This window comes from Anolis carolinensis, chromosome 4 (genome assembly GCF_035594765.1).
Source record: "Anolis carolinensis isolate JA03-04 chromosome 4, rAnoCar3.1.pri, whole genome shotgun sequence".
In the NCBI taxonomy this organism is placed as follows: Eukaryota; Metazoa; Chordata; class Lepidosauria; order Squamata; family Dactyloidae; genus Anolis; species Anolis carolinensis.
The window spans coordinates 187,917,400-188,039,981 of NC_085844.1; the positions used below are offsets into that span (position 1 = coordinate 187,917,400).

General features: G+C 41.8%; 4 protein-coding genes and 1 long non-coding RNA gene across 5 annotated transcripts; 3 read left to right on the forward strand and 2 right to left on the reverse strand.

Moving 5' to 3' along the window:
• Window positions 1-22,571: 22,571 nt before the first annotated feature.
• On the forward strand, window positions 22,572-26,534 carry kcna10 (potassium voltage-gated channel subfamily A member 10). Its single transcript, XM_008109447.3, has 3 exons — window positions 22,572-22,685; window positions 23,899-24,132; window positions 24,715-26,534. Exon 3 carries the CDS (start codon window positions 24,792-24,794, stop codon window positions 26,361-26,363), a length of 1,572 nt encoding a protein of 523 aa, XP_008107654.2. The 5' UTR covers window positions 22,572-22,685; window positions 23,899-24,132; window positions 24,715-24,791; the 3' UTR covers window positions 26,364-26,534.
• Window positions 26,535-39,643: 13,109 nt separating this feature from the next.
• On the forward strand, window positions 39,644-66,639 carry LOC103278677 (uncharacterized). The gene is made up of 5 exons (XR_010005443.1): window positions 39,644-39,814; window positions 40,822-40,863; window positions 48,928-49,092; window positions 64,759-64,835; window positions 66,496-66,639. It is a non-coding gene; the product is annotated as an uncharacterized LOC103278677 (long non-coding RNA).
• Window positions 66,640-67,348: 709 nt separating this feature from the next.
• Window positions 67,349-90,342, forward strand: LOC103278676 (adhesion G protein-coupled receptor E3; the record flags this gene model as incomplete). The annotated part of the gene is made up of 11 exons (XM_062979770.1): window positions 67,349-67,610; window positions 68,876-68,995; window positions 69,837-70,036; window positions 70,809-70,982; window positions 72,873-73,067; window positions 75,138-75,373; window positions 77,040-77,106; window positions 78,529-78,620; window positions 79,002-79,170; window positions 80,619-80,717; window positions 88,172-90,342. Coding segments are annotated over 11 exons (1,677 nt in total), but the record flags the coding sequence as incomplete, so codon positions are not given.
• A 754-nt stretch (window positions 90,343-91,096) lies between these two features.
• LOC100555068 (embryonic pepsinogen) lies at window positions 91,097-111,171 on the reverse strand. Its single transcript, XM_003220191.4, has 9 exons — window positions 110,707-111,171; window positions 109,762-109,921; window positions 109,409-109,526; window positions 104,372-104,490; window positions 100,575-100,774; window positions 98,983-99,096; window positions 96,475-96,619; window positions 94,600-94,698; window positions 91,097-91,441 (listed from the first exon to the last, which is right to left on the reverse strand). Exons 1-9 carry the CDS (start codon window positions 110,760-110,762, stop codon window positions 91,304-91,306), a joined length of 1,149 nt encoding a protein of 382 aa, XP_003220239.2. The 5' UTR covers window positions 110,763-111,171; the 3' UTR covers window positions 91,097-91,303.
• Window positions 104,735-107,526, reverse strand: LOC134298393 (uncharacterized). Its single transcript, XM_062978393.1, has one exon. It carries the CDS (start codon window positions 107,495-107,497, stop codon window positions 104,957-104,959), a length of 2,541 nt encoding a protein of 846 aa, XP_062834463.1. The 5' UTR covers window positions 107,498-107,526; the 3' UTR covers window positions 104,735-104,956.
• Window positions 111,172-122,582: the final 11,411 nt, after the last annotated feature.

Below are 122,582 nucleotides of genomic sequence, written 5' to 3' on the forward strand. Positions count from 1 at the left end.
AAGACTGCATCATCAATAGTGAGGGCATCTGCCTAGAAATAGCCTGGCCTTTGTTCCTTTTGAATTGTTTATTGCAGGGGTCCCCAAACTAAGGCCCGGGGGCCGGATTAAGCCCTCCGAGGTCATTTACCTGGCCCCCGCCCTCAGTTTTATAATATAATATATTGTATATACATATAATATTGATAATATTATTATAATGTAATACAATATAACACTAATAATAATACCATATAATAATATTAATTATATATTCTATCTATATATATAAAAGGGTAATGGAATCACGGCACCGGACAAAACAACTAAACTAAACACCCCACAACCTCGAAAATTGACAGCACAACCTCTCATCCACACCTCTACATTCATACAACAAAAAGAAAAGAAAAATAAAGTCCTAGCCACAGCAACGCGTGGCCGGGCACAGCTAGTATTACATATAATATTACTAATAATATTACAGTACAGTGGTATAGTTCAATATAGTAATATATAATGCTAATATTGTGCTATGCTAATAATATAATATATTGTATGTACATATAATTTGTAAGCCACTCTGAGTCCCCTTTGGGGTGAGAAGGGTGTGATACAAATGTAGTAAATAAATGCAGTAAATAAATAAATAATAAATAAATACATTTTAGACTTAGGCTCGCCCAAAGTCTGAAATGACTTGAAGACACACAACAACAACAACAATCCTAACTAACTTGACTATCTCATTGGCCAGAAGCAGGAGCACACTTCCCATTGAAATCCTGATAAATGTATGTTGGGTTAAAATTGTTTTTATTTTTAAATATTGTATTGTTCTTTCATTGTTCTTGTTGTTGTTTTTGCACTACAAATAAGACATGTGCAGTGTGCATTGGAATTTGTTTGTATTTTTTTTTCAAATGATAATCCGGCCCCTCAACAGTCTGAAGGATTGTGGACCGGCCCTCGGCTTAAAAAGTTTGAGGACCCCTGGTTTATTGCCTGGAGCCATCCCCTGTCTGGATGGTATTCACTGACCCTTGACTGCTTGCTGCCTGGAGGCCTCCTTTGTTTGGGTGGTGTTCATTACTTACTGTCTTAATTCTGATGTTTTTCAATACTGGTAGCCAAATTTTGTTCATTATCGTAGTTTCTTCTTTTCTGTTGAAATTGCCCTTGTGCTTGTGGATTTCAATGGCTTATTTTTGTTAGAAGCAGTCATTATATATTATACAATAATGAATTGAAGAATAGAAAGATCCAGATTCAAATCCCAACTTCATCATGAAAATCACTAGCTGAAATTCTACAAGTCACTTTCTATCAGTTTGACCCTTTCACAGCCTTGTTGTGATAATCATTTGAAAAGAAATTGAGCCCTGTGGACTGCTTTTACCTTACAAGAGGAAAGGTACAATATTATTATAAGGAACAGATAACTATTGAGCCAAATAAATTCCAGACACCAATTCTTGCAGGCTTAAAATAACTGCTTGTTCAAGTCATTTTGGACTTAATAGTGACACCAAGACAGACTCAAGTTTTCTTGTCAAGATTTGTTCAGAGGAGAGTTGCCTTTGCCTTTTTCTGAGGCTGAGAGAGATCAACTTGCCCAAGGTCACCCAGTGAGCTTCCATTGCCATGTGTTTCCATGGCCTCACAAAATCCTAGTGTATGCCAGAAGTTAACACATGATAGGATAGAAGTGTGTCTACCTGCCTAGGGGAAAGACTGGGGTCTTATTCTTAATTTATCAGTGGCATATATCTTGAACCCCCACACCCAAACCCATTCTGCTGTTCTTGATATATTACATCATCAATAAACTCAATTTTTACTTGCGCCTGCAATAAGAAAATAATAAAGATCATTAATCAGCAAAAATAAATACTATGCAGTAAAAAAAATATAGCAGCAAATCGCAAGAAAACTGCCATCAATACAAAAGTAGAAAAGAAGAATAGAAATAATCAAGTACAATATGCTCTAAAGGCCCGTCTGAAAAGTCAGAGGTTCATTTGGACATCTAATAAATGTTCACTGACATGACACAAGAATAGTACCTCCTTCTATGCCCCACATCTCCCCTTTTATTCCTTTTTTCATTTTCCCTTATCGTTCATGTTGTATTTTTTGAAAAATCAGTGAAATCTGTTTGCAAAAAGAAATGAGGGCTAAGGAGAGCCTTTGCCACAAAGTGCTCAGGAAAGAAAGAATTTGGTTAAAAAGAAATGCTTAGCTTTATAGATCCATGATAAAGGCTCTGTAAAAATATCAGAGCCAGAGGAAAAGTCACTTTTTAGGACTATAGGTCTCCAAATCCCACAGGAACCCTGAGAGTTATAGTTTGGAAAAAGAACTTTTCCAATATGTGGAAAATATCTATTACATTTGCCTTGTATTTTAATTCATGTTGTACTTTTAATAATGCATTCACATGTTACAATCAGCTGTCATATGCAGTAAAAGACATACTCATAAAATAATGTCATCCTACAATACATTCCTGATATGTTACTATAGTTTCTAGGAACTCACTGGGCATTGGAAACCAGTGTGTCAGTAAAGCCTTACTTTGTTTTGCTTCATTTTCTTAACTGAAACAAAACCCTATCCCGTGGAACTCACTGCTACAGGATAGCATCGAGACAAAATAACTTAATAGGATCAAGGGAAAATGAACAGTAACTAAGTGGATAAATAGCGAGCTAATCCACAGCTTCATTATAGAAGCTTGTGCCTTTATTTATTTATTTAGGAAGGATATAAGCCTTCACAGTATTATGGCTGGAGCCATCACTGTTAACTGAAAGGCAATCAAAAGCTGATCTTGGGACAGATTATTTCATCAACATCCATCCGCAAGACTTTTTTGCACCTTTTCCTGAGATATTGCTGGCACCAGCCTCTGTTTGCACAGCATCTTGGACTAAAATGATCTACTTGTTGGATACAGAGGGGCTCAGACTGCCTCAGGGTGAATGCAAGGACACCCCAGTTGAAGGATCCTGCTGCCCTTGGCATCTCAGGCAAAAGGTAGGCACATCATCTCTCATTCTCTCACCATCTTTCTTTTTATTTAAACCCATTTATGAGTGGGGACTCAAGGCAATGTCCACGTAAGTGTCTCTCCCCAGTCAGTAATCATTGTTCCTAACTTTTGCCCTTCTCATGTATAAAAGGTCTCCAGTTTCAAATGCCAGAAATTAGAAGTCAAAGGCTAGGATGCTCTGTCTTCAACTGGTAAATTCTCCTTTAGGAAATACTGAGCAGTACAAGGGATGGTCAGAAAATGGAGTAAAAGGCCCCAGTGTGAATCCACACTGTAGAACTAATGCAGTTTGACAAGACTCTGTTGGTGTTATGAAATCATGGGAGTTGTGGTTTTACAAAGCCTTTCCCCTTCTTTGCCTAAGAGTGCTGGTGCCTCACCAAGCTACACATCCCAGAATGCCATAGCATTGAGCCACACAGTTAAAGTATCGAAGTATAGAGCCAGCCCTAGTGTCTATTTGAAAGCCATTCCGCACATTACACTGATACAAAACATTTTACATATATATCTGAGAGGCATGCAGAATGGTTCTCCTTCTTGCCACCTGCTCCATTGTGACCACAACCATGTTTGCTTTTCAGGTGTGTGTGTGTGTGTGTGTGTGTGTGTGTGTGTGTATGTATATAGATATAGATATAGATATAGGTATAGATATATATATAGATATAGATATAGATATAGGGAAGTGAGGTTGGTTATGCTACTGATAGTGTATGTGCGTTTGCAGTGGCAAATGCATTATCTCATTTATTGGTGTATTAAATGTTCTTGGCCTTTTCCACCATCTTCATGTAAGCGTTACCAAGTCTTTACAACTTGAAAGCACCAGAAACAGAATGATGCAGAGACCGGTCTTCCTACTCCACTTTTCATCCTATTCAGTAGACATAAAGTATTCAGATGGGCAATCACATTGCCTAACACTCAGTTCCTTTGTCTCTTCCCTACTTCTCCCAACCCATAACTCATTTGCTGTTTCCATGATCCTTGAAATTCTTGGGCCAGGGATCTATTTCTTTTGCTTATACTATTCTTCCAGAAATGTTTTATACTGATGGTTAGTGCCGTGGGATAATTGGTGATTCTAAGAAGAGGAGAATGAACAATGAGCAATCTTGTAATGATATTTTACTAATCAGTTTTATGCAACCTTTGGGCAATTTTTAAGAGTTGTATCCAAAATAGTATCCCTCTGGTAGCAGAATGGAAACCACTGGTGGGATGGCTTTCCCTTCCTCCTGCAGTCTCACCTCTCGGGGATCTTCTAGAGAAGATGGAGCACACAGTACTGCAGGGAGGGGAGAGAAAGCAGAAATCCCATGATATGAGTGAAACCCTATTAGGATGTTACCCTCAGCCTTAGTCTCCACCTGGCTTAGGGGGATAATAATACATCTATCTTTCTAGGTTATTGTGAGAAGTATTTATAGGTTTTGTTGTTTTGTGCCTTCTAGTCATTTTGGGCTTTGAGTGACCTTAATGTGACCCTATTGTAGAGTCTTCTTGATAAGATTTGTTCAGAAGGAGTTTGCTTTTGGCTTCTGAGAGCATGCATTTTGCCCAAAGTCACCCAGTGGGTTTCCCAGGCTGAGCAGAAATACAAACCTTGTTCTCTAGAGTAATTGTTCACTGATCAAACCACCAACCAAACTGGTTTTCATTTAATTAGCTAGTCCACCAAATCTTGTATTCAGAGAGAGAAACCTAACTATCCCTGGCTACTGATCACACCCACACATGCTAAGGACTTCAAATACATCAAAACATGCTAAACAAATGCCAATCAACATTACATAACAATTGCATGGGTTCTTTGCATGTTCATGGATCATCCTATCATCTGTCATGCGATGAACTAAAACTAGAGCAGGTGGAATAAAAAGGTGAATGCCAGGACTAGCTGCAGGATACAGCAGGAGATACATCCGACTGTCATCCAGTCTCAGTGCCTCAGAACATTTAATATAGAGAGATTATCTCTGGATCAGCAATGGATAAAAATAATGCCACAACAAAAAACGCACACAGTGTAACAAAACCAAATCAGAACTTGGAAAAGTTACTTTTGAACAAACTAATCAAGAATCCGCTTTGAGTTCCCTTCGGGGAGATAAAGTGTGCTATAAATAAATGTAATAATAATAATAATAATAATAATAATAATAATCCCCCAGCAAACATGGCCAGTGGCTATGGCAGCTGGGGATTCTGGTTGCTGTAGTAAAAAGTATTGTGCCCAAAAGCTTCATTCAATGTTTTTGATTCAATCCTGGCATGCCCCTCCTTCCACCCAAATTTGCAACAACCGCATTGTGACTCGGCTCCAGGATAATCATGTAGGTTCACAATGTTCAAACCTGGGAGACTACTTTTTTCTGGACCAGAACTCTTCATGAGAGGCAGGGAAATGCTTCTGCTTTACATCTATGGTGCACATGAGGAATCCTTTCTGGCTGCAAGGATATCAAATATTGCATCTTTGATGATTCTATAACCATATATGGAATGGAATGGGATAAGAGATTGCTTGATCTTACCTGCACCTTTTTTGTGAAGTTTCTTCATCAACATCTTTCCAAGACAAGTTTGCTGTTTTCCAGACTTCTTCGTTTCTCTCCTTAAAACCAGCTGGCCAATAAGAGGCTTTTCTTTTCTTTTTTATGGGAAAAAAGCCGAGGGGTACAAAAACCTTCTGGATCTAGACTACGGCACTGTGTGTTCACCTGTAATCTTCTCCTAGACATCAGGCGTCGGATGTTAACAAAACAGAAGGAGAAACCTAATGTCTACTTGCTGTCTGTATCTTATTTGAGATGATCTACTCAAGGACTGATATAAATCAATTATCTTTCCCTTACATTAAAAACAATTAAATGCTTTCAAGTGACAGAGGAAATGGTGGGTCTCAGCCTTGTACTGGTAAGTCCTGGGGCTAAATATCTTTCATAAGATAACTTCCTCTAACCTACTAGTTATTTTAATTAGACAATTGGAGAAGGAGGAAAGAAAAAAAGATGCATCATTGTATTTCCTTGGCTGACTCTCTCTTTTTCTCTCTTTCCTTTAAACACAATAGCCCTTGAGAAAACCCAAGATTTCTCTTTCTTCTCTAAGCTTAACCAGCTTTATGTAACTGCATTGGAGATGGAGCAAGGGCAAGGAATGTCCGGTGTATGTGTGTGCAGAGGATGCTCAACATAAATCTACTAATTTGCAATGGAAATGTGATGGAAAAAACACCCTAGCTCCCAAAATGACCTTTATTTTTATTTCCAGCGGAGGATTTAAGATAAAGGGTATTAGTTAATCAGATCCTGGGAAGCAGATGTTAGGTGATTTACAGAGAGGAGTAAATGAGACAACTTTTCATTTAAAATTGGCATGGAAAATGCAGCATCATACTTTATGTTTCTTTTGTGGCTTTGCAAAAACATTAGTTTTTTCATTAGTTTCATTTCTGAAAGGGATGCTAAGAAATATCCCCTGCCTGTGGGTGGTGTCCAGACACAGCCAGGAATAGTTCTTGGCTTCATTTATCAGGATTTTGCATTTAGCCAGGAATAATTTTTTATAGTGAATCAGATTTTTTTTTTACATTCTCAAAGAGGACACATAGTGGGGGTGCAGGGAGGATAGCATAGCTCCATAGTTTCAGCTGGAAGTGGTCAGGAGAGCTTGTTTGTCTCAGATGCATTCATTTGAAGCACCCAGTACAGTATAGTACAGTTCTGACCCATGCTGATCCTCTTGATAATCTGCAGAAGTGATGCACATGGATACAAGGGCATGGTGTAAACACTACTGACACACAAGAGCATCTCCCCTTTCCCTCTAGTGCCTGTTCAGGCTGCTGTGGAAGGGAAAATAGATATTCTGCCCAATAATTAATATCCACCAGAGTCCATCTCCATGGTAAAAAATGCAAGTCAATCTCATTTGGAAAAGGTACTCAGTTTACTTTGCAAAGATTCTAATCTTATTAGTATTCCATCTTTTGTGCTCTTCAGAGGAGCGGATGAGCTCCCTTTGTCAGTTCCAGCTCCCCATGCGGGACATTAGAGAAGCCTCCCACAAGGATGGTAAAATATCAAAAAATCTGAGTGTCCCCTGAGCAATGTCCTTGCAGATGGCAAATTCTCTCACATCGGAAAGCAACTTGCAGTTTCTCAAGTCTCTCCTGTCACAAAAAAAGATGATTTGTTCCTGAATAATTTAATTTCTAATTCACTTGGTGTGAGAGGGAGTGCTGATAATAATGGACTTCTATGCATTGTTTTATAAACTATGCATATTTCTTTCTTTATTTTATAGCCCTCCCCATAACGTGAGGGCAGAAAACAAATAAAATCAGTACAGCTTGAGTCTTCATCATCAGAAATGCTTGAGACCAGAAGTGTTTTAGATTTCTAAGTTTTTAAGATTTTGGAATACCTGTATTTGCATATACGTACATAATGAGATACGTTGGAGATACCTCCAAATCTAAAAATGATATTCATAATTGTTTCCTAACAATATATTATACCCATAAACTGAAAGTAATTTTTTTAAAAAAAATTGCACACACTGAACTATCAGGAAACAAAGGTATCACTCTGTCAGCCACCTAATTTTGGAGTCTAGAGTATTTTGGCTTTAGAAATTCTGGATAAGGGATGCTCAACCTCTAGTAACAGACTGAAACTGCTTAAAAGAACCAAAATAATTGAAATAGACTAAAACATATTAAATTAATTAGCAAGCTCAAACCAAGTTGAAAAGGTTAAAGCATACATAAAGTCATAACATATGGGGAACGAAGTGGCTAAGTAAGGGAGTCAAACTATATTCATCATTAAACCAGGAAGAAAGTAGGTAAATTATATATTTTGATAGCCCCAGTGTGCATTGTGCAAAGATAAACCAAAAACTGACATTCTGTTTAACTTGTCCAAAGTCAGATCTGGAGGGGGGGGGGGGGGGAGAACAAAAAATGACATTTCAATTCTTCACAAAATTTGAGCCAGCAAAAACCAGGAGTTCCAAAGAAGGATACTAGTGTGCAAACAAACCCATGTGCTATGTTCTCATCATTAACATCCAATCATTTCTAATGGGTATAAGGAAGAGATTTGTGTATTGTCTGTATAACATGAAACCTGTCTTCCACAACGTCCTTCCCCTATTACGAAGTACTAGTGTTGCAGTCAAATGAATGCAGTCTTTCAAAATGCACTGGAAATGTACTTTTCTTAAGAAATGTGTCTTCTAATGCCTTACATTTTGTAGTGAAATACAGTAACTGAGAGTCAACCTTTCGTATAACCTTTCTTCTGAAAGCTGAATAATAAGAAGAATGTATTTGCAGAATCCTTGTGCCCTAGAAAAACTGTTTTGTTCCCTTTCATAGAAAAGGTAGTCTTATTTTAATGAGCAAAATATTTTTATCATTGCCATTTCATTGAACAAATGCACCTGCAAATTCTTCAGGCCAGAAATATAGTTTTGTATACGACATTCTAATGGCTAAAGGTCTATTTGCACTGGAGGTTATCAGCCTTTGTCCCCAGGCAATGGTATATTGTATTACTATCTCAAGTGTGTGCATTTAGCTATCATACTTCCAATTAGAATGAGCATTGATGGTGGCGGCTAGAAACTGTAACTAATACATGCAGATAACGCTCACCAGCAATTTGTACCTACACAGACTGAACAAGCCCTGCTTTCTTCCATTAGGAGGAATGGAAGTGCTGTGGCTAATGTGGTGTGTTACTGACAACACCACAATCGTCATAAAAGATACAGATAAAGTATACTAAATGCAGGAAGGCGAGAAGAACTCTGCCACTTATGCATGGGGCTACCAGTTAATTGCTTTCAGTGGCAGTGGCTTTCCATTGGTGGTGTCTGATTTTTAGCATGCATTTTAGGCACTTGAAGGTTTAAAGCTAACTTGACCAAAGAGCCCAACAATTATAGTAGAAAAAATACCGTATATGCTTGAGTATAAGCCGAATTTTCCAGCCCTTTTTAGGGCTGGAAAAAGCCCCCCTTGGTTTATACTCGAGTGGAGGTCCTGGCCGGATCGGCTTATATTCTAGTCGGCTTATACTCAAGCAGAAAATGTGGGATTTTATTCAGCTGTGTGGAAGGGGCCCCAGTTGGTACAGAACGTGCTTTGTTTGTTGTCTAGTGAGTTTCACAGGCAAGGCTTAAACAAATTGAAATGATTCTGGAATGCAAACTAAACATTCCCATAGATACACATTTATTTTTTTTTCAATATTATTTTCTGCAGTAATAAAAATGGATACCACAGATGACTTTTTGGAAATATGTTATGAGAATAGCAATCAATACCAGGTTTTGTTAAGAATGACCAGTATGTTAACTACAAAAACAACTCTTGCAGTACGGCTGCAGTGTAGTGTGATTCCTTTTTAAAAAATCGTATCCTACATGAACATTTATAAGCAGAACAAATACTATAAAAGTTTGAAATACACCTTTTAAGGGGTTGCATCAGTTGAAAAAGATATACCCTCCTTGAAAATTGCAGTATGGCTCTCTCAGTTCTCACAGAGCAATTCTGCAGAGCAAAGAGCTCCCCCTCGTGGCTTCATGGCTTTACAAGAACAAACCTCCAATAAATGTTTAATGGAAAGGTAAAGGTATCTCCTACAAAAGATCCTTGAAGCGTCATGAAAAGTCCTGAAATAACTAGTTGTTGATCTATTATAATATTTGCTTTTTTTTATCAAGGGCAGGAAGAGGTGCTTTGTGGAATTTTCTGCCTCAGAATAATTTAGCTGGAATTAGGAATTATGGATTTTGCCTTAAGGTGGGGAGAAAATTTTCTCTTCTAGCCCAAGCAGCAAAATATCTGATTCTATGCCTTTTAAAAAAAAAAGGGGGGGGGGGGGTAGGGGAAAATGAGGCCACATGTTGATAACAGAAGAACACTGACAAACTTTGAAAGTTTCTTCCACGTTATACAACTACAGTATTATGATTCCACTGAAATAGCTGAAATCCTGGAATATGTTGTTTGGTGACGTACTAGAGCTCTATGTGGCTGGATCCACACTGTCATATAATCCAGATTATCAAAGCAGATAATCTACATTATCTGCTTTGAACTGTATTATATGAGTCTACACTGCCATATAATCTAATTCAAAGCAGATAACCTGGTTTGTTGTGACAGTGTAGATAGGGCCTATCCAAAGGAGCATTTAAAGAAGACTGAAACATAGTACCACACATTTGTCTTGATTCATGTTTCTTTCTGGCTTAATTTATATCTCACTTTCCTCCTAATAAAGTATCTACAGTACCTAATGAACAATAATAGTTACTAATGATTAAGCGTAACAATTTCAGAGGAAGGGCAAAGACAAACTCTCCCTGGATGAATTTTGGAAAGAAAACCAAGAATCATCATAAGTCAGAAATGTATTGAAGGCAACTACAACTCAATTGTGGGTCAACATTAGAAAATAAATTCATGGATATTCCTCTGTTCTATACTAGGTAGATTTAATAAAGATGGTACTTAAAATGCCGTAAGGGCACCAGATCCCATTTAATCTTGGAAGTCAAGTAAAGTCAGCCTTGGTTAATATTTGAATAAAAGATTGCTAACAAATATCAGGTGCATTCAATATTTTAGAGGTAACTAGCTGTGCCCTGCCACGCATTGCTGTGGCCAATTGGAATTGCACTGAATATCCTTGCTGCCTCTAAGCCTGGGTGCTTTCTATATAGGGGCCTCCTTACTTGGGCTGGTTGAATGGGATGGAGTGGCCTGATGGCTTCCAAACCTGAGGGTTATCCATCTAGGGTAAATCTTGGTTGGGCAGGTTGAAGAGGAGTGAATAGTGTTGCTGGTTGGAAGCCTGGCCACTTTCTACCTTGTGGAATTGTTGGTTGGCCAAGTCGAATAGGATTGAATAGTCTGTGTGCAGCAAGTATGAATGTTGCAATTAGTTATCTTGATTAGCATTGAATGGCCTTGCTGGTTCAAGGCCTGGCTGTTTCCTGGGTGAGGGAATTCTTTTTTGGGAGGTGTTAGCTGGGCCTGATTTTTTCCTGTCTGGAATTCCGCTGTCTGGAATTCCCCTGTCTTCTGAGTGTTGATTTGTATGTAGTGTCCTGATTTTAGAGATTGCATTTTCTTATTAAAGGACGGTGATTATTACATATGATATACAATAATGTTATATAGTTATTACTGTATTTAGGAATTTAGCACCCAAACATTGCTGCATTTACTAAAAAAAACATTGACTACTAAAAGGCAGACTGCCTCGGGTAATAGAGAACATTGTAAGTGAAGCTTGGATAAGTGAGAGTCTGCTGTATTGTCTGTTTGGAGGCCAATGCGAATGTCTTGGGTAATAGAGAACTTTGGCTAAGTAAAGTTTGGATAAGTGAGACTCTGCTGTATTGTCTGTTTGGAGGCCAAGTGTGATTGTTGCCATTGGCGAGCTTGATTCGCACTGAAAGGCCTCACAGCTTCAGTGTCTGGCTGCTTATGGTCTGCGAATCTCTTTATTATTGTTGTTGTGGTTATTATTGTTATGATTATAACTGAGGGGTAAATTGAGGGAAAGAGGAGGAAAAATTGTAAGTAATTGAGGGAGAACTCTTCCTCCCTCCTGCTCCTCCTGCCTCCCCCCCCCCCCCATACCTCTGTGGCGTCGGTATGGCTGTGTTTCACAGGGCGTCATGGGCCAGGCCCCTCCATTCCTCCCTCCTCTCTTTGTTTCCTTCCCGACATTGAGGAGGAGGAGCATGGTGACGCCTTCTTCTTTTATGCACCTGGGCAGAGGAGGCGGAGGAGGCCCCAGAGGAGGGTGGGTGGGGAGGAGGCCTGGCTGCTGGGCCTTCTCCTCGCTGCCTCCCCGGCCCCGGTCCTGGTCAGGCATCGCCGGAAGGCGGCGGCGGAGGGCCCCGTGCAGGCCTCCCTGTTGCCTCCTTCCCGCTGTCATCACCGATGAAAGGCCTGCAGCTCCCTCCAGGCCCTCCAGAGGAGAGTGAAGCAGCTGTTGTTGCAAGATGGCGGCAGTGTCGCTACGGGGAAAAAGGGACCGTGCGGCAGCGTTCGTTGAGGGGAGGGGTGGGGGTTTTCTGCCCATGAGAGGGGTGCCATTTGGTGCAGGCGCAGATGGCATGTTCTTGTTTTTTGGGTTTTGTAGTCCCCATGGAGGTGTGTGATGTGTTATTTTGTTGTACGAACCTAGAGGCAAGGATGGTGGTTTGTGCTGCCAAATTTCTAGTTTCTAGGGCTTGTACTTTTGTTGTTTAGTGGTAGGCCGCGATTTCATTACTCTTATATATATATAGATTACTATAGGTGATCATTCGTGGCTGAGTATGAATGTTTTCCAAGGGTAGAGTATTGGCAGTGGGTCCACACGCGACTATGGGGGCCTATTTTGGATCCACAAGGTCTTTTACAATGAGAACATAGATTTCCAGATGGAAGGTGGTGCCAAAAAGGGTTTCTTCATTTCTTTCTCTATTTGTGCTTCTTCAAAATCACTAGCACCATTGGTAGAAGCTCACCACCAGTTGCAATGTTTGAGTGCCAGGGCTTCCCATTTCCCAGTGTTTATTCCACATTTTAAAGGTTTAAGTCCATCTTTAAATCTCTTTAGGTGGCCACTGACATTATTTTTTCCATTCTTCAGATGAAAATAAAGTCACTGCTTTGGGAGACTGCTCAGGCATTCAGACAACAGCCAGTCTAGCGAAGTTGTGGCAGAAAACTCATTGCTTCAATGTTGGTAGTTTTAGCTTCTTCTAGAACACTGACATTGTCCACCTGTCATTCCAAGAGGTTTGCAGGATTTTCTCAAAGGCAAAGCTGATGAAATCTTTCCAGAAGTCAAGAGTAATGTAGCTATTTCACAGGCATACCATAGAGTTGGAAGGACAATAGCTTTATAAAGAAGTATCTTGGTATCCCTACAAATGTCCCATTCCACTAGCACTCTGTGCTTCATTAAAAAAATCTGCACTCACAGAGCTCAAATGGTGTTATTTTTCAGTGTCAATGTCAACTTTGGTGGAGAAGTGGCTGCCTTGTTAGTGGGGATAGTCAACATTTTTAGCATTACACCAACAAGCTTCATTTCTAGCATTGCAGAGGAATTTCTTGGTGCCCATTGGTTTTCTCAATGCTTAGTGAGAGGCCAAGCTTTAGAGGAAGGAAATGATGACACCACCTTGGAGTATGCCTTGCCTAAGAAAACCCTGTGAAAATCATGGGGTTATCATAAGTTGACAGGCAACCTGAAGCACACACTCACAAAGATATAAGCCTCTTAGTGCTAGACATCAAAAGATAGTGTGTAACTAGAACCAGGTCTAGTGGTGTTAAGTCACAAAAATGTAGATTTTGGTTGAACATTTAGAAAGGATATTTTGCCAATAAGAATGGTTTGGTAATGGAACCAATTGTCTAGAGTGGTAGTGAGGTCACCTTCTCAGGACATCTTCAAAAAGAGGCTAGACAGCTACTGTCTGGGGATGCTTTGGATGGAGGTCCTGCATTGAGCAGGGGGTTGGATTCAAGAAGCTCCTTCCAGCTCTATGATTCTATTTCCTATTTGGCTCTTTAATAGATTTTACATGGAAAGAATGAAGTGATATAAATAAATGAGATTTAAGGAGCAGTTGAAAACAACAGGGGCAAAGTTGACCCTACTGTTAGGGAAACTGGGGCAGCCACCAGAATTGAAGTATCTCAAATTTGAAACAAATTGTCAATTATATATTTTATTGCATTATTACCAGAGTGATCCGCCTGAGAAGTCAAAATAATTTGATGGGCTTTGGATATTGATAGGCACTAGTGAACATTGGAGGAAGAGAAAGTTTGATGTGTGTGTCCTCTTTTCCATCCATTCCCACCCAGGCTTTTTGACTAAGCATGTAGGTGTTTGTTTATCACCTCTTTAAATATTTATATCCTGTCCCATATCATAATACCTCAGGGCAAAGTGTAAAAGAAATCAATTTGGAACTGTAAGGAGTAATTTAAACCATTTTATGCAGTCTAAGTGCTCATAAGACCATTTAAGCAATGTAATCCCATATGAGATACTTACATTTTCCCCCTGCCCCCCCCCCCCCCCAAAAAAAAAGCTTGGATGAAAAAGCCAGGGTGGACTGGGAAGAGAGACAGTGGAAGCTTGTATTGGGATTCATTGTGCTATTTGAAGCAAGGCAGGGAGAAAAAAACATAATGAATTATAAAATTTCTTTTTTGTATGAGGTCTGATGGTAGTGGTATAGGGCCTAAGGAGTAAAGAAAGTTTTCCTCGGGCTTTAAACACAGAATAGGGTTTGGAAAAAATCTTCATAATTTCCCATGTGTTATGTTGCCATAAATACAGTTATGGGGACCCTTCTAGGAATGGTAGCACTCACTGGAGCTGTGGGCATATTAGCTCACCTGCCTAGACATCAAAGATAGCTTCCCTTCCAGTTCCATGTTGTGATATTACTGGTTTATGAGTGTTTTACTAGTTTTGAGATCCTAGACTGCATTTGTGCCTGTTTCCACTATCAATTGGCATATAGGTTGACTTGACCAATTGCTTGCCTTCTTTCCATGACATCACATGAAATACAGTTGCAGATACAGAGTAAAAACTGAAAATGGTTCTCAGAGAGAACTAGCCACATTAAAAATGCCAAAGGGACTCTGGTTAAGTAAGTCAAAAGAGTAATCAATACCTCAATAAAAGAGGCAGAATTTCAGCATGCTTAAAGGAGGCAGTTGTAACACCGTAGCATGTGATGGCCCTCCAGCTCCAGAGATTTTCTTAATGAGATGGATTATAAATAATAATAATAATAATAATAATAATAATAATAATAATAATAATAACTTTATTCTTATACCCCACCCCATCTCCCCGAAGGGACTCAGGGAGGCTTACATGGTCTTTTTCACCTTAATGGATATTATCTAAAAACTGGATTGGGGTGGGGGGAGTGTGTCCCTGTTAATTCTGCTTGACCTCTTGGTGGCTTTTGACACTATTAATTATGGTATCCGTCTGGGATACCTTGTAGGTCTGGAACTGGAAGTTTCTGTTTTATAGCTGATTCATTTCTTCCTGAAGGGGCAAACCCAGAAGATGATGCCATCATTATGTATATGATACCTGGATCTATTATTCCTTTCAATCTAAGGAAGTTGTCCAGGTTCTAAACCAGTGCCTGTCATCAGTAACAGACTGGATGATGGCAAATAAGTTGACACATAATCCAGATAAGACAGAGTTGCTCCTTGTCAGTTAAAAAGCAGATCAGTAGGCAGGGATGCAACCTGTGTTAGATGGGGTTACACTCAACCTGAAAATGCAGGCTTGCCGTTTAGGTGTAACCCTAACGAGACTGAGCTCTGAGTCTAGAAGTTCAGGTCTCAACAGTGTCCAGAAGTGCCTTTGCATAAGTAAGGTTTATGAATCAACTGTACTACTCATAAGTAGAGACTTTGGATCTGGTCATGGTGACGCACACCTTAGTTACAGCCTGTTTGGATTACTGTAACATGGGGCTTCCTTTGAAGAGTATTCATAAGCATCAGCTGGTTCAAAAAGCAGCCACCAGATTGTTAACTGGCATTGGCTACAACCAGCATACACAGTAACTCCATTGTCTCATCTGCTCCACTGTTTGCCAGTCTGTTTCCAAGAATAATACAGATTGCTGGTGATGGCCTACAAAGCCCTGTACAGCTCAAATTCAGGTTATCTAAAAACTGTACCTTCCCTAAGAGCTTGTCTGTGGCTTGAGAGTTTCTAAAGAGGCCCTTCCCTCCATCCTTACACATTCATACAAAATATGGGAGAGCCTTCTCAGTGTCTGCTTCCATGCTCTGGAACTCTATCCCTGGAGAGGTTAGGTCAGTGCCCTTTTCTCTGTATTTACCTTAGGGAGGTTAAGGGTTTGCTTTTTTAATGGCAAACTGACTGCTCAAGAAGACTGGACCTTGGAGAATTGTGCAATACTGTGTTTTGTTAATTTGTTCAAGACATAGCCATGTTAGTCTAGAATATCTATGCATCTGAGGAGGTAGAGTAAGGATGCATGTACCCTGTAGAATACATGTAATTCAACACCACTTTGAATGCCATGACTCATGATGTTCAGTTGCACATATGGTATTTATGAGTGGGAAGGAGGCACATCACCTCTAGATCTCATTGATTAAAATGAGGCATTTTAAAGGGACATGATTTGATTATATTTGTTGTACAGAGCTGGAGACTTAGGACTGCTAGATTTCCATTGTGATTTGAATAAACGTAACATGAACTTGCGGACTGAAAGGTCACAGGTTCAAATCCGGGGAGCGGAGTGAGCGCCCGCTGTTAGCTCCAGCTTCTGCCAACCTAGCAGTTTGAAAACATGCAAATAGGAGTAGATTAATAGGTACGGCTCCGGTGGGAAGGTAACAGCCTTCCATGCAGTCATGCTGGCCACATGACCCTGGAGGTGTCTACGGACAACACTGACTCTTTGGTTTAGAAATGGAGATGAGCACCAACCCCCAGAGTCGGACACGACTGGACTTAACATCAGGGGAAACTTTAACCTTTAGTATGACAATGCAAAATATGTAATAATTAAATTTCTGCATGTCAGACAATGTTAAAATTAAAGGAACAAAGAGTCCCACTAGCGGAAAAGTGTTGATGTCATACAAAAAATTTGGAAGAGTTTTCTATTAAGAATAGTAGTTTCTCAGAAGAAATGAAGATGTTTCTGTCTAGGCAGGGAAAGGTGGTCACTTCAGACTGCTCATTTTGGATGTCAAGAAATGAGAAAAAAATATTTTTTTTCATTTTTATTTACTGCAAAAAGCATTTATAGGGTTTTCTGTTCTCATTGCCAAATAATTTGGCCAGTGTAAGATAGTGCAATTTTCATCCTGAACTGCCAGACTTCGGATATGATGAGTTACCATATTAGGTAGCCAAATGTATTGGACAATCTCTGTTTAACATCCTCTGAAAACCTGTATCAGTTATCGGAGCAACAAGGGTTTCTAGCAGGAAATAGGATGGAATAAATATTTGAAATATTTTTTAAAATTAAAAAAATGATCAAAACATGTTTTTCAAGTTTTGAGAAAACCTTGATGTGAAAAATTCTGGAGGAGAATTTTTGCTAGTTCACAACTAATTTTAGCAGAATTTTGCACATGATTGTTTTATGTGATCCATGTAAAATAGCATTTTCTGTACAGAAAAAGCTTATTTCTGTGAAATATACGTAAATATTTTGTGCAACAATAAATTCCCAGCTCAGAATAGGATTAAACAACGGTGTGGTTTTTAAATATTTCCCACAGTAAGAAGAATACAGTAGAGTCTCACTTATCCAACATAAACGGGCCAGCAGAATGTTGGATAAGCGAATATGTTGGATAATAAGGAGGAATTAAGGAAAAGCCTATTAAACATCAAATTAGGTTATGATTTTACAAATTAAGCACCAAAACTTCATGTTATACAACAAATTTGACAGAAAAAGTAGCTTAATATGCAGTAATGCTAAGTAGTAATTACTGTATTTACAAATTTAGCACCAAAATATCATGATGTATTGAAAACATTGACTACAAAAATGCGTTGGATAATCCAGAATGTTGGATAAGCGAGTGTTGGATAAGTGAGACTCTACTGTAATGCTAAAATTATCAATTACTTCCTTCAAGAAGAAGAAGGTCAGCTATGCAGACTTCTCACGGCTTCCCCCATTGTCTGAAAAGTAAGGGCAGCTAGGGTCCATGCAGGGATTGATCGTGGGTTTCTCTGATGTCACGCTGAGAAGTAGGGGATCCGCGTGGCAGGGAAGAGGAATAATAATAATAATAATAATAATAATAATAATAATAATAATAATAAAACTTTATTTATACCCTGCCACCATCTCCCCAACGGGGACTCGGGGCGGCTTACATGGGGCCATGCCCAAAACCATACAATATGACAAAATATAAAACAACATATCATAACACAATTTAACAATACAATAAATAATAACATACATTACAATCCAAAATTCAGAAAAAGCAATAAAAACCATGGCAGGCCACATGAACACTAAATTAAAACTTGGTGAGAAAGACATATGAATAAAACCACGGGGAGCAGGGACATAAAATAGTGGAACAGTCTAGAGGATAGATATCCCAAGGGAATAACCGAAGGAAAATATGACAGTTACTCTCCAAAGGCACACCGGAAGAGCCATGTTTTTAAGTCTTTCTTAAAGGCTAGCAAAGTGGGGGCCTGCCTAATCTCAATGGGCAGTGAATTCCATAGTTGGGGGGGCCACAGCAGAAAAGGCCCTCTCCCCTGTTCCCACAAGACGGGCCTGAGATATAGGCAGAGGCGACAGGAGAGCCTCCCCTGACAATCGAAGAGATTGGGCGGGTTTATGATAGGAGATACGGTCACTAAGGTAGGCGGGTCCCAAACCGTTTAGGGCTTTATAGGTGATAATCTGCACCTTGAATTGGGACCGGAAAATGAACGGCAGCCAGTGGAGCTCCTTGAACAAGGGAGTAGATCTTTCCCTGTAGTTCGCCCCCGTTATTAATCTGGCCACCAAGCGCTGGACCAATTGTAGTTTCCGGGCCGTCTTCAAGGGAAGCCCCACGTAGAGCACATTACAGTAGTCCAGCCTAGAGGTAACTAAGGCATGCACCACCGAGTCAGACTTCACGAGGTATGGTCACAGTTGGCGCACAAGTTTGAGTTATGCAAAAGCCCTCCCGGCCACTGCCGACACCTGCGCCTCAAGCGTCAGCGCTGAATCCAGGAGGACCCCCAAACTGCGGACCTGTGATTTCAGGGGGAGTGCAACCCCATCCAGCACAGGTTGCCACCCGATACCCCGATCCGACGAGCGACTGACCAGGAGGGCCTCTGTCTTGTCAGGATTGAACCTCAGCTTGTTCCTCCTCATCCAGTCCGCCACAGCGGCCAGGCACTGGTTCAGCATCCGAGGGGCTTCCTTGGAGTTAGATGGAAATGAGTAGTGGATTTGCGTGTCATCTGCGTAAGGTGGCAACACCCTCCAAAACTCCGGATGACCTCTCCCAACGGTTTCATGTAGATGTTGAATAGCATGGGGAATAGAATAGACCCTTGCGGGACCCCACAGGTCAAAGGCCAGGGGTCCGAGCAGGTATCCCCCAGCTTCACCATCTGGGAACGGCCCTCCAGGAAGGACCGGAGCCACTGAAGAACCGTGCCACCGAGCCCCATCCCGGAGAGCCTCCCCAGAAGGTTGATGGTTGATGGTATCGAAAGCCGCTGAGATGTCCAAGAGAACCAGCAGGATCACACTCCCCCTGTCCAGCTCCCTGCGGAGGTCATCCCCCAAGGCGACCAAAGCCGTCTCGGTACTGTACCCAGGCCTGAAGCCAGACTGCGAGCGGTCCAGAAAATCAGTGTCATCGAGGAACTCCTGGAGCTGCGTGGCGACCACCCGCTCCAGCACTTTGCCCAAAAACGGGAGATTGGAAATTGGTCTGTAGTTGTTACAAACAGATGGATCTAACGTGGTCTTTTTTAGTAGCGGTTTTACTACCGCCTGCTTAAAGCAGGCTGGAACTGACCCCTGAATCAGAGAAGCATTTATTATGGTCACAAACCAATCCAACAACCCATCTTTGGCCAGCTTAACCAGCCAAGAGGGACAAGGATCCAGAGCACAAGTGGTCGCCCTCACAGACCCAAGAATCCCCTCCACGTCATCAGGAAGAACAAGCCGGAAAGAATCCCATAAAGTCGGACAGACAGGAACCTCGGTTACCTCCGCTGACACTACAGTTAAGCTGGAGTCCAACTCACGACGTATCTGAGCAACTTTGCCTGCAAAATGGTGCGCGAAATCGCTGCACCGAGTTGCCAAGTCATCGGGGAGCCCCCGGTCTCGGAAGGCCGCAGGAGCTCCCCCACAACTCGGAACAACTCCGATGGCCTATTGGCCACAGACGCTATGCGGGCAGTCGTGAAAGCTTTCCTGGCTGCTCGCAAAGCCAGGGAGTAAGCCTTAATAGCGGCTTTAGCCCGTGCTTGGTCAGACCCATCCTGAGATTTCCTCCAGATGCACTCTAGTCCCCTCCTCACACGCTTCATCACAGCCAGCTCCTCAGTGAACCAAGGAGTCGATGTGACTCTACGCAGCGAGAGGGGACGTTCGGGAGCAATCGTGTCCAATGCCCTTGACAGCTCACTATTATAGTGATCAGCCAGGACATCGACAGGAACGCCAGTCTCCAGAACAGGAAGATCCCCAAGATCCCCTCAGGAATCCATCCAGATCCATCAGCCTCCTGGGGCGGACCATCTTAGTGGGTCCACCACCCCTGCGGAGGTTAGAAGCCACGGCGAAACTTAAACAGATCAGATGATGGTCAGACCATGACAATGGAAGAATATTTTGCTCTTCCACTCTGACCGTCCCACCGTTCACAATAAAAACAAGGTCCAAAGTGTGTCCCGCCTGATGTGTGGGCCCAGATATAACTTGAGACAGCCCCATGGTTGTCATGGCAACCATGAAATCCTGAGCTGCACCTGACAATGTGGTCTCGGCATGAATGTTAAAGTCCCCCAAAACTATAAGTTGTTGGGAGACAAGGGCCACATTAGAGACCACTTCTGCTAGCTCGGACAGGGAGACTGCTGGGTTGTGGGGTGGACGGTACACCAGCAGAATCCCCAAGCTGTCTCGGGCTCCCACCTTCAGGAAGACACACTCGAACCTCGAAGATTGCGGAACGGTGCATCTGATCAGGGCGATGGACTGCCGAAAGATCACCGTTACTCCTCCTCCCCGCCCCCCAACCCTGGCCTGTTGATGCACCCTGAAACCCGGAGGACACAGCTGGGTGAGATTCACACCTCCCAGCTCATCCAGCCACGTCTCGGTGATGCATGCCAGATCCGCCCCCTTATCCAGGATCAAATCCTGGATGACAGCTGTTTTACTGTTGATGGATCTGGCGTTCAAAAGCAGGACCTTAAGGCTGGGGGGATCTGTCCTGAAGACTACCACACCTAATCCTCTCCAGGGTCGCAAAAACTATGTTGTGCTTCTCCCTGGGTCGATAGTGACCGTTCTTCCTCCTCCCCCACACCACCTCGATGGGGCCACATCCATGAGAACCATCTTCCCCCTGATGGGTAGGCTGAATGGGATTGCCATTTGAGGGGGCTAGTCAACTGTCCTGAGAAGGAAAGCCTCCAAATGTGCTTGTTTGTTTAAGAAAGGAGCCTCTCTCCACTGATGGGAGAGAGAAGAGGTCATCTGATTTGGCATCATCTGATATGGGAAGGGGACTAAACAAGAATGATGTCTGAGTGTGGGACTGGGAGGTAGAACAGGCATGGCTTAAAATTGGGGAATCTTGCATATCGATATTCAGCCCGATGTCCAAGGGGCGAACAGCTGATGGTTGGTCAGTTTCAATCCCCAGCCTGTTGCAGAGATGCTCACGTGGAGGGCACAAAACAGGGAAGTGAGGATGTGGATATGCAGATTAACTTAAGTGTCCAGTTCTGCAGGGACAAAGGTGTGTAGGATTCAAAAGTTAAAGGATGACAAATCCAGATAACCAGGGGCTCAGTTGACTATTCAGAAGGCTAATGTGTTCATATTCGTTTAGCCTTCTCTTCCATGAGAATGATAACCCTCCAGTCTTGTTTAAACAGGAAAGTTCCTCTTGGTGACCAAAAGGATCTCCTCCCCGTCCTCTCTCTCTCTCTCTCTCTCTCTCACACACACACACACACAGGGTTTGATTTTATCTGGCTTGAGAGATTGCTAGAAAGACCTTTGTTAATTATAGCGATCTCAGGAGGCATGGGGACATTTGATACAAGTTTATACATTTGAGAATTGATACAATATACAAGTAATACAAGTTACACAAAAAGTATAATTTTATGCATTTTATTAAAGGGTATAGATTTGATAGAGTAAGGGGTACAGCTGCTGTTGGGTACTACTGGAACCTCCAGTGGCTTCTATATTGCAAAACTTAGAAACCACAGAAATTGTTTTTAAAAAATAAACAAAAAATCATATTTTTGTATGCTCCTTTTGTTCATAAAACTTGGGGGGGGGGGGGAGGTGCCATGGCTCGACAACACTAAGGCTTGCATCCTATTAGGCAGCTAGGTTTACAACCTGGTAATTTTTTGGTATTGACATTTGCGTTTGTGGCACTAATGCTACAACCACAAATGGCTAGAACCAGGGGCAGAATTGTGTGGTATCAGCTAAGGTGATGCTGAAGGATGATGTGATAGAGGCACCTGCTTCATCTTGTTGCATTGCATTTCACTGATAGAAATGGGTTGGATCTTTCATCCCTCAATGTGACTGCCTGGATTTTAAGATATGTTTTGCAGTTCAAATTGGAAAATGTGTACCTATGATATTGTAGCTACATGTCCAGTGCCAGAGCTCTAACAATATGGTCTTCTATTATCTTTTGCAGGAGTTAGGGCTATGGGATCCCAACAAAAGTAGAAAGTCATGAATAATTGACCACAGAATCACACCAAAGGATCTAAAATACTTCTCTTGGCATTGCCAGGTCCTCCAGTATGATTCTATGGTAAGCTTCCAGATGTTGACCAAAGAATTGCAGTGGAGGGTTTTGCAACGGCTAGAGAGAACACATAGGACATGCAGAGGACACAACAACAGAGGCAGTGACAAATATAGCAAGCCATAAATAATCACATCTGTGGGTGATCAATCTGCAAATGTTCAGGGACAACTGTATATCTGGACTACATATTAGTTGCAATTTGATATTACTTCTATTGTCATGCCGCATCTACAGAATCCTAGGTTTTGTAGTTGGGTGAAATATTTGGAATTCTCTGTGCATATATACTGTAGAATTAGTGATTTTTGATGCCACTTCAAATACTATAAAATCCTGGGAGATGTAGTTTTACAAGGTCTTTTGCCTTCTCTGACAAAATGTGCTGGCACCTTGCCAAACCACAAATCCCAGAATTCCATAGCATGGAGTTTTATCACATACCTGAGCAATGGCTGTAAAAATGGCTGGAAAGCATCCAGAGGAGGGCAACTAAAATGATCAAAGTTCTGAAGAACAAGCCCTATGAGGAGCGGCTTAAAGAACTGGGCATGTTTAGCTTGCAGAAGAGAAGGCTGAGAGGAGACATGATAGCCATGTACAAATATGTGAGGGGAAGTCATAGGGAGGAAGGAGCAAGCTTGTTTTCTGTTGCCCTGCAGACTAGGACGCGGAACAATGGCTTCAAACTACAGGAAAGGAGATTCCACCTGAACATCAGGAAGAACTTCCTTACTGTGAGGGCTGTTCGGCAGTGGAACTCTCTCCCCCGGACTGTGGTGGAGGCTCCTTCTTTGGAGGCTTTTAAACAGAGGCTGGATGGCCATCTGTCGGGGGTGCTTTGAATGCGATTTCCTGCTTCTTGGCAGGGAGTTGGACTGGATGGCCCATGAGATCTTTTCCAACTCTACTATTCTATGATTCTATGAAAGTGACATCTAATGTTTACAATTTAGTAATATAGATATACTTCATGTATATTTGTATTACTTCTTTTCTCAAAGGTGTTATGCATGAAACTTTCCCTCAGTTTATTTACAAACTATTCAAATAATAGCTTCACAGGAAATTGCTAGTATTGTAAACTTAAATGGTGTTTTGCATTTTTTGCATTAAACCTTAAATTGTTTTTGTTGAAAAATTAAGTGTACATTGAGATTGGAGTCCAGTGCCCACCATAATGTGAATTTCTAACAGACTCTTTTTCTTGAGTTTGCAGTGACAGCAATGTGCCTATGCCAAAATACCAACCAAAAACGCAATCTCCAAACAAATGTGTCTGATTCTGCAATAAGAAAAACCTCCACAACCCATCTTTCTTCTCAGAATTTGTCCTGGGGAAATATGCAAAGCTGTAACTTCTGCTTGTGGTGAACTATCAGGACACGTGTGCTTCCTGCAAGTACAGAAGCAGACATTGTGGATTTTAAAAATGGTTCCTGGAATAAACAATGTAAGGATTTCTTAAAACGTAATTAACCAGTCATTTGTGATCACTTTAAAGGGCTTCCTGCGAGATTTGCCCTAATCTTTCTCAACTCTAAACAGCCAAAAAGAACACACACACACACACACACACACACACACACACACACACACACAAACAACTATGAACACATTTGGGGCACCATTTTCCCCGTCCACTATTACTGAAGCAAAAACTAAAAATGTTACAAATTTCTCTGTACCACCATCGCCATTATGAAATTCCTGTGTGAAAGGAAAGTCATGCCAGAGAAAAGAGCAGAGGGCAACTCATTTCTAGGAACAGTCCAAGGCACTGCCCCCATTTAAATCCTGTCACCTTGGGATATGTAAGTGTGCTGTTATTGCCACTCTAATTATGAGTGCATGCAAAAAACAGCTACCACACTCTTTTCATGGAGGGATCATAGCGGTGGTGCTAAGAAATAGCATTAAAGACAATTAATTTGGTTAAAGCAGAGTTATCCTGGACTCAGATTTATGTTATTCTTTGCAAGCAAGCAATGTATAGATATAAATCCTCTCTGTGTCTCTGTCTGTTCACTTGCAGATCATCATAGCATGGGGAAGACACAAACTGCTGGTATCTAACCTGGGGATTTATGCCTCTAATCTGATTACCCCCATATGATGGACGTGTCCGCTTGGAAGGAAATGGAGGTGGCGCTGGTGAATTTTGACAACTCGAACGAGGTAGCAGAAGAGCCCTGTATTTCAAACGACCTCCATGCTGCTGACCAATTGCACAAAGGGCATCCCAGCTGTGCTAGCCTTCTGCCCAACTGGAGAATCCTCGTCAACAGTGAGAACACCAACAATGAGACCATATTCTCCAAACTGTCTGCGGAATTCTGTGACCACTTGGGGACAGAGAATGTGGGCATGGATGAGGGCGACCAGAGAGTCATCATCAACATTGCTGGCCTGAGGTTTGAGACACAACTCAAGACTCTAAGTCAGTTTCCAGAGACTTTGCTCGGAGATCCTGAGAAGAGGATACATTACTTTGATTCCATGAGGAATGAGTACTTCTTTGACAGGAACAGGCCCAGCTTTGATGGGATACTGTATTACTATCAGTCAGGAGGGAAAATCCGACGCCCAGCCAATGTACCTATAGATGTCTTTGCTGACGAGATCACTTTTTATGAACTGGGTGAGGATGCCATGGACCAGTTCAGAGAAGATGAAGGTTTTATTAGGGACCCTGTTACTCTTTTGCCAACAAATGAGTTCCACAGGCAGTTTTGGCTGTTATTTGAGTACCCTGAAAGCTCCAATGCAGCCAGAGGTGTGGCTCTGGTCTCTGTCCTGGTTATTGTCATCTCTATTATTATTTTCTGTGTGGAGACCTTACCTGAGTTCAGAGATGAGAGGGAGATCCGTGACATGAAGGAGGAAGCCAACAATCTAACTGAAGTTGCTGTGATATCGCATACATTTACAGACCCTTTCTTTGTGATAGAAACTGCCTGCATCATCTGGTTCTCCTTTGAGTTATTTGTGAGATTCATTGTTTGCCCCAGCAAAGCTGAGTTCTTCAGGAATATTATGAACATCATTGATATTGTATCCATCATTCCTTATTTTGTGACCTTGACCACTGAGCTGATTCAGCACAGTGAGCTAAATGGCCAACAGAACATGTCCTTGGCCATCCTCAGGATTATCCGCCTGGTCAGAGTCTTCCGTATCTTCAAGCTTTCCCGGCACTCAAAGGGGCTACAGATTTTGGGACAGACCCTCAAGGCCAGCATGAGGGAACTGGGCTTGCTTATCTTTTTCCTCTTTATAGGGGTCATACTGTTTTCTAGTGCCATCTATTTTGCAGAGGTGGACGAACCACAGTCACATTTCTCCAGCATCCCTGATGGCTTCTGGTGGGCTGTGGTCACCATGACGACTGTTGGCTATGGAGACATGTGTCCTACCACTCTTGGGGGAAAGATAGTGGGGACTCTATGCGCTATCGCAGGGGTGCTCACCATTGCACTCCCTGTGCCAGTCATTGTCTCCAACTTTAACTATTTCTACCACAGGGAGACAGAGAACGAAGAGAGACATATATTGCCTAGGGAGGTAGAGAGAATACTCAGCAGTGTGGTTACAAGGCGTGTGAGCATGGACTCCCTCAACAGCGCAAATGAAAATTATTCTCCAAAACAAAACAAAAAAATATTAAGCAGTCACAGAAGCTAGAAGTCTTGAGCTGTCTGAGGGACTCAGGCTGACTTTAGCAACTGATATACCATCCACATCTACACTGTCTATCTCCCTCTCTCTTTATAAAAAACATTTTCGGTTTTCAGACTGTCGTTTTTGCTATCTGATTTCTTGTGGCTTTTCCAATAAACAGATTTCTTATCTCTCCTTTTTGATCTCCTGTCTCTTTGTAATCAAATTCTATACTATCTAATTTTTGTATTATTGCTTTTTAAATCTTTTTTTGGGCTTTGTTTTCAAATATGAACTTGTAAAATAACTGTTTACTTTATTTTCTGGAAGCTATTTCCCTTAATCCTAGAGCTACATTTTGAGTGCCACCACCATGTAAATAGGGTTATGTCTGATTGCCTGCAAATGGCACTTCTAGGGTTGAGCTTTCTTTTAATTGCCTCAAGTCCCTGGTGGACTAACGGGAGGATGAGAAAGGAGCCACTATTGTGCCAAATAGGAGCTGGTAGCTGCAAACCCCGGAAAGTATTGAAGTTCCCTTTCAATAATATATTTTTCCTGTGTTTCCTGCTGGACTCCCAAAAGCTGGGAGATGCCTCCATAGTAAGGGGAAGGCATGCTGCATATGGTCAGAAACATTATTTCATTATTACTTCCCAGGTTTCAGAGCTGAATCCTATTTACATATAAGTATAAATGCCATGAACTTATTCTACTTGCTAAAATGGGTAATTTCATCACAAATTCCAAGTTCAAATTCTAACATTAGAAGGATAACCATTAATGTTTTCACTGTCACTGGAAAGAAAATGATTCAAAAATAAGAATGGGGAGGGGAAAAACAGTTTCTGGATAATTATAATAACTGCTAAAATATCCTTTCATGATTCATTATGAGTCACTTAATAATCATGACGCAGCCAGACACCTTTAAGAAGACATCCAGCTGCAAAACAATTTGATTCAGCTCTATAATTGTCACATAATTGACCTATATGCTTCTTTTTTCTTTTCCTTTCTGCTTTGTGAAATTAACAATTACCTCCACATTCATAATATGTATCTTGAAAACTGAACTGCTGAGGTTTTAAAACTGACAAGTGTGTTAACATTAACCTAAAATTGGCAAAGGAGGTATAACAAATAGTGGGTCGGAGCTGATTTTAGACATGTTTCAAAGAAAAAATGCAGAAAACTAAGGGAGAGGTTTTTTACTGACAAATATTCTGTTGTCAAAATCTGCTTTAAGCAGGACAAGACTGGAATCAATCCAGCATGTTCTGATGGTTCCGCCTTTGTCTTGTATCATCAACTGGAGTTCATGAGATGGGTTCTAATTTGTAACCAGTACCCAAGTAACATGACATTGGATCCTTTTAATTATTGTGGTAAATTAATGCCGTTTCATTATCTTTTCAAATGGAGTTCTTACCCCATTTGAACCACAAGTGATTATTCTGCAGAATCACCAGGAGCTCTGCTTATCCTGATTTTAAAAAAACAAGCAAGCTGTCGTCACTGTTTTTGCCATTAGGAACCTCACATTATATGTATCTTATAAATGCATGCACATACGTGACTTTGTCTCCAAGACCAAATCTGCTAATAAAGCAGAAAGAAGAATTGTACATAAACCCAAATCATGTCAGCATACTAATTAGGAAATAAACCCAACCAAACTCAGTGGTGCTTGCCACTGAGAAGCTATGTATAGAAATACAATGTGAGTCAAATCAACAGAGCAGAACTGGCAGCATTTGTTTTGAGTCAAAATTAAATATAACCAATTCTATCAAGAGAGCATCTGACTAGGTATGCATATGAAAGCAAGCAAGGAAATGCCTAGTTTATTTGTAAAATATTATTAATGCAATTAATGAAGATTTCTCTTGTATCTTAGCCTTGGAAAACATTATTTCTCAGTCTTTCTATAAGATTTCCTGCTTCAGTTTACCTAATGCCTAGATTATTTTCAGGATCTCCCAGTTGCCTAGTGGGTTAAACTTCTGAGCTGCTGAACTTGCTGACCAAAAGGTCGGCGGTTCAAATCCGGGAAGTGGGGTGAGCTCATGCTGTTAGCCTCAGTTTCTGCCAATCTGGCAGTGCAAAAACATGCAAATGTGAGTAGATCAATAGGTACCGCTCTGGTGGGAAGGTAATGGCACTCCATACAGTCATGCTGGCCACATTACCTTGGAGGTATCTATGGAGAATGCTGGCTCTTGGGTTAGAAATGGAGATGAGCACCAACCCCCAGAGTTGGACATGACTAGACTTAATGCGAAGGGAAAACGTTCACCTTTACCTTAGCTTATTTCCAGCTCCATTCTTCATGGTTTTCCTGGTCCTACTTTCCTCTTTCCTCTCGCCTATTATTTTCCAAACTCACTTGGTTTTACTTCTTTAGGCAACAATCAAATACAGTGAACATTGTATAGACTCTTTTCTGTGGAAGTCCCATTGTGTTCAATGGGACTTTACTTTTATTTAGACATGTATGAAATTGTTCAGTTAATTATTTCTAGACCTTCTTCCATCCTTTGCAATTTCCTCCTTCATCATTGATAATTTGGATGCTTGTTATATTACATTTCAATTTATCTCCCCCTCTCCTTTTCTTACAGGAACTTTATCTCTTTCTCTCTTTGCATCTGGTCAAACAGCATAAGTAGTTTTTGTAAGAAAGCCAACCAAAACACAAATGTAGGTAATTTACTTATGAACCGTTCACAATAATACTTGATATGCAGGAGTTATTTCTACTTTCTTATGAGAAGCAAATATTCAGTAAAGTAAAAGAAACACACACCACAGAAGTTGCAAGGAATAAGTCTTCTACAATGAGCAAATGTAGCCTTAGAAGCAGTAGGAAGATTCCTTATTAGGGAGGGGAGAACATCTCAGAAGAAGAAGTATTTGCTCCTCTTTGAAGAGTTTCCCACGCTTCTGCTCTCTTTTTTCTTTTCCTCCTCTCTTTGGTCAAGAACAATCAATGACACTTATCACTTCAAGAACCCAATTCCCTATAAACGCTACTATGCATACAAATTCCCTGCCAATTCTGTCCATGACATTTTTTGCCTACCAATAGGAAGCAGAAATACTTAAACTGCTGAATGTCCTTTTCAAAGGAACACAATCATGACCAGATTCTTGCAATACGACAGCACTCCATGGCAGCTGAAAGTAAACCCAATAATGATGGATCCTCATTGGTCATATTTACTGACTACAGAGAGGAGTTAAAAAAGAGGGAGCAGGAGTATGAATTCCTCTATCTTGAAATGTGAGCAAACATACCTCTAGTCCCGAAATGTGAGCCTGGAAAACAGTAAGAGGCTGAAGCATGAAACATAGCCCATTCTGCTATCAAAAAATTAGAAAATATGCAGATAGTTGTGATTCTCAAGTCTTTTTTCCTATGAAAGAGGGAACGGTGCTGTATTGACGGTTTGCATCTTCAATACTGGGTTGCTGACTATAACCAGAAAACCTCCTCTTCTTGTATGATAGCATTTTCCCCAGTTCTCAGAGAATCCAGTTTTTTCCCTTCCTGTTGCTATAACAACCATGAGAAGGTCAATTAGATAAGGATGTGTATCTAGGGATTATATGTCAGATGTTAGCAGCACCAGTTGATAGATTCCCTCAATTTTTACAACTTTGCAGCCTAGTCGGGATTGCAAAAAAGATTAAAAATATTAATAGCCTTCTATAATTCAGGTTCCTTAATAAGCATATAACACTGTTTATGGCTTCTAGTCATTCAAACAATTTAATTCTGTCCTCATTTTTTAAAAAGAATGCATAACCAATCATTTTAAAACTTTCCTTTTTTTTAAGCCTCCAAATCCACTCCTGACTAACTGCCAGGTTTTGACTGAAAGCAAATATGCAAAGGTCAAACTAACACTGAAAGCTGAATGAATATCTGTGAAGGCAGGGGTTGCCTTTACTATTCTGGGATCCTGAATTTTAAGCTGATCTGCTGATTATAAACTTATAGCAGTGGACAAGGCTTGATCAAATCCCACCATCAGCCACAAAAACATTGCACATGCATGCTACATGCAGACAAATTTTATGGTCCGGTTTGTTACACTAATTATTCCAGGGAATTGAGAGAATTACTCTTAGATTGTGTGTCTAAGGCTTTAAAAATGTCAGTGAGAGCAAAAAAATAGCCCTGTCTCCAAATCCAAAAGTAGAGCAGCAGGTAGTAATTATTATTCTCATCCCTACCCTCATCTACAGGTGTTTCACTCATAGACGCAGAACTAAGATGTGAGTTTATGTTACAGTAAAGTTTAAACTCCCAGATATCATTGGGCAGATTGAAGTAACTGCTTCAGACAACTTATGCTGGAGGCAGCAGCTCCCTACTTATTTCTTTTGAACCTTTTTACCTTTCTTCTCTCATAGAGAAGCTCTGTGTGCACACAGTAAGTCGTTCACCATTCCCTATACTGGCCTGCTGCTTTGAGTTGCAGTTGAGGATCCAATCCTGGAACTCCTTGACACCTTGCCTCTGTGCTATCATATGTATGCATGGTTCACCAATACCACACAGAAAAGACAGCCACATTGAAAGAAAGGATTGCCAATCAAACTTATCAAATAAGAAAGCCTTGACAGTCAACAGCATTTCACAGACAGATTATTAATAACCGAGTTATTCACAATCAGCTGATGAACAGAAATGTGGTAGGCTAACTGGAGTGGCAAATAAGCAAGTGAACTAGGAGAGATGTGGGCTAAACTGGAGAGGCCCACACAGTCTTTCTGCCCTGGGTTTGTTGACCTGCTTTCCAGGTGACAGTAGTGATGGTGGCCTCAGCCTCAGCCTGGAGGAAGATTTTGAAAATCAAGTGGGGGAGGCAGGGAGCGGGATGTCTCACACATCAAGCTGCGTGACATTGTCCACTAAATCACAATCCTCATGTTTGCTCCTTCAAATTGGGAAGGATAGTTTTTTTCTTTTTCCAAGGTGAATCACTGCTGGACTCAGCTGTCGGCTGTACCTCAGGCCACCCTTCAGAGCAACCATAGGCTTTTGGAATGAATACAGGATGGTTTAAGCTCCAGCGTGGTGAATCCAGTCATGAATGTAAGATGGCACAACTGGGTATGTTATGGGAAACTCATATAATGTTGAGAAGTAGAAAAAAGTGATAGAATGAAAGCTTGACTTACTTCATCTTTCATATTTTTGGCCTTTGCCCTATTTAATCTGACGTTTGCTTTATCCGCTGGAGGAACACTGGTGATACTTTTATATGGTCAACCAGAAGGTGCAAAAATGACATTAAAATTTGAAGCCTCTCTGATTTTTTTTTATCAAACAAAGATGATTTTAAAAACCATACAGATGAAGAAGTTGATATGGTAAAAGTCACAGGTCTCCCACTAAGTTGCTTGTATTTCCCCAGAGAGATAGCCTTGGTCTATCCATCATAAGAGTAATACTATTTTAACAGAAAACAAAAGCTTTATGTCCCAAGAATCCCTGGGAGTATATCTAGATTCTGACCACACACACACACACACACACCCCTCAAACCACAGCATAATTCTCAGTGTGACCAGAAGTGATGTAGTCTCACTTACAATTTTCAGTTTAGGGTCTCAAAAGGCTTTTTGCCTAGGTCTGAGTCTATTAGAGGGCAAGGGGATGCCAACCTTCATGTTTTTCTGACAGCTTAAATGTTTTGAGGGTATATTTTTGCCATGAAATATCAGCTGAAACCCCTTTTAAAATGAAGAGTTAGAGGGTGGGGCAGGAGATAATTGGGGGGGGGGGTATATTCTACCTCAGTGCTACACTAATAGTTCTAAGGAATATCAGTCAAAATGCCTTTTGTAACATTTCTATCTTTACTTCTAAACAGATTTGTAAGAAAAAAATATCAAAGACATAGTGGAAAAACATAGGAAGGGTTACAAGTGGAAGATTGCACCTGGACCCCACCTATAATTCTGTGAATAAGGTAATTATACAATTATTAAGCACTGGAAGCTTTCTTCCCATTGCAAATACCAGGGACTGGTGGCAGTGGTGTGTGTTTATTTCTAATCACACTGTGGCAAGGACAATGGTCCAGCTAGAAATATTATGATTATTCATTTAAACTGGTCTTGCCTTGGAAAATAAAAACAGCTAACACCTCAAAACAAAGAAATGTAAAGAAGGCACATAATTTCCTTATTCCATGTCCTCGAAGCAGCATCAAAAAGTGATTGAGATGACAAAAGTTATTAATGAAGAAGAGCACACAATCTAGACAGGACTTCAAAAGTTTACTTTTGCTTGAACTCCCAGGAAGAGTCTGTCTGTACCCCCTCATGTCCTCTCTTCTCTTTGCTGAGTTAATAGAGTGCACTTTGAACGGAATTTGGAACAACTGAAGCAAGTTGAAGACAAAGACAGAAAGGAGGAGGAGAGAGAAACTGGCTATTTTTGCTGAGAGATATTTCCCGGGGTGCTTTCAGACATACATAAAATGCGAGCAAAAATGGCTTTAACTAACCTGTTTTCACCTGCATTGCAGTCACCAACCCCCTCCCACAACCCTGGGATTTAACTGCAGGGGTGGCTACATGCCATCCTGAGTCACCTAAAGGTTGACCCAGGAGGGCATCCAACTACCCTTCCCCCCCCCCTCACCAAAAAAAAAAACCAAACTTACCACATAGGCTTGCCAGCCATGGAGGCCTCTCCGGAGAGCTGTGGAGTCAATCCAGAATGACCCTGGAGGAGTGGGGGGGGGGGGGGAGAGGAATTTTCCCTCACAATGAAATACAAACCTTTGCTTTCCAGAAAAATAACTAGGGTACAATATGTTAATGATTAAAGTCTGTAATTTATTTCACAAAAGAAGACAGAGCTATAGAAAGGGTGTTTTCCAAGGTTGTGTACTGGGTCGCTATGGTGTCAACTGTGGTTTAATTATCTGAGTGTTGAACTAACCCCATGTCTACACAGGCCAAATTCATTGGGAATCTGCTGCAGTCAGCCCAAATGATGTATGGTTGGTTCTACAGCAGAAGCTGTCAGGACCCTGGCTGCAGAGCACCAATAACCTTACACAGAGGCCAGTCTCTATCTAATATCTTTATTAAAGAAATATATAAAATCAATAAAAACAAGTGAAGAATATAGTTCAGAAGCAGACCTTTCAGATGAGGTCAAATATAGTCCAGAAATGTATTGTCCAATATAAGATATTAGAGTTCAAAGTTTTAATCCACTTGACCGAAACACACACTTTGCCAAGCAATAGTGTGGGGAAATAACAGAGTCTTTAAAGTCCAATGAAGCTTGACATCAAGGCTGGAAATAAACTTGATTCTTGACTAGATCCGTGACTGGAGGCAGACGAACATGAAGCATGAACAGAGTCCGTGGTAAAACCGTGAGACAAGGCAAGGCTTGAAGCTAGATCCGGAAAGCAAGGGACTGGGATTACGAAGTCCACACACGATCTCTCTCCTCAAGCTGATCAATTGACTCCGCAAGGAATTCCTCGCGCCAACCACCTATATTGGGTCTCGTTTTCCCGCCAACAGAACTCTTTCCCTAGAGAACGAGAAGCGAAACCCAACTCTGTCCAGATGTGTGACTCCTTAGAATTTCCCAAGGGAAGCAAGCCTAATCAGCTTGATTTCTGGCAGCAATGCGTAAACTCCTCCGTTGAGCTTCTCTGTTTCCCCTTTCTCTGGAATAAGATTCTTTTCTGGGAAACGGGGGGGAGTTCTGCCCAAGGCCTGTTTGGCTGAATTCTTGAGGGCAAACATCAACATCCTGCAGGTGAAGAGACTCCGGCTCTTGCTGAACCGGTGAAAACCCCATGTTTTCCTCTTCGTCTGCCACAATAGTACTAGGAACAGGACTACAAGGCCCATGAGTCATCACAGAAGCCCTGCTTCCTGCTATTAACCTCTTACAAGAAGAGTCACAGATTACTCTGGAGCTTCCAGGAAACCCCAGAGTGACTCACTATGTTTTTGACTTGTGGGCAACTGGAGTGACTGGATCCAAGGTAAATCAGTGTCCACATGTGAAAAAGACCCATCATTGTGTTTCCCAGCCAGAAACAGCACCCTATCAGATATCGCTGCCAATGTTGCTCTTTGTGATCATATTTCTGAGTGCACCGTTGTGACTTCACCGGAAGCAACCTGCCAGGGAGCTGCTTTTGGCTAGTAACACAGCAGCAGCAGCAGAAGCAGCAGCCCTCATGAGGACAGGGCTCCAGTATCAATGTGCTTATTGATCAGCCAACCATACAGACAGCAGAATGGCTTTACAGCACTTCAGGGCCGTAGCCAGAAAAAAAAAATTCGGGAGGGGTTTTGAAAATTTCGGGGGGGGGGGGGGTTGAACCCCTGACCCACCCGCCCCCTGGGTTCAGACCTGTCAATATCTGCTTGAGATAGTGCCTGGAGGGACTCTTAATGTTTTACGTCTCATAGACTTAGCATGGGGATTTGGTTAACCAGTTAAAATTCATGAGTAAACCAGGTTTATTTTTTAACCTGAAATATTTTGGGGGGGGGGTTGAACCCCTAACCCCCCCCCCCTCGCTACAGGCCTGCCAGTGGTATATCTGTACTCTGGAGCACCAGAGCAGAGTGCTCCAGAGTACGGCCTTTCATCTGGTGTAGTCAGAACCTAAGGACACCCCATGGGCAGGAGGTAACACCAGAATACTGAAAATGTAGACTTCTCTCCATTTTTGAAAGCTGGCAATATAGATTCCCAAGGACGGACCTGGAAGTGCCTGTGCATCATGGGATGGCCTCTGTGGGACTCCATTTTGCCATTGTGCAAGAACAGAGAGAAAACAGGTGGAAATTTGCATGGGATAAGGTCCTAATACTCTAAGGCCCATCTACACTGCTATATAATGCAGTTTCAGAATACAATTTAACTGCATTGAACAGGATTATATCAGTCTACACTGGCATATAATGCAGTTAAATGCAGTTAAACTGCATTCTGATATTGTGTTATATGGCAGGATAGATGTGGATCTAATAGAGCAGAGTGATCATGGACAAATCACACTATCTCATCCTAAGAGGAAGGCAGTGGCAAACCTCATCTGAATGAATCTAACCAAGAAAACCTTATGATAAAAGTTGACATAAACTGGAGCAGATTTGAAGGTTATAAAACAACAAAGTGCCTCTTCATTCCATTAGATCACCAAATGTCCTGTTTATAATCCTTATAAAAGTGAATCATGCAGACTATATTGTATGTAATTACTTTGTGAGAACAATTTGTGAGGCTACTAGTCCTTTTCTGCCTGTTAATGAACTCTTACAGTCATTTTCAGGATTTTAGCAATGTAAAATTATAGAGTGATGTTTACTTTTCAATTCCTTGGAGAAAGGTTGCAGTTTTAGGGAAAAGCTTAGCTAGTTTGCAAAGCTGCCAGCAAAACAGTATGAAGCCCATATCTACAGGTGATACATTCCCAGATTTCGTGTAAACCCACAAAACCCTATTTATACAAAGTACTTCTAGCCCAGGAATGCAAGCAAAACATGGGAGTATAATGTTGGGCCTACCATATACTGCCATTTGATCTAGATCTAGAAAAAACTGAGCATCTGTAGGTTTGCCCACAATGTCCTGCCTCATGCACAGAGGAAGAACTGCTTAAAGCTACAGACAATGCGTTTGCTGTTGCCCATTTTTGGTCTAAAATTATTTAGATGCTTATGCTCCCCTTATTTTATCAGTTTTATACTTATTTATTTATTTATGCAATGCTTTTGACATGAAATAAATAAGTCTAGAATCTAAGCATAGTCAGCCCTGGTAAGCACTTGGATGGGAGACTACCAGTGAATACCAGGGGCTGTAGGTTATATATCAGAGGAAGAAACTGGTCAAAACACCCCTAAGTAAATGCCTAGGTGCCTAAGAAAATCCTTTGAAACTGGTGGGGTTGCCATAAGTCAACAGGTGACTTGAAGGCATACGCAGTTGGAGGGGGTGATCTGGGCTATACAGTCAAGCCACATGCTTTCTTTATAAGAATGATACTCATGATAAAGTCCTTTTTATTTCTACAGCTTCCTCCACTTGAGCCAGCATGGTATATTGGTTTAAGTATGGGAGAAAGATTTGCAGAGGCAAAGGTTTCACTCAGCCATGGAAACCTATGGCGTGATCTTGGGATAATCATCACACTTTCTCAGGCAAAGGAGAACTAATAATAAGAAATAATCTTTCTACAAGACCCTTATGATTGGGTTGCCATTAATTAAAGTTGACTTGCCACTTCATCACATAACTTAAATTCCACTGAGTTGTATACTTAAAATCTGGTATTCTGTGGGTCCACTAAATTCGTTTTGGTTAAAGTGCAGTTTTTGAGTCTTTTAAATGTATAGTGCAGCATTTTTTCCCCCAATGTATCAGGTCTAGGTGAGGAAATGGATTTTTATCAAAACTCTGGTTGTTTTGCCAAATTTGGAATGAAGTACATTTGTTGCTCTCGGGTTAGAATCACCCAATTTCTGGGAGGAGAAATTGGGGGAGGAGTCAAAATAAACTTTTTGGGGCAATTTCCGGCATTTCCTTTTGCTCCCTAAGGAGGAAGGTTTGGTTGCAAGCTACCTCATAACGCTTCTACTTTGCAAAAAAATAAAATAGCCTTTTAAGTTACCTTTTTTCCTTTCTTCGTTGATTTGTCTGTGTCCTCTGTTGGGACGGCCAGTGCTGTTGATGTTCCAAATGAGATTCCCTCCCACCTCTTCTCTCTCCCTCTCTGCTTTTGGGAATTGTGGGAGTTGTAGTCCAAAACACCAGCTGAGTCTCTGCTTCTTCCATTCCAAATGGGATTTCCTCCCGCCCATTTTTTCTCTCTCCCTTTCTGCTGTTGGGAATTTTGGGTGTTGAAGTACCAAAAAGCATGGAGAGGGATGGTGGGCAGGGCCAAATGTCTGCAGTGTAGAAACCTCTTCATTGAAAAATACGCAAGACAACTGAGTGCACTAAACAGTGTGATCCCAAGGTAGGGAAAAACTCCTTTTTATTACGGAATGGAGTTAGACGGAACTCTCTTCCTCTGAACACTTCTGAACACTTCCCAGTGTAATTTGATGAAGTCCTTGGAGGCACATAAGAAAAATTTCCTCCAACTTCAGCCTATTTTATGTTGCGCCTTTTGGCCACTAGGGGCCATTGTCTATCATTGCATACAACAAGTGAAAAGACAAAAATAGAAAAAGAATAAAGCCCATCAGAATTGAGAGGGGGGGATATAGTTGACACTCATAATTCACCAATTCTGCATCCATGGATTCTAACCATATATGGCTTGAATCCAAAAAGCCAACTTTGACACCCCCCCCCCCCATTTTGTATAAAGGAAACCGTTTTACTACACCATTGTACATAATGGAACTTCAGCATCCATGGAACCAAATACCAGTGGATACCAAGGATCCACTATACTGCACCACTATGGTATTTTCCCTTCTTAATGGATTTTTAATAGATGCCCCCCCCAAAAAAAACCCCCCACAAACAATACAAGATTACTACATTCTTGCCTGTTGCCTTCATCCCACACCTCTCTTTGACTACTGATAAAATTCTGTAAATGAAGCAGAGGATTGTACAATCAAACTGTGGTCTACAAGAACTCAAGTGAATAAAAACTAATTTGATTAGAATGCATATCTTGCTCCCAGTAGAGTCCCATCATTAGATGACAAGAGCTAATCTTTTTCTAATCATGGAAGTAGTGATAGTCTAGCCAGGCTAATGTGTCACAACAGTCAATAACTCTTTTGATTTTCAGTTCACTGAGGAAAAGCAAGCCACCATGCTGATGATGCCTGCTATTAAATCACTCCCATGGCAAAGCAAACAATTGATGTTTCATTTGTGGATTGCTTATATAGAACCACCTCAGGAGCTGTCTGGTCTGCCTCACTCCCAACAAGTTAAAGATATGATCCAGAACTTGTTCTGTAGCTTTCATGCCAGAAAACAGAGATTTGGGAAACTGTGTCAATGTTTTGATAAGATCTGTGGTTTGATAGGATTTGTGGTTTGTTTGGTTACTTCTGTAAAATGTTTTTATTATACTTTTTATCATGTAATTTCAGAGCAGTGCATAGATAAAAGATATTTTATAACCATGTTTTATCACCTTGTCTAAATGTGCTGTCAGTCTTCAATGACCCTTCTTTCTCACATGTGCAAACAAGGTAACATGTGTACTTGAAATGTTACAGCAGAGAGGGGCACAGTTAGTTTATTCATCACTGAATATATGTTTTGCATGTAGAGGGTCTAGATCCAGGACCCAGCATATACCTTACATGTAGGGTGTTAGGTATTCAGCCTTTTGGTTAGCCTCTTAGGTAACAGTGCTGGAATTTAACTATTGCATGTAAGTTGGGTATATGGTATACACGTACAGTACAGGCAGTTTCTAAGTTACAAACAAAGCAGGTTCTGTAGATTTGGTCTTAAGTTGAATTTGTTTGTAAGCTGAAACAGATACTTTTTAAAATGTAACCCCAGCCATATACATACACATACACATATACTAGCTTTGGATAGCATAGGGGTTAATACCCCTGTGGTGTTTCTTTTACAGTCTGTGTCCCTGTTCAGAAGATTTCACCTCACTTTTTGTCCCTGTGATCATTGGATTTTGAACAAATTCGCTAGTTGTGGAAACAAGGACTGGTGATAAAGCTTCAATGGAGACACCTTTTCCCCATGATAACTCTTTCAGGGTGGAGCCCCTGGTGGCAAAGCGGATTAAACTGCTGAGCTGCTGAACATGCTGACTGAAAGGGGAGTGAGCTCCCATTGTTAGCCCCAGCTTCTGCCAACCTAACTGTTCGAAAACATGCAAATGTGAGTAGATCAATAGGTACTGCTTTGGCAGGAAGGTAACGGCGCTCCATGCAGCCATGCCAGTTACATGATCTTGGAAGTGTCTACGGACAATGCTGGCTCTTCAGCCTAGAAATGGAAATGAGCACCCCAGAGTCGGACATGACTAACTAAATGTCAGAGGAAAACTTTTATCTTTACCTTTACTAGCACTTTCAGGAGTGAATTTCTCTTCCAAGGGGAAGTTGTCTCTCATTCCTGTCTCACTCCTGTTCTTAACTATGCCAGATTCTAAGTCAGTGAGCCAGGACAGACAAGTTGGTCTAACTCAGTATATGGTCTGACTCACAAGTAGAGTTGTAAGGGTATATACTGGATTGATATTCATCACATGAGCACTGCATTCTTCTGATGAATATTAATCCCCCCTCCTTCTGATTGTAGGAAGTGAAGTGCAGGGAAATGACATATTCAAAGAAGCTGCCGTTAACACTTTGTAGTTCCTTTATGCATTAACTCTTGATCATCAGTGTAAAGTAAAACATTCCTTGGCTCAGTGCAAACAGGACCATGAGGAATGTATTCAGCTGTCTTATTCTGGGTGAGTAAGAAATTCCTAATATATTCAAGGCATTACATAGAAATGTTTCCAGGCTCAGCTGTATACTTCCACTTAAAAGGATCAAGTGATGACAAAGGCTTTTCTGCCAGAGACCCTGGAGAAGTTGTTAGAATATACTAAACAGAGTTAGAAGAGCACAAATTCTGATCCAGTTTCCAACATACTATTTAGGTAGAGAAATGTAAGCAATCCACAGGAAACTTAGTTTGTAAAGTGTTATAGGAGCAATAATTTAGTTCCTGAAAGTGGCTTTAAATTCTGACAACTAAAATTATGTAGCAGAACCACTTTATCATTAAAATTTATTTTCTAATAGAACAAGTGCTTGTATTTTATGTGAAAGAGAGGGTTTGTCAACACTATGTTTGGAGAAGACAAAACAGATACTGTCACCTGATTTATCATTCTGATTCAAAAAGTGATGCAGACCCCAGGTTACCTTTTCCAGACCCCCAGAGAAACGGCAGGGCCAAGGGAGGAGGTGTGGAGTGCAGGGTATTTTTCAAACTGTTCCTCTAATTTCTGAGAGAACGTGTGGAGATGAGGTTTTGTATGCAAATTAAACACATTACTTATTGTAAGTGATTATATGGGAGTTTTCAGTCTATATCAAACTTACTGATACAACAGGCTTCTTTAAAAACTGTCTAGCCAGAACCTCAGAAACAGCTTGTTTTGAATTAAAGTGTCAAATGTTAGACATTTAGTAATTATAAATACAAATATTATGAAGAAATGATAATAAAGGAAAACAGTGACAGATCCAAGTTCCTGATCAAATGCTCAAACTATTAGATGAAATAACTTTTAGAAAATTTCTCTAATAGTTGGAAGATTAACACATACATTTTTGTAAAAAAAATACTTCACTGATTTTGTATGTGTGTTTCTGATTAATTTCCAGCCTATGCTGCCCCAGCAATATTAAAACAATTGATGGGGGATTAATAACACAACAGTGTTTTCTTTTTTGATGGCTCTCATAGGTCTTGGGCTTGTCATGTACTGTGGAGATGGAAAAAGTAAAGGTAGGATTTTTCCCTCTTCTATGGATTGAGGTGTGGAACATTTGTTATTATGTCTCTTCAAATGAACTCCAATTTGTGTCTACTTTGTTATAGGATTTTCTTGGCATGAGAAAGTTTGCCATTGTCTACTTCTAAGGCATGAGATGCTCTCAAGTGATTGAGAGTGGAAAGTAAATTAACTGTATAAAACCTTCAATACTCACCAGAAGTAGTCAAAAGTCATGGGGACAGGCAGCAATCATTTCAGAGTGAGTCCAAGGACCTCATCACATGGATAAATTTACCCTTCTTACGACACTTTCACCACACTTTGGGGACAAAGCCTGTCAGATCCCATCAAATGGTGGAGAGCTACTTCTGGTGAGGCTCCATCCCCAAATTGTGGTGAAATCGTCGTAAGAGGGAGCAATGTGAACACAGGAGGCTTCCCGCCTTCTCGTTGCCTACAATGGGGCAAGTGCAGGAAGAAGCTGGCCCGTGATAGTTTCCCCTCTGTGATGTGGAAGGCGTCACTGCAGGCGATGCGGGGCATGGGGTGACAGATTCCCCTGCTGCCCGCTAGATTCACCACGCTGCCTGGCAAATCCCCCTGCTGTTGCCCACATTGGGTGACTGAATGTGATGAGGTCCTGAGTCTACATTCTTCCCAATGTAGACTCACCTTCAGCAACAGCTACTTGTTTTCTTTAAGGGAAAGCGTGTTTTCCATTACTCCATTCCTTTTAAATATATGTTTATAATTGGTTGACAGTGATTAAATATGGGATAAGCAACTACAGTGATTTTGGGGAACAATTTTCTGCCTATGCAGAATGCATGGGCTTTGATCATGCTGAAGAAGTGCAACTTTTTGGCTTGACTTCCTAAGTCCTTTAAGATTGGAGATACTCTCATTCAGTAACTAAAAGACAGGATGAATGTGGGGGAGGGATGATATTAAACAAGGGATGGACAAATGAGGTGGGACTAGGAGGCAGGGTCCATTCTCTGAAAAACTCCATTGGCTGGGCAAAGTCTCCAAAATGCCAAAAACAACCAGTAATGTCCAGAAGTCCCTTTCTGGTTTGAGGGGAGGGGGAGTATTTTCTAAACATTAAATAATGTTGAGGGGGCTGCAACCTATTTAAAAATAAATAGCAACTTTTGGACACTTCCAGAAAAGGCAATAGACCTTTCTACCATATGTATACAAACATAAGTCTAGAAATTTTCTGAATGTCTTGGTGGGGGAAAGTGCATTGGTGATCAAGTGTGGCTGGCCCCCTGAAGTGTCATTGCTTGTTCCCTTCTCTGTGGAATGACTCTTCATTTATACATAGGTCATATCAAAATCCATAATTTTGGGCCCAAAACCTACTCTTGATTTTTACTTGAGTATATACAGTATATGTTTTTAAAATAAGAAAAATGGCAGCTGGATGAATGTGAAAAGCTATAGATCACATAAGCAGCTTTGAAAGTCACACTGTGCCCCCTCCTGTTTTTTATTACAGTACTTTTAAAAATCTGTATGCAGATTGTTACCTAGGAAGGAAGTTGTTCTTGCACTACATAGACTTCCTTTCAGCTCAGTGAGATAAACAAGGCAGTTGTAATCATGTTTATGCAAAAGTATTTCTCTTTGAATTGGATGGAAACTTCCCATACAAGCATGCATAAGTCTGCAGGGCTAGGCTGTGTATTGATGTATAACTGTCCAAGAGTAAGGGCTGGATGGTCATCTGTGATTCTGTAAGGGCCAAAACAGAGTGAGAAGTATTGCTCAGTAAATGTGCATGGAATGAAGTGATAATGGCCAGTTCAGACATTTTTCTCCCTTTTAATCATTTTCATATTATGAAGAATGGGAAAGGCTTTGGGGTTGCATTTATATTTATCACTTTATACTAGAAGCCATATGTGTAACCCAGGTGTCTGGGCAAACAAATGAGGCAGAAATAGTGCTCAGTGGAAAGAGAATGGAAATAAGAAGAAATGCATATATATTTCCATGCATGAATACACAGGGAAGCATGAATATTTCTGCACGCATCATCATCTGTGGAGGATTACTTCCTGTCCACATGCCATGCCATGTCCACAAAACCATGCCCATTCTAAATCTTGGAATCCTATGTACAACAGGCTCAGCTAAACTACGTATATTTAAATTTGTGTCCATCAATATGAGCCAGCCTCTTGTCTCTCCCATTTTCCAACAGTTGATTATAGATAGTACTTACAATTATGGGAGTGTACTATAGCTTTTTTCTCAGTTCCAAAGAGGGGTTTTTTTTATTTTGGGGCTGTTGTCGACCGCGTTTTAGGGGATCGGGCCCTTAAGGAGAGACCCGATCCGGTCCTGAGAGAACGGACCTTGGCGAAGCCAAAAGGAGAATTACGAGCCGCAATACAACCTGAAGCCGAAATGAAGAAGGTCCGCCAAAGTTGAAGGAAAATCCGCCAAGGAGTCTTTATTGAGCAATTCAGCTGAAGAGGACTCTAGTAGCGATCATTCGGTCTACTAGGGTACCATACAATCAAAATAAAGCCATACTTATACAAAATTTCAGTCTGACAGCCCTTTGAATTTCCCGCCCTGCTTCCCCGCCCATCTGATCATTGAACGAGACGGGCTTTCGTTTCCCGCCTTGCTCCGTTGGCCCAATAGGAAGCTGCCTTTTGTCTCTACTCGGGCCAATCAGGAAAGAGAAGGCGGGAGTTATCGAAACAATGAGGTGACGGGACAGGAACTAGCGGATTAAGTCCTGCTAGACCGATTTCTAAAGGGTGCTTAATTTATTAATGGCAGCAATCAAGGGTGTCCGGGTTTCTGTCACGTATACAGATTTTAGATATGCCTTGGGGTGTCAGAGATGGAAGCAAAGATGGGTGGTGATGAGCCATATTGACAGGCTCTGCAGGGCGCCTTCCTGAGGTGTCCTGGTTTTTCCTTTGGGTGAGATATGACAATGTTTGCCTTGGGGCGAATCACCTTTAGGTCAGCAAACTCCGAATTCGGCGACTCAAGCCCTATATTGTCCATGCAATTTGAATTTGATTGGATTTAGCGGTGGCAGATTATCCTTTTGTTTTTGGGAAAGGAAGCCTGGGTCATAGGAAATGGGATAAGTTCTGGGGTTCAGGTTGAGTTCAAAATATTTCCTATTTGATTTCATGATTTGACAATTATATGAAATAAAATGAAAAATAAAATAAAGTTGGAATATAAACCATACTGGGAAAAATACATATTTTCCGGGGATCCCAAAGAGTACAAATACATATAGGCAGATAGATAGATTTCATGGAAATAAGGGAGAATCCATAAAAGTGAGTTACATTGCATAAAGGGGAATCATGAATGATATAAACAATTGAAAATATTTGATAAGAACGAAGTTCATAACATCTGGAGAACCCAGCATGGAAATTCATAAAAGTGGAGTTTTAGCAGCATGATTTTACAATTCATGAAGTTGTTATCTCTTGCCTCAGGCTAAAAGGTCAAACACCTTTTGTACAGAGAGTTTTAGTAAACCACAGTAAACTCCAGTAAAAAGTCTCAATCACCTTCTACTATAAATATATGGAATATAGAACATAAAGTCTTGATTTTTGAACTATCTTTTAGTTAGGGGTGGTGGTCACCTCGATCACAGGGCCATCATTCTGCATTCTTTACAATGCCCATACATAGCATTGTTCTAGGGCACTATGCATGTTGGTGAGGGAAATCAGCCACCAGAGTAGTGGGGAGAATGAAAAATTGATCAAAATCCTCAAAAATGCTCTTGTATTCCTAATCCACAATGGCCCCTCAATATTTGCAATATTGGCTTGGTTCAAGGATCCCTCATGGATACCAAAATATGTGGATGTTTGGATTCCATTATTGAATGTTGGTTTAGTCCCAATCAGATCTGCCCAGCCTTAATTGATTGTTCTGGTTTGTCAGCACTTTACTCCCAGTCCCGGCTCCATAGTCTGCATTTTGCACAAGTCCTTGCCCTTCCTTCTCGAATCTGATCATGCCCACCATTTCCACCTACTGGTTGTTGATGTTGGTTGATGTATTTTTATGATGTTTTTACTCTTCTGGTTTTTATTATACTAATTACATTGTTTACATGATATTATGTTTTTAATTGTGTTTTACCCTGTAATCCTTGTTCATGCCAGCCTTAGTCCCCATGTAAGCTGCCCCAAGTCCCTTCGGGGAGATAGTGGCAGGATATAAAAATAATGTTGTTGTTTGTTTTGTCGAAGGCTTTCATGGCCGGGATCACAGGGTTGTTGTATGTCTTTCGGGCTGTGTGGCCATGTTCCAGGAGGGAATACGTCAGGAGGGAATACTTCTGGAACATGTCCGCACAGCCCGAAAGACATGCAACAACCCAATGTTGTTGTTGTTGTTGTTGTTGATTATGATGATGTTTTTGTATAAATGATACATGGATACTCCAGACTAATATGGCATTTTTTAACTACAATAAAGTTATTTTAAAGTAAGAAAACAGAAAAGAAATTTCTAATATTAAATTCAACTTGGTCTACATACCTTTTTTAATGTGCTAGTGTTATGACTCTTGGTTCCTTTTGTTGCCACAGACCATTACATCAACTCTTCTGAAATGTAGTGCTGGTTCATTTAACTATACTCCCTGACACTGGACACATTTCAGATTTGTTGGTGTATAGCAAAGCCCAGCTGCAGAGAGGTAATGGCATTGCTGGTCCCAAAAGTAACTGAGGCCAATGGGGAGGAAATATCTTAGTCGGTGAGTGCCAAAGTGCAGAAACACTGGCGTGGAGGCTGTATTAACTATCTCTATCTCACTCCAACCCTTCTTTCAGCTCTTGCTTCATATTTGAATGAGAAATTTTGGTGCCCGCGTTACACCGGGACATGTCAATACGGTGAGTTGGCTGAATTGATAAAGTTCAAGATATGGTAGATAAGAAGGGTAGAAACAGTTTGCTGGCTGTGCTTATCTTTGAAGAAGATGGGCAGCCGCTGGAAGGATGAACATCCAAGGATGGGCTGGTGGTTACTGTGGGCCCAGAATGCCCCCTTTCTTTGAGAGAATGGACATCTTCTCTGCTTTTTTACATCAGGTCAGGGGAAAATTACATAAATTACACTCCCTAATTTGAATTTGCATTTTTGAGGGTATGGCAAGAGAATAAGTACCTGTCCAATGTTTTCATATGAATCTGGTATGTTCCCCTCAATTCTGTTTTCTTCAGAGCTTAGATATAAAGAAGGTGGTTTGTCTAGGATGAGGAAATGGAGATCAGATTCTACATCCATCTCTCTCCCTGTTCCATCTCCCAGGAGTTTGATTTTACAAGCTGCCCATAGTTTTAGAAATAGCACCTGTTTGCATTTGTTCCAGGGTTGCTGCAGATTCTGCAGCACTCTGATAGTTAACTATTAGCAGAGTTTGTAGCCAGCTCAGCAAAGTCTTTGCTGCTTGCAGCTTGCAAATGTATCTATTTGTTCTGGAGACCGCCCCTTTTCCTGGGGAAAGAAGGCTCCATTTTGAGAAGCCTCTTGCCTTCTAGACTGAAGAAGAAAGAACTCAGATGTGCTTGTGTGGCCAAGCCAGGCCAACTCTGACAAAGCCATCGTAAGTACTGACCTGCCTTTAAAACCAGTGCTGAGCATAAATAGGGAAAGACCTATTCTTTCTAAAAAAAATAGTAGCTTAGCACTGGGGCAGAGAATATCTCAGGATTTCTCTGCCACTGGAGGAAGTTCTACCTACTTCGCCTCAAAAACTAGCTTGGAGCTTAGATAGTTATAGACCTGCTCTTTCTGATAGGGCTAGGGTAAAGAGGATCTCAGGATCTCTTCACCTTTGGAGGAAGTTAAACCAGCAACTAAAGGGGGAAAGCAAGAAAGGAACATCTGCAAGGTTTTATAAGTTGACTGTTTATATTTGCAACCTTAACTACGTGTGCCAAGTCTGCCATAGACTTTGTGAAAATAAAATTTTGTTTGATTGTTCAACTCAAAGTGCCTTTGGTTACTGAAATTTCCGGAGCTTCTAAGTAAGGCCCTGCAGTTCACCTGGGCAAAGGAAGAAGCACATCTCAAAGCTTTAAAAGGTGCCTGGGTGTGATGGCATACTCCCCATTATCAACAGTTGCTAGTTTTGAATCTCCTTTTCTTTGTCATCGGTAGCCTATTATCTCTTGTATTGACTTTAGCCATTATATATTTCATAGTTGTTGTTACTTATTACAGATTTTGTCAGCTGTCATGTCATGTTTATGAAGGTGTATTGGGAAAATATAATACTTGTATTGGAAACTATATATTGAATGTAATCATGTTAAGAAATAGAAATAGGAAAATATGTAATCACCAGCAGATTGTGTGCGTGGCCTTAAAAATACACTCTGCTCAGCAAAATAACTCTCTCCCCATAAGCAAGACCAAAGTTCACTCTGAGTGCCAGGGACATATGTTAAGTGTCAACAAGAGTAGATAAGCTAATGGACAAGAGACAAATTAAGGCTTTTTGGGATGTCAAGATAAGACCTGGTGCCAGGGGGAATACTAATTACTCTCTCTGACAAGTTAAGGTAGGGAGTAAATTCCTTAATTAATGGAGGACGAGGGGGAGCCCTAATGGATGAGATGAGAATTCCAGAGATAAGGCTAATGGAGGGACAGAGGTCTTGAAGTAGTTATATTTTAGGAAAATGCAAAGATAGCTTTTTAGTTAAGTGCCCAGTAAGACTTTTTTTGACACTAATTGGTGATTGATAATACCTATGTGACGTAGGTGGAGGTAGACCAAAATAGTATATAAGGATCTGTGTTCCTTTGTCTAGGTACCTTCGCTTTCCTGATTACAGGGGAAGGTCTTTTCTATATCGCTTATTCTCACTGGCCACTGAAAATAAACGTCATTTTTTCTACAGCCACCGGAACTCTCTTTGTCTCATTTCCTCAAACCTTTGTCTGCCATTTCAATGTTAGGTTACCATCTTCCACAAATATTTTTGGCTCATGCTCTGTATGCCAGACCCAGAGCTGTAGCTATAAGAGATGCAAAATAAGGTCAATACAGGTTGAGCATCCTTTATCCAAAATGCTTGAGACCAAAAGTGTTCTGTATGTTTGATTTTTTTTGGGGGGGGGGGGATTTTGGAATACTTGCATATACATATACAAGATATCTTTGAGATGTGATCCAAGTCTAAACACAAAAATAATTTATGTATCATATCAACTTATCTTGAAGACTTACTTATTTATGAAATGCTTTTGACATGAAATTAAAAAAATGAATACACCTTAAAGACAATTTTATATATCATGTTTTAAAATAATTTTGTGCATGAAACAAAGTTTGTGTCCATTGAATCATCCATGTGAGTAATACTGGATTTTGGAGCATTGAAAATTATTGGACTTTTGATAAGGGATCCTCAACCTGTACTCTTTCCAAATAAGAATCTGTCCTCTCATGTTATATTTTCCTTCACATTACAAAGTTCTAGCATTGCAGAAGCTTTAAACTTTTGCTGAGTTTAAATAGAGTTTAAATATTCAAAGAAAAGGAGCAAAGTTCTTAAGGGACTTTGAGCACAGCAAATACTGTATAAGCATTCTAAGAGTACACCTATACTGTAGAATTAATGCAGTTTGACTGCAGTTTAACTGCCATCACTCAATTCAGTTTAAATTTATGGCATAGGTAACTCATTCCCCTTCAACTTTCTTAGAGTCACTGCAATATTTGTACTTCTCTATACTGAGTGCTTCTACTGTGTAGAATTACTTCAATTTGGCAGCACATTAACCACTATGGATAAGTGCTATGGAATAATAAGAGTTGTAATTTTACAAGGTTTTCAGCCTTTTCTACTAAAAGAGTCCTGGTGCCCCACAAATTATAATTCCAAGGATTCTACAGCACTGAGCCAAACTGGATTACTTCAACAGTCTATATACTTTGTGATAATCTGCATCTTCCCAAAACCTTAATTCTTTCTCTGCTTTATGGACCTAGAGTTAGAAAACTACTGCCATATGCTTTTATTCATTCTGAGCTGAATTTCTTTTAGAAATAACGATCCCACCCCAACTTGTGCCAGCAAATTTCAGTGAAAAGAGTATGTTATGTGGTGACAATGTTAAACGTCGAGGGATCTCCATGTGCTCCTGTGAAAAAGGATACCAGAGGATATTTAGGAATGTAATGTATGGAATGCCTGAAACCAGTTGTGAAAGTAAGTGCATCCATTTCACTTCCCAGAAACTGTATCATCAGGAATTAAATTGTAATGAGGAGAAATGTGATTTTCAGCACTGGATAATGGGATGTCTGGAAATATTTAATTACCACAACTCCGGTTGCTCCTGACACAACCCCCCCCCCCCAAAAAAAAAACAAACCCATAATATCTGCATATATTTTGTCAGATTCAACCATTGGTTTAAAAAATGGAAAAGAAGAAGTATAGATTAAATGTTACTCTTTTTGGTGAATGATGGTGAGGTAGATGAGATTAGCAGCAGAAAGCCTCTGCCATTTTGTTCTTGTTCTCTCCTGATGTGGATTAAAGAGGCCCAGTGTCATATGGAGCACCTACACAGCATCCCAGGAACTAGTTAGAGGCTGTAAGGATGGCCAGAATCTCTCTGTTTGAGCATTGTAAATGCTCCTCCCTAAACAAACAGTCCCAGAAGTCTGTAGGAGGCAGCCACAGGATTTCAGATGGGATGCCTTCTCTTTGCCTACTCTTTCAGCTCTAGTATGATACCAGCCTTGTTTTTGTTTCTAATTGGCTTTGTAGTGGGGGGTGGGGAAGGCGGGAAGTCATCTTGTCTGCATGAACTGTTTTTCCTAGCTCTCCCATTGGGAGGCAGCAAAAGTAGTAAACAGTGCTTGCTTAGCTTGGCCAGACAGGTAAACAGCCATGTGGTTGAGGCAGAGGATAAAAGCTGGCAGAACCCTTGTGGCTAGGGCCCTTCCTCCTCCTCTCTCAAAATACACCCTCAAAAACCTGAAAATCCAAGGTACCATAGATTTTCACCCTGCTTTTGGAGCCTCTAAAAGAGGGGAAAGTGTGCCTTAGAATCAGTGAAATTAAGTATATACACATATCAATATACATAAACTTTGTTCTTATTGCTGTTCATTGCTGTTTTATTATGACTTCTAAGGCCCCTTCCACACAGCTGTATAAAATCCCACATTATCTGCTTTGAACTGGGTTATATGGCAGTGTGGACTCATACCTGTCTTGATATTCTGGGTTACAGTAGAGTCTCACTTATCCAACACTCGCGTATCCAACATTCTGGATTATCCAACTCATTTTTGTAGTCAATGTTTTCAATATATCATGATATTTTGGTGCTAAATTCATAAATACAGTAATTACTACATAGCATTACTGTGTATTGAACTACTTTTTCTGCCAAATTTGTTATCTAACATGATGTTTTGGTGCTTAATTTGTAAAATCATAACCTAATTTGATGTTTAATAGGCTTTTCCTTAATGCCTCCTTATTATCCAACATATTCGCTTATCCAACATGCTGCCGGCCCGTTTATGTTGGATAAGTGAGACTCTACTGTATATGGCTATATGGAAGGGCCCAAAGAAGGGTAAAAAGAGACCTAAGGTCTAGGGCCTGGCTAAGAAGTTCATGGCCAAGTGGCCTCTTCTGCCTGAATCCTGCTGACAAGGAAATTTGTGATGAGGTTAAGGAAGACACTAGGCTTGAGCGATCCACGAAAAAATTGATTCTAAACTCGTTTCAAAAGTAGAGGGGGGTAGCGTTTCGTTTCTGAAGTCATTTCCGAATTTCGCCCCCCCCAAAAAATCGAAATTAACGAAAATTCGTTAGTTTCAAAAGTAATTCGTTAATGGCGGACGCGCATGCGCAGTGGCCCAAAACAGCCCAAGGGGGGGGCCTTTGATGGGGCTCTCCTGCACTCATTTTTTCAGCTATACTGATCAAATTTGGTACAGTGGGAGAACACAATCCACCCTGCTTGTTCGCAAAATTGCAGAGCGTTTGCCCTTTCCTAAGATTTATTGCGCAATTTCATAGTTCATATAAAAAAACTTTATTTAACAATTGCAAAAATCTGTTCCTGCTTTTGAATTATTATTTCCTGTTCAATAGGGGTTCCTTCACTGTGAAAGTCCTTCTTCTACTTGTGTAACATTGTTTCAGTGCCCGTAAATCTGTCAAAATGTTAGGACATTGGTGGCCATTGGCCAAGAGACACATTGTGCTGCCACAATGCGCAATGACTTTCCCCAGGCATCCAGATTGGAGGCCATTATACCACAGTGGTCAAGCCCCTCCCCCTCCCAATAAATGTAAGATTTGTGCAACGTTGGTTTAATTTATCGCCTGATGGCAAAATGAGGGCTTGGATCCCACTCCCCTGGGGAGCCGGCCACCGTGGGCCGGCTCCCACCCCCGCCCCTTTCCCCAAAGCAGCAGGGCGGGGGCTTAACTGCGGCGATAGACATGGGGGTTTGGATCCCACTCCCCTGGGGGGCCGGCCACCGTTGGCCGGCCCCACGCCACCACCCCACCACCCAAGGGGAAGGGCGTGTCGCCTTTGCGGCAGCTAGTGAAAAGGGGTCCCAAGCCCCACTGACCAGGGGGGCCGGCCACCGTTGGCGGGCCCCACGCCACCACCCCACCACCCAAGGGGAAGGGGATGTCGCCTTTACGGCAGCTAGTGAAAAGGGGTCCCAAGCCCCACTGACCAGGGGGGCCGGCCACCGTTGGCCGGCCCCACGCCACCACCCCACCACCCAAGGGGAAGGGGATGTCGCCTTTACGGCAGCTAGTGAAAAGGGGTCCCAAGCCCCCCTGACCAGGGGGGCTGGCCACCGTTGGCCGGCCCCACGCCACCACCCCACCACCCAAGGGGAAGGGGGTGTCGCCTTTACGGCAGCTAGTGAAAAGGGGTCCCAAGCCCCACTGACCAGGGGGGCCGGCCACCGTTGGCCGGCCCCACGCCACCACCCCACCACCCAAGGGGAAGGGGGTGTCGCCTTTACGTCTGCTAGTGAAATGTGGGCCCAAGCCCCACTGACGAGGGGGGCCGGCCACCGTTGGCCGGCCCCACGCCACCACCCCACCACCCAAGGGGAAGGGGGTGTCGCCTTTACGGCAGCTAGTGAAAAGGGGTCCCAAGCCCCACTGACCAGGGGGGCCGGCCAACGTTGGCCGGCCCCACGCCACCACCCAAGGGGAAGGGGGTGTTGCCTTTACGGCAGCTAGTGAAATGTGGGCCCAAGCCCCACTGACGAGGGGGGCCGGCCACCGTTGGCTGGCCCCACGCCACCACCCCACCACCCAAGGGGAAGGGGGTGTTGCCTTTACGGCAGCTAGTGAAAAGGGGTCCCAAGCCCCACTGACCAGGGGGGCCGGCCACTGTTGGCCGGCCCCATGCGACCACCCCACCACCCATGAGATCTCACCCAGCACTGCCCATTTCTGCCAAGAAGCAGGAATTTCCTTCTTGATTGTCTCTCTCATACCACGGTGTTTGTTGCATCACCCTGGCCAATCACAAACAAGATCCAAGCCTTCCGTTTGTCTACGCACCACACTCGCATCAAACGATGAAAAACTTGTTGAGATCCCCTGGTGGGCTCCATTCCACCATGTTTCCTAACCAGACTTCTGTGTCAACCAGACCAGAGCCCCAAAGTCTCTAGCCGCCACAAAGGCACACTCCCTGACAGCAAACCGTCTGCGGCCCTGGCCGCAGCCCTACCGGATGGACACAAGCAAGCTGGCAGTCCGCAGGGTAGTCGTGGCCACCATCACATCAATAATGATAATAATAATAATAACAACAGTAAGATCTTTATTTGTATTCCCCGCCCCATCTTCCCGGAGGGACTCTGAGCGGCTTCCATGGGGCATGCCCGTCAACAATACAATGGCAGCAATTAAACAAAAAAAAAACTATAGTAAAAAAAATGTTGCATCAATAACACATAAAATAAAAAAGCTGTCACAGTCAGCATACAGCATTACCTGGTTAAAAAACAGTGGGGTAAAAACATGGCTCTGGGCCGAGGGCTGAATACTTCCACAGAGAAGAGGTAGTTTCACAGTTAAAAATCAATAAAGTGCGAAATACTCTTGGCCTGGCAACCAATTCTTCAATAGGCAACGATCCACCCCACAGTCCTCAAAGGCTTTTTGGAAGAGGAAGGTTTTAAGGCTCTCATGTAAGGTTCATGTCTATGGAGTTGAACTAGAGGGAAGACTAGTGTGTGTCTGGTGTTATTAAAGTTCTCTAGCAGATGAGCTTGAAAGAGGGAAATGACTTCTGTTGGTTTACAGATTCAGTAAAGTTGTAGATGTAAAATAATGAAAGATATTGTCTTTATGGAGTAGAAATGAAACCAAAGAACTTAAACATAGCACAAATGTTGAGACAAAAGAAACCATGAAGACATAAGTCATTGTTTTTAATAGCAATACAGAGTTTCTGAGTGGTTGGTTTCTCTACTTATGAGTCTGCGGAATATTAGCATCACATACTTTCCCTCAGTATCTTATCCTCTCAGACACACGCATAGAGAAAATAATTATAGCAGGCAATGGCAGGGATCCATAAAAAAAAGGTTTATCCCTGTCATTGTGGGATTTCAGTTATCCCATATTGTAAAAGCATTGGAAAGGGGTGGGAGATAAATAAAAAGTTTCCGTTATCCTAAACGACAAGAGGCTTTGGGCAGGGTGTCCCACATATAACGATGGCAGTGTTAACAAAGTTGGCTTGTAAAGCACCTTTCATTTCATTCGTCAAAACACAGTCCTCATTTTCAATTACAAAACGCTATGAATTGTCCTGGACTGTATAATTTTTTTAATCATTTTACATTGATCGTATTATAAACACTCTGAGAGTCCTCCTCGCTTCAAAGGGATTTCTTGATATTCCAGGACCGGGAGTTTGGCCTCGAGGAAGAGCATTCTCTACAGATAGGTCACTCGGCAAGCTGCTGCAAGGGGTCACACCATCGTCGGCCATGTTGAATACTCTCTTCAAAGCCTTGAACTGCTTGGAGGATAATTAATGGAATGTGCTGGGTTATTTGGGAATTCCAAGTCACCTAGTCTCTCCCACGAAAAGTGTTAATTGACATGCTGGGAACAGAAAACGGATCAACCGCCGTTTTCAAGATTGGGAATGGGTTGCGGCAGGGCCGCATAAGTTCAGCCTCTGGAATCATCTAGCTGTTTGTGTGGAACATTAAATGCGACATGCGTGGCTAGAGGACCTGTAGGCAGGATTTGAAATTTATGGAAGGCACATTTACAACCTATGATATGAGATAACAGTCTGCTGGCTGAAAGAGAGTAGGGGCAGAGGAGCCTTCTCTCAAAGGTGAAAGAAGAAAGGACCAAAGCTGGGTTGTAAGAGAAGGAAGCCTAAGGGAACCACACAGATTTATAACTGTCAACAACATGGATTGGATGTGGAGGGTATGACAGACGTTTTATTTCTTCTTGCGACATATCACTGCAGGTGCGGACTGTGGCCTGGAAGTTAGTAGAGGTTTTGCAGAGCTGTGTCCACACTTGACAAAATAAGAGCAGAGACTTCACGCAAACATTGGAGGACCGCATACTCGCATTGTCATCGCAATGCAATTCCCCATAGCAACCTGTGGATGTGAGAGCTTGACCGTAAGGAAGGCTGAGCGTGGGAAGAATGGCACTTTTGAACTTAATTGCTTTTGGAAAAACAGGACAGTGCCTGGGAGTGTAAGAAGATCCAACTGGTCCATCCTCCATGTTATAATGCTCGGCCGCTTCAAGGAGGTAGTGAAATTACAGGCAAAGCATCAGGATGGCATGGACTTGAAGGAAATTTTGCCGTTGATGTCCGACAGGGAAGTCTTTTTTGAATCCGTCCGAGAGTTCTCCATAGCTCGGAGAAGACTACAAGTCTGAGCTCAGTGTGAAAGACTTACTGCGGTGTGATTCCACCCTCTTCTATCGTCCCACCAACAAACCAGCAAAAAGCACTTCCGAAGCCAGAGAACCTGTGCCCACAGGTCACCAGCAGCCGCAAAGGCACACGCCCTGACGGCCAAACGGCACCGTCCGCGTGCGCGGCCAGAGGGCGCAGGGACCATCAGGCGGCCGTCCCGCGGCCACAGCGTCGACCACACCCTCTCAAGGCGATGGGACAGTGGAAGAAGACAATTTAGAGAAGTGGTGGCCAAGGCCGAGGTGTCCTGCTTACTGCGGTGTGATTCCACCCTCTTCTATCGTCCCACCAACAAACCAGCAAAAAGCACTTCCTTAGCCAGAGAACCTGCGCCCACAGGTCACTAGCAGCCGCAAAGGCACACGCCCTGACGGCCAAACGGCACCCTCCGCGTGCGCGGCCAGAGGGCGCGGGGACCATAAGGCGGCCGTCCCGCGGCCACAGCGTCGACCACAGCCTCTCAAGGTGATGGGACAGTGGAAGAAGACAATTTTGAGAAGTGGTGGCCAAGGCCGAGGTGTCCCACTTTCTGCGGTGTGATTCCACCGTCTTCTATCGTCCCGCCAACAAACCAGCAAAAAGCACTTTCGCAGCCAGAGGACCTGCGCCCACAGGTCACTAGCAGCCGCAAAGGCACACTCCCTGACGGCCAAACGGCACCGTCCGCAAGCGCATCCAGAGGGCGCGGGGACCATAAGGCGGCCGTCCCGCGGCCACAGCGTCGACCACACCCGCTCAAGGCAATGGGGCAGTGGACAACAATTTTGACAAATGGTGACCAAGGCCGAGGTGTCCTGCTTACTGCGGTGTGATTCCACCCTCTTCTATCGTCCCACCAACAAACCAGCAAAAAGCACTTCAGAAGCCAGAGAACCTGCGCTCACAGGTCACTAGCAGCCGCAAAGGCACACGCCCTGACGGCCAAACGGCCCCGTCCGTGAGCAGCCACAAAGATTCTGATGGACCGTTATCTCTGTAAAGCGAGACTCTGCCGTATTCCTTCACCAAATATGTCTTACCGAAGGATCCACATGGATTATAACAATGTTCATTCTGTACAGTAACTGCGAGGATCTGGAGAAGACCTTACAGTCATGGCTCATTCCCGAAATATTTTTTGCCAAAAAAAGGGTAGAGATTTGAATTTAATCCGTTCTGAACCCAAAGCGGATGCATTTCCTACCTTGGCTTTTATGGACTAAGTTCCCCCAGAATATCCTTCTTCCCAGCCAGAATCATTATTACGGGAGACAAAACCTATAGGAACCTCAGGGAACGGCCCCTAGAGATTGATTTACCCAAAAACGAAAGTGGGCAACGGTGTGTGATGATAAAGACGAGAACAGAAGGGATGAGAGGAAGGAAAGCATAGTAGGATAGAGGAGAGAGTTGTTGGACATAGGCCAAAGGGGCAACCCCCCCCCAACAGAAATAGCCAAAATTAATCAGAAGCAGAGCAGCTTAAAGGAGAACTGTTGTTCTAGGAGGCGTCAGTGTCAAAATCCAAATCGGGGAAATTCAACACGGGAAGGTTGGCCTTCAGGAAGACCAGTTTCTCAACTGTTTGAGGGTCCAGCAAGCTGCGGTGGGGCGTGACTACATCTCCCGCTAGGCTGAAGACCCTTTCGCTCTGCACGCTGGTGGGCAGACAGCTGAGAAACTGGCGGGCTACGTGCGACAGATCCGGCCACATGTGATCACGTGAAGCCCAATAGGCCAATGGATCACAAGAAATTATCTCAGGAGGCTCCTCAAAGTACCTGTTGACCAAGCATTCGGCCGAGTCTACCTTTTGCGCAGAAGCCAGCAAAGAGGAATCTTCCGAGCGGGCTAGTATGGCCACCGTCTCTGCAAAGAAAGCGTTTCCTGGTCGCGGCTGGAGATCCCTAACCCTACGGCAATCCCCTGCCGGCTCCCCGGGATTATCACTCTCGCCACTAGCGCTAGTGCTGGGGGTGGCAGGCATTTCCGGTAGAGGGGCCACTGTGCCCGTTTCCCCCACCCTCAGCAAAGACCTCCCTCCCTCCTGGACCGGTGGTGTCAGCGGTCCAGCCAGGGAGTCCAGTGTTCGACCGGCCCCAAGCCTTTGTAGGTGCCTCCTTAGCCCCAAGACAAGGGGCACCGCCTGGCTAAGAAGGGCTTTTGATTCCGAAAGTGTCTCTGTGGCATGTTTGAATGGCTTTAGGACGTCTACCAGCTGGGAGATGGTGTCCCACTCTTGCTTAGTTGGAACAAGCTTGCTAACAGGCGCAACCAATGTAAGGGAGATGCCGTGTACCGCCTTCTGCTGCTCGACCATGCGTTCGAGCATTTTATAGGTTGAATTCCACCGGGTAGAGACGTCCTGGAGCAGCTTGTGCTGCGGGAGGCCTTCAAGGCTCTGCCTGTCTCTCAGTAGCCTGCGATCTTTCTACAGCGCTCGATCAGCAGGGCGATGTTTGCGGTGCTGGCCGGCTGCTCATCCGGGCTCTTTAAACCTTCCTTGACGGTATTGTGAAGCAAGTGGGCCATGCAGGTGACATTCAAAAACCCTGCACTTTCAACCGCTTTGATCATATTTTTACCAGCGTCAGTCACCATGAAGCCCCTCCTCATTTCTTCCGGCCTGCACCGCATCCACTCCCCCATCATGTTTCCCAGATAGCTGCAGATGGTCTCTGCCTTGTGATCACGATCAACTACCTCCAAAGCGAGGAGTGCCCAACAATGGGATGTATCCATACTGCCTTCCTTCTCCCACCAATGTGCCATGAGAGAGAGGTAGGAATGGCCTCCTCCCAAGCTTGACCAAATATCAGAGGTAAAATGGATGTGTCCTCCCATGGCGCTCCACAACATCTGGATAATGCGTTCCTTGCAGCCCTCGTACAATCCGGGAATAACTTTTCTGGAAAAGGTGTGACGGGAGGGGATTTTGTAGCGGGTGCACAGGCGTTTCATAAGGTGGACGAAGCCATCTTGTTCAACCAGGCGGAAGGGATGGTGATCAAGGGCCATCATCTCTCCCACACTTCGGGTTATCTGCTGGGGTGTGGGTAATGTTTCTCCCGTTCTCTTCCTGGCTAATGGCATGCCCCAATCCTCCAAGGTGGACTGTGTCTGCCTTCCACCATCTACACCAGGAGAACTTTGTGTGCTAATGCTGCCACTGCAAGGGCTTGCAGCTCCCCCTCCTACCGATATCGAGGGATGGTGCCGCTTCATGTGAGAGCTCAACCCCGAGGTCGCAAGATGTCTCGGGTCTCTGCCTCTGCTGATATTTGCCCCACAGTGTCTACAAACTGCCAAAGTGGCACGCTGAGTGTGGACATTGAAATGGTCCCAAATATATGACCTTGGCCTCCCCATAGCCACTGTGCCGACGCCCAGGGAGGTAGGAGTCATGGGCACCATAACAGCAGCATGAGAAAGTCTATGATTTGATGGTACTACCTCCTCTACCTCCTCCTCACTGTCAGTAGCGGGTGGAGGGGTGGGGTTAACAAGATCCTCACTATCCACCACCTGTAGTTCCAGGACGGCAACACCTGTATGTTCCATTGATCGTCCACTTGTCTCAGCTCCACCGACACTGGCTCCGGGTGGAGGGCTGTGAACTTTCAGCAGTCGAACAGCCAGCTTCTTCATCAAGTCCACCCACTCCCATCGTTCCACGTTCCAGACGGATGGGACCCACCCTAACTTTTTTGGCCCCCCACAGTGTCCGGGCTGTAGCTTGACCACTAGCAGGACTTGCTCCACCAGACCCGCGTTCAGCTGAACGCTTCATGATAACGGGAGTGTTTTCAGCTTACAGAAGGGAGGAAGGTATTGTGTTACTAGGGGGAAAGATGTGTTGTTTCTTGATTGGCAATGTGTTCTGGGTCGAACTGCCGCAAACCCTTCTACTACTGTTGTTCTTATTGTTATACGTAAAAGAGGGGATACCTGTATTTTCCAGACCTTGCTAGGGTTAATAGGAGAAAGATATTTGCAGCAAGCCCAACTTGAGCAGCTGAGAAGAAAGGAAAGAGGGGGAACCAAAAACACGCTCCCTTTTTCCCAAAGGAGGTGGTATTATACGGAGGATAATGGGAATCGCAACCCTTTTGCCAGACTTTGCTACTAGCGCAGGGAAGGAGATTCACTGCTGCCTGCCACTGGAAGCCCTCTTGAGCAGCAGGAACCAAAAACATGCTCCCTTTTTCCCAAAGCAGGTGGTATTATACGGAGGATAATGGGAATCGCAACCCTTTTGCCAGACTTTGCTACTAGCGCAGGGAAGGAGATTCACTGCTGCCTGCCACTGGAAGCCCTATTGAGCAGTAGGAACCAAAAACACGCTCCCTTTTTCCCAAAGCAGGTGGTAGTATACGGAGGATAATGGGAATCGCAACCCTTTTGCCAGACTTTGCTACTAGCGCAGGGAAGGAGATTCACTGCTGCCTGCCACTGGAAGCCCTATTGAGCAGCAGGAACCAAAAACACGCTCCCTTTTTCCCAAAGCAGGTGGTATTATACGGAGGATAGTGGGAATCGCAACCCTTTTGCCAGACTTTGCTACTAGCGCAGGGAAGGAGATTCACTGCTGCCTGCCACTGGAAGCCCTATTGAGCAGCAGGAACCAAAAATACGCTCCCTTTTTCCCAAAGCAGGTGGTATTATACGGAGGATAATGGGAATCGCAACCCTTTTGCCAGACTTTGCTACTAGCGCAGGGAAGGAGATTCACTGCTGCCTGCCACTGGAAGCCCTATTGAGCAGCAGGAACCAAAAACACGCTCCCTTTTTCCCAAAGCAGGTGGTATTATACGGAGGATAATGGGAATCGCAACCCTTTTGCCAGACTTTGCTACTAGCATACGGAAGGAGATTCACTGCTGCCTGCCACTGGAAGCCCTATTGAGCAGCAGGAACCAAAAACACGCTCCCTTTTTCCCAAAGCAGGTGGTATTATACGGAGGATAATGGGAATCGCAACCCTTTTGCCAGACTTTGCTACTAGCATACGGAAGGAGATTCACTGCTGCCTGCCACTGGAAGCCCTATTGAGCAGCAGGAACCAAAAACACGCTCCCTTTTTCCCAAAGCAGGTGGTATTATACGGAGGATAATGGGAATCGCAACCCTTTTGCCAGACTTTGCTACTAGCGCAGGGAAGGAGATTCACTGCTGCCTGCCACTGGAAGCCCTTTTGAGCAGCAGGAACCAAAAACACGCTCCCTTTTTCCCAAAGCAGGTGGTATTATACGGAGGATAATGGGAATCGCAACCCTTTTGCCAGACTTTGCTACTAGCGCAGGGAAGGAGATTCACTGCTGCCTGCCACTGGAAGCCCTATTGAGCAGTAGGAACCAAAAACACGCTCCCTTTTTCCCAAAGCAGGTGGTAGTATACGGAGGATAATGGGAATCGCAACCCTTTTGCCAGACTTTGCTACTAGCGCAGGGAAGGAGATTCACTGCTGCCTGCCACTGGAAGCCCTATTGAGCAGCAGGAACCAAAAACACGCTCCCTTTTTCCCAAAGCAGGTGGTATTATACGGAGGATAGTGGGAATCGCAACCCTTTTGCCAGACTTTGCTACTAGCGCAGGGAAGGAGATTCACTGCTGCCTGCCACTGGAAGCCCTATTGAGCAGCAGGAACCAAAAATACGCTCCCTTTTTCCCAAAGCAGGTGGTATTATACGGAGGATAATGGGAATCGCAACCCTTTTGCCAGACTTTGCTACTAGCGCAGGGAAGGAGATTCACTGCTGCCTGCCACTGGAAGCCCTATTGAGCAGCAGGAACCAAAAACACGCTCCCTTTTTCCCAAAGCAGGTGGTATTATACGGAGGATAATGGGAATCGCAACCCTTTTGCCAGACTTTGCTACTAGCATACGGAAGGAGATTCACTGCTGCCTGCCACTGGAAGCCCTATTGAGCAGCAGGAACCAAAAACACGCTCCCTTTTTCCCAAAGCAGGTGGTATTATACGGAGGATAATGGGAATCGCAACCCTTTTGCCAGACTTTGCTACTAGCATACGGAAGGAGATTCACTGCTGCCTGCCACTGGAAGCCCTATTGAGCAGCAGGAACCAAAAACACGCTCCCTTTTTCCCAAAGCAGGTGGTATTATACGGAGGATAATGGGAATCGCAACCCTTTTGCCAGACTTTGCTACTAGCGCAGGGAAGGAGATTCACTGCTGCCTGCCACTGGAAGCCCTTTTGAGCAGCAGGAACCAAAAACACGCTCCCTTTTTCCCAAAGCAGGTGGTATTATACGGAGGATAATGGGAATCGCAACCCTTTTGCCAGACTTTGCTACTAGCGCAGGGAAGGAGATTCACTGCTGCCTGCCACTGGAAGCCCTATTGAGCAGCAGGAACCAAAAACACGCTCCCTTTTTCCCAAAGCAGGTGGTATTATACGGAGGATAATGGGAATCGCAACCCTTTTGCCAGACTTTGCTACTAGCGCAGGGAAGGAGATTCACTGCTGCCTGCCACTGGAAGCCCTATTGAGCAGCAGGAACCAAAAACACGCTCCCTTTTTCCCAAAGCAGGTGGTATTATACGGAGGATAATGGGAATCGCAACCCTTTTGCCTGACTTTGTTAGCGTTGAAAAAAAGAAGTTTCCTAATCAAAATGAAAGCCCACCCCGCCCGCACCAGCAGGCAATATGGCGCAGCAGAAAAATTGCAGGGCTGGTGGGCAAATGGCAAACGCCAAGCTTGTGGGGAAAAAAGGCCACAGGCCCTTGGGAAAAACACCCTGCAGAAACACCCAACAGTTTCCCACCCCACCTCACCCACCCACCCTTTTCTCCCGGTCTTCTAATCTTAGCTCAGCCAAGGAAGCTGTGACGCAGCAATCTTGCCTGCCTGTCTGGAATCTCACTCCCAACCACCCTCTCTCGTGCAGATCCCGAGCCGAAATGAGCCACGAGGCTCCCGTGCACGCTCTTTTCATTCAGGACGTACTACCAGCCCCTCCCCTGGGTTAAACGTGCTCTCTGATTGGCCACAAGGTGGAAACAACACGCTAGGTCGCCCCAGTGCACTTAAACAACTTTGGGTGATTTGCAAAACCTTGTTTTCCCAACGAAAAAAACCGACAACATTAGAAAAAAGGGCCTATCGCGGTTCGAAACCGCGATATCCACACGAGTGGACAATCTAGGTCGAATATTGCTTCACAAGTTACAAAAGTAACGAATTAGTAACGACTAACGGGGAAATCGAATTATTTGAGCAAGCCTAGTAGACACACTGTAGCACATTCAAGCACTTGAAACAGGGGTGGGGGTGGGGTATTAACCTGTTAATCTCTCTGTAGTTAAATAGTTGTTCCAAGATTTGTGTGTCTCCATTTCTTTGTTAGAATCCAGTATGGAGACTGGTGTCACTGCAACCTCTGATGTGACTGAGGTCATTTCTACTGAGGGGACATTCACTTCATATGCATATGTCTTTCCAACTTCTCCATCAGGTCAGGTGCAGCCACAATCAGCTGACATTTGTAGTATGCAATGGCCATTGGACTGGTTTATTCCATGAAGGAGTGTTTTACCTGGGACATCTGCAGATATCACTGATATCACTGAAGTTGATAGAAAGAAGAAGGAAGATCTTGATGATAGGTAGAAAGAGAAAATTAGGAGGAAAAGAGTGGTTAGAAACTGGGCCAATTGGCTTTTGGGTTACCTGATTTACATAGATATTCTTACAAAAGCTCACACCCATAAAGCTTTTCCTTTGATTCAATATTTGAATGTTATTTATAGGACATATGTCAATTTCTCAGTAACTGTTTGGTTATCTTATTAATGCAATGCTTTTGACACAAAATAAATAAAAATCTTATTAATTATTTTTGGATGAAATCAGCCAAGTACCCTCCCATTCATTGGGACCTGATACATCCAAAGCTTTGGATGTATCATGTCCCACTCTAGTCAATATCACAGACAACCAGCATTTGAGTCAGAATTCCAGGAGTTCTCTGCTTACACACCCCTCAAACATGCCTGGGCAGACACATAGACTACTTTGTTGAGAGTATGGCATACATTGCTTTTGCACTACGAAAACTTGTAAATTTCATCATATCAGTTCTATTTGTGGGGCTTCTCACTCTTTTTGTCCCCGCCCTCCAGATGAAGAACTCTTGGAAACAGGCATGGAGCTGTAGCAGACAAGAGAAGCCCCAGCCCAATTAAATTGGGTTCTTTCCTGTTTTGGCTTACATTTTACCCCAACTTTAAGAATGTCCAGTAGGCTTGCTCAAATAATTCGATTTCCCCGTTACCTGTTATTAATTCGTTATTTTCGTTTGTTTTGAAGCAATATACGACCTTGATTGTCCACATGTCTGGATATTGCGGTTTCGAATCGCGAGAGGCCGTTTTTCGTTATGTCGTCGTTTTTTTCGTTAGGAAAAAACAGCTTTTGCAAATCACCCAAACTCCCACCATTCAGGCCCTTTCCTTTTGCCCCTCAGCAAAAGGGGCGTCACGGGCTCAGCCAATGGGAGCGGGCGAGGGGGAAGGAGGCCGAGGAGGAGGAGGAAGACGGAGGGGGGAAATGGCCGTGGATCGATCAAGCCTAATGTCCAGTATTTGTGAGTTGGTTATTTTGAAGAGTTGTGGAAAGTGCACACCTCTCTTTGGAAGGAATGTTAAATCTGTTTTTGGCCATGAACACATAGTGTGGGAAAAGATCCTCAAGAAGGGTGTTGAAAAGAGGGTAGTTGGCCCTTTCTCAGTCCCTCCTTTGCCTAACCCAAGGATATAACCCCTGGGGATAGTTCCCAAGAATGTATGTTTATTCGTCATCTGTCATATGACCTTATCACATGCCCACCCATTCCCCCATGCTGTTTTGCCAGCAAGCTTCCCCCATCACACGGGGGAAGTGTCGCCAAACCGGGACAGACATGCTGATGATGAAGCACCCTAGGACTGGGACTGGGGCCTCCGTCAGAAGTTGAGGAAAGTCATGCATGCCCATCCATCCCTCAATTGGGGCAGAAGCATCCTAGGACACTAAAAATTCCTTGTGTGATAAGGTCCTTATCCTCAGGGTGAATCTATAAATGACTCAATCTCTGTTGAGCTCTGCACAGTGCGTTATATATCCTTTGATGTATACATCCTTTGTGTGTTATACATCCTTTCAGGAAGTATAGTGTTGGGGCAGAGCTTTTAAAATGCAACACTAAGTCTGCATTTTGCTTGTTTCCTCTAATTTTGAACAATTGGGCTTTGAGTTTGAGGAAACTTTCTATATGGATCAGGCTTTACCTATAGGCTGTTCAGTCTCATGCACTGCTTTTGAGAAGTTCAGCACCTTTTTGGAATGGGTCCTCAAATTCAAAACTAAAAGGCATAGTTATTAGATTTGTTTTTTATTGGGAGACTTGGGCCTAAGCACTGTGCATACCTTCTTCTACAATTTACTTTTCTCATAGACCAAACAGGTGTCCCATTGGCTCATGAGAAGACTGAAGGACCTTTTCATACATTGGTCTTTGGGGGCACTGAAACTGATACTATACAGCTATTCTCAAGGCTCCTTTCACAGAAAGTTGCTGATGTGTCAGCCACATTGATTTTTAACATGTAAAGTGCCATGCTAAAAGAGTTTCAGTAATAAATTTTGCTTCATGAGTTGTTGCTCCTTGTCACACCTTCCTCACCTAGGATACTATGTTTGATATCACTGAATTTGTATCATAAAGTATTTTATCTTGTTATTTCTAGGAATGGTCAACAAAACCTATTAAGGCTCCAGTCAAATAATAATTTCTTTTAACTTTGAATCTAGCAAGCCATACCCATTGAGAATAATCTGTCCATGCAGCAAAGTGAAAAATCCCACATGCCAACATGTCCATTTTTCATGTACATTATACATATCTTTCTTCACAGGAATTTCCGGTCACCCACCGAGAAACATACCATGGGAGAATTACAATGAAAAAATGTGTTTAAATACAACAAAAGCAGTACGTGTGTTGTTCTGTTTGTGAAATGAGCATACATTTTGGATCATCCGAACCATAATGTTGAATTTTAAAATAAAGTGTTCACAGAATAAAGCATAGAAAATAGCTTATATTATACATGTTACAAGTGGGCAATTTAGAAATAATGTTACTGTCTGAGGACTTTATCACACCAGGCTCCTCTCCCAGGAAAATCCCATTCTTGACACATGCACCATGCAATCAGAACCTCTCTTTAAAATCTTACATTGAGTCTTTGTTTGCTTTAATACTTTATAACATGCAGCATTCGGCACTGTAAACTAAGTACCACCCCTTTTCCTAGTTTGGCACATATAGACATATATCCCCCCCCCCCCCAACAGAAATATTAATTAAAAGCAGTGTTTTCCCCTAGAGGGAAGAAATTCATGATAAATTAAATTAATCACTACCAGAAAAATGTAATTAATCTTCCAATGATTACTCTATTCTGCCCAGTCAATGGTAAACAAAGGTCACCTAAAGCCTATCCTCTGGACCATCTGAAATTGGCATTACAGCAAAATGAAATTATCATGCTGCAACTGATAGCATGACAGAACTGAGAAATGAGGTTATTCACAGAGGTTTTGCATTAATGAAAAGAAACACTTTTCACACTGTCTCCAGGACAGCAACAGGGCAGTGGTGGCATCATGTAATCAATCTCAGCCAAAGATATGATTATCCAGTTGCAAAAGCAGAATCCCCCGCCTGGTTTCGGGAATTTTCCGATAAATAGGATGTGGGGGCAACTAAAAACAGGACTGAAAATGCTGAGTTGCACACCCCTATTAATTACATCTCAGTTTTAATTAATGAATAAGCCTTTAACTATGTTAATGTCTTCATTATCTATTAGTTGTTATCTTTATTTTTGTTTTCCCAATATCTACATGTAACCCCAACTAACTGTAACTAATTGTGATGTAACTCCAGCTGTAATTGTAACTATATGGAACAGTAAGCTTATTTATGCATACCTAGATTGGCCAGTGCCAAGACCAAGGGATCAGGCTTCATAAAATAACTTGAAGCTGTGTATAAACATTTGCAAGCTCAATGTTATAATGTTATTATTTGTGGCATGTGACTATATGAACTTACTGAGGCAGTGGACATATACATGTTTCTTTTTAAATGCAAATATCACATTTTCATTGCAATTTGGTTATTTATCTCTGTGAGCTTCCTTTCCAAAAGCCTCACCATTAATGCCAATTAACTTCTTATGCCTGCTTTCTTGCAGCCAACTAATCTTGAGAAAGAATGGAGGCTGGAATGAGCTGGCTCTAGGGAAGTGCATAGTTAGGGTTCTGCTTGCTTTCTTAATTTATAGATTTAGATTAATCTGGAGAGTGGGATTTGGTCTGATTCAGCCTAGTCTGCTGTCCAGACTTAACACTGGTGCCAATGCCTTTTCCCTGTATCCATTAGCACAGTAAAGGGGGATGGATCATACCCGTGTCACCACAGCCACTGCTCCTAGCCACATGATCAGCAAGAAGGAGAGGTGATCACATGTAAATGTGCCCTATGAGACTGATGCAGATCCCCTCCAGTTCCCACTTGGGCAGCTATGGATAGTTTGCTTTTCTCTTTGCTAACAACATAGAATTCCTTTCTTTTTCTTTTTTAGGATAATGCAAATGATGCCAGAAACTTCTACTGTGGACTCATAAATGACACCATGGAATCTCCCTTTGGTAACAACAATTCCTTAGAAGTAAGACTTCTTAAGAATGTCAAACATTTGACCACAACTTCTCCTTCTTGAGAATCCGTTGTGCTTTTCTGATTCAAGATTGTGGGTTTCTCCTTGCATGTTACAGTGGAGGAAGGATGAAAATAAAATAAAGGGCAGAAATTTTAAGTTTCAGGTTTAATGCAATTTATTTTTTGATATTTCCAGTGCAATTTCAAATTACTGAGATAGTTATCTTATCAATAATAAATATAAGGTAATTGCCAATTCTAATACAGTATTATTATCTACTTTGATTAGTCAAATGTGTTCACCGTTGCAGTCAGATAATGTTGTATATCTGATCATTTTTACTAAAAATATCTTGGACTGAACCAAACATCTAGGAGAATATTTCTTTCATTGTTATCAGAACGTGCACAAACAGAGATACGTAATATAACTCTCATGGAATAAAGAACCACGTTGCCTCTCAGGAAATTATGGAGGGGTGCACTCATCCCACACTCATTGCAAAAAATAACACACACTCCCCTGTGCCCACAAAAACCCTTTGGTGGTGGTGGTGGTTTTCAATAGAATGTGACCAAAAAGTTTTGTTCCAGGTCACTTTCTCTCAGGAAAAAATAGCTAGGGAGGATGTAAAAAGATTGTCTTCAATGGAGGTGGGAAATAAACCATAGTAGCTACATAAATAGCCCTAGGGAGGACATTCACATGCAGCCTGTGCTCTATCTTTTTCTTGCCCCTGCAATTCTGTGATGACTATATTCTGTATATATTTTGAAAAACCCTCTATTTATTTAACACTTGTGAAAAATCAAATTTAAAATTGAAATGTTCTAAGTTCTGTTTGCCTTCTTTTATATTGCAGAACAAAGTCCAGTTCTTTGAAAAACGTGTCAGCAATTACCTCCACAATGTCAAAGCACAGGAGGAACGTGTATCAGCTGTAACCTTTGCTCTGGGATTTCTAGGCTCAAATGCAGCAAAAAGAGCTCTTGAAAATCCAAGGGAAGGAGTACAAACTGCTGGTAATGGCTCAATAGGTGAGAGAAGGAAAGAATGCTTTCATTTTAGAAGGCAGGGAGAGAGGGAAGAAAGCCTAGTGACTCCTCTTATTTTTGCTTCTCTTTCTCGCATCTATCACAATGTAATTCTTTTGTGATGTGTATGACCACATTAGCAGGTTACATACCATTGTTCACAGCTGTCTTGGATGCAAGTTTATCTTACCAACCTTTTTGATGCACATGAAACACAATACACGAAGATATGCATGGCCAAGATACCTAGAATTGGCATGACCAAAGCATACTATTGAGGTTGTTTTAACTTTTTTTAAAAAAATCATTGTACAGTAAATGCACAGATTCTTGTCTGGCAGATTATTGTTATTATTATGTTTATGTTTATTTATTTTCCACTTTTTCTCTCCATACGGAGACTCAAACTGGCTCACAATTAAAAGCACTGTAATATAACTTAAATATACAATATACAAGTATTCAAACAGTATTAATAATCATTAAAAGCATATAAAATCACAGCAGCTCCTGATGACCTTAAAACCTTCTTCTTTAAAAGCCTGCCTGAATAAAAAACCTTTTGACAGATATAATGGTAGCACTGAAAAATGTTGGAATTTGGGAAACTTATTAGAAGATCCATATTCATTTCATAGTCTACTGCCATATCCAACCAACCTAAAATATTCTGAACAAGAGCAGATAAATACTACCCAGTCTTTCTCATTTTAATGAGGAAACAAGAGGTTCTGTGTAATTATCTTAAGCCTAAAACATGTAAGATTGGCAATTTTAAGCCGGGGAGGGGAAGGGGGAGGGGGAGTGTTCTTACACACCAAATTAGCCATGCTCAAATCTTTACACATAATGTAGTGTAATGCAATTTTATTTCCTATATATATGTTGTATATGTTGCTATGGTATTGTGAATTAAAAACAAAAAAAGGTAAAGGAGTTATTACATATTGAAACCCCTTTGAGATTTTTTGTCAGACCTCACAACTTCTGAAGATGCCTGCCATAGATGTGGGCAAAACGTCAGGAGAAAATGCTTCTGGAACATGGCCATACAGCCCGAAAAACTCACAGCAACCCACTATTTCTAACTTTCCTGTTTAAGGATCACTCTCTAGCTTTACTATAAAAATAATTATAATTGCATATTAATTGTGCCATAAAGTGATCATCTGCTACAAATCAGGTATTACTCATTATATGTTGTAAAATAGAGCAATATGTCTTACATATGTATGCAGGGATTTACATTTCTTCTTTACTCATTTTAGTAATCCAAACAAATCTTATCAATGAAGAATCAATTTCTGAAAACAAAGCAGTCATTTTGGAAGCTCAAGAAGACCAAATGACTATATATCCCAAAGCGGTAACTGACAATGCCAACAAAGGTATGCTGTTACTCAGTACTCATGATTCATCTTATGGAATCCTGGGGTTTGCAGTTTTGTGGGGTAGTACACCCTCCTTTGCTCTCTTACCCTTCCTCCCTCCCTCACTTACTCACCAGGCTGGGTCCTGGTAGCAACAGTGGCAGCACCAGGACCTGGCCTAGTGAGTGAGTAAATGAGCAAGGGAGGGAAGGCCTTTGCTGCCCTTCTTCACTCACCTACCCTCCCTCACTCACTCACTCATGAGGATGGGTCCCGTCAGCGACGGCGGCACACCAAGACCTGGCCTGGTGAGTGAGTGAATGAGCGAGGGAGGGAGGGCCTTTACCACCTTCCTTCGCTCTCCCGCCCTCTCTCCCTCCCTTGCTCATTCACTCACTCACCAGGCTGAGTCCTGGCAGTGACGGCAGCAGCACCAGGACCCGGCCTGTTGAGTAAGTGAGTGAGAGAGCGATGGAGGGAGGGCCTTTCCACTGTCCTTCGCTCGCCTGCCTGCCCTCCCTCGCTGACTCACTCACGAGACTGGGTCCCAGCAGTGATGGCGGCAGTGGTGGCAGAACCAGGACCCGGCCTGGTGAGTGAGAGAGCGAGGGAGGGCAGCCCTGGGCATCGGATAATACGGTGTGTCGGATGAGTGGAAGTCGGATATGTGGGACTCTACTGTATGTGTTTTCTAGCCACTCTCCCTCGCTATAATCCACATCATTCTGGATTTTATAGCAAGTGTAGATGAGGCCAAAAGTAAATGTGGATATCTCTACCATGTTGCTTTAGTTACTAAGATATAACCCGTGTTTTGAAATAATATTTGTCTTTTTTTCTGTCCCTAAACTTTCCACAGGCCCTGTCGCTGTGGCTTTTATATCATACAGTGGGCTGGGATCATTTCAAGCAGAAGGGATTTTCTTGCAGAATGACCCTCTGCCGAACAATGAAGTGCTGGAAAACATTCATGTGAACTCCAGGGTAGTCAGTGCTTCCACCAGCAATTTGATGAGGAACATTTTCAGCCCTGTCAACCTCACTTTTCAGCACCTTGAGGTGTGTAAATAGAGTCTGTAGTGGAGTTCTGGGAAATGTCAAATCAAGGAATTGTCAAATCCGGTAGAGAACCTGAATGACAAGGATTTAGAACTGGATAGCTGTCCTTAGCTGAACTCACTTTTGTGATCCAAGCTTTATTCTCTGCCAGTCAGAGCCTCAATAGACACAGACTGGTTGAGGATTGGGGATGCACCTTTCATTTGTTTCCTATTAATATTAATTAAGTAGCTCCTAATTAGAGCCACTGTGATGTAGCGATTTTATTTGTAGACTATGCCTCTGGAGAGGGTTGAATCCTTGCTTGGTCATGGAAATCCACCGAGTGACTTGAGCAAGTCACACTCTCTCAGCCTCAGAGGAATGCAAAGGCAAAGTCCCTCTGAACAAAACTTGCCAAGGAAATTCCAGGATAGTGTTGCCTTTGAGTTTTCACAAGTTAGAAACAACTTGAGAGCACACAACAATAGCAATATCCTAATCTGAAAATTGAGGGCCAGTGTGACATAGTGTTTTGAGTCTTAAATTATGACATTGGGAAGCCAAAGTTTAAATTCACACTCAGCCATGGGTGGCCTTCAGCCTCGGAGAAAGGCACAGGCAAACCCCTTTTGAACTGATACTGCCAAGACGAAACTAGCTTCAGCTTAAGCTTACTATAAGATGGAAATATTTTGAAAGCACACAACAACAGTGACAGTTTGAATATTAGTAGAAAGACTATGCACATGGACTTTATACTTTTCTCCTTCAATTATTCTCTTCTTTACAGGATAATAAAGATCTACAGGAACAAGTTATTTGTGTCCATTGGGATTCTGCAAGAGGGACTGGCACCTGGTCCTCTGCGGGATGCCATTATCTATATTCTAACGCCACTCATACAGAGTGCAGCTGTCAGTATCTGTCCAATTTTGCTGTGCTGATGGCCACTACTCCTATTCAGGTATGTGAGATTTAGATTAAAAAGGCCTTGGTCCTCCAGTTGTAGAAAACAAGGACAGTTCAAACTGTTGATATCCATTTATTATTATCTTTCATATTATTTCATTCACCTCCCCCTCCATTTTTGTATCAAAGTGCAAAAGTAACTCAGTAGTGGGGAAAGGAGGGGACAGAGGCAAAGTGCTGCAGTACCTCCTAGCTTGTGTATCTCATTTAAAACGCCTGACATCTTGACTACATTCTTATGTTGCCCTATGAAACTTTGGAGGGTAGGAACTTTTTGATGTAAGATGTGACTAATGGTGATTAATATAGTTCATATGGTTTGATATAGTTCATATGGTTAAAAGTATGAGTGCATGAAATGTGAAAAATATCATTAGGCTTACCTAACTTCCTTTAGTTTCCCTCAAAATTATTTGGATTTGGTTTCTAAAGTTGAATTCTTGCATTCACATTGAATTTTGCTTGAAGGGAAAACCAAGGGTACTTTGGATCTCCAAAACCTGAGTAAATATGTAAACAATGCTCACACATTTTGCCTTCAGAAGACTCGAGGCATTCTGAAAGTTTACATGTGATAACTCAGGATTTAGTCCTGTCATTCATTTCATATTGCATCTAATGTAAATATGAAAGTGCTTATGTATTTTTAACATTTCAATATATAGCTGAGCATTTTATTTCCAACCATAGGACATATGATGCCAATGGACTACAGCAGGCCTGCACAACTTATCAGTAGTGAGGGGCCAAAATTAAAATAGGTTAAGCCTTTTTGTGCCACAGATAGTCATTTAGCAATTCACTCAGGGTTTGCAAGAGGTGTCTTTCCCTCAAAACAAGAAGCAAAGTGAATTATCTTCGATTTCCCCACTTCCCTTCAGTGTGGTGGTAGATTACAGTACTTTTCTGAAATCAAGAAAAAATGCCTCAGGTCTTGCCTCCACTGTTCTTTATTTCTCTTTGCCTTTGGGTTGCCTCTGTCATCTCTTCCTCTTGTGGAGAGAGAAACCGCCAACTCCATGCCGTTTGTTTCCTTTGCTTGTGAGAGAGAAATTTAAATTCACCATGAAAATCCTGCAACAAGTTTCTCCCTCATAAACAAGGGAAGTGAAAAGTGAAGAGTTGGCCCTTTTTTGCCTCTGGAGGAAGATGAAACTTTAGAGGCCACCCAGAGGCAAATGAAGAGGAAATGCAGTGCAGTCAAGTTACTTTGGTAACTTAGGTGGATAGAGAAAGGAAACAAGTAAAAGGAGGAATGGCGGATTCTGATTGCTGCACTGCCTTAGCGCTACATGTGACCTCTCTCTCTAAGAGTTTATGGCAGGCATGGGCAAACTTTGGCCTTCCAGGTGTTTTGGACTTCAACTCCCACAATTCCTAACAGCCAGTAGGTTTTTAGGAATTGTGGAAGTTGAAGTCCAAAACACCTGGAGAGCCAAAGTTTGCCCATGTCTAATCTAAGGCTTAGACTCTAAGCCTCTGTGGGCTGCACCAATGCCTTGTAAGGGCCACATCTGGCTCCCGGACCACATGTTATTCAAGCCTGGGCTAGAGAGATTTAAAACAGCTAAGGATCTGTTCCTCTATATATAGGACAAATCAAGTAGACTAGTGCTACTGAAATCTGATAGGGGCACCAGCAGCTCCCCCCCCCCCCCCCCACACACACACACCAGTGTGCCACTGACTGGCATGATATATGCCCGCTGGTTACAATAGTTTCTTTCTTTTCTCGAATCTCTCTACGGACTAACAATAGATGGATCATGAACAAGCACTGGGCTGCACACTCCAACTATGAGTAGCACTGAGCTAGATAAAGTGTAAAATAACTTGCTCATCAAAGACCATTTTGTGTTCTAAAAAGACCTGTTCTGTATTACAGGGAAGTCGAATACTCTACATTATTACGTACATCGGATTGATCTCCTCAGTCATCTGCCTCTTCCTGTCTGTTGTCACATTTCTCATTTGCCATTCCATCCAGAACAACAACACATTCATTCACATACAGCTAAGCATGTGTCTTTTCTTGGCTGATCTCCTCTTCCTAATTGGAATACAGAAAACAGATAAAAAGGTATTTCAGCACCTCTTGGGAGAAGGCGGTTGGTACTAGGTCCATCAGAGAGTTCTCATGCTTCTAAGGTCCAATTATCATTACAGCCCCTGTTAGGCTTGGTTCTTATTAGTGATCCAAGGAATTCAATTTTGGCTGCAAACCCAGTTTTTGTCTAAAATACTCTCTCCCTGTCAAGGACAGAACGCCACAAGGTTCAAAATAACAGAGTTTATTTAATTACAGAACTCAAAAATGCCCGTAAAAACACAAGGGCCAGGCAATTTTAGCCTTTAGGAGCAAAAAAGGGACAAGGAAAAAACGTACAAAAGATAAACCGGATTAAACCGAAGTTTAATCCGGGTAAAAACAAACTGCTTGCTTCAGCCTGAGGGTAAACAAAACAAAAGCCGAGGAACAAAAGAATGCAACTAATTGGCAGCAGATTCCTCTCTGCTGCCAACACGGTGCTTAGAGGAACTTGCGTCGCTCCCACACACACAGCAGACAGGATTTCCAACACGAACAGATCAGCCAAGGATTGTAGCAGAAGAGTAGACCCAGTTCCTTTCCGTGGTTCAAAGCCAGAAGTAGACGTTTGTAGTTTCCAAGTCCAGAAGGGGGAAGACAAGCCGTGGTCAGTTCAATCCGAGTTTTCAAAGCAGGAGATGGCGTCCGTCAAGAAGACGACGGAAGGTCAAGCTAATAAGAGTAAGCACAGGTTTGCACAAACAAATGCCCACACAATTCCTCCCGCCGTCTGACCCTGAATTCCAAAAACAACTTACGTCTCAGCACAGGAAAACACACCAGTCTTCAGGAAAGCGTCCCACACAGATCCCAAGCGTTTGTCCAGATTACCTTGCCCAACGCAATTTGCAATTGCTCCCAAGCCCCATTTTATGCCAGTTACAAATCCTCATCACTGTCAGCTGTCCTCCTTAACCCGGGCGTTTCCTCATCACTTTCCTCATCAGAGCTGGAACACCTCTGACTACGCCCCACAGCATCTCCAGCTGTGGATCCCGTCCCATCCCTCCAGCTAAGCCATGGGTCTAGTCCTGAAAGTCCCCATTCATCTTCTATCCCATCATGACCAGTGGCACCCAATTCCTCCCTTACCCGAGTCCAATCCATCTCATCCTCCTCCGAGCTAACCAGCCCCTCCTCCATTCTCTCCGTAAACCCCTCAAAAGACTCTTCGTCAGATGGTGCTGCAAAAATGTCTCGCAGTCTTTTTCTTTCTCGCTCCTCGAGAGTATCTGACTCTCGAGGAGTCTTACGCCCATGTCTGTCAGTAACAGAGCCATGAGGCTCAATCATAACACTCCCTGTGGGGTAACGGCATTGAATTTTGTTTGACTAATCCTGATGGATATGTGACATTGGAGGGAACTGTAAGTATCTATACTATGGATATAAAAATATTCATCAATTTCTTGACTTGATTAAGAAAAGGTATTATGACCTTTGCCAAAAACGTAGGGTTTATTTATTTATTTATTTACAGCATTTATATTCCGCCCTTCTCACCCCGAAGGGGACTCAGGGCGGATCACATTACACATATAGGCAAACATTCAATGCCTTTTAACATAGAACAAACAAGACAAACATAGGCTCCGAGCGGGCCTCGAACCCATGACCTCCTGGTCAGAGTGATTCATTGTAGCTGGTTGCAGCTGGCTTGCTCTCCAGCCTGCGCCACAGCCCGGTTTCCATGATAAAATCTTTGACACAGAATATATATATATATCACAAAATTAACTGGGTTTGCAAAACTATGTTGTATCAAAAAGTGAATTTTCATTTTTTTTTGAAAGTCCTGAATACAATCAAATTCCCATCAAAAATATACCGGTGCATTCATTTTCACATGGAAGAATGAAAATCAAAGCTATCAACCAGAATCCTGATGAGTTGTTACAAATATGTAACCTAGAGTTATGAAATAGTTACTTTGTTCCGATTCCCCTGTAGAATTTATTTTTCTTGGTGGTTGAAGCTGGAAATTGCTCCACCACAGTGCTTTTTTGTATAACTCCAGAAGCCATTCAGAAACAACTTTTGATTCTTTTGTTTCTGATCCAGATCCTGTGCTCTGTCATAGCTGGAATCCTGCACTATCTTTTCCTGGCTTGTTTTGTGTGGATGTTCTTGGAAGGTCTGAATCTCTACTTCATTGTCAGGAATCTGAAAGTTGCCAATTACAGGGGTGCCAGAAAGCAAATGAAGATATCTATGTACTTTTGTGGCTATGGGCTCCCTGCTGTGATAGTTGCCATTGCTGCAGCAACTTTTCCTGAGGGCTATGGGACTCGTGAACTGTAAGTATGAAGCTTCTTACAACCTCATTAGATGGGAGAAGAATCGGTGGCAGGCTCCACTTTGCTGCCCCTTTAAGTACAGAGACCACTGACTTCCATTACATGATGAACTACTACTTCCACTGGGCTTTGTGCTTAAAGGGGTTTTGGAGCATGCCGCTACAGTGGCAACAAGGGAGACTTCCCATGTTGCCTTGGATCAATGATGGGGAAGCTGAACGGTTGACGCTTCCCCCGTAGGATTGCCCTGCCAGTAAGCCGGGTGATGCGAGGAATGGGATGATGGATTCCTCACACCCCCTGACAGTGGTTGCTGGATTCACCTTGAGGAGTGGTGATTCCAGTGGCCAGTGTGAAGAGGTCCTTAGTAAAAGATAGAAAATGTATCACCAGTCCTGTAAAGGTATTGGCTCAGAATGTATTGCTTGAAGCATCTGGACTGTTTTGAACTAGCAACCACCAGAACCTCTGCATTCATCAAGCTAGATTTTTGTTCCAAATACAGTGTCTAGTCTAGTACATTAATGTGTTTTAACTTTTGTGTCAGGCATTTTAATATGTGTGTGTTTTAATATATGCTGTTATGGTTGCATTTTAATATGTTTTTATATGTTAATCTGTGGATGCATTTAACTATGTTGTGCCCCACCTCAAGCTGAAAGGACAGGCGTGTAATAAATAAAAATAATTATTATAATTATAATTATTATTATTGCTTTAAAAGACTATGTCCACATGTCTTAGTAGGTTAGTATCATCTGCTTTATACTTCTGTTCTTCTTTTTCATGTCAGGAGCGACTTGAGAAACTGCAAGTCACTTCTGGTGTGAGAAAATTGGCCATCTACAAGGACATTGCCCAGGGGAAGCCCGGATGTTTTAGCATCCTTTGGGAGGCTTCTCTCATGTCCCCACATGGGGAGCTGGAGCTGACAGATGGGAGCTCACCCCACTCCCTGAATTCTAACCACCAGCGTTTTGGTCAGCAGTCCTGCCTGCACAAGGATTTAACCCATTGCGCCACTGGGGGCTCCTTCTGTTAATTTCTGATAAGGGCAAGAAATACACTCAGCTATCCACATTCACTGAAGTTAGATGGATATGACTCCCATGAAAGTGGAAAACCAAGAATGGCTATTTTTAACCTGGGAAAACACCTCTCTAGGAATTTCTAAATCTCCCAGCATGATTCTATGGTCAACTTCTGCTAGAAACTGAACACAGAATTATGTTGGATAACATAGAGATTCTTAAACTTATTTTTTTGTTTGAAATCTTGAATTCCTCCAAAATGACTGGAAGAAATTGATCGAAGAGCCTCCCTGGAGGATCTAGCAATTCCTAGAGAAAATTGTTTAAATCAAACATGTGAATCATCAAATTTGCAGAAGTCAAAACCACAAATGTGGAGGAATGACTGTACCTAGAAATATTGCTCTGCTTCAAGTCCTAGAATCTGCTGTCATTATTTTTTAAAATAGAGACTAAGTGTTCTTCCAATCTGCATTCAGAATAATTCCTGTCCTGTATTTCCACTTGACTTGCTCCATATGAAAATTAATGTAGGCCTATGTCAATTTTCATCAGTACAAATACTAGACATATACAGGCAAATGAGTTGTGCACTTTTTGTAGATTTACTGTTGAAGGTATTTCTTTCCTCTTAGCTGCTGGCTTAAATTTGAAAAAGGTTTTGTTTGGAGCTTCACGGGACCTGTCTGTGCCATAATTGTAGTGAGTATGCATTGACCCTTATTCTCAAATAGCAGCAAAGGGAAAGGGCTTTAATAGCATTCATTCTAAATTTAAAAAGAAACTATACATCCAATATAAATATTGCAGCATCAGATACATTGCATTCCTTTTGTGCTTGTCATTTTCTTTAAGCTTTACCCTTTTCGTGTTGAAAAAGATTTTTCAGAAGCAATAAGTTAATAATACAAATGAATTTCATAGGTTCCATTTTCTCCTAATCAGAGCTGCAAGTTTGCAGGGTAGGGGAGAAGATGAGAGAATCAGCTAGTCTTGCTGAATATCTTCCTGTTATATAGACTTAATGTCAGGGGAAAACCTTTACCTTTACCTTTAAGCCTTAGTGGAGATGGGGGCATTAAAATATGTAAGAGAAAATGAATTACCAAAAATGGCGCAAAAAAGCTATGCAAAATCAAATATAAAAAATACTGTGATTTCTTTCTATCCATCATGGCATATCAATGGAATCCAAAAAAGCATGAAATAAAGCCCCTAAATCTAATAGTTAGTCCCAAATAGAGCAGATCCTTTGAGACAGGGAACTAACATATGTGCTGAGTTATCAACTTTCCATTGATTAATGGGGTCTACTCTGAATGCAATTTACAATTAGATTGATATCAAGATCTTCTAATAATGCTTATTGTTCCCTGGTGGTAAACCATCTGGGGGAAAGTACCACTAAAAGCCATTCTAGATTCAAAGAAATGCACAGAGTTATTATATGTCTTGTACTTGTAAGTTCCAAGTAAAGTACATCAGTTGATCAACAAGTACTCGATAAGTCAATGTTTGTAAGTTTAATTGATTCAATGGATTTCATTGATTGATTAATATTATTGAGTTAATGACCTATTCTAGCAAATGTCTCCAAAATGTTAGTGCTTTCTGATGATTTCGCACTTATTTGTTATGAAACCATTAAGACTTACAAAGAAAAAAAGTATCCAATACCCACCTAAGTCTTATTATCAATATATGATCATGAGAATAAAAGAAAGGAGGTATTATTATTATTATTATTATTATTATTATTATTTTGTAATTCATTAAAAATACAAACTAAAATTACTCCAGCACCTACCTTAGTCTTATTTTCAGTATAGGAGCATGAAAATAAAAGAAATGAGGTGGTATTATTGTTGTTGTTGTTGTTCTTATTTTGCTGAATTGAAGACTAGAACAAGAGGAAGAGAAAAACAAATTGACATATACAGCATTCTATTTTTATACTGAACGATTATGCCAATAATACTAGAAAATCTGTGAAGTTGGTCCTTGCCTTTCTGCATGATGAAGAATCTCTCACCCCACAAAAGTTGGATCAGGTTAATAGCTTATTCCATAATTTCAACTGGAATATGTTTTATCATTTCTTTAAATTGGTTTTTTATTCTTTAGATCAACTTGGTACTTCTCTGCCTGATTCTGATAAATTTGCATCAAAAAGTTGCATCTCTCAATAAAGAAGTATCCACCTTCAGAAATACCAGGTAAGATGAACCACAAAACAGGATGTGCAAAAATATAAGTGGCCAGTTGCTACTGGAGTTTTTTAAATAGCTAAACAATGGCTGGCATCAAGGTGGTTGAAACATTTAGAGTTTTTTCACTCCTACAACTTAGCTCTAGAAAATTTTGAATAATAGTTAGAAGATAAATCACAGAATAATCTGAGGGCCTTTCTACACATGCTGTAAAACCCAAAAAATTGAAGACAATTTGTAGTGAATTCTGTACAAAACCACCCTCAAACTGTGGACGTATAATTTCAAAGATTATTGTCGAACAAGAAGTAGTCTTATATTGGATCAAACATAGACTCTACTTTCCTGTAGTACTGATAGCCACTCCATTGTTTTTCTTTGTTGTAGGGCACTGATACTTAAGGCTTTGGCCCACGTGTTCATCCTGGGTGTGTCATGGTGCCTAGGTCTCTTTCTGTATGGTCCACTGGCTACTGTTATGGCTTGCCTGTTCACAATCACCAACAGTGTTCAGGGGGTCTTCATCTTTCTTGTTCACTGCTTGTTCAACAAAAAGGTGATGTATGAAATATGAGAAAGCTGCATTTAAAGCAGGAATATGCATTATAACATGAGGTTATAATTTACAACATAAGATGGAGAGAAATTGCCAAGGTAGACTCCATAGCTTTTGATATGCCCCTGATGAAAAGAAAGCATTGTCCCATGAGGGAGACTTGATATGGATTAAATAATAAATAAATATCCCAAGTCATTTACTCAGAAGAAACAGAAGGTGTATCACATTATAGAACCAATGCAGTTTTATGCCACTTTAATTGTCATGGCCCAATGCTATGGAATCACGGAATTTGTAGTTTTACAAGATCATTAGCCGTTTCTATTGAAGGGTGTTGGTGCCTCACCAAACTCTTTAACATCTTTATTAACGACTTAGACGAAGGGTTAGAAGGCACGAGCATCAAGTTTGCAGATGACACCAAATTGGGAGGGATAGCCAACACTCCAGAAGACAGGAGCAGAATTCAAAACGATCTTGACAGACTAGAGAGATGGGCCGAAACTTACAAAATGAAGTTCAAAAGGGATAAATGCAAGATACTTCATTTCAGCAGAAAAAATGGAATGCAAAGATACAGAATGGGGGACGCCTGGCTAGACAGCAGTACATATGAAAAAGATCTTGGAGTCCTTGTGGACAACAAGTTAAACATGAGCCAGCAATGTGATGCGGCTGCTAAGAAAGCCAATGGGATTTTGGCCTGCATCAATAGGGGTATAGCATCTAGATCCAGGGAAGTCATGCTACCTCTCTATTCTGCCTTGGTCAGACCACACTTGGAATACTGTGTCCAATTCTGGGCACCGCAGTTGAAGGGAGATGTTGACAAGCTGGAAAGCATCCAGAGGAGGACAACTAAATGATTAAGGGTCTGGAGAACAAGCCCTATGAGGAGAGTGTTATGGTTGAGCCTTCGGGCTCCGGTAATAGAAGAGCTTAAAGAGCTGGGCATGTTTAGCCTGCAGAAGAGAAGGCTAAGAGGAGACATGATAGCCATGTACAAATATGTGAGGGGAAGTCATAGGGAGGAGAGAGCAAGCTTATTTTCTGCTGCCCTGAAGACTAGGATGCGGAACAATGGCTTCAAACTACAGGAGAGGAGATTCCACCTGAACATCAGGAAGAACTTCCTCACTGTGAGAGCTGTTCAGCAATGGAACTCTCTACCCCGGAGTGTGGTGGAGGCTTCTTCTTTGGAGGCTTTTAAATAGAGAGTGGATGGCCATCTGTTGGGGAATGTGATATTCCTGCTTCTCAGCAGTGAGTTGGACTGGATGGCCCATGAGGTCTCTTCCAACTCTATGATTCTGTGATTCAATACAATGTGGACTGGAAAAATGTTACACTAACATTTAGGCAAGAGAGGCATATATACAAGAAAGTAGGTTCAGTGGTAGAAGAGAGATAACTTTTATTGGTGATTTTATATTTTGGATCTTCAGGTAAGAGAAACATACCTACGCTGGATTTGCTGTAGCAGAAATATCAAGCTTCCTGTTTCTGAAATGACTTTGCCATCTGTTCCTGTTTCCAATCCTACGGTAAACCAGTTGCATGTTGCATTTTTTTAAATCAAATCTCCAATGTCAGTTCCTAATACTGATGTTGTCCAGTATTTTTAAGATATATGTGTCCAAAGCACTTTTTAAGAGTGAGATTTACCGGTACTTCATGTTTGAAAATCATAGCACAAATGCCATCTTTATACAGACTGCACACAGGAGGAGATAGACTGGCACAGTCAGAAAGGGTGATCATAATACACTGACTTGTACTTTTGTGTGTGTTTGGAGTCATCTTCTCCCCTTTCTGATTTAGCAATGAAATTATGATCAGAATAACCAAAATCTTTCCCAACTACCTTGTAAGCAGCGCAACCTTTCTAATATACCCATTTCCTTGTTGTTAGCAAACAAAAAGGCCAGCAGAATTGTGGCTAGCTATTTTCCTGTATAATCTGCAAGGATGTATTCTGCAGGAATATGCCGGTGACTCCTATAGATGCTGTTGCAAGACATCCCACTACAGGAAAATATCTGGACATTTTCTCACTGATCCCTCTGATCTTTGATAACAAGAAAATTGCCATTTTGTGGAGTGATCTCTTCTGCTTACAAGTGATACCATTTTAGTACCATCAGAAAAGATAGCTACAGAGACATAGATTGTGACGGCGCGAGTGGCGCCATCTATATGTTGGAACTATAAGTTTCAAGATTTGAATTGTTGAATCATGCCTGATTTTGCCCTTGCCCTGTAAATGTAGTTGGATTGGTTATTTATATCTGTCAATCAATGTTGTTTGTACCTGTTACATTGCTCACTCAGCAAAACTGTTTGGCTCCACCTCTTCCTGGAGTAGGACTGTGTTTCCTCCTTTTCATTCCATCAGCAAGTCCTCTATCGGATGGACGTGAAAGAGAGGCTTGGCTCAAAAAGCCCTTCAAAAGTTACCTCTCAGCACCAATTCTGAGGTTCTTACCCTTGGGACTCACACTTCATGTTCAGGGCCATCCTGAACAACGTTGAGGAGTCTCAAGCGCCTTCACATCAGTCCTTTGGCAACAGAGGAAGACTCTTGTCTTCAGATATAGGTCATTGGACTGAGGCTGAGTTTGCTCCGGCATTCACAGCCAGAGAAAGAGGGATCTGGACAAGCTTCATGGACTTAAACAATCAAAGACTGTAATGTATATTTTCTTTTACCCCCTTTGTGAAGAATAAACCCAGTTTTTGAGTTATCTACAGTGTTTTGGTCCTTGGGAGTTCCAGTTTCCCTAAAGGAGGGCAAGAAGCAATCCCCTGGGGAAAGATGTCACGTCCATGCCTCTTTCACTAAGAGTACAGCCCCAGGCGCGACGGCACAGTGCTGAGAGGACCCTTCTTTTCCAGCAGTGCTGAGAGGACCCTTCTTTTCCAGCAGTGCTGAGAGAAGCCTTCTTTTCCAGAAGTACTGAGAGAGGAGCCTTCTTTTCCAGAACTGCTGAAAGAAGCCTTCCAGAAGTGCTAAGAAGGGGAAAGAAGGAGTGGAAGGGCCTTGAATTTGCCAAGCCCATAGTCTCCTAAAGATAAAGAAGTCAAAAGAAGCCTGCCTTTGCCTCCAGAGGGAAGCCCAGCCTTCACAAAATTGAGACATTTGCAAGCTTTCCCGCTCTTTTTGCATCTCAAGCCACCAGCAAATTGCTACATTCAGCTCTTGCAGCTGCAGCAAGTTCAAGCCTTCTGCAAAGTTGATACATTTTGCTAGTTTTCCCGCCCTTTTTGCATCTGAAGCAAGCCTTTGCAAAATTGAAACATTGGCTAGGTTTCCCGCCTTTTCTGTTTATCAAGCAAGCCAGCAAATCGCTACATTCAGCTCTTGCAGCTGCACAAGATCAAGCCTTTTGCAAAGTAGATACATTTCGCCAGAAGTCAGCCTTTGCAGACCAACCAAGCCTCTTCCAGAAACCAGTTTGCAAAGCAATAAATTCCAACCTTCTGCAGTTCCTGCCATTTCTTCAAAGCCTGCTGCAAGTTTATGAAAGCCCAAGCTTAACTTCTCAGTTAAGCAGCTGTTTTAATTGTCTTGTTTAAAGTATTGCATTGCCCTTTTGTGTGCCTTTAATTGTATAGTTATATAGTATTGCATTTTGTACTGTTTGAAACTTGGGATAAGTTTCCTTTTGAATTACAGAATGTCAAGTCATAGCAATGAGATTTTGCAAACAAGGGTCAAATCCCCCCGCCCAGTCAGAGAAAGGCACCCCACAGAGAAAACAATGCTCTGCCTTTTGCAGCAGGAAGGCCAGCTTAGGCAGAGGTTTAACAAAGCTTGGCAAAACCTGCCAACCATAGCTGATGCAATAAAGGCATCCTTTTGCCCAAAGGAAAAGGAAATTCTTAGGCAAGAATTTGTAAAGGCCTTCAATAATGGGAGTGCTATTGCAGAAGAAATAATCTATGTACTGAACAAAATTAACACTCCAGAGTCTTTAGATAGGGCTAAGGAAATTTCTTTTAGCCTACAAGAAGAGAGGAGGCGCTACAGCACGGTTCTATCTGAACCAGAGCCAAGTTCCTTATTCAAAGGTGCAGAAGAAAGGGTTCAAGGCTCCCCATGTGTAAGCCTTAGATCTAGTCTGCTCAAGATTCCATCTAATGATGCTAGCCATAAATCCAAGCATTCATCTAGGCATAGCAGTTCCTCCCAATCCATACATTCATTCATCAGTACTTCTTCCAAAGCAGCCCACTACAACAGAGAGGCTGTCCGTTTGAAAATTAGAAAAGAGGTTTTAGAAGCACAGGCGTCTGCAGAAATGGCTAAGCAAGACTTTTCCTTCAATGAAGAGGAACTCCTCCTTCAACAGGCTAAAACCAAGCAGAAACTGCTTCTAGCACAGGCCAGGGCCCAGAGAGAAATAGAGCTTGCAATGGCTGAAGCCAAGCAAGATGAGCTGCAACGGGATCTAGATCTGCTTCAAGTAAAAAGAGACACAGCACAAAAGATAGTCAGAGCTAACGTTCTAGCCAAAGCCCTATCACAGGAACTAACCCAAGAAAACCTTAGTTTCCTGCCAACACAAGAGCCTACAGCAAAGGTTTCAGCACATCTGCAACTGGAATCACCTGTAGTGCAGAGTCATATCTCCTTTCGCCACCTTGAAGATCGCTCACCTGTTCCAGTGTTCGCAACTTCAAGGCCAGCCCATTCCTCAGAAGTACAGCAAAGCACGGCCGGGAGAGTGCCATCATCTCTGTCAGAGTCCATCCCTCTACTTAGGCCTCAGAGATACCACCTGTCTACTTGGGAACGAAAGGATGACGTCTTTCAACAACATCCAGATGTCCATTCAGATTGGCAAGGCATGGCCGGGAGTGAACCACCACATTCATCCCTGCATACCAAGTCAATTCTCCCATCGCTGAAGATGAAGGCTTCAGAGGTGGTGCCTGCCAGCAATCTGCTGAACCCAGCATCGCCTACCATCGAGACAAGATGTGTTCAACCGAAGAACATTGACTTCGTCGGGCCACATCACACTCCTCAGATGTACCCTTACACACTGGAGTCTCAATTGGGTTCTCTCTTGAGAAATCCAAGAAGAGACATCAGAGACAAAGGCGTCCAGAAATTCACTGACCGACCGGATGACTACCTTCTGTGGAAAATCACCTTCATGAGGGCCATTCGAGATTTCAAGCTAGAAGCAGATGAAGAACTGTCCCTTCTTATGGCGTGGCTTGAACCCAGCTCAGCCGAGCAAGTAAAAAGACTTTATGCTGCTCATGTAGCAGACCCCCAAAGAGCTTTGTCCACAGCGTGGTCTCGCTTGGACCAGCGCTTCGGTGCGAGCACTGAGATAGAAGCATCCCTCATGGATCGACTCAACAGGTTCCCATCACTGAAGATGAAAGATTGCAAACAGCTTTGGGACTTTAGTGATCTTTTACTAGAGCTAGCTTCAGCCAAAGGAAATCCAGAGCTGCCAGGTTTAGCATGTCTGGACCAGCACACGTCGCAGAGTGCCATTCTCTGCAAACTTCCTTTTCCTCTTCGAGAAGCTTGGGGGAAACGGGTGTTCAAGTACAAAGAGGAGAATGCAAATGTATACCCGCCCTTCACCTTTTTGGTGGATTTCATCACTAGAGCAGCCCGTGAGAGGAATGACCCTCAAACAGGTCTTCTCGCTTTGTACCAAGACCTAAAGCCTGAAAAGACCTCCAAAGAAGACAAAGCCCAGGGCAAAGATCTTAGAAGGAACCTGAGTGTCAAGATGACAGACGCAACTCCTGCAGCTTCTTCTCAACCAGTCAGCAACAACACCATATCCTGTCCCATTCATCAAAGGCCACACAGCCTAGCTGAATGCAGAGAGTTCGCAAAGAAGCCTTACGAAGAACGACTCCAAATAGTTCAAAAGGCCAAGGTGTGCTTTAGATGCTGCGGCACCACTATTCACTTCTCCAAGGACTGCAAAGAAAAGGTTAAATGCCAACACTGCAACAGCATCAAGCATTGCTCTGCAATGCACAACTTCGATTCCCCTCAATTCAAAGCAAAGTCAAATTCTCCTGCCAAAGAAGAAACCAAAGAAGACCAAAAGCCTACAGAACCTCAGGTAGCCCTCAAGGCTCCTGCGGTTGCCTGCACCAAGCTTTGTCAAAATAGCCACAAGCCAAGGATTTGCCACCCAATCTGCCTGGCAGAGGTGTATCCAGACAAGCAGCCGTGGAATAAGAAAAGGGTCTACGTCGCCTTGGATGCCCAAAGTGACGCATCTCTTGCAACCCCAGAGTTCTTCGACATGTTCAACCTTCATACCGAGACAATAGATTACACCATATCCACTTGTTCTGGAAAGAATAAGATGAATGGCAGAGTTGCAACAAAGTTCAAAATCTCGCCTGTTGGACAAAAGGTCAGGTACGATCTTCCTGACCTTATAGAATGCAGCCTGATTCCCAGGAACAAAGAACAGATAGCCACGAAGGAGGTGGTACAAGCCCACCCTCATCTCAAAGGTATTCAAGATCTAATTCCAGCTTTGGACTTGGAAACAGACATCGTCATGCTTATTGGTGCAGATTGTCCCACACTGTTCCGTGTTAGCAACCAGATTGAAGGTCCTAAGGGATCACCCATGGCCCAGCAGTTGCCTTTAGGATGGACGGTGTTAGGCCCAGTCTGCCTGAACAAGATGTTCCAGCCTGTCACTAAAAGGCCTTCACTAATGCAAGGATGTGCCAGCCACATCTCAGTTTGCTGCCAGGGAGTAATGCCCGATTACTCTTCCATCATCGAAGTCACAGAGAGAGATGAGCAAACAGCCTTCTCTAAAAATGAACAGAAGTTCCTTGAGATGATGAACAGCCAAGTCACTCAAGTCTCTGAAGGTAATTGGATAGCACCTTTACCTTTCAAGCCGGAAAGACCATCTCTACCCAACAACAGAGATGTTGCCCTTCATCGTCTCCTGTCCTTAAGAAGAAGGATGCTAAAGGATCCGAAGGTGAAGACCCAGATCACCCAGTTTGTGGAAGACCTCTTCAGAAGCAACTACGCTGAACCAGCCAGCATGTGTGTGAAGAGAGAAGAGCAGTGGTTCCTGCCATACCACAAAGTGACTCATCCTCAGAAACCTGACGAAGTCCGTATTGTTTTTGACGCTAGTGCAGATGGCCAAGACTTATCAAGGCAAGGTTTAAATCCAGCCAAGTTTGAAAGATTTTCAAAATGGACTAGACTTCAGGCAGCCATTGCCAGGCTCATACATTACATCACTACAAAAAACAGTGGTGCAATTCAGCCCCAAGATCTTTCGAAAGCCTCAACAATCATCCTGAGATCCACTCAAAGACAGTGTTTTTCAGAAGAAATAGCTTGTTTAGAAAGAAAAGCATCCTTGCCCAAAAATAGTTGTTTAAAGGACTTGAACCCCTTCCTGGACAATGAGGGTCTCCTTAGGGTTGGAGGTAGACTAAAAAGAACAAAGATTAGATCCTGTGTTAAAAATCCTGTTATTTTGCCACAGCATAGCCACATAGCTCTGCTGTTGACACAGCATTTCCACACAAAAGTCAAACACCAAGGAAGGTCAATTACTCAGTCTGCCCTAAGAAACTATGGGTTTTGGATTGTTAGGTGCCAACGTAAAGGTTGGGGATTTGGTGTTACTTAATCAAAGATGCTCCTAGATACCAATGGGCTAAGGGTATTGTGTCAAAATTATATCCTAGCTCTGACAATAGAGTGCATAAGGCCAAGGTTAAGGTCGTCTCTAACGAAAAGGTTTCTTTGTTTGACAGGCCTATTAGCGACATGGTTGAGTTATTTTCACAAGACGTACAGTCTTAAAGTTATTAGAGTTAAAGGTATTTAACTCCATTTTGTTTAGATTTCCGAAAGTCCGGAAATCTAGGCCGGGAGTGTGACGGCGCGAGTGGCGCCATCTATATGTTGGAACTATAAGTTTCAAGATTTGAATTGTTGAATCATGCCTGATTTTGCCCTTGCCCTGTAAATGTAGTTGGATTGGTTATTTATATCTGTCAATCAATGTTGTTTGTACCTGTTACATTGCTCACTCAGCAAAACTGTTTGGCTCCACCTCTTCCTGGAGTAGGACTGTGTTTCCTCCTTTTCATTCCATCAGCAAGTCCTCTATCGGATGGACGTGAAAGAGAGGCTTGGCTCAAAAAGCCCTTCAAAAGTTACCTCTCAGCACCAATTCTGAGGTTCTTACCCTTGGGACTCACACTTCATGTTCAGGGCCAACCTGAACAACGTTGAGGAGTCTCAAGCGCCTTCACATCCGTCCTTTGGCAACAGAGGAAGACTCTTGTCTTCAGATATAGGTCATTGGACTGAGGCTGAGTTTGCTCCGGCATTCACAGCCAGAGAAAGAGGGATCTGGACAAGCTTCATGGACTTAAACAATCAAAGACTGTAATGTATATTTTCTTTTACCCCCTTTGTGAAGAATAAACCCAGTTTTTGAGTTATCTACAGTGTTTTGGTCCTTGGGAGTTCCAGTTTCCCTAAAGGAGGGCAAGAAGCAATCCCCTGGGGAAAGATCCATGCCTCTTTCACTAAGAGTACAGCCCCAGGCGCGACGGCACATAGATGTATGATACATATATATCTCCTAGTTCAGGAGTCCAGCTAATAAACCATGAAGAGATTAAAATCTCGTTTGAGTCAAGAGTTAGACACTAAAGAATTAAACTAAGCAACTAAAACCTGAAATCATAATAAAATCATTTAAGACTCATGTGGAAGTATTTTAGAGATGAGTTCTGTAACTGACAGATTGAGGCATGTGGAGTTGAAAACTGGTGTAGTTCTGATTGGATTAGAGCTTCATAATATGATCGTTTTCATTAAATATTGTCAATGTCTTACTATCTTCTGTATATATAGAGGCAGCTGATACAATTTTAAGTTACAGCCATACCGTCTCTACCACTAGAGTTCTATGTTGCAAACATTAAAGGATTTTTTTTTCTTTTGCAGAAATTTCAACAAAACAGTAGTTCAATGCAGCAACAGTCAGTGGAATGGGGGAGCGAACCTTGATGCATTTTTTCTCCATATCATTTATCTCATGCCCAAATACAACAGAGTGAAACTGGACAGACTTCAGCCATTTTTCATATATTGGCAGTACTTTTTCGTCATGCCTCACTGTGCTCTAAAGGAGATTTTGATTTCCAAGCATTCCCGATCAATAGGAGCATTTCCCCTTTAATTTAAAAATAGTGGAAAGTATATCTTCTCTTTCTCCAGCGTTGGGAATCAGGTGACCCTCCATTAATTGAATTTAACTAATAACTACTTGCTTCTCTTCAACAAAGGATATGTATAAGAGCCTAAATCCATTTACGTTACATGTGTATTTAAAGAAAATCTTATGATGGATGATGCATAGTTATGGTCAAATGAAGGGGCATGGGGCTTCTATTTTTATTTCAAAGGTCAGTCCCTTTCATTTAATGAGCAATTTAGCAACTCAGCCTGTCAGTTCTGATTTGTCCAGGGCCAACATACCGTTTGTGAGTCTACTTGGAGATATACTGTTTTCCACTCCACTCCAAATGGCTGCAATATGAACAAACATTCAAACTCACATGCCAGCATATAGCACCCATAACACCTGAACATACCGGCACCTGATTTTATCTGATTCCAAATGTTAAGCAGTCAGACTTAGTTAGCATTTGAGTGGGAGGCCACCAGGAAATGTGGGAAATCTTGGAGTAGGACAAAGGAAAACAATACCTGAAACTCTGCTAGTCACAGTTTGTAGGGCAGAGAAGAATGTACCAACAGTCTGATTCAGTACAAGCAGCTTCCTATATTCTTTGTATATTACATAAGTGACTTTTGAAGGATGTCATGGTTCAGTTTTTTAGAATGTAATAAAAGACAGAAGGGAGGAATATGGTTTCATATCAGCAAGACCAAAATGAGAGTAGTAGGGACAGTCCTGTTTTCTGCTTGCACTCTTGTTTAGATCAAAATGTGATTATGTGCTAGGAGTACCTAATTTTTTATTATTTTTCCCAATGTGGCACTATTAAGATGCTTTAGACTTGAAATCCTGTCATCTACAGCTATTGTGGTAATGGCAATAGCTTTTGCTTGAGGATAGTTAGGATTGTGGTTCAATTCATCTGAATTAGTAAGCTTGCCATATAATTCTCCCATTCTGCACAGTAAATAGTTATTGGAAGGTATAAAAATATGCTTCTGCTTTTTCATAACTTAAACTGAATCAGCTAACATCTTGTTTCATGAAAGATGAGGATATAAATCTGATTCACTCAATCACGATTCACATTGCACCAGTTCGTAGTCTCTTTCTTCTGACTACATATCCTCCCAAACCTACTTTTTAAGCAGTTTTGCCCTCTCATCTGGTGCCCAATATAGCCATTTTCATGTTACAGAAGAGTTGGAGGATGACTGTGGAGGTGTGCAGCTTTTTCCTGTTGCTGGATGTGTGAGTATAAGGTCTACAGGTCTGCCTACAGAGAAAGAACCATTAGGAGACAGCCCAAATCTGTGCAACACTTTGTCTATGCTCAAAAATTAAACCATTGTTCACTCTCTTGCTTAGGAAAACAAAGATTAGCCAAGAAAGGCTTCTTTTGGTGAAATCTTTTAGCCAGCATCTCTATTAAATTCCATTATTCACTATTAAGTTTGGTTAAACTTCCTGAGCAATTGAAATGTTGAATACCTTCACCAGACAAGGTTCTACCTCTCTGGGCAACGAGACCTGTATTTGGCCAAAAAATACATTGCAGAAAAGAAATGAAGCTGGTAGAAAACGTCACTTTTGGGACAAGAGTAATTGACTTTTAAGTGGGTACTTGTCTTTGCTAACCCATGTAACCTCATGAAGTCCAGGTGGACACTCTCTGAAAATGTTCCTTTGTTTTAGGGAAATTCTGATGTCATACTTGGGCCTGAGATGGTTTAAAATGAATTCCAAAATCATAGCAATCTGTTCTTGGGTGGCATCTACTGGAACACAGAAACTGAGCTACGGGCTCCCTTCTGGAGGGCACTTTCTAAGCTGAAATCACTCTTTTATACCTCTGAATCCATTATTTTGGCCAGAAAACCACATTAGTTTATTTTCTTTCCCAAAATCTGGGCTCTGGCATAGATTATCTTAGTTAGTTGTCTTTTTCCTGCAGTGCCCCAGTCAAAAGGGACCCCTTGCTTCTCACAAGTCTAATGGTACCAAGAAGTGGTCATCATTCAACTTCTTCAATCTATCTTTTGGGAAGAACTTTCCCTGCACATTGTAGTCCTAAAAACTGCTCTTTCTCTGGTATTTGTTAGGGAATATATTACGTTGTCCTCATTTTTGAACCTCTTTTTCTCATCTCACTTTCAGTAACAGTTCCTACAGCACCAAGCTATTGTTAATTCCAAACACTCACAACTTGGTTAGCGTGCTATTTCACATCATTTTGTCATTTGCGAAGCTGTACCATAATATTTCCTATTCTCCAATGCAACATATATATATAGATTACTATATGATCAATGAATTTCCCCCTTTTAGAGAGCTCTGTGTGAGTATGACTTATCTGCTTTACTTGAAAAGTAACATGATCCCTGATAGGCATATATACTCAAAGTATATATGATTTGGTTCACATGTTCTGAGGGCAGTCCTGGTAACAGAGGTGGGTGCATCCCTGCTCATACTCCAGCTCTTCACCAATGTGGAAACGGCTTTGTTGTGTGTGTGCGTGTGCGCATGCATGCACTGCTTAAAAGGTTTGACACAGTTACATCACCCAATGCAGTCCAACAGTTTGTTCTTAGGATTTGTTTGAACAGAGTTATTCATTCTTACAGTGAACTATGCAATGACTCATCACATTACTCTCATTAAGGATAGGCTACTGTACAAACCATAATTTCAAGAAAATTTATTATTTGATTTCTTGCAAACAAGCTCAGAAACAGTGCTACTAACATCTTTGATGTCATTGGGCAGACACTGCTTTTAAAGGGATATCATTAAAGTTGCTCCTATTAGCTCAAAATCATTAGTGCAACATCAAAATAAATCTAAGTTGATTAGTTGGATAATTTTAACACTTGATGTTGTTTGAAGTTGTTCTAGACTGCTTTTGCCAATCCAACTTGGTTATTTGCCCTGTTAAAAATGCTGTAGTATTCTCTTATGAACACATCGCCTAAGATCCAGAGATCTCCAGACATGTTTTGGAAACCACTGTGACACTCTTCTTGTGATTCCTAAAAGAAAGGAAAAGCAGACCATTAGTTGCAGTGGACCACATATATTATCAACTTTTAAAAAACAATTTTGGTTAAAAAATGGTTACCATAACATCCACACATACAAAGCTTATTTCCTTTTACTAATGAACAGTAAAAGTAAGTTGTGTGCAACATTCTCTGAATTTAGTTTAATTGATCTTTTGGTACAATGACAGGCCTTTGCTGGTGGGATTTCTCAAAGGAGCAATGCATCCTTTAGGGCATTTGGTTCAAATGTGACTTCTTAGAAGGTTTACAGCTGAAGACTTTTTAATTTTCTTTTGTATTATAGGGATAATATTCCTTTTTAAAAGTCCTGTACTACAAGTTGTACTATATTTACATTCTTGCCTTGTGTTAATGACTATCACCGTGATAATTATTTTTGTACTGTCAAAAACTGTAACATGGATATAGTTTATTCGTTTATTGTTGTATGCCACCTTGAATTATTTTGGGTGATATAAATTTTGGAGGAGAAATGAAAAATGATGTATATGCTTAATAAAAATCAAGCTCTACTCCTGGGAGGTCTGACAGCAATGCGTTTCACATGCACATTGACTCATGGAATATGTTGATAGAGAAGATATTGCGAGCTGTCTTTGGAAGCCATGTGACACGTCTGGATAAGTAAACCCACCGAATCTGAAGGGTTTTACATGAGTGGAAACTCACAATGGCAGAAGAGTGCCTCTTTTACTTGGGGCCAAATGGTTAAAATACATATATAATGCATACACACAATTTAACTGTTTGAAGCATTATTGATACTTTTAGTCTATACAGTATTGGAAAGAGGAGAGAGAAGACATAAGCAGTCATTCTCCTCCTTCATATTTGTAGGAGAGATTGGCCATGGAGTCTGGTTGCTCTAAGGTCAGTAGAATGCAATTCTATTGCAGTTTTGAAGAATTATCCAAGGTGCTGACAACAGGCTTTAAACCTGAAATGACCCCCTTAGTCCAGACTAAAACCAGGAGTAGATTCATCATCCCAATGACACCAGAGCCATTAAATGGTCATTATTATGAGATGGATTCTGCAATGCTGCCATCATATTATGTCTATTGTTATCTGTTGCATGATTTCATATGAAAAGACATTATTAGTAAGCATCATCATGCTTAGCACATCCATGGCAAAGATATTAAAAAGCTGGGGCTATTAGTAGTATTGCATTAGATTTTGTTTGTACTCCCATTTTAATAGGTCTTGACTGTATGTATATTATGTGGTTATGTACAATGCTGAAATGAAACTAATCTGCCTGTTGTCATACTTTTACTATATTGAACATGTTTAATATATATCTATGTTGATCTTATTGTTGCATCTTAGTTATTATATCTCTCCTTTTCCATATGAAGGAACAAAGGAAACTTTGATTCCTCCCGATGTTTTACATTATGCTTTACAACTGGTCATACTGGCTGGGAATTCTGGAATATAAAGCCACAAAAACAAAGTGGCCAAAGGGTAAAACTCTGACTTTAACACTACCATTACCACTACCACTATCTTTCTGCTGGATAAGCTATAGTCCAACATTACCTGGAGGTGCACAGCTTTCTCACACTGATTTTACATGGCACCCTGCTTAGAACAGACAGAGGACAGGGGGCCATGTTATCTTTTTAAAATCTTATTGTTATTGCAGAGTTACAACTGATGTGTTGGGAGAAGAGCAGTGTGTGTTTGTTGTGTTTCATAAACCTCTCTAGATTGTGTCATCCTTGCACAGAGGAACTGATGTGTGAGGGTAATTTTTACTTCCACATTCTCTCTTAGTAGATGCTTGCATGCTGCCTGGAGTCAGATTACACCATACGGAAGGAAAGTGTGAGAATTTTAACTTAGCAGTTACATGCAGCATACTCTTGAGTGCTATATGGTTGCTCTTGTTTGCAGCAGGAACAGCTAAACAAGCACAAAATCTGAACGGGTTCAGCTTCCTCTCTGTTTATCTCCAACTAAAGGAAACACAAACTCTAGATCTCTAGTTTAGTTTATTAGGATAGAAATGAATCAGAAGTTGTACCCATAATTCAGATGACAACCTAAACAAACCATAAAGCAAAACTCTATGCTTTGTATAGCTGTTCTTGCTACAAGCAGGGCATACAAATAAAAAATGCCAATTAATCCAGTCTTGCAGGATCCTAGTTTATTGTGTTGCCTGAACCCATCAATCACTTGACCTCAAGTGCTAGGTGTTTGATAGAATGTGTGATTTTAAAAACCCTGATGTAAATTTTGTACCTCGGTAAAGCAAATAGCTTTCTAAAAATACATCCAAGAAATAGCCATCACAAATATACAAAATGATTATAATTATTCTTTGGTGGAAATTAGATTGTTCATCAACAAAAAAGTTATCTTTTGAATCCCCCCCCCAATAAAACAGATATCAAATGTGATCTATTTTGATCTACACTGAAATTATCTCTGCATAAATTACTAAGAGAATGTCAGTCAGTATTTCTTCCCAAATAATGTTTCCACTCCACTGTTTTTGAACCTATGTATTCATAATTAATTGCAATTTTAGATGAAGACCCTATTGCTCTTTGTAACTTTCATGGAGAGGGGCAGCCAGTAGTTTGGTGGCAGAGGAAAGGTATCTACAGATGTTGTAGTGATGGGTGTTTGTGTGATGTGGTGGGCAACAGCGGAGTCTTCTTCTATAAAGTGATTAAACTATCTTGTAATTTCTATTTTCTAATCTGTTTAGGGACTATCAAGGCAGCTTTCCTCCAGATGGGGACAGTTTTCCCCTTTGTCCCCCTGCCTCCACTATGCACCAGTTGAAAACAAATAAGTTATTACAGCCAAAGAGACACTTACATGTCAGTAGCCAACAAGATCCTACCCATATCTACCTAGAATCCTTCCAAACTTTTGAGCATACCCATAATGCACAATTATACAAGTCTGATACCACTTTAGCTGTTATAGGACTTAGAATTCTCTAGTTTGCTCTTGCACTGCAGCATGAGAAAAACCAGTTCTTTCAACAAAATACAAATCCTAGGATGCGGTAACAGTAAAACTGGTAACAGGCTACTATAATTCAGTAGTCTGGATACACCTTATATCTAGGTAAGGAGAACAATTTCATATTCATTGTGTACCTCTAGTGTATAGGCTGTTGGAGTCAGAGGAAACTGAATTCCGTTGATCACGAAAACAACATCAGGCATATTGCCAAGGTTGCCACAGTTGATGTCATACTGCAAGACATTAAAAAATAGCAGCTTTCAGTTCTCAGCACAAAGGAAATAAAGTAGCATTGATGAATAAAAAATGCAGTGTCCCCCCACCCCACCAATATCAAAGACGAAATCTCTTGACAGCAGAACTCACGTAATATCTTTAATATTCTGGAATTAATTTGGATAGCCATCCTGATTAACTGAAGACATGTTGCTTTCTGAGACAGAGCAACAATCCAATGACCAATGGCCAGGAAAGATATATAGCTTCCAAGTTAAGTTATTGAGGAAACCTTAGCATCATCATCATACTACTATTTTTTTTACAAGTGCCCATCTTCTCCCTTGAAGTAATGCTTTAGCATCCAACTGCTAATCTTGGCTAGAGAAAACCCATTGAAACAATTAAATTTGCATTGATGTTGATTTATCATTCAACTTTTGATTCAAAGACTTTACTCCGATCAGGACGAACATTTCATTTTCTGAACTTTCAATGATACCACAAACCAGCTGCTTAAAGCTGCCTTTTAATTTAGCTTAATGGTAGGGTCAGTATCCAGGGACAGAAAGAAGGTTCAAACATATCCGAAAAAATGTGTTTTTTAAGTATTGGGAATCTTTGATGAGGAGAATCCTAGACTGATGTGAATCTTCATGTTTTCTTCACATATGTGGATTTTGCATAGAATAAGTCACCAACTATATTATTTTCCATTAAACAAATGATGAAAATATTGCACGCAACCATGAACAGTCTTTGGAAACTACTCATTTCTCTCAGTGAAAAGACATTTTCAGAATGAGAAAAGAATGACTAAAATCAGCCACTTCTTCATTCAAAAAATGAATTAATGGACAGTTACATCTCTAATCAAGTGTGATGTTTGGACCTGAGAAACACTTTCATGGCATATAAATAAAAATTTAAAGACGAGCTTCACATCTTATCCTCACACACAAAGCCAATTTACCTAATACCAAATAGCATATTAACCCTTTGATGTGTGACCATATTCTGGATTTGGTGCTGTTGCCATATACAGGGAGCTCTGGCGTGGACTGGTCCATGAGGTCACGAAGAGTCGGATATGACTATGCGACTGAGCAGGAGCTATACACATACCCTGTGTAGTAGGAAGTTCTTTGGAGGAAAGGCTTATACAGCTATCAGTAAAACTATTCCAAATAAAGGGAACAGAATAAAATAGTATAAGTAAAGTCTTACTGCAAAGTGTAGCCCTCCAAGACATCTGCTTGTAGGAAGGGATATTCAGAAAGCACAAATCCATCACAAGGGAAATCCTTGTATTGCACTTATTACAACATGAAAATGCAGGGGTCAACATAATTATTTCCCTCATGTAGATTTTTTTTTCTCATCAGCTGGAAATCACTTGCCATGCAATGTTCCAACCTCATGCCTTCCAGATATTTTGAATTCAACATTGATAATCTTGGTAGACGTTTATGGGAGCTGAAGTCCAAAATATCTGGAGGACACTACATTGGGACAATTGTATGCCATGGATCATTTTCACATCAAGTCAGAAGTGTGGAAGCAGATTTCCATGAGATTTATATTATCATCAATTAAATTTGAAAAACCAGGATTATGCCCATGTTAGGAGTTGTTTCCAGTAGGTGTCAGTTTTATCCAGCTAAAACTTCGCTTGAGACTTTACAAAAGAATTGAATGACTATGTGAACAAAGTAACAAAAGTGATCAAGATGACTTGGTTCTCTTCAACTACAGTGAAAAGGAACTGCCAGATAATAAAGGATTTTTCTTACCTGACCATATTGTCCTGGAGTGGCTCCAATGGCATTTTGGAGGTTGCTTATGTCAGATGGTGGGCCAGCCACGAGGGAAGTACCCGTATCAACAATGGCTTGGCAGCCATCACTGCAAGCAATTGCTTCGCCATTCACTAAAATACTGAGAAATTGGAAATTATGAGATTGTGTCATGTATTTGAAACAAGATGGCAGTAGTGTGTTAATACTGGCTACCTGTACTCAATAGAAAACCATTCATTCCCTTTCAGGGCCTACCGTTTTAGAGTAATGTTTCCAGCAGTGTTATTAATCAGTGTTAATGGAGACTTGTGTTCCAAATATTAAGTAATGAAACATATGATTCATAGGTCATACAAATTTAAGATCAGAGACCTGTCATTTTCGAATGTCTAAAGCACCACACATCCTTATATCACTAAAGTCAAGACATAACATAATATTTTGTACAGATGGAAGTCCGTTCCATCCCCCATCTTCTCTTTATGCTTCTATGGAACTCACCTGTTGCAGAGCAAAAGGTTATACGAGTATTGGTAAATGAGAAAGGAAAAGAAAGACTAGCATAAAACACTAGCATAACAAAGGACTGAGACTGGATAAGACAAAAAATAAATGGAAAGATAGAGCACTGGGAGAGTTGTAGAGTGATTTAAAGAGTTTCTAAACCTCTTGAACTAATACTTCAGCTTGTAAACAATAAGTATAGCTTTCCTAGCAGCCAAGGTGTAGGTTAACATTGCTTTGTATTAGGGCTGTGCACAGACCCCTTTTTCAAAAGGGGCTCTGGGTGATTCAGCATTTTCGGCTGCCAGATCGCCCGTAACACCATGGGCAGCGCAGCCATATTTTTTTCAGCAGCAACAAAATACATAGCTTCCAAAAAATGGCTGCTTTCAGTTTTTTTTGGCTTCCCGTGGAGCGCAGAGAAGCAGCCCTCTGCACACACGGGTTTCTCTGTGAGGCTGTGAGCCCTGCTGCCTGCCTGAGCCAGTCAGAAGAAGAAAGCCAGTCACATGCAACCAGCTCCGTCTTCTATCTCAGTGCCATCTTAGGATCGCTTCACTTGCTTTTGGACACACAATTCCAGTTGTTTCCTTTGGCAATTTGATTTACTTTTCTTAATGTAATATCTTTCGTTTCTTCTTTTTTTACTATTTTGCTAGGGAAGTGATCATGGGTGTGCATTTGCGTAGCTGTGAAAGGGCATTTTGGGGGTTGTTTGTTTAAATATTGTAGTGGTTTACTGAAGGGATGGGATAGCCTGACTCCCTTGAGTCCCCACAGGGAAAATTCAATTCCTCCCCAGCCCTATCTACTTGCTTCTCTCTGTACTCTGTCCTGCACCTTCCTCCCCCCCCCCCAAATACTTTTTAAAAATAACAAAAAGTCCTTTCTTCTTCTTGTTTCATCTCTTAACTAATATTTAAAAAGCCCCTGTAACCCTGTAAGTTGTTTGTTGTTCCTTTTTGACACACTCTTGAACTAATACTTTTTTATGGCTTCTGTCTGTGTGTGCTCCTTCTCTCACACAAGAAGTTTGAGCCTATTCCCCCCAAATATAAAAAGTGTGTGTGTGTGTGTGTGTGTATTACACACATAATAAATAATACATATATATAAATAACATATAACAACAACAACAACAAAAACCTTAAAAACAATCAGCACTGACAAAATTACCATCTGCCAGCTGCAAAAGGCCACCCTACTTGTATTTGCAGGCATTATTCGCCGATGCATCACATAGTCCTAGACACTTGGTAAGTGTCTGACGTATGATCCAATACAACAGCTAGCACAGTGATCTTGTTTGCTGTGTACTAATCTTGTTGTGTATCAATAATAATAATAATAATAATAATAATAATAATAATAATAATAATAATAATAATAATGTATGACTGTGGTGTGGGTGCTGCTGGGTCAAGTGGCCAGGCTTTCAGGACAGCAAAAGCCAGAGGGAGAGGGAGAGGTACTACTGAATCTCAATCAGATCCTCCCACGGGATACCTTTTTGGGTTTTTTAAAGGAGATTTTATTTCTAGAAAGATTAAGAATTTCCTAAAATCAGTTGATGATCCACATGTTCTGAAATTTGGGGGGCTAGCAGTGGCCATGTTTGTCTTAATAGCCCTAAACATGACGGAAAGGGGAGCCTCAGAAGTCCCCCCATTGCCTCCAATGGGCCAGATCTTCCTGCAACAAAAATGGATCTTCGGGCTTCCAGACTGAAAATAACATTTTGCCCTCCTTAATTTGGGCAGCTCCCAAAAAAAAAAAAAAAACAGATCAGGGCCAGCCAAAAACCGGACACTGAAAACAGCCCGAGATTTACCCAAAATGCACACCCCTATTTTGTATTTTCCTTTATTGTTTCCCATCTTTTCAGGTAGTAAATCTTAACATTATCAGATCAAACTTTCCAATTTTATTGTTTACTACCTGATGTAATAAGAATTGTTCAGTATATGAAGAATCACAGTAACATTAATTTCTACTTACCTGTCCAACTCAATTTGCCAGTAACCTTGCTCGGTGACAGGTATCCAGTTAATGGAACCAGTATAGTAAGATTCATCAATTCCACCAAAAGTGATTATACTACCAGTTCCTCCTCTGAAATGTGAATATACAATGCATTATTGGCTGAAACTCATTTGGTTTAAGTTGAAGTACACAGTAGAAAGTGAATGTATTACATTCTTGCATACCAGATGTTTCCATTAAACTTTTTTTGCAATGTGAGTTCATAGTTCTGTCCATGTTGGTGAAAAAAATCTTTCTGTAACAGCTGATATTTCCCATGTTCAAAGAATAAAGAAACTGCTTTTAGCTGCAGTCTAATAAAACCAGAAGCAGTTTTTGTCCTTTAGAAGATCTATCTTAAGTACTGAACAACGTCCCGCATGTAAGCCACCCCGAGTCCATTTAGAGAGATGGTGGCAGGGTATAAAAATAAAGTTATTATTATTATTAACAGTTTTTGACTAAAATTTGGACTTTAAGCAGGAGTGGCTACACTGTTCCATTGACATGCGATCCAGCAGCTACCACAGCTGCTACCATCTCCCACATCCCCTGGATAAGAAGTACAGTAGACCCTAAGTATCTGCTGGGGTTTCATTCTTGGATCCCCCCCCCCCCCACCACCACCACCACCACCACCACCATGGATTCCAAAATCCATGGATGCTCAAGTCTCATTGTATAAAATGACATAGTAAAATAGTGTACCCTATGTAAAATGCCAATATCCATGTTTGCTTTTGGGAATTTATTGTGAATATTTTAACATTATGGATGGTTGAATCTAGGTGTGCAGAAACTGTGAATATAGAGAGCAAACTGTATTGCAAGACAAGCATAATGGCAGCCATCTTATTTAGAATGTAAAACTGGGCTGTAACTCATCTTAAAAGATGATGCCAAAAGGCAAAGCACTCAATATGTAAAGCAGAGATGGGTAAGTCATATGCTGCTGTCACAGGTTCAGGGAACTTGAACATATAGAGGGCTGGGCTTTAGCACAGCTGGTAAAATCACCAGCAGTAATAAGATCTACCAAACGAAAGGTGGCCAGTTTGAAACCCGGTTGGGGTGAGCACCCGACTCTCAAGCCCAGCTGACTGTTTACCCAAGCATTTCGAAAGCAGCTTAGAGCTGTGAGTAGAGAAATTAGGTACTGCTAACTAGCAGGGGAGGTATTTTATGACACCATAAAAGAACAAGACTAGAAATGCAATGACCAAAGGAAGATGGAAGGAGGAAGTCCTGATGGCTCTTCGTCACAGAGAATGGAGCAACAGCACCCCCCTGTGACTGAATCCAAACTCAACCTTCAAGGCATCAAAACTGGACTTCGAGACAACATACCCCCTTTCTGTCTGTTCTGTCCTGTCTGTCCAAACAGCACTGAATGTTTGCTGTGTATGTGTACTATGATCCGCCCTGAGTCCCCTTGGGGAGATAGGTCGGAGTACATGTACATAGTCACCCAGTACTTGTATATAGCTACTATAGGTGCATTCTTCTCCAACAATTCTTCCATTCACATGAAACAAATAATCTTACCAATAAAACAAAATACTATTTACCGGCCAAGATAGACAGAGAACAAATTTTCTTGCACCAAGCCTTCATTCATCATGTTATCAAAGACAGGAGTTACATCGGAAACAGCAATTGAAGGGTAGCCTAAGCCCAGAATCCCATCAAACGGAACATAGGTGAAGAAGACACCTGGTTCACTGGAGCTCAAGGCAAACTCCTGCTTGGGGACCGTAATGCCAGTTACCTAGGAGAGAGACAAAGCATCCCTTTAGTTCTCCATCAGGCTGGTGAGGCACAATAAAGCTTGTATCCAAAGTGAGCCTTCCAGGTATTACAACTAAATAGATTGAACCTATCCTTTAAACAAGGGTAGGCAAAATGAGGCTCTTGGGCAGTTTTTGTAGTCCTCAGGACCCAAACCTCAAATTGGGATCAATAAACTATGTGGTTATAAATGCCTCCAAATACCCTTGATTGATATGAGATGCATTTTTACCATGCCCTGAAGGCAGGGGGCTGGCACCATTTTATGCCTAGGAAAACCTTGTAACATTTAGAGTGAAAAGCTAACCAAGTAACAGCTGTTCAAGCACTGCTAGCCTTGACAATTGGGCCTGTCAGAGGTGCATGAAGGGATGTCCTTGCAGACAGAGTGGTATAGCATAGGAGGTGCCTTTGTTATCACTGAGTGATCAGAAATACAAAGTCCTTCCTTTCATGTGTCTCTAATCACAAAACGAGGGGTCTCGCTCTGTACATGACAAGGAGAAGTTTGGGGTCATCTTATAGCAATGAAGCAGAGATTTAGGGCAAAATCAACCCTGCCCCATCCCTAAGGGAGTCTTTTCTGTCATACACAGAAAATGAAACACCATTTCTGCAATATGCCGTAAGGGTCTTGACAATCCAAACCTACTATCTTGCACAGCTGGTATAAGTTTGTTTGTTTCTATTCAGCACAGTACAGACAATTCTGAACTAAGATCCAGAGTATACAGAACAAAATGTGTTTCTTGTAAAAATTTCTTCCTCTTTTAGTTCTAATTCTTTTCTGGAAGATCCTTCATGAAAAGAGAGAGCTACTGCTTGCAAAGGTTTGAACATTTATGCAAAAATCAGTAACTTCACTTGACTGGGACTTTTCTGGTTGCTAATTTTGGAATCTTTCTTTTTACCATATTGCTTGTCAGTAGTTGAGGTCTTCTATTTTTGGAAACTTCCCTTTTACTGGTTTGCTTGTCAGTAGCCGAGGCCCTCTATTTTTGGAAGCTTCCGTTTTTTTGTTGGCTCACTTGTCAGTAACTAAGATCCTCGATTCATTATGTTTCTGTGTATGTCCCAAGATTGTTTATTCAGATCACACATCTCATAAAAATCAACCGAGTTTCCTTCCATATATATATATATATATATATATATATATATATATATATATATATGTATGTATATATATACAGTAGAGTCTCACTTATCCAACATAAACGGGCTGGCAGAACGTTGGATAAGTGAATATGTTGGATAATAAGGAGAGATTAAGAAAAAGCCTATTAAACATCAAAATAGGTTATGATTTTACAAATTAAGCACCAAAACATCATGTTATACAACAAATTTGACAGAAAAAGTAGTTCATTACACATTAATGCTATGTAGTAATTATTACTGTATTTACGAATTTAGCACCAAAATATCACAATGCATTGAAAACATTGACTACAAAAATGTGTTGGATAATCCAGAACGTTGGATAAGTGAGTGTTGGATAAGTGAGACTCTACTGTATATATATACAGTAGAGTCTCACTTATCCAACATAAACGGGCCGGCAGAACGTTGGATAAGCGAATATGTTGGATAATAAGGAGGGATTAAGGAAAAGCCTATTAAATAACAAATTAGGTTATGATTTTACAAATTAAGCACCAAAACATCATGTTATACAACAAATTGGACAGAAAAAGTAGTTCAATACGCAGTAATGCTATGTAGTAATTACTGTATTTACGAATTTAGCACCAAAATATCACGATGTATTGAAAAAATTGACTACAAAAATGCATTGGATAATCCAGAACGTTGGATAAGCGAGTGTTGGATAAGTGAGACTCTACTGTATGTGTATATATATATATATATATATATACACACACACAATATATATATATTTTATATTTTCTAGAAACTTCCAAATGTTGTACTATGCTTCACTAATATTAAAAATAAACTATTTTGTTATAAATCTTTAACTCTAAATTAGGAGCCCCCGATGGCGAAGTGGACTAAAGCCTCGTGACTTGAAGGTTGGGTTGCTGACCTGAAAGCTGCCAGGTTCGAATCCCACCCGGGGAGAGTGCAGATGAGCTCCCTCTATCAGCTCCAGCTCCATGCGGGGACATGAGAGAAGCCTCCCACAAGGATGGTAAAACATCAAAAACATCTGGGCATCCCCTGGGCAACGTCCTTGCAGACGGCCAATTCTCTCACTCCAGAAGTGACTCAAAGTTGCTCCTGACATGAAAAAAACCCTCTGAATTAACTCCTTATAACTCAAGCCACCTTGAGTCCCCTACAGGGTTGAGAAAGGTGGGGTATATAAACAGGGTAAATAAATAAATAAAATATACACTCTGTTTCGATGTGAATAACTATGGTGTTGGTCTGTGGTGCTCTATGTTCAAACATCACATTTTTAATTGCATGCCCAGCAGACATTTCAGCGTGTTGTCATTTTAAATAAATTAATCCTAGGCACACAGGAGCCCCTGGTGGCACAGTGTGTTAAAGCTCTGACCTGCTGAACTTGCAGACCGAAAGGTCGCAAGTTTGAATTAGGGGAGCGGAGTGAGCACCCGCTATTAGCTCCAGCTTCTGCTAACCTAGCCGTTCGAAAACATGCAAGTGTCAGTAGATCAATAGGTACCGCTCCAGCAGGAAGGTAACGGCGCTCCATGCAGTCATGCTGGCCACATGACCTAGGAGGTGTCTACAGACAATGCCGGCTCTTCAGGCTAGAAATGGAAATGAGCACCAACCCCCAGAGTTGGACACGATTGGACTTAACATCAGGGGAAACCTTTACCTTACCTAGGCATACAGCCTTTCCAGTGGGAGCTTTAAACTTTCCCTTGCCATCTGCATTCTGGATGAATATTTCCCTTTCTTCCCTGAAAACTGCACTCAGCATTAGAAAAAATGGGGGAACATTACAATCAAACAACTTAAGCCTCCCCACCTAGCATGCTGAAATACCATAAAAACCAATGGAAAATATTATCAGGTTAAAGTTGTAGTTACAACATTAGTTTGATTTAGGGTTAATTATTTTAAAAATCTAAGATTGGAATACTTTTAGAACCCTGCCATACAGAGTTTACCTTAAAAATGCAAAAAAAATAGAACAGTGCGGGAATGCCCAGGTTCTCCAGGAGTTGTTAAACTACTCATGTATACATCTAGAAATTTTATTCAAAAGATTTGATCTAAAAAAACTGGTTTAACTTGTCCACAGATCAATGTATGTACTGACAGCTTAGTCTACTCTGGGAGACTGGCCTCCTGGGGTGTTCCTGGCATTTTCCCATCTCCAAAGAACTTCTCTCGACTTTTCATATAAAATTCATAATTTGAGGCTCTAAAATCTTCCCTCAACTTATCAACATATATTAGATTCAACTGCCAGCTTCTTCAACATCAGCTATGCTGGCTTGGAAGTGCTTGGTCTTGCAGTCCAATGACATCTGGAGTGCTGCATGACTCCCACCCCTGGCATAGATAGTGATTTAGAACTTTGTCTGTACAACTGTAACCATGCTACCCCAGTTATGTTTGCTTTTTTTTTTACCGTCAGAGTATCATATCCTAAAATGCCTTGCATGCTTCCAGTGCCATACTGAATTGACATAGTCTGCTGTGTGTTCTCGAAAGTAGAAGACTGAGAAGGATCAAACCTTGGGTGGTTTTCTGAAACAGACACAAAGAAGTTTAATTAACTGAAAAGCACAATCAGTAATAGCAATCCAACAGACTACATTTGCTGGCTACAGAAAATGATTGTACTAAGGGTATTTGGGAAATGTTTAAAATGTATATAATTTTATTCTTTCTACTGATCAAAACTCTTTAGAAAAAAATAGAAAAGTGCATTATCATATCTGTATCTGCAAGCCTATCAACCGAGATTTTATTTGTGTTGTCGAAGGCTTTCATGGCCGGGATCACAGGGTTGTTGTATGTCTTTCGGGCTGTGTGGCCATGTTCCAGAAGCATTCTCTCCTGACGTTTCGCCCACATCTATGGCAGGCATCCTCAGAGGTTGTGAGGTATGGAGAAAACTAAGCAAAGAGGTTAATATATATCTGTGGAAAGTCTAGGGTGAGAGAGGTCAGTGTGAATGTGTAGTTAATCACTTAAATTAGCATTGAAAAGCTTATCTGCTGTCTTCTTCCTGCCTCTGGGGCATCCTTTGTTTAGAGTCGTTAACTGCCCTTGGTTGATTCATGTCTGGAAACCCTCTGTTTTCAGAGTATTGCTTTTTATTTACTGTTCTGATTTTTGAGTTTTGTAATACTGGTAGCCAGATTTTGTTCATTTTCATGGTTTCTTCCTTTCTGTTGAAGTTGTCCACATGCTTGTGGATTTCAATGGCTTCTCTGTGTAGTCTGACATGATAGTTGTTAGAATGGTCCAGCATTTTTGTGTTCTCAAATAGTATTCTGTGTCCAGGCTGGTTCATCAAATGCTCTGCTATGGCTGATTTCTCTGGTTGAATTAGTCTGCAGTGCCTTTCATGTTCTTTGACTCTTGTTTGGGCGCTGCGTTTGGTTGTCCCTATGTAGACTTGTCCACAGCTGCATGGTATCCGGTAGACTCCTGCAGAAGAGAGAGGATCCCTCTTGTCCTTCGCTGACCGTAGCATTTGTTGGATTTTCTTCGTGGGTTTGTAGATAGTTTGTAGGTTGTGCCTCTTCATCAGCTTCCCTATGCGGTCAGTAGTTCCCTTGATGTATGGTAAGTACACCTTTCCTCTGGGTGGATCTTTGTCTTGACTCTCATGGCTTGTTCTTGGCCTTGCAGCTCTTCTGATGTCTGTGGTGGAGTATCCATTGGCCTGTAGAGCCCAGTTTAGGTGGTTGAGTTCACCTTGGAGGAGGTGAGGTTCGCAGATTCTTTGTGCACGGTCTGTCAGGGCTTTGATTGTGCTCCTTTTTTGACTTGGGTGATGGTTGGAGTTTTTATGAAGGTATCTATCTGTGTGTGTAGGTTTTCTGTAAACTGTGTGGCCCAATTGTTGATTGGGTTTGCGGATGACCAGAACATCTAGAAATGGCAGTTTTCCTTCCTTTTCTTTTTCCATGGTGAATTGGATGTTTGGGTGGATGCTGTTAAGATGGTCCAGGAACTTGCTGAGTTCTTCCTCTCCATGGCTCCAAATCGTGAAGGTGTCATCTACGTATCTGAACCAAACAGTTGGCTTTTTTGGTGCTGTTTCTAGGGCCTGTTTTTCAAAGTATTCCATATAGAAATTTGCTACTACTGGGCTGAGAGGGCTCCCCATGGCCACTCCATCCTTCTGTTCATAGAATCCAGTGTCCCACTGAAAGTAGCTAGTGGTGAGGCAATGGTGAAACAGGGCTGTGATGTCTTCTGGGAAGTTTTGTTTGATTAGTGTGAGGGTGTCAGCTACTGGGACTTTGGTAAAAAGGGACACCACATCAAAGCTGATCAGGATGTCCTTGGTGCTTAGATTGAGGTTGCTGATCTTTTCTATAAAGTGTGTAGAGTCCTTGATATAATGTGCAGTGAGCCCAATGTGGGTTTGTAGCTGTGTAGCCAGAAATTTTGCCAGGTTGTAAGTCGGCGATCCAATGGCACTTACAATGGGTCTGAGTGGGATGGAGTCCTTGTGGATTTTGGGGAGTCCGTAAAGCCTGGGTGGGAGGGCTTCTGATTTGCACAGCTGTTGGCGTATGTCAAAGTTAATGGAGGAGTTCTTGATTAGAGTGTTCGTTTTTCTGGTGATTTTGTTAGTGGGGTCTTGTTTCAGTTTCTTGTAAATTGTGGGATCTAGAAGTTGTCTGATTTTTTCTTTGTATTGTTTTGTTTCCATGATTACTGTGGCATTCCCCTTGTCAGCTGGAAGAATGATGATTTCAGGATCTGAGTTGAGATCTTTGATGGCCTGTCTTTCTTTTCTCGTTATGTTGCTGGGGGGGAGTTTTGCATTTCTCAGGATCCTTGCTGTTTCAATTCTTACCTCCTCTGCTTCTTCCTCAGGGAGCTGGTAAATTGCTGATTCAACATTGGCAATGATGTTTTCTACTGGGATCCTGGTGGTGGTGACTGCAAAATTTCCTCCTTTTTCTAGAATGGATACTTGGTCTTCAGTGAGTTGTCTGTCTGTCAGGTTGATGATGGTCCGTGATTTATCCAGTTCTGGCTTTGGCTGTTGCTTACGGCATTTGTCAAATTTTTGTTTTTGTCTCTTGGTGTGGAGAACCATGTCTTTCTCCATTTTCTTGTAGGTAAGGCTGTCTATTTTATCCCAGTCCTGGGTATTCATCTTTTGGCTGATGTTGATGTGGAGGTGCAGCAGTTCTTTGTCTGTGTTTGCGAGTTCTTTGCGGATGGTGTGGATTCTCTCTCTCAAGAGGTTGCGTTCCAGGCGGTTGTAAATGCGATGAGCCTGTGGTGTTTTGAAGGTCCTTTTGGCTGCAAGAAATTGTGGGATGGTATCTGTGTCTCTGCAGCGTAGAAGGAAGGTCAGGGAGCACAGCAGATGTGCTTTCCTGGTCCTTAGTTTTTCCAATCTCCGTGTGTCTTGGAACAATTTCTCCCCGTAGAGATGTTCAATGTGTTGTCGAAGGCTTTCATGGCCGGGATCACAGGGTTGTTGTATGTCTTTCGGGCTGTGTGGCCATGTTCCAGAAGCATTCTCTCCTGACGTTTCGCCCACATCTATGGCAGGCATCCTCAGAGGTTGTGAGGTATGGAGAAAACTAAGCAGATACGTGGTTCAGATACGTAGATGACACCTTCACGATTTGGAGCCATGGAGAGGAAGAACTCAGCAAGTTCCTGGACCATCTTAACAGCATCCACCCAAACATCCAATTCACCATGGAAAAAGAAAAGGAAGGAAAACTGCCATTTCTAGATGTTCTGGTCATCCGCAAACCCAATCAACAATTGGGCCACACAGTTTACAGAAAACCTACACACACAGATAGATACCTTCATAAAAACTCCAACCATCACCCAAGTCAAAAAAGGAGCACAATCAAAGCCCTGACAGACCGTGCACAAAGAATCTGCGAACCTCACCTCCTCCAAGGTGAACTCAACCACCTAAACTGGGCTCTACAGGCCAATGGATACTCCACCACAGACATCAGAAGAGCTGCAAGGCCAAGAACAAGCCATGAGAGTCAAGACAAAGATCCACCCAGAGGAAAGGTGTACTTACCATACATCAAGGGAACTACTGACCGCATAGGGAAGCTGATGAAGAGGCACAACCTACAAACTATCTACAAACCCACGAAGAAAATCCAACAAATGCTACGGTCAGCGAAGGACAAGAGGGATCCTCTCTCTTCTGCAGGAGTCTACCGGATACCATGCAGCTGTGGACAAGTCTACATAGGGACAACCAAACGCAGCGCCCAAACAAGAGTCAAAGAACATGAAAGGCACTGCAGACTAATTCAACCAGAGAAATCAGCCATAGCAGAGCATTTGATGAACCAGCCTGGACACAGAATACTATTTGAGAACACAAAAATGCTGGACCATTCTAACAACTATCATGTCAGACTACACAGAGAAGCCATTGAAATCCACAAGCATGTGGACAACTTCAACAGAAAGGAAGAAACCATGAAAATGAACAAAATCTGGCTACCAGTATTACAAAACTCAAAAATCAGAACAGTAAATAAAAAGCAATACTCTGAAAACAGAGGGTTTCCAGACATGAATCAACCAAGGGCAGTTAACGACTCTAAACAAAGGATGCCCCAGAGGCAGGAAGAAGACAGCAGATAAGCTTTTCAATGCTAATTTAAGTGATTAACTACACATTCACACTGACCTCTCTCACCCTAGACTTTCCACAGATATATATTAACCTCTTTGCTTAGTTTTCTCCATACCTCACAACCTCTGAGGATGCCTGCCATAGATGTGGGCGAAACGTCAGGAGAGAATGCTTCTGGAACATGGCCACACAGCCCGAAAGACATACAACAACCCTGAGATTTTATTTACTTCTTCTGACAAACTATTTTCTCTCTAGATATTTTCTAGGTCATCCAGACATACCTCTGCCAGACATTGATCATAGAGTCACACTGAAGGATCAAGTGACACCTAGAGAAGTGTGCCCTTTAGACATTTCCTAGGCCCTTGAGCACAACTCTATGGTATGCTCCCACCAAAAGTTATTTGTTCAATAGGGTCAACTATTACCTGTGTTCTCATGTATCCAAGCAAAGTTCTGGAATGTCTCCCCCATGGATGCAGGGGCTGAACGGTTTTGTTTTGCTGTATTGTTTTGCTAAAGAGACTTTCACCCAGTTATTAGTCCCAGCGAAAAGTAGTGAATTGGTTACTAATTGATACATAAATAAGCATTTATGTCCTGTTGATTCAATAGCTATACTCTTTTTGGGGATTTAGGTTTTGTTTAAAAAACCCTTTATTGAAAGAGAACAATGAGTTCTTCAGGAATTATGAATCAAATTTGAAAGTCTACAAGTCCTTCCTGACATACCATCTCAACCATGCCATGAGACTTGACCATTCCTTTCCCCACTTTCCATTCGTATGTACCTTATGGTCAACATCTCTACCTTGACATTTGATGTATTGCATTACTTACGACATGGTGCATCACTGCAGTAAGTAGAGGGTACCCAAAGATTGGATGATCCTGTGTCAAACACAACAGTAAACGCCTGCGGTGGAGTTCCAATATTGATTGTTCCATAGTATTCTGTCTGTTAATTGATAAGACACAATTGTTTTGCTAAGTTTTCTTTTCTTAGATTAAGTTTTAATAGTTGATGAGAGTGATAACCACACAAAGCATTAATTCTATAGTATAGATACACACTTTGTCCTGTACTCAATGTGTTGCTAAACCCTGGACAAAACAGAAAAAGTATCTTTAAAACATTTGGAAAATATTCTTTAGTAGTGGTATTGATCAATAACAAGAAGATTCCAACTCACATCTAAATAATTCATAAGTGGTTCACCAGCTACTTCGGCAGCTTCCAACATGGGTCGATATTTGCTACCAATGTCATAACGATGTTCCTTGAGAAAAGAGTCCAACAAACCATTTTCCTTTAGAGTGTTTCTTCCTTTCTTTCCTCTCTGCAAGGGAATCCTAGGACACAAGAAACAAAATGAATAGATTTATGCCCCGCCCCCCACCACCAAACCATTCTTCAGAATCAGCATTGGTTTAGCATATTAGAAGACTGTATTGTATCCAAGTACTCCTTCACTCCTGTTGACTTTCCAAGATACTGTTTTTTCACAAAAAAGAAGAGGTAATTTATCCTTTTAAAAGCTGGCACTCCTGTCCGGTTTAATGTGAAACCGGACATGGACATCTAGCCACTTCTGATTTTGCTTTTTGGAAATCTTTGTGGCTCCTGGGGAGGTCCAGGGAATAGAAATGTGGCCCTTGGACTTTCCATAGTTTTCCTTCCCTGGTTTAATATCATCATCCCACCTCACATCTTATCTATTAGATTGAAAGACTTCTAATTTTAAATATCTTAGAATTTCAAGCTGAAAGACTGCATCCCTTTGGGATCATCAATGTCTTATGTATCCAGTGCTTCTAACAGTGGTTTTGATCCTGTGCACAAATTCCATTGACATCAGTTGGACCTGGATGACAACATTCCACTCAAGGGAGAATTAAATGCATGGTGACCTGTTTCAGCTCTCAATAATTGCAAGAATATCATTTGAAAGAAAAACTCACCTGTAGCTGTATCAGTAGTTAGTGTGGCACATACAATGCAAGTAAGCATTTAGTCACACATACACACATTCTGCACAAACAGATCTGAGATTAGAGGATGCAATTTTCTTTTTCCCTCTGTCCTCATTTTCCCATTGCTTGATTATTGCAAAAATTATAACAAAAAGATAACCTACCGAATGATAGATTCAGAAAGAGCGACAATAGCAAAGAGAATAGCTAGGTACTTCATCCTGCTCACTCAACTATTCTAGCTACTCTAGTTCTTGTTCCCTACAACTCTGTTGTTTTATAGCTGCTTGAGAACTATTCACCTTTATCAGGAAGGCAGGTCATCAAAGTTCAACAGAAAAAAATCCAGCCCATTTCTTAAAGCTTTGTAAACAATTAGGCAGGTCTCCTTTTCATTACACATGCCAATATTATGGTGGCATATGACTTTTTTAAAATATTGCCAGATCTCAGGGCCTGGCCCTGGTTTTCCAGTTTTGTGGAGTGATCTCCAACGAGAAACAGGATTCCGGATCTTCTAGATTTGGGGGCTCAGCTCCAGGTAGAATGAAAGAGCTGTTTGCAACTCTTCAGTTCAGTTTAGTCACAACTTGCAACAATTTGCAATTTTTTAACTGATTTGTTCTTGCAACTTGCAAAGCTTCTCCAGGGGTGTCAATGTTTACCTAGAGCAGGGGTCCGCAAACTTTTGAAACAGGGGGCCAGTTCACGGTCCCTCATACTGTTGGAGGGCCGGACTATAGGTTTTTTAAAAAACTATGAACAAATTCCTATGCAGTGCACACTGCACATATCTTATTTTGAAGTAAAAAAGTAAAACAGGAATAAATACAGCCTCAATGTTAATCATAATCATAATAAAAATAATAAAGAGGGTTGGAAGAGATCCCTTGGGCCTTTTAGTCCAACCTTCTTTTGCCTTTGTGCACCAAAAGCACTAGCCCTTAATAATTAATTATTTATTAAATAATAATTAAAATACAATTATAAACAAGCAAAGCTTTGGAAGTGTGACACCCCTGGCTGCGAGAGCACTGGAAACCAATACACTGAGGCCAGTAAACAATCTAATATCTTTATTAAGGAATTAAGAAATTAAAATGAAAACAAGCAGAAGATATAGTTCATCGTTAGACCTTCCAGGGAAGGTCAAATATAGTCCAGTTATATATTGTCCAATATATTATATTAGAGTTTAAAGTTTGTAATCCAAAAAACTGAAACGCACTCAAACTTCCAAGCAGTTTAAGTGGGGAAAATGTCCAAGCCTTTTCTAAAGTTCAAGAGCAAGTCCAAGGCAAGGAATTAAAGACAAGGCTGGATACACGGCACGGCAAAACAAGGCTGGATTCACGGCAAGACAAGACAAGAAACACGGCTAGGCAAGGCACGGCAAGGCTGGAAAGTAGTGGACTTAACCACAGTCCACACTTGGCTGGAAGCGAAGTTAATCCTCCAAGCTGACACGTTGACTCCGCGCTGGCTAGCCAGCGCACAGAACTTTTAAGAACTTCGAATCTTCCCTCGGAACAGGTGTCTCCACTGCTCTTTTCCCAAGGGAAAAGAGCTAAAACAACATCTTAACCAGATGCAATCCTCCCTTAGAGTTCTCAGGGGAAAAATAGGTTCATCAGCAGATTCCCTTGCTGCTAATCGCGCGCTTCTTCTTTGTCCAGCTTTCTCCTGTCTGTTCGTTTGTACAAACATTTTCCTATCAAAGGGGGGAGAGCTGGGAAGAGAAGGCTCCATTTCAAGGCCCTTTTTAATGAGCACTGAACTAGGATTGTCAATAGGGAACATCTGGAACGGGGCAGAGTCCTGCTGAATTGGCACTAAACCTGTTTCCTCATCACTTTTGTCCACAATGGAGTCAGGTTCACGGCCCAAGGGTCCATGGGACATCACAGGAAGGCACGCACCAGGTGAGGGAGGAGATGGGAAAGGTGCGCACCTTTCCCTCCTACCCCGCACCGCACACACCTTCCTCGGCGGAAGAGGAGAGAGCTGCTGCCACAGGGGCGGGATGAATGGCTTTGATGGGCCGCATGTGGCCCCCAGGCCTTAGCTTGGGGACCCCTGACCTAGAGTAATGATTCTCAACCTGTAGGCCCCAGGTATTTTGGCCTACAACTCCCAGAAATCCCAGCCAGTTTACCAGCAGTTAGAGAGGTGAAGGCCATAGGTTGAGAACCACTGATCTAGAGCATAGCTTTCAAAACATTTCATATTGGTGATATACCTTTTAGACATGTATCATTTCATGACACAGTAATTCAGTTTTACTAGCAAACCAGAAGTTAAACCTGTAAGAGATATGTGCACATACATAAATTATAATAATGAAATGGGGACATAACATATCTTATAAAAATATTTCATTCATATTTTAATATATGTATGATTTATTGCTTATTTCACATAGTCTCAAAGGTTACTTGTTACATTTTTGTGATACACCTACATACCACAGCCAACATACTAACGTATCACAACATACAGTTTGGAAAGTTCTGACTTAAGGCCCTTCCACAAATGACAAAAATCAGCACCAAAATGGGTGTTGCACCCCAAGGCAGCGTGAGCACCCGAAAACAAGGCAGGAGCCAATATAACACACAAGCTGTTTATTGAAGCAGATTATATATATGCCTATGCGCATTTAAGGTGGAAAGTCAGAGTAAGAAATAGTCCATAATATATAGTCTATCGCAATTCAAAAAGAGTTCAGCAATGTCCAATTTGTAATCCACAAGTGAAGCTCGATAGCTTCCTTTAAGAAATCAAAGTTTGTCCATGAAACAATAGCAGGAAACAAGCACTGCAAATCCACTTGAAAAGTCCCATAGCAGGATCAACAAGCAAGGTAAACAAGGCAGAGTCAATCTCGATTCAGGAACAAGGAAGACGTGGTAACAAGGCAAGGTCTACTCGGGAATTGTGGGTCGGCACGGATCGCCTGGAACTGGGAACTCGGCACGGATTCAGGAGACAAGGCAAGGAGCTGGAAACTGGAACCTCTTCCAAGGAAAGGCAAAGTTGACACCGCAATGAGGAAACAGTCAGGAGTACTTTTAAGGGAATTCCAAGGCTACACAAATAGGGAGTATAGGACCCACAAAACTTCTCATGGAAAAGTCAGTCATTATCCAATTTGTCAGCTAATCTCCGGCTTCTTCGACTCCTATCTTTTGTAACAAAATCTCTCCGATTAAAAGTTCCACTCTCCTCCACGTCTGTACCATCTGGACTAGGTAATATTGGGGAGGGATTGAAATGTTCACCAATTAACGGATCCTGTGATCCAACAATATCCGGCACCTGCAAGGCCATGGGGCCTTGGTCCGGAGCAGAAATGTCTCCAAATTCCGCTGCATCATCTGTTTCCAACTCTCTCTCCTGGTGAAATATGGGCCATGATGGCTAAGCTACAACAATGGGTTAAAATAACTTCCTTTGTCACAGGTTCTAATGTACACCCACCTACCCAAACCCAGGCTTTCCTGAGGGGTGGCTGATTGAAATCAGTCTGGCATGAAGCTACCCCAAAGCTCTCAATTTCCCCCTAAAACTTTAAAATGTCTCTGGCCACCATGAAGCTTCTCGTGTCCTCCTGGTGTGAGAAAATGATAACTGAGGAGATGGGAGGAATAAGGAGGAAAATCCCTTCTCTCTCTCTCTCTCCCCCCCCCCTCCCGTGCAGGAGCCCAAAAGGTGCAGGATGGCTGTGGGAACCGACTTCTGGTGCCATGGAACAGAAACCCGGAAGTCAGTTCTCACAAGCCCAATACCTTATTAGACAAGGGCTTTTCAGGAAAGCCAGATCTAATGAGGTATTTAATTAATTCAGACTAAACCAAGGAAACCTTGGTTTACTTTGAATTAATTTGTTTTTACCAGTGGCATAGTTTGGACACCTCCGTAAAAACTGAGACAGGCCCCACATTTTAGGCTTGTCTGGATGGGTCCTTAGAGCCTTATCAAACGGCTCCCTTATGCTGTATTACTTTGTTTGAAATTTGTTCCAGCCATTCCTGTGGTGATGGCTAATTGCTGATACCATTTATCATGACCTTCCTATATTTCTGCTTTAAGATTGTCATTTCATTCTTTTTCTCAACATAAATGTCATCGCAGACTCTTGCATCCCATCCCTTGCTTGCTTCCCAGTTGTTGCGATGTCTCTGTTCACACTCACCTCTGCTCTGCAGCCACCTTCTAGCTAGAAGCAATCAATCTAGATCAGTGTTTCCCTACTTTTGGGCCTTCAGGTGTTTTGGACTTCAGCTCCTACAGTTTCTAACAGCTAGTAAACTGGCTGGAATTGCTGGAAATTGAAGTCCAAAACACCTGGAGGCACAAAGGTTGGGAACCACTCATCTAGATTAAATGTTCCTTGCCCTGTCTTCTTAAGAAAGTGAGAAATAACAATCCCCACATTTCTCCTTGATCTGGGAACAGATATTTTAGCTAAAATTTTTGCCTTAATCTTTGTCGCCGTAGGTTAAACCACTGAGCTGCTGAATTTGATGACTGAAAGGTCAGGAGTTCGAATCCAAGAAGTGGGGTGAGGTCCCGCTGTTAGGTCCAGCTTCTGCCAGCCTAGCAGTTCGGAAACATGCAAATGTGAGTAGATCAATAGGTACCGCTACACTCCATGCTGCCATGCTGGCCACATGACCTTGGAGGGGTCTACGGACAGTGCCGGCTCTTCGGTTTAGAAATGGAGATGAGCCCCAACCCCCAGAGTTGGACATGACTAGACTTAATGTCAGGGGAAAAATTTACCTTTACTTTATTCAAACAGGAAAATAAATTCTATGCATGCTTGTCTATTGAAGGCCATTTAGGATAATATTTCCCTCATAACTGCTATATTTCTGACAACTGCATGTGCAAAGCAAATGAACCATTGTTATCTGAAATCATTGATACTTAAATGTAAAGGAACTTAGAAAACTTTTTAAAATAAACACAAAATATATACACATAATATTCCTGTCAGTAATGCCATTTAAGTCAATAAGCCAATTAAACACTTAAGCAAATATATATATATGTTAAAATATGACGTGGCTAACATTCTGTCAACATTCTCTTCATGGGAACGGAAATTCAATTAGTCAACAGGTTAATGTCCTTTCAGATAGAGTCCAGTTTTATAATTGGCCATAGCACTGCTCATTCTTGTCTCTGCTCTTTCCCAATAACTGTTGCATGACATCTGGTCTAGGAGTCTCATCTTCCGGCCCAATCTCTTGTTTAATTTTGGATGAGCTCATTACAAGGTTTTCAAGGTCTTCAGGAGTGGTTTACCATTGTCTTTTTCTGTTCAGTACTTATAGGGGTTAGCTATGTTGCCATTGTTCCTTAAGAGTTTGTTTATTTATTTATTTATTTATTTATTTATTTATTTATTTATTTATTTACAGCATTTATATTCCGCCCTTTTCACCCCGAAGGGGACTCAGGGCGGATCACATTGCACACATAAAGGCAAACATTCAATGCCATGACACAGTACAGAGACAGAGACAAGACGCAGGCTGGCCTCGAACTCATGACCTCTTGGTCAGAGTGATTTGTTGATTTGTTGCAGCTGGCTTGCTTTCCAGCCTGTGCCACAGCCCGATTCCCTAAGTGTCCTTCCCAAAAGTCTTACTGAAGTGGAGACACCATCAGCAGCCCTTCTACTATCAATACATAGCTTCTTGCCTTATAGGAGCAACAAAATTGTGGTGAGTTAATTTTGAGTCCCCTTTGAGTCCCCTTTGGGGGAGATAAAGCTGGGTATAAATATAATAATATTATTATTATTAATTTTATTATTATTATTATTATTATTATTAATAATAATAATAATAATAATAATAATAACAATAATAATAATATCTAGTGCATTTTAGTTGCCAGGAAAATAGAAAGAAGCTTACAGAGTTTTTCCCTCTAATTCAGGCAAAGGCAAACTTCGGCCCTCCAGGTGTTTTGGACTTGCAACTCCTGCAATTCCTAACAGCCTACCAGCTGTTAGGAATTGTAGGAGTTGAAGTCCAAAACATCTGGAGGGCTGAAGTTTGCCTATGTCTGCTCTAATAGATGCAAAATAACTTGACTGGTCCTGGATACTACCAACATTGTGGCATGTGAGGTGTGCTACCTTGTCTCGGGGGGGAAATGCCTCATATGTATCATCTCTGGCTTTGTATAGCAATATGTGGCAGTCTTTGTAAAGGCCATTTGACTTGTGCCCAACCTATCATGAAACAAAAGGGCATTTGAATTTGTTTCAGTTGTCCTTATATGATTCAAATCACAAATATTGTACAGTTTATCGCAATGAGTAAACAAAACATTAAATAAAGTTTATCGTATATTAGAGGTCACCTTGCTTACCAACAGACCTATTAGAGTGTTGTGTTGGAAATTATTCTTCTGCTTTTACTGTTTTTTTCTTCTTCATCATGTTTTTTCCTCCAAAATTCAAGGAAGGTTTTGGATGAAACTGGGTATAATATAGTAAAAACATACAAAAGGTTTATGTTAAAATTAAACTATGAACAATAGTTCATAGTTTAATATGGTGGTGCAGCGTGTTAAAGTGCTGAGCTGCTGAACTTGCAAACTGAAAGGTCGGAGGTTCGAATTCAGGGAGCGGAGTAAGCACCCGCTGTTAGCCCCAGTTTCTGTCAACCTGGCAGTTTGAAAACATGCAAATGTGAGTAGATCAATAGGTACTACTCTGGCGAGAAGGTAATGGTGCTCCATGCAGTCATGCCGGTCACATGATCTTGGAAGTGTCTACGGACAACGCCGGCTCTTCGGCTTAGGAATGGTGATGAGCACCAACCCCCAGAGTTGGACACGACTGAACTTAATGTCAGGGTTTCCTTTACCTTACCTATGAACAATATCACAATAATTTAAAGCATACATTTTAAATGATTTAGCATTCACTGTGAAGGTTCACATACAGTGAAATCCGCTTGCCTACAGTATATCCTTTAAACAACACAATTTTTCATTTGTTGGTCAATGCAGGACATTTTCAGCTTGTTCCAAATTGCATAAATGTGTGAACACATGTATACACACACACACACACACACACACACAATTTCAGTTGTGAGAATCTTTAGGCACATTAACACTGACAATTTGAGTTTCAAACTTGTATTGAAGACAGTGGCATTGATAACAAAATGCTACATTGTCTGAGCTCTATGAGTGAAGCATTTTTTCAAATTAAGCAAAAATGTTTGAGGATCAAGACATATGTAAGGATGCCAAGATGCCCGTTTATACAGCTTTTGTTCTTCTAACTCTATTGTACACCTATGAAACATGGACCATCTACGAACGTCACTCTCAACTTCTGGAAAGATTACATCAGCATTGACTTTGAAAAATCCTCCAAATCTCTTGGAAAGATGGGGGGACAAATGTCAGCATTCTAGAAGAAGCAAAGATTACCAGCACTGAAATGATAATTCTCTTCCATCAACTTTGCTGGACTGGCCACATTGTCCGAATGCCAGATCACCATCTCCCTAAGCAGTTATTTAATTCTCAGCTCAAGGACAGAAAACGGAATGTTGGTGAACAACAAAAGAGATATAAGAATGGGCTTAAAGCTAACCTTTACAAATTTGGAATAAACACAGAACTGGGAAGCACGGGGACTTAAGCATTGTAACTGAAGGTCAGCTATGATCAACAGTGCTTTGGACTTTGCAGAGGAACAAATAGAAGACGAAAGGGAGAAATATTCCAAGAGGAAGGCATATCAAAGCAAATCCTTGTTGTGAACACATAATATCTGGAAATCTATGCCCTCAGTGTGAAAGATCATATGGATCCAGAATAGGTCTCTACGATCATGTATGGATCTACCTCCAAGATGCTACCTCTGGGAGACAATCATACTTGGCCATAAATAATTACAAAGGATATCTTGGAACCAATTTGAGGCCCAGATGGTGATTACACAAACCACAGAACAATGATAAACATTATGGGCTTTCTTTCACATGCTATCCTGGGTATTCATGGTGTAGACACCACAGTTTCAAGCTAGCTTTCAACTGCAGTAAATGGTCAGTGTAGACCAGTGGTTCCCAACTCATGGGCTACCCAACAGTAGGCCACGAGAAGGAATATCAGGTCCATAAACTTCCTCTTTATTTATTTTATTTATTGTATTTCCGCTACTTTCCACAAAGCTGACCAGCCCCGTCCCCGCAGCCCCGCCCCACCCCTTTGCCATTCTGGCTTGCCGCCACTGCTCCCACTACCTCCCTCATGGCTGCTGCCTGGCCCTGCTCCCATTCCCTCAGAGGGAGGGAGGGAAAGCCCCTCCTGCTCCATCCTCTTTCTGTGGAGGGCTCTTACTTCCCTCCTCTCAGATGGGAGAGCCGCTGCACCCAGCCTGAGCTTGGTCTTGGCTCCAGCAGGGCTCCTCTGCCCTGTCACAATCGCTGCTGCAGGAGCCCTTCCCTGCCAACATGGCTGCAGAAGCTTGGGGCCCTGGTGCTGGCGGGCTTGGTAGGAGCCAGAGGCAGTGTGGGCTGGGAGGAGCATGGCAAGGTGAGGACGCTGTTCCCATCAGCCCAGGCCCAACCCCAGCAGCAGTCCTTCTACCACAATCACTGTTGTCACCACCAGGAAGGCTCTAAATAATTAAATATGGTTTTTCTGTGGGCGAGCAGATGGCAACTACTGGATGGCATATGTTCTGTATCAGAAACTAGAACTGATTTGGTCTGTCCAATGCAATTTTCAGCACCTCAAACAATCAAACTAAATCTAAAGCTGACCAAAAACTGATTCGTAACCCTTTTGGTACTAATCTTAGAGAGTGGTCCTTGGTCAAGTGGTCCCTGGTCACAAAAGGGTTGGGAACCACTGGTGTAGATGAAGCATTTGTAACAGAAATAGGGCCATATAATTTTGTTTTTCTCTCTGGTTTTGTTAGGTTCTGACAATTGCTTTGGGGATTGATCCTTTCCTGCCCCTTCCAGGAGTATGTGAAGTTGAAAATGTCCATTTTAATTTCACTTAGAAATGAAAACATAAGCAAGAAAAGTCAAACCTCAACTCTAATTTGCATCTGAGAGATCTTTCTCAGGCTACTAAGGATGGTGTAGGGCCAGATCGGCTCCATGGTGGCCAAACACCACATGTTGTTAATCCAGGGTAAAGTGGAACCGGCCGCAACTGTTCCCACTGCTACCCCATGTGTCCCAGGCTTAGGTTGCCTGGGGACATGGGATGGCAATCTCCATTTCCTCTTGTCCTCCATGTCACAACTGCAACATGTGTTCTACCTGTTGATCCCCCCTTGCTATGTCAACCAGGACAACAGGACATTCTTGGAAGGAGTGGGAGAGGAGGGGGTTTCTCATCTCCCCGCTTTTTACTTGCCCTGGCACCCTGGCTGATATCACTGCAGATGATGACAGACAGAATGACCCATGTGATGACTGGAGAGCACGGTGACATGGAGGGTGTGAGTGGATGGTTAGGGTGGACATCCTGCGGCACCAAAGCACTTTTGGTATCTCTCAGCAGTCAGGGATCTCTCCCATCTCTGTAGTGGCTGGGAAAGTCGTTGTGTGACATATACACGGGGCCAATTTGGTGCATGCCATGCTGGATTGACCCCAGATAATCAGACTATGGAGACCCACCCTCAGTCATCCTCTGGCTAGTGTGAATAGTTACTGGATGGCAAACATGACATTACAAGGGAAAAGAAAGAGGAAGTGTACCGTGAAGCCTCCTGCCAATAGAACATTGTCAAGCTTTGTAGATGGAAAGGTACACATTTAGGTATTCTGCACACAGGAAATTGCCTTATATCATTCATCTCTCTAGCTCCATATTGTCTCTACTGTTTGGCAGTGGTTTTTGAGGATTTCAGACAAAAGCCTTTCTTAGTCAGCCTCACAAAAGTGAAGGACAAAGCCTGGAATATTCTCCATGAAGCATATAATCTATCAATAAGCTATATTTCATTACTTACGCAACAGTAATTGTTCTTGCCTGACATCTATGCCCTTTCCTTATTATGAAATTGGCACTTGGGATTCTAAGCTTTTCTCCATATGCTTCAGTAATGTTGTAATCTTTACAAGGCCAATAAGAGAATTGAAATAAGATGCACATGAATTCAATTTTAGATGCTAAAAACATCTATCAGGGGAAATCTGGCCCTACAACAGTTTTGCACAAAGGAAAAAGGGAAGATTATGACTCTTTGTCTCACATGCCTGGAATATATCCTGTTGATGCTGTGAAATATTGGATGGAAAGAGCAACGTAACCATGTTTGCAAAACTGACCATAGGCTACTCAGGAGAAAAAGAATTAGAGAACTCTTTCCTGGAGCATTCCATCTCTCCGGCTCAGTCTAGATCAGAGACTCATTCTGGAACTATCCATTTAAAAGATTGGCTTAAAAATTAGTTATTTTTAGTCCACATTATAGCTCTTGGAGTGTAAAAAAAAGGTCTAGTGCTGTTCTCAGAAGGAGTGGGCATTATTTTCCTCAAATGGTTCAAAGACAAGGTTTTTCAGGAGTGACTTGAGAAACTGCAAGTTGCTTCTGGTGTGAGAGAATTGGCCATCTACAAAGACATTTCCCAGGGGATGCCCGATGTTCAATGTTTTTATACCATCCTTGTGGGAGGCTTCTCTCATGTCCCCACATGGAGCTGGAGCTCATCCACGCTCTTCCTGGATTGGATTCAAACCAGCAACCTTCAAGTCAGCAACCCAACCTTCAAGTCAGCAGTCCTGCTGGCACAAAGGTATAATCTACTGCGCCACTGGGGGCTCCTAAAGGCAGGGCTAAACTGCACTTTCTGCTTCATGAGGATTCAATCTCTGTTGCCTGCGCTATTGTTTCATCTTCTAACAGATAGCGTTAAGCTTGTTTTCACTTCCTCTCCTGTCTCGTCCTATCTTTTGTAGTCACAAACCTAGAGGCAGCAAAACCATTCATTCTGTTTATCAAGTGCATATTTCATTTCAATAACTTTCTCCTCAGTGAAGACAGTGAAGACAAACACCAACTTCCATATTTGCTAACATGCAAATCTCAAGATAATGAATCTTTACCCTAGAGCTGAGTTGCTAGAAGGCAAGGTTACCATGCTTTGAGTATAGCATGAGAAAAGACAACATGCGGAAAGAAAATAATGTTGCAAGAATCTGAAGTATAAGAAAAAGAGGAAATACAGCTAGATGACTCAAGCTCCAATTTTACAAAGCTAAAATATGGCTGTCTATGACCTCATGAGGCTCATAAGGTGCATCTACACCATAGAATTCATGCAGTTTCACATCACTTTAACTGCCATGGCTCAATGCTCTGGAATCATGAAAGTTGTAGTTTTACAAGGCCTTTAGCCTTTTCTGCTCAAGATTGCTGGTGCCTCACCAAACCACAACTCCCAGATTCCAGAGCATTGAGTCAATGCCGTGAAAGTGATGTCAAACTTCTTTAATTGTGCAGTATAGATGCAGCCTTAGAAGTCTCGTGTTTGTAGAGACATCATAAATGGAAACCCACTTGATGGCAATTAATAACACCAGCAGTAATAAGATCTATCAACCAAAATGTGGCCAGTTCGAAGCCCAGTCGGGGGTGAGCGCCCAACCTCAAGCCCAGCTCACTGTTTACCTAAGCAGTTCAAAAACAGTTAATAGGCTGTAAGTAGAGAAATTAGGTACCGCAAATTGCAGGGGAGGTATTTTATGACACCATAAATGACAAGACCAGAAATGCAGTGACCAAAAGGAAGGTGGAAGGAGGAAGTCCTGAGAATGCAGCAACAGCACCTCATGTGACTGAATCTGAGCATAACTTCAACCTCCAAGGCACCAAAAAAACTGGACTTCAAGACTACATACCTCGTTCTGTTTGTCTTATTCTGTTCAGTCTTGTCTCCAAGCGGCATTGAATGTTTGCTGTGTATGTGTACTGTGATCCGCCCTGAGTCCCTTTGGGGAGATAGGGTGGAATATAAATAAAGTGTTGTTG

Excerpts from the sequence above, each read along its gene's own strand:
- kcna10 (XM_008109447.3), top strand. The coding sequence starts at position 24,792 with ATGATGGACGTGTCCGCTTGGAAGGAAATGGAGGTGGCGCTGGTGAAT.
- LOC134298393 (XM_062978393.1), bottom strand. The coding sequence starts at position 107,497 with ATGCCTGCCATAGATGTGGGCGAAACGTCAGGAGAGAATGCTTCTGGA.
- LOC100555068 (XM_003220191.4), bottom strand. The coding sequence starts at position 110,762 with ATGAAGTACCTAGCTATTCTCTTTGCTATTGTCGCTCTTTCTGAATCT. Across the intron at positions 109,527-109,761 it reads CACTTATGAATTATTTAGAT|ACAGAATACTATGGAACAAT; the intron begins GTGAGTTGGAAT and ends ATCAATTAACAG. Across the intron at positions 91,442-94,599 it reads CAACAGCCTATACACTAGAG|GAATCACAAGAAGAGTGTCA; the intron begins GTACACAATGAA and ends CCTTTCTTTTAG.